This window comes from Rana temporaria, chromosome 2 (genome assembly GCF_905171775.1).
Source record: "Rana temporaria chromosome 2, aRanTem1.1, whole genome shotgun sequence".
Taxonomy (NCBI): Eukaryota; Metazoa; Chordata; class Amphibia; order Anura; family Ranidae; genus Rana; species Rana temporaria.
Window position 1 is genome coordinate 475,009,525 of NC_053490.1, and position 121,896 is coordinate 475,131,420.

The 121,896-nt window shown below is 43.4% G+C and overlaps 2 protein-coding genes across 3 annotated transcripts; both read right to left on the reverse strand.

Moving 5' to 3' along the window:
• Positions 1–39,412: 39,412 nt before the first annotated feature.
• LOC120927821 lies at positions 39,413–76,653 on the reverse strand. Of its 2 annotated transcripts, XM_040338742.1 has the most exons (6): positions 76,453–76,652; positions 60,227–60,399; positions 51,856–52,008; positions 47,743–47,877; positions 43,842–43,967; positions 39,413–39,702 (listed from the first exon to the last, which is right to left on the reverse strand). In XM_040338742.1, the coding sequence occupies exons 1-6, from the start codon at positions 76,574–76,576 to the stop codon at positions 39,646–39,648; spliced, it is 768 nt and encodes a 255-aa protein (XP_040194676.1). In that variant the 5' UTR covers positions 76,577–76,652; the 3' UTR covers positions 39,413–39,645. The 2 variants fall into 2 exon arrangements, with proteins under 2 accessions (XP_040194676.1, XP_040194677.1); XM_040338743.1 differs by lacking the exon at positions 47,743–47,877 and having other exon boundaries at positions 76,453–76,653.
• An 11,090-nt stretch (positions 76,654–87,743) lies between these two features.
• Positions 87,744–120,450, reverse strand: LOC120927822 (uncharacterized protein C3orf38 homolog). The gene is made up of 7 exons (XM_040338744.1): positions 120,254–120,450; positions 117,551–117,723; positions 114,141–114,332; positions 99,999–100,041; positions 94,043–94,110; positions 90,689–90,835; positions 87,744–88,305 (listed from the first exon to the last, which is right to left on the reverse strand). Exons 1-7 carry the CDS (start codon positions 120,375–120,377, stop codon positions 87,880–87,882), a joined length of 1,173 nt encoding a protein of 390 aa, XP_040194678.1. The 5' UTR covers positions 120,378–120,450; the 3' UTR covers positions 87,744–87,879.
• Positions 120,451–121,896: the final 1,446 nt, after the last annotated feature.

Below are 121,896 nucleotides of genomic sequence, written 5' to 3' on the forward strand. Positions count from 1 at the left end.
GCCTATGGCTAAATCTTTTTCTGCCACAAAGGCAAGCATTTCCCAGACCTGTCATTGGTCCACAAGTCGCAGGTAACTCAGGATACAAAAAAGGCTTGTGTTTCAATTTCAACGATAGCCAGTGCAGATGGCCAAATTCATGTAAATACAGGCATGAATGTGCTTTCTGCGGTGGTTCACACGCAGTATCCAAATGTTTCAAAAAAATGGCAGCAACAAGCCAGTCAGGGAACTTTTCAAAAAGCAGTCACGCCGGTGAAGCTTCTAAATATGTTGCCATGGCTCAAGGAGTACCCAAACCGACAGAAAGCGCGCCTTCTCATTGAAGGTTTTAGTGAGGGTTTTATGTTGCCCATATTTTCTGGACAAGGATGTGCATTAGTCAATAATCTCAAATCGGTTAGTGAATTCCCCAAGATAGTGCTTGAAAAAATTAATCTCGAGGTTATTCAAGGGCGGGTGGAAGGTCCATTTTCCACCCCTCCTTTTGAAAACTTTAGGATTTCCCCTCTAGGTATAGTCCCAAAGAAGGATATAGGTTCATTCAGGCTAATTCATCACTTGTCTTTCCCCAAAGGCAAATCCCTGAATGATGAGATTGAGGATGAATTGTCATCTGTATCTTATGCCACGTTTGATGACGCTCTTGTTAAGTTGAGACGCCTGGGTAAGGGCTCTCTCTTGGCAAAAGCCGATATTAAATCTGCTTTTCGGTTATTACCTATCAACCCGGCATGCTTTAATTCCCTGGGGTTTTTCTTTAATAATGGGTTTTATTTTGACAAATGCCTGCCCATGGGTTGTTCTCTGTCATGTTTCTACTTTGAAACATTTTCTTCCTTTCTAGAATGGGTAGTATCTTTTGAATTAAGCTCTGATTCCCTCATCCATTACCTGGATGATTTTCTGTTCTTTGGCCCCCCAAATTCTTCCAAGTGTGAAGAATTGTTGGGAACATTTTTTAAGTTTTGTCAACATTTTGGTGTCCCGCTTGCTATGGATAAGACAGTATTACCATCCACATGCCTGGAATTCCTGGGTATCGTTATTGATACGGAACTCATGGAATTCAGGCTTCCTGAATTGAAATTGGAAAAAATAAAATTTTTAATTTTATCTTTGATTAGAAGGAAGAAGCCCCTTTTAAAAGAAGTTCAGTCCTTATTAGGTCTTCTAGCTTTCGCAACTAGGATTCTCCCGATTGGTAGAGTCTTCTCAAGAAGACTCTATCTGTCCATTTCCGGATTAAAATCCCCATTCTCACATGTTCGGTTGTCACATGACGTAAAGGAAGACTTACTGGTTTGGTTACAGTTTTTATATAATTTTAATGGTAAAGCAATTTGGCAGGAGGAGTTCATTTTGGACAAGGAATTTTTTCTGTTCACAGACGCCGCAGGCTCAGTGGGTTTTGCCGCCATTTGGCGAAATCACTGGTGTGCTGGTCGTTGGGACTCCTCTTGGCAAGCTAAGAATCTTTTGAAAAATATTGTTTTGTTAGAATTATTCCCAATTTTAGTGGCCCTGGAGATCTGGGGACCTTTCTTTAAAAACAGGAGAATTTTAGTTCGAACTGACAATAAGGGCGTGATGTACGCCATAAACTGTCTATCATCGAAGTCTCCGCCAGTCATTGCTCTGTTAAGATTTATGGTCTTCAAGTGTTTAAACCTTAATGTTTGGTGTGACGGTATCGGTATGATATCCCCGTCAACGTTCCCTTCTTCCCATAACGACAATCACCCCAATATTCCACGAGGAGGGATATCCCTGGAGTCGCCCAGAAAGCCACACATGAGACCAGCTTACTGCTTGAACAAGACAGACTTTAATGTTAAGAAACCAGAGCTTATATGTGGTTACAACTGTTACAATGACAAATCTCCGCCCCCCCTCACACAGTGGGGGGTCTTCAATACAGCTCCTTTGAAATAAAGATATTTCTTTGAACTACTCAGTAGCTAGCCGAGTCGGCACCGCATATAGAGAGATAATTATCACAATGAAGCAATCAGCATAATTAACACAAGCCACTTATCTAATCACAGTAACCAGTAAACACAGGGCTAAAACAATTAACATTTGAAACAGGGCTAGCTGCAGAAGAGTAACTACAATTAACAGCCTTAAACAAGCAGGGAGGATTAACCTGAAGCATATAGGTAAAAAGTCCATCACAATGGCCCCCCTTTTTCTCCCTGCTCCGGCAAACCCGGTTGGACCTTCCCTGGTCCAGTAGGGTTGACGGGTTCAGAGCTTTTAGTCCGAGGTTAACTCCGTTTGGCATGACTGACCTCCCTTGACAACTGCTCCCGACTCAGGTAAGCCACCGGGTCGTCAGATCACACGCCGGTCAGTCCCCAAGTCTTTGTGCGATCTGCAGAGTCACCAGAAGTCAGTGTGAAGATGGCGAATGGGTCTGTGCGCCGCCATCTAGGTGTCCCGCTATGGGAGGGGCAGGTTATGGCTCTGAAGTGACAATCACAGGAGATTCATAAAAAGAAAAAGTTATATTTGTTGAAGTGCTGTAGCACTGGTGCTCAGAGTCCGGGGGGGGGGGGGGGAGAGGGGACTCAGAGCCCCATAAGGTCAGCCACCCCCTGCTCCCTCCGCAGCCGCCGGTTCTCCTCTTTGAGCTTCTCCAGCTCCATCTCCAGTTCATGGAGCCTGGGGGGGTCAGCCCGCTGTGACCTCAGGTGGTTGTTCTCCTCCTCCATGCGGCTTATGCACTCCTCCAGCTCCATGTACTCACGGATCAGATCCTGCTTGCTCATGTCCTGCAGGCTCTCCACGTGGTCCTTCATCATCAGGAACTGGGTGGGGGTGTAAGGGGCCACCGGTGGGCCCTTGGCGAACATCTCGGCCCGCATCTGGGATGCCCGCTGTGACTCCCTCTCCTCCAGTCGCTTCTTCTCCTCCCAGGTCCGCTGGTTATATGACTTCCAGGACCTCTTCTTCTTGGAGGTTAGCTGGCGGTGCCTCTTTCTGCCCAGCTCCCTCCAAGGCCCCTCCGGCTCATGGCTGTCGCCCATGACCAGCTGACAATGGTGTTCCCTGTTGTCCGTAATAACAGATTGTACCATGAGGGCTTCGTAAGGGGTGCCCAATGGTTCTTCCTGACCCAGCTCCTGGGGATCCCAAGCCGAGTCTACACAATGGGCTGCTGCTGGTGGGCGGTACCCAGGTTGAGACCAATTTGACCTGGTGTTGTCATTCATGGGGCAATTCTGCTTGAAGTGACCCAACTGTTTGCACCGGAAGCAGCGTTGTTCGTTGTCCTCCTGGCGTGGGTAGCGAGGGCTATATGTCATCGGTCTGTTAGGCGGTTGGTATCTAGCGGCTGGTGGGTGTGAGGGCGCCGTTGGTTGTGGGGGTTGTACCCGTGGTGTGACCTGGTTTGTCTTGCGAGTATCCGCATATTCATCCGCCAACTTCGCAGCCTCTGGTAGAGTCATGGGCCTGCGATCTCTCACCCAATCCTTGACGTCCGTCTGGATGTGATTGTAAAATTGCTCCAGGAGCATTAGTTGCAAAATGTCCTCTGCGGTGGTGGCCTGGCTGCTGTTAACCCAGTTAGAGGCCGACAGGGACAGCTGGCATGCCCATTCTGCGTAAGAGTCTTTCGTGGTTTTGCGTGAGTCCCTGAACTTCTGTCGGTGGGACTCTGGGGTTACTGCATAGCGAGCCAGGAGCACTTCTTTAACCCGGGCGTAGCTATGGATATCCTGATCTGGCACGGTCCGGAAAGCATCAGAAGCTTTGCCTGACAGTTTGCCTGACAATATTGCAACCCACTCTCTTCTAGCTATTCGGTGCAGGTTACATTGTCGCTCAAAATCCGCCAGGTAGTTATCAATTTCACAGTCCTTTTCATCAAAAGCTTTAAAAGCGCTAAATGGAATCTTCCTTGCGTCTGCTGTGCTGTACTCACTGTTCGTAGAAGGTGCGGCTGCTTGTTGGACTGCTGCCAGTTTTAACTGTAGCTCTGCGTCCCTTATTTGTTTATCCTTCTGTAGTTCTGCGTCCCTTATTTGTTTATCCTTCTGTAGTTCTGCGTCCCTTATTTGTTTGGCCTCCTCCGCTAACAGGTCCATCACTTTCAGAACCACATCTGGCGTTGGGTTCGGGCCGAACCACGCTAGCTTCTCTCTCATTAGCTTGTTGGTTGGTGACTCCTCCTGAATCACTGGTGTCTCCATCTCTTGTACTGCTGGCGTTGCTGCAATCCCGTTCTCCTGGTCTAGCTCCATTAATTCTGCTATGATGACCCGCTTGGTTTTGTTGCTAGCAATCCTTCCACGAACTTCCAGTAGTTCTTCCAGTGTCTGCTTGGAATCCGGGTGTGAAGGGGAATAGAAGGGAAGATCCCGCTGCTACCAACCAATTGTGACGGTATCGGTATGATATCCCCGTCAACGTTCCCTTCTTCCCATAACGACAATCACCCCAATATTCCACGAGGAGGGATATCCCTGGAGTCGCCCAGAAAGCCACACATGAGACCAGCTTACTGCTTGAACAAGACAGACTTTAATGTTAAGAAACCAGAGCTTATATGTGGTTACAACTGTTACAATGACAAATCTCCGCCCCCCCTCACACAGTGGGGGGTCTTCAATACAGCTCCTTTGAAATAAAGATATTTCTTTGAACTACTCAGTAGCTAGCCGAGTCGGCACCGCATATAGAGAGATAATTATCACAATGAAGCAATCAGCATAATTAACACAAGCCACTTATCTAATCACAGTAACCAGTAAACACAGGGCTAAAACAATTAACATTTGAAACAGGGCTAGCTGCAGAAGAGTAACTACAATTAACAGCCTTAAACAAGCAGGGAGGATTAACCTGAAGCATATAGGTAAAAAGTCCATCACATTTGGATAAAGGCAATACATGTAGCAGGTAAGGACAATGACTTGGCGGATGCTTTGTCTCGTTCACAGATGGAGCGTTTCTTCCGGCTGCTCCCAGAGGCGGACAAGGTGGGAACGTTATGTCCACCTTTCCTATGGGGCTTGGTTTAGGACCTATGTCACAGTTCATTATTAACTCAGTGGCCCCATCTACCTGGGCGGGATATCAATCCGCTTGGTGGTTATATATAAGTTTTTTGAATATGACGCAAGAATCCCTTCACATATTCAATGAAGATAGAGCGTTACGTTTTTTACAATTTCTCTTCGCTAAACAGTATTCCTGGTCTTACGTCTCAAAAACATTGTCGGGTATATCTTTCTTCCTTAAACTTAACGGACTCCCTTCCTTCATGCATTATTTTACTGTTAAACAGGCCTTAAAAGGTTACAAGAAGGAACATTTTTGGCTGGATACTCGAAAGCCTATTACCCCAAAAATTTTAAGAGAATTGTGTATAGCTACGGGTAAAGTCTGTTTTTCGCATTTCGAGTCTGTACTTTTTCAAGCGATTTTCTCCCTAATGTTTTTTGCAGCACTGAGAGTGTCCGAGCTGGTCGCTATCACAGCGACGGATGTGGTGCTTACAGATAGGTCGGTTAGAATTTTAATCGGGAAATCGAAAACTGATCAATTCGGAAAGGGATCTTGGTTACAACTTGAAGCATGGGTCGGTTCACCCACATGTCCTGTGCATCTGATTACTGAATTCTCGGCCATCAGGCCTACGGGGTCTGGTAAGTTTTTTGTCCATGGTTCAGGCAGGCCATTGACAAAATTTCAGCTGACCAGTGTTCTCAAGAAATGTCTGAAATCATTGAACTTAGATCAAGCAGGTTTTACATCACATTCATTCCGAATAGGTGCGGCCACTGAGGCATCAAGGTTGGGTTTGGATGTTAACAGAATTAAGAACATTGGTAGGTGGAAATCAGATAGCTATCGGCTTTATGTCCGCCCTAACATTTCTTTTTAATCTTTTTAGGGCGTATTAAAATTGTCTGGATCGTGGGACATTCTTTCATCCATTGGGCCCACCTCAGAGCACAGAAAAGGTGTTATACTGTCAATCTGGGTCTAGATACAAACAAGTACAAGTTATTTTGGGGCGGTAAACGTGGTATGCTATGGTCAAATCTGAACTCAGAGTTATCTCGACTTATGTGTCGCTTCCCTCCCCCGGATGTAGTAATCATTCACCTTGGGGGGAATGACGTCGGCCAGCGCAAGACGCTGGACATTATTTTTAGCATTAGGGACGATCTCCTTAGGTTTCATCTCCTTTTTCCAACAGCTAAAATCGTTTTTTCTGAAATAATTCAACGTTTAGTTTGGCTTCCCCCTTTTTCTAGGCGTCCTTTGGAAAAAATTAGGAAGAGAATAAATAGAGCAGTTTCTAAATTACTGGTTGAGTCAGGGATTTTTTCATTTCGGCACACTGAACTGGAAGGGGGCTATGCCGGGCTGTATAGGTCGGATGGTGTGCATTTATCCGATATCGGCCTTGACATTTTTAATGCAGACCTGGGTTCTTGCGTGGAGGCGGCCGCTTAGTGGGGTTGGTGCCAGGTGGTTTTATACCACCTGCCTTTTGGGTAGTTTGCAGCCTGGGCCGTAGTGGCTAGGATTGCTAAAGCTGTACTGATTTCTATATATTAAATTACCAATTACCATATTTATATTATTTATTTATATATTAAATATTTATTTATTTATTATTCAATAAAACAACAATAAACATCCGCGGCCGTTATTATCCAGCAAGTGGTCTGTGTCAATTCTTTTATCTTAAGTTTAAGGTAAACTGTCTCCATCATTACCGTCTGCTTTCCCATGAAAGAAAAAGGTTATGGCAGCCTCTGACCCCTTTTTCCCATGGGAAAGTGGCGGAAGGGGTTTTTAATTAATACTATTAAATTAGGATAGTAAAGGATAGGGCAGTATTATCCCCTCAGGCGGTTTTGGCGGGCTCATGGGTTGCTGGGGAGAAAAGGTTCACTGACCTCTGTGACTTAGGAGCCCGCTCAAAACCAGGCCACTGATAGGTCAAATCCTGCTGCCAGGCAGAAATGAAAAAGACCGCCAAAAAGTAGCCTGAACTCGCCTGAACCGGCTGGGAGTTAGGGCTATAAATACGGAGGTCCGTGGCTCACAGCTCAGTCGCTCCAGAGGACGGAAGAGCTGTGGTGTTCTCCCCACCCCCCCTCCCCTTTGTTCATTATGTCGCGGATGTTTTTGTGTGTTGGGGTCACCTTTGCTTATGCATAGGGGGACGTCTTGATGGTTATAAGTTTATGATTTCAATAAATAAAATTTAAAAAAAAAAAAAAAAAAATATATATATATAAATGATTATAGGAGGTTGGATGTGGAAAAGATTGGTTGGGTAGTTTGCAGCCTGGGCCGTAGTGGCTAGGATTGCTAAAGCTGTACTGATTTCTATATATTAAATTACCATATTTATATTATTTATTTATATATTTAATATTTATTTATTTATTATTCAATAAAACAACAATAAACATCCGCGGCCGTTATTATCCAGCAAGTGGTCTGTGTCAATTCTTTTATCTTAAGTTTAAGGTAAACTGTCTCCATCATTACCGTCTGCTTTCCCATATCAAGGATAACACAAAAACTTTTCTTTCACTCATGGTTACACCCCACACACGATCGGAAATTCCGCCAGCAAAAATCCAATGAGAGCTTTTGGTCGGAAATTCCGACCGTGTGTAAGCTCCTTCGGACTTTTGTTGTCGGAATTTAGGCCAGCAAAAGATTGAGAGCAGGTTCTCTATTTTTCCGATGGGAAAAATTCAAATTGGAATTTCCGATCGTGTGTACCAATTCCAACGCCTAAATTCCGACGCATGCTCAGAAGCATTGAACTTCTTTTTCTCGCCTTGTCGTAGTGATTTACGTCACCGCGTTCTTGACGGTCAAAAGTTCAGAGAACTTTAGTGTGACCGTGTGTATGCAAGCCAAGCTTCACCGGAATTCCATCGAAAAAACATCCGAGGTTTTTCCGACGGAAAATCCAACCGTGTGTACAAGGCATTAGTGTTTGGCTGAAGCCATTTGTTATCAAATAATCTTTAATGTATGTTTTGTGTATAAGTCCAACTCACCATCTGGATGACGCACTCAGCAACATCTATTTTTAAAGATTTTATTTTACAGAGTTATATTTGAGATTACATTTTTTCTGGTCATTTTATTATAGATCCAGCAACATATATCATTCTCGATTCAACTCATTTATGGGGTTTTTAAACTTCCAATTTATAGCAACTAGGTCATTGGCGCTTATTCTTAAGGTCTGGCCTTGTTTAACTATATATTTTAATGATTTTATCTTTAGTCCATTATACATACACTAACTCCAATTGTATTATTTCTCTGGAGTTTCAGTGGGTGTTATTCATACCGTCTGTATTGTCTGTCACGGTTTATTAAGTTGTTTTTCACTGTTGCGGATCCTTATTTTTCATTTAGCCCCTGTGGAACGCATAGCGGCGCCCATAGAGAGGTCTGGACCGCACAGCTGTTCCACTTTAGACCGCCCCCACCTCCTTTGACACTCACACTATACTATAGTCACATGCGCCTATCCGCTTGCTATATCCCGGAAGCGCGGTGATCAAGCGTTTCCTTGCTTCAGCCCATTAGCTTTTTATATGCTTTTTGGATTGTGTCTGTAAATTGGTCGTGTGGCACATATTCTTATGATATTCGGAGTACATACAAGGACGCCATTAGGCCCATGTGCGGAAGAGAGAAAGCTGATTGCCTCCTCCCAGACGGTGAGTTGCATTGTGGGGGACTAGTATAAATATTGTTGCTGGCCACAAGAGAGGGATACCCCTTTGAAAACGTGTGTTGACACGAAATGCATCAGGGATGACCTCATCGTTGCCATCGTTATTACAGATATGCGCTGTATTCTTATCGGATATGTAAGTGCAATTTTTTATTAAATTTTGATAATTTTTACGGTGTTACACTATGGCGTCCCTCCTTCTCTTTTCTACATTTATGTGGGATCTTTAATACGGATGTTTATCTCCTGCACTTCCTGAGTGAGAGGTTTTCCAGTCTGGTTTCATGTTCCAGGAATTTTGCTTCACAGCCATCTATCCAAATTCCCATCTTGCAGAGACTCCATACCCACACTCCATAAACACTGTTGATTGATAATAAATGGCTTCAGCCAAAACACTAACCATGAGTGAAAGAAATGTTTTTGTGTTATCACTCATATTCTCTGAAAAATGGCCAAGAAATTATCAATTCTGCCAGGGTATGTAAACTTATGAGCACAACACAAGTTTTTTTTGCCTCCCTCTGGATCAACTGTTGGTATTGAATTGGGTATATGGGATTGTATGATTATATTTATATATATATATATATATATATATATATATATATTTATATATATATATATATATATATATATATATATATATATATATATATATATATATATTTATTAGTACAGACCAAAAGTTTGGACACACCTTCTCAATCAAAGAGTTTTCTTTATTTTCATGACTATGAAAATGGTAGATTCACACTGAAGGCATCAAAACTATGAATTAACACATGTGTAATTATACATAACAAAAAAGTGTGAAACAACTGAAAATATATTTCATATTCTAGGTTCTTCAAAGTAGCCACCTTTTGCAGCAGACACATCTCTAGAACTGGTAAGAGGAGACTGTGTGAATCAGGCCTTCATAGTAGAATATCTGCTAGGAAACCACTGCTAAAGAAAGGCAACAAGCAGAAGAGACTTGTTTGGGCTAAAGAACACAAGGAATGGACATTAGACCAGTGAAAATCTGTGCTTTGATCTGATGAGTCCAAACTTGTGATCTTTGGTTCCAAACCCCGTGTCTTTGTGCGACGCAGAAAAGGTGAACGGATGGACTCTACATGCCTGGTTTCCACCGTGAAGCATGGAGGAGGAGGTGTGATGGTGTGGGGGTGCTTTGCTGGTGACACTGTTGGGGATTTATTCAAAATGGAAGGCATACTGAACTAGCATGGCTACCACAGCATCTTGCAGCGGCATGCTATTCTATCCATCAGGACAATGACCCCAAACACACCTCCAGGCTGTGTAAGGGCTATTTGACCAAGAAGGAGAGTGATGGGGTGCTGCGCCAGGTGACTACCTCTTGAAGCTCATCAAGAGAATGCCAAGAGTGTGCCAAGCAGTAATCAAAGCAAAAGGTGGCTACTTTGAAGAACCTAGAATATGAAATATATTTTCAGTTGTTCCACACTTTTTTGTTATGTATAATTCCACACGTGTTACTTCATAGTTTTGATGCCTTCAGTGTGAATCTACAATTTTCATAGTCCTGAAAATAAAGAAAACTCTTTGAATGAGAAGGTGTGTCCAAACTTTTGGTCTGTACTGTGTGTGTGTATATATATATATAATATATATATATATATATATATATACATACACACACACACACACACACACACACACACACACACACACACATCCACACACACATCATTTGTATACAGGGTTTTTTCACACTCGTACATGCACAACCTTATATGGATGTGCACATATGCACTCATAAAGGCCCAGGTATTCTTGAGATTAATGTTTTTCATATAGTTTTTTTTTTAATCTAGATATAATCTTTATTCATTTATATCTATACACACATTTTTCATCTATAGTAAATATCTTTTTCAAATATATACTGTATATGTTTTTTTTAAATTGTATAATTGTTTCCATAGTCTTGTTAAATCAATCACTAGTAAATAATGGCTTTCCCTTATAACACACTGAGTATAAAGTACCCATACAATCATTGCAAATCCCATAATGGATCACCTCATGTCTTGATTTTTTTCAATGTACAGTGTAATATGTATATATTGTTATTTATTTATATTGTTATTTTTAATTATATCCATATTTGCTTTTAGCAAAGTTTTTCATAATGTACATACGAATATGTCATTCACTGGGGTGGTGCTTTACCAACTACGTTACCGGAACAGCCATACCCATATATAGCACTCCTCCAACATGGCACTATTGTGGCCTGAAGGAGCGCATGCTCCACAAATGCATTGCCATCTACGTCCCCACGCCACATACATGAAGTGACTTCACCTCCGCCCTGCCAGTGCGTTCCACGGATCAGAAAGCGTCGGAATCCACCGGCGCTGGTATCCACCGCAGCCTGACAGATGACAACGTCCTAGGAGAAACCCCCGAACTACGTTGCTGAGGACTGTTCCATGCAGTGCCATGAGCTAGTTCTTTGTTTTACTTTGAATAAAACGTTCCTAACAGCTACACTTAGAAGACACCTTTGCATTTTCCTTGTGTTTTCCTTTAGACCGGCTTCTTGCTTCTACACAGAGCTGCCTCAGTGAGCCTTAAGCTTCATACACACGATCGGATTTCTATCGGACTTTTCCATGAATTTTGGTCCGAAGGGCATTGGCTGTGAACTTGGTATGCATACACAGCCAACTTTCACCAAATCACGTGTTTTTTTCTGCTCTTTACCGCCACCCTTTGGGCAACTTCTGTTATTGATGGTTGATCTTTAGCATTGGTTCTGAGCATGCGTGTTTTTACTTTGGACTTTAGTCCGATGGACTTTTTCACAGCGAACATTTGTCCGATGAAAAACACAAAACATTTGTCCGATGAAGCATACACACGGTCGGACTGTCTGCCAAAACAGGTCCGTCGGACAATTGTTGTCAAAAAGTCAGATCGTGTGTATGGGCCTATAAACAGACTTTACATGGACTTTTTTAACTTACATATGGACTCTTTTGTTTGTATAGTGTTTGTACAGTGTTTGGACCTCTTGGCTCTGGTCTGGTGACCACTTTTGCGCCGATAATTCCCTCTCGTCTAATGAATAAGTTGTTTAGTATACAAATTATTTATTTTCTTCTTAGCTATATATGTGTACAACTATTATTTTAATTGTTATGTATAAAATTCCACCCTTTTAAAGCTAAATTTTTATTGCTGCTACCATAAAATAGGAACTCACCAGACTCTCCATGGCGTTCCACGTAATTTAGAGAAACTGACATAGTTGTAGCTGTGTATGAATTTATTATATCAAGGGTAATCCCCAGGAAGTATCAAAAAAACTCAAGCTACACATTCCTTTTCCTTGGATGCCATCTGGTGGCCAAATAAGCAAACACAGGTTTGATAATTGATAAACAAATCCACCAATAAGAATAAGGTTCTACCTTGTGGGCCACCCTCTGATGTGTTTCATTAGCTGGATTCAGAGACGCTGCCGCAACTTTAAGGCGGTGTAGCGTATCGTATTTACGCTACGCCGCCTTAAGTCAGAGAGGCAAGTACTGTATTCACAAAGTACTTGCCTCCTAACTTACGGCGGCGTAGCGTAAATGGGGCCGGCGTAAGCGCACCTAATTCAAATTAGGATGAGGGGGCGTGTTTTATGTTAATGGAGGGTGACCTGACGTGATTGACGTTTTTACGAACGGCGCATGCGCCATCCGTGTACATATCCCAGTGTGCATTGCGCCAAAGTATTGGTTTTGACGTGAACGTAAATTACGTCCAGCCCTATTCACAGACGACTTACGCAAACGACGTAAAATGTTCAAATTTCGACGCGGGAACGACGGCCATACTTAACATTGACTAGTCCAGCTATTTGATGGAATAACTTTACGCCTGAAAACGCCTTACGTAAACGGCGTATCTTTACTGCGATGGGCGCACGTACGCTCGTGAATAGGCGTATCTATCTAGTCATTTACATATTCTACGCCAAAATCAACGGAAGCGCCACCTAGCGGCCAGCCTAAATATTGCACCCTAAGATACGACGGCGCAGGCTGTCGTATCTTAGCTAGGTTTAAGTGTATCTCAGTTTGAGAATACACTTAAACTTAGGACGGCGCAGATTCCGAGTTAGGTCGGCGTATCTACTGATACGCCGGCCTAACTCTCTCTGAATCCAGTTATATAACTCTATTGTCTTCACAATATACTGTAAATATACAAGTCAGGTACACAGACAGGAACTCATGAGGAACACCCATTATCTTGCACATGACCATCATATAGAAATCGCATCATCTGGGAGATTTCATCATCTAGGTCACACACCTCAGTGACGCCAAGACACACAACTTTGACCAAGCTAGACGCCATTTTGGGAAAGTCTGGCAGTGACCATTTTAAAGCAAATAGCTATTTTAAAGGGTAACTATATTGGTCAAATGTATTATTGATTTTTCTGTATTCTGTATTTTATGATAATTGATTTTCTACCCCATTAGGTCTCCTAACACCCCTAAATTTGGTAGTTTTAATTTGCCTAATTGGCATAACTTTAGATGAACTTCACCCGGTAATTTGGCTGCAGTGTGTTCACGGGTCAAGATAGTCCAATGCAGATTATTATCTGCCAGATTTTATTTAATCGGTTAGGATATCTAAAGAAGGGGGAAAAAAACATTATTGTATTCTATCTCATAGGTATATAATTGATGATAACAAAATACTTTCCAAACTTCATTGCAAAACATAGTGGGGCAGATCCACGTACATCGGCGCATTTTTGCGTCGGGTGTAGCGTATTTAAGATACACTACGCCGCCGTAACGTACTTTTTTTTTGGAATCCTCAAAGAATTTGCGCCGTAAGTTACGGCGGCGTAGTGTATCTTTGGCGGCGTAAGGGCACGCAATTCAAATGGATGTGATGGGGGCGTGTTTTATGTAAATACGTTGTGACCCGACGTAAACAACGTTTTTTTTTTAACGTGGGGGTATCCCAGTGCGCATGCTCGAAAATTAAACCGAAACAAGCCAATGTTTACGACGGTGACGTCATTCTACGCAAATCCCTATTCGCAAACGACTTGCGCAAACAACGTAAAAAAATTAAAAATTTGACGTAGGAACGACGGCCATACTTAACATTGAGTATGCCTCATAATAGCAGGGGTAACTATACGCCGGAAAAAGCCGAACGCAAACGACGTAAAAAATGCGTTCGTGGATCGCCTTAACTAGCTAATTTGCATACTTGACGCGGAATTCTACGGAAACGCCACCTAGCGGCCGGCGGAAAAATGCATCTTAGATCCGACGGCGTACTAAGACGTACGCCTGTCGGATCGATCCCAGATGCAGTCGTATCTTGTTTTGTAGATACAAAACAAAGATACGACGCGGGAACTTTAAAATTATGCGGCGTATGAATAGATACGCCGGCGTAATTCTTTTGTGGATCTGCCCCAGTATCTGTGTCAACCTATTAATCAAACTGTTGGTGTTTGTATTATTATTGATTGTAACAAATAATAATTTTATTTTTTATAACCTGCAGTCTATATGTACATTGCTTTTATTGTATTCTTTTTAACTCAAAATTAATTGAGTCAGTTCATTTATTTTTATAAAATATATTTTGTATTGGGGGCACTGTGATTTCAACTAAATTAACCATTCAGGCATTCCCTGACAAGTCCCACCCCTATTAACCTCCGCCCCTTTTTTTTCTTTTCCTTTTTTTTTATCTTAAAGGGTACTTAAAGGGTAACTGCAAAAAACATAAAATAGCATATAAAATAAAAATACTTATGTGCTACTATATATGTATAAACAGTGTAAATGGTTGCTGCTTAACACAAAAAAGTGTTCCCACAAAAATATGAAACAAAATGAATAGTGAAGCGCAACCACACCCAAAATTAACCACTTCCATACTGGGCACTTATACACCTTCCTGCCCAGACCAATTCAGCTTTCAGCACTGTTGCACTTTGAATGACAATTGCGCGGTCGTGCTACACTGTACCCAAAGTAAATTTTTATAATTTTGTTCCCACACATATAGCTTTCTTTTGGTGGTATTTTATCACCTCTGGGATTTTTATTTTCTGCAAAAAATATTAAAAAATTATCGAAATTTAGAAAAAAAATATGTTTTTTTTGTTTCAGTTACAAAACATTGTAAATAAGTATGTTTTCTACTTCACTGATGGGCACTGATGGTACTGCACTGATGGGCACCAATGAGGTGGCATTGATGGGAACTAATATGGGCACTGATAGGTGGCACCGTTATGCAGCACGGATGGGCACCGATAGGCGGCATGGATGGGCACTGATAGGCAGCATGGATGATAGACTGTAATGTGTTTTACTAATGGATGCCAATCAGTGCCAAACAATAATGCCTGCCAATCAGTGATGCCCATTATGGGCACTGATTGGCATCCATTGTGGGCACTGATTGGCATCCATTATTTAGTGCTGATTTGTATCCCTGGTGGTCTAGGGTGGCATACCTGTGGTCAGCATCCCTGGTGGTCTGGTGGCATCCCTGGGGGGGGGGGGGGGTGCGCTGATAATCGATCAGCACAAACCCCCCTGTCAGAGGAGCAGCCTATTGGCTCTCCTCCACTCACGTCTGACAGACGCGAGTGAAAAAAAGCCGATTACCAGCTTTTCCTGTTTACATCGTGATCAGCCGTGATTGGACCGTGGAGACTCTTTACCTAGATCGGTGTTGCGGGGTGTCAGCCACCGGGTGCGCGCAGCGGCTCAATATCCTGAGGACGTCATATCACGTCCAGTCAGGATATTGAAACCACTTTGCCGACATCATTTTTCTATATGGTGACAGTAATCGAAATTGTGAACAATCCAAGAGCAGATAACAATGAGCAAAGAAATTGTTCATGAAGACCAGTGTCTGTTGCTACTAGGTTCAGGAGATGAATGATCATGAAATACAAAGTGAATCACACTTATTAGTGCACATGTCTAAATCTTCTTTTTTTTTTCAAATCTTTTATTTATTTAAAGGGCAAAGGTACACGAAATACAACATCAGGTGCAGGCCAGAGGTCAGGGGCAGGAGATAAACAGCAAATCCGAGGAGACAAACCAAGGGGTCAGGTCCAGGAGAGAGAGCAGAGTCGTCAAGCCAATCCGGGTCAAAACAAGTTCAGGCACAGGTACAGGAAGTCTGGTAAAGCAGGAGCTAACAACAAACCAGCAACCAGTCATGGGACTTGGGCTGGTTTAAATAGGCTGGTCAGGATTCTGATTGGTGCGCGCCGTTCACGCACGCACATGCGCCAAAGTGCCGTTCCACCGCTCATGCGCGCCGGACTGCTGGTAATATTAATTGTCTGACACTGTAGTTCCTCTGTCCTAAAGAGACTCCCAATCACTCTTGTGTAGTTCCTCATGGTAGTGTGTCATAAGGGTAGGAAAGAACTCAACATAGTGTTTTACCACTTTAAAAAACGTTATTAAAACCACAGTATAAAACTCACATTTGCAAATGCACTATCCTGGTGCATGCAGGTGAAGCGCTTGTATGTCAAAGATGGACAATCATTGGATCACTGAAACATCCGCAACTCAGCCCCTTTGTCCACAGCTGTATGTGTGCGATGATGTCACAGGCTCCGCCTCGACGCGTTTCATCACTACACTCGTGACTGTATCAAGAGATACTCTTGATACAGTCACGAATATAGCATATACAATTGTTACAGAAGCCATATTGTCATTAAAAAATACGTTTCCTTGTAATTTTCTGTAAACTTCAATGCATAATGAAAACTAGACTTGTGCAGTAAGAAAAAACATGTTTAGTTTTGTTTTGATTCGTTATTTAAATAAATGAGTCTAGTTACATTTGTTTCATTCTTTTTTTGGAATTCGTTTCGTTAGTTTTGAATTTGATAAAATCTAACCGCATTCAAATTAGATTTTTTCCTTATAAATGCAGCTGTTAAATTAGGCTATTGATACTGACTGACAAATAGAAAATTAGAAAAAAATAGAATAAAGTAGAAAAAATATATAACCATCTTCTGAAATTTGAATTTCGAATAGAATGAATTTGAATTGAAAAGGTTACAATAGAATAAAAAATAATAGAATAGAATATAGTATACAATAAAAATAATATTATGGTTATATTCTATTTTATTCTATTCTATATTGTTTTTCAATTATTTTCTATTCTAATCTCTTTTATTTTCTATTCTAATTCAAATGCTTTCTATTCAAAATTAGAATTTCTGAAGATGGTTATATTCTATATATTTTGTTCCATTGTTTATCTATTCTCTTATTTTATATTCTATTATTTTAGATTCAATTGTTTTGAATTCTATTCTAATCTATTCTATTCAAATTCGAATGTGATCTATTCAAATTTAGAAAGACGGTCATATTCTATTTTATTTTATTCTATTCTACAAAATTCTATTCTATTATTTAATATTCTTTCATTTTTATTCTATTGCTTTATTATTTTATATTCTATTTTATTGTATTATTTAGAAAATTGATTTCTAATATTTTCAAATTTAATTTAATTTCGATTTGAATTTGTTTTCAAATTCAACTTAAATTTGTTTTAGCCCCCATTCACACCTAGGCGTTTTGTCGCCTGTAGTGTGACGCCGCAGCAGTCCCGAGACGCTGGAGGGATGAAAACACATTGCCCTCTATGGAGATGGTTCACATCTCCACGCCGAACGCCGAACGCTGTACGCCTGAAAAAAAGTCCCGGCGTTCGGCATAGGAGATGTGAACCATCTCCATAGAGGGGGTGAGGCGGCATTCACAATCGCGGTACAAAATTCCGCAATTTGTTGCCGCAATTCGCGGGACAAAACGCTGCGATTTTGTACGCCTAGGTGTGAATGCAGTCTAAGAATTCAAATCAAATTCCATATGAATTTTGGTTCGTTATTTTTGATTCCTTTATATTTGTTACTATTGTAATTCGGATACATTTCTGAATAACGAAAGATTAAATGAACCGCACATGTGTAATGAAAACTTGGAGGCATTCCATACACCATTGAATACACCAAAAATGTGATTTCCTGCTTCTGTTATTAGCTCACTGATTTTCCCAGAAGTCTGCACCAAGATACAAGTCAGATGTTTGGCATCTTCTGCAACAAAAATTTCATTTTTGGTGAGATACTCCCAAAGGGTTAATCACTTGTAAAAGGATATAGACACTGCAGCTTTCTTCATTAGAACATAGGAGATTAATATTATTTTTTGTAAAATCTTTATTTGTGAAAGACAAGGCGTTACATCTCAATAAGCACTGCCATTGGCATAAGCAGCAAATGTTGCATGAGTCATATATTTAAGTATAAAACATGTAAAACATAAACTACAGTACATAATTAGAATAGGTAGTACAACTAGAAGTGTGAAAGGCTTAGCAATCATGTAACAGGGAGGCGGCTGGGCACCCTCCCTTACAGGGAGTGAGGGGGACTCCAACCTCCCCATTTTCTACATTTACATGTCCCCTTATGAGGAGTTGTAGTGTGGAAGTAGACTAGTCAGATTTCCAAACAATAAGTAGTTTATGGTGTGTTAACCACTTGAGATCCGCGCTATAGACAAAATACGTCCGCAGCGCGGCTCTCAAGTGCCAAGTGGCCGTTTAAACACGGCCTTTTATGTGCATTACCCGCGCGCGCCACTGGGTGGCGCGCGGCGGGTAAAAACTGTCCCGGCGCATCGCCGAAGACCCGATGCGTGTACCTGGCGGCCGCGATGTCCGCTGGGTACACGCGATCGTCGGTGACACGGCAGGTGACAGCAGGGACGTGGAGCTCTGTGTGTAAACACAGAGCTCCACGTGCTGTCAGAGGAGAGGAGACCGATCTGTGTCTCTTGTACATAGAGACACAGCATCGGTCACCTCCCCCAGTCACCCCCCTCCCCCCACACAGTTAGAACACGCCCAGGCTACACAGTTAACCCCTTCCTCACCCCCTAGTGTTAACCCCTTCCCTGCCAGTCACATTTATACAGTAATTGGTGCATTTTTATAGCACTATCGCTGTATAAATGTGAATGGCATCAAATTTGTGTCAAAAGTGTCCGATACGTCCGCCGCAATATCCCAGTCCCAATAAAAATCGCAGATCGCCGCCATTACTAGTAAAAAAAAAAATAATAAAAAAATCATAATTCTGTTCCCCATTTTGTAGGCGCTATAATTTTTGCGCAAACCAGTCGCTTATTGCGATTTTTTTTTTTTTTACAAAAATACGTCGAAAAATACGTATCGGCCTTAACTGAGAAAAAAAAGAGTTTTTTTAAAAAAAAAATGGGATATTTATTATAGCAACAAGTAAAACAAATATATATTTTTTTTAAATTGTCGCTCTTTTTTTGTTTATAGCGCAAAAAATAAAAACCGCAGAGGTGATCAAATACCACCAAAAGAAAGCTCTATTTGTGGGGAAAAAAGGACGCCAATTTTGTTTGGGAGTCACGTCGCACGACCGCGCAATTGTCAGTTAAAGCGACGCAGTGCGGGAAGCTGAAATTTCGCCTGGGAACGAAGGTGGTTTATGTGCCCAGTAAGCAAGTGGTTAAGAAGACTAATGCCGCGTACACACCATCACTTTATGTGATGAAAAAAAACGACATTTTCTGTGAAGTAAAAAATGACGTTTTTGAAACTTCAATTTTCAAAGACGAAGTTGCCTACACACCATCGTTTTCTCACAATGTTCTAGCAAAGCGAGGTTACGTTCTCACCACTTTTTCCATTGAAGCTTGCTTCATAAGTAGCTTCTGGGCATGCGCGGGTGAAAAAACGTCGTTTTAAACGACGTTTTTTACTACACACGGTCAATTTCTGTGAAGTAAAAGTTGACGTTTTGAAAAACAACACATAAAATTGAAGCATGCTTCAATTTTTTTTGGTCGTTTTTTAGAAGACATAAAACGACGTTTTCCCCCACACACGGTCAATTAAAGTGACGTTTTTAAAAACGTCATTTTTTTTCATCACATAAAGTGATGGTGTGTACGCGGCATAAGGGCTGAGACTCCTGGGCAGAGCACAAGGGGAGGGGGGCAACTATAGGCCTCCAACTGACCTCTCCCACACACCACCCATATCAGGGCCACTATAAGGTGCTCCATGGTGGCAAAATAATGCCAACCCCCGGGTGAGCCGGGCTGTCTCATGGTAACAAACTCTCCAGCTTGCCGGTCCAGCTGGCACGTCCACGCACCACTAACCACCAGATATATAGACAAATGAGCAACCATTGGCCAGGGGGACCAGGCTAAGTAGAGGTGAAGGTAAAGGTAAGAAAAAGTATAGTGAGCAGAAAAAGAATAACTGGAACATACCTGGAATCTTACATCCAACACCACCTCTTGGACTCCGCCTCTGATGCCACAGCAAAATATGATGAGTAACTGAAAGAGAAAGATTATTTCCCCCCACCTCAGTCGGCTAAATTAGGTCTCTTTTCTCACTTGTGGAGTCTAAGGGCGTCGCTTAAGGACCCTTTCACACTGGGGCGGGAAGCGCGGTGGCGGTATAGCGCCGCTAAAAATAGCGGCGCTATACCGTCGGAATTGCAGAGAGATACGGCCGCTAGCGGTGCGGTATTAACCTCTGCTAGCAGCCGATAAAGGGTTAAAACCACCCGCAATGCACGGTTTCCCATTGTTTTAAATGGGAAGGAGCGTTGAGGGAGCAGTATACACACCGCTCCTCTCCCCGCTCCAAAGATGCTGCTTGCAGGAGATTTTTTTCTCTCCTGCCAGCGCATCGCCTCAGTGTGAAAGCCTCCGCCTCAGTGTGAAAGCTAGAGGACAATTGTCCTGGGTTGGAGACATATGTTATCCAAGCAGACCAAGTGCTGGAGAAGCGGTCCCCCCTGCAGGTGGTGCACAAGGGGATTATTAATGAACCTGCCTCTCCAATTCAGATTCACTCTGCTGACAACAAACTTTTTTCTTCAGAGCAGAAACAGGTAGGACTCTCCCAAATAGTTTGTGAAAATCCTTGTAATGGGAATTGCTTTTTTCTCAACAAAAGTGGAGTGACTCTGTATCATACAGGGTCTGTGATTTAGTAATTTCTAGGCCACTTCATAATAGTTGCTGCTTGCCTTTCATTGAACTAAATAAAAGTTTGAAATATGAAAAAATGCTTTGTTCTTTCAGGTCCCATTACCTTCTGCAGAGCCGACATCCTTTACCCTGCCTCTAACTTTCTCTCTGTGCGATATTTTAATTATATAAGGGTGAGGACACAAAGTTTTATACACTGTATATCTTAAGCCCTGTACACACGCTCGGTTTTCTCTGCGGTAAAAAGTCCACAGAGAAAACCGAGGGGAAAGCCGAGAAGGAAAACTGCCATGGAGCTTTGTCTGGGAATCCCGGCTGTGTGTATGCTCCATTGGCACTGCCTTGCAGCGTTTCCCATAGGTAAGTAGTAGATCTGGCGGAAACAAAAAAAGCCAGGAATCCCGATGGGAAAATAGAGAGCAGGTTCTCTGTTTTTCCGTCAGGATTCCCGGCTGTTTTCCTGATGGGAAAACTGCAAGGAAGTATACACACTTCCGGTTTTCCCAGCCAAAATCTCTCCTGGCAGTTGCCGGGAAAACCGGTCGTGTGTACGAGGCTTTAGTCCCCTTTCACACTGTGGTGGTTTGCAGTAGCTATTGTGCTAAAAATAGCGCCTGCAAACCGACCTCCAGTAAAAAAAAGCCTGAGGGCTTTCACACTGGAGGTGTGCGCTAGCAGGATGTGAAAAAAAGTCCTGGTAGCCGGATCTTTGGAGCGGTGAAGGAGCGGTGTGTTTACCACTCCTCCACCGCTCCTGCACATTGAAAGCATTGGGACACCGCGGCTATACTGCCGGCAATGCACCTCAGCAGAGGTGCACTGCCGACAGTATTAACCCTTTTTCAGCTGCTAGAGGGGGGTAAAACCGCACTGTTAGCGGCTGAATACCACCGCAGATCTGACGGTAAATCGCCTCTAAAAATAGTGGCGCTTTACCGCCACCGCACCTCCCGCACCAGTGTGAAAGGGGCCTTAAAATGATGCCACAATAAAAATAAAGGAACCCTGGAAGGAGACTCTTGTTTATATGAAAGGGCATAGAACATTTTTCAGCATCGCTGATTGGTCCTATGGGGGTCAAAACACGCAAAATCCTTTTTTTCGAATCTGCAAAGCCCACTGAAATTTGGATTTTGCCATCCTAATCTGTGAAATTTGGTTTGCGTTTAATGCCACCTGAAATTCAGGATCAAATCTCCGCTCCCCTCTTTCTTATAAAATATGAGGCTGAACCCCTGTCAAATTTGTATTTTATTTCTCTCTGTGTTACAATTTGAAGGATTAATTCTCACTGCCGGTCTGTTTAATGGACGTCAGGCATAACAAGAAGTCAGGGACAACATCCTCATGGGGACACAGGCAGCATGGAGAAAACATTCTCTAGTATAGTCAACAAGGCTTAGAACCTTTTGTCAGGATTTGTTTTGTTTTTTTTGTTTTTTTTTCTGTCTTTTCTTCCTGTCTAGAAGAGTAGAATGGAAATAAAGGTAAAATATTTTATATTATAAGTGGGGAGTTAGGTGATACAAACACTGCAGGGTTGCAAGGGAAGTTGCACTATGCATGGAAATTTGCCCCAGAGCTTAAAGGATAAGATCACCTTTGGGTACACATAAAATGTTTTGAGTTACAAAGGAGGTCTAGAGCTCGAATTTTTGCTCCCACTCTAACGATCGCGGCGATACCTCACGTGTGTGGTTTGGAGACCGTATTCATATGCGGGCGCTGCTCACATATGCCGACGCGCAAGCTCGTCTGAACTGGGCGCTTTAAAAATGTTTTTTTTTTCTTATTTACTTTACTTTTATTTATTTATTTTGACACTGTTTTAAAAATATATATATATTTGGGTCACTTTTATTCATATTACAAGGAATGTAAACATCCCTTGTAATAGAAAAGAGCATGACTCCTGCAGACTCCCTTACCTTATCCTCCCCCTCCTTCCCCCCCCCTTTTTATTTTTTGTTCTGACGTTTTGATGTTTGCTGTACATATTCCACTTAAGTTATCTTAGGTCAGTAATATAAGATTGAAGCTTCAACTGTTTATATAACAAGTAGACTTACTTAACGGATATATAAGTATGGTATATTAGGCTTTAAATTTTGTTTCAAGTTTTTCTACCTCTTGATTAATCGGTATAAGATTGTTGCAAATTATCCACCAAGGTTATAACGTGCTCATTATACGAAATTTTCAAGATGACGTACTTGCGAAAGAACTTATTCCTTAATTGTAATGTATCTGTGTTATACTGTTTGTTCAATTCTTTGACATTTACAAATAAAGATATTTGACAAGAAAAGAGTATGACAGGTCCTCTTAAATATGAGATCTGGGGTCAAAAAGACCTCAGATCTCATATTTAGACTAAAATGCAATAATAAAAAAAAATGTATGTAATTTAAAAAAAAAAATGTCATTGGGTGGAAGTGACGTTTTGACATTGCTTCCGCTCTGCAGTAGTATGGAGATGGGTAGGGGACATCTTCCCCTCACTTGTCTCCATGCCCAGGCAGGGAACAGACCCGATAGCCTCCGCTGCCGATGGCTCCACTAAGCGGTGGAGGGCACCGGAGAGTGGCGGGAGGGGGGCCCTCTCTTGCTGCCGATTAACCACTTGCTTACTGGGCACATAAACTCCCTTCGTTCCCAGACGAAATCTCAGCGTCCGGCACTGCGTCGCTTTAACTGACAATTGCGCGGTCGTGCGACGTGGCTCCCAAACAAAATTGGCGTCCTTTTTTCCCCACAAATAGAGCTTTCTTTTGGTGGTATTTGATCACCTCTGCGGTTTTTATTTTTTGCGCTATAAACAAAAAAAGAGCGACAATTTAAAAAAAATATATATATTTTTTTACTTGTTGCTATAATAAATATCCCAATTTTTTTTTTAAAAAACTCTTTTTTTTCTCAGTTAAGGCCGATACGTATTTTTCGACGTATTTTTGTAAAAAAAAAAAAAAAATCGCAATAAGCGACTGGTTTGCGCAAAAGTTATAGCGCCTACAAAATGGGGAACAGAATTATGATTTTTTTTATTATTTTTTTTTTACTAGTAATGGCGGCGATCTGCGATTTTTATTGGGACTGGGATATTGCGGCGGACGTATCGGACACTTTTGACACAAATTTGGCGCCATTCACATTTATACAGCGATCAGTGCTATAAAAATGCACAAATTACTGTATAAATGTGACTGGCAGTGAAGGGGTTAACACTAGGGGGTGAGGAAGGGGTTAACTGTGTAGCCTGGGTGTGTTATAACTGTGTGGGGGGAGGGGGGTGACTGGGGGAGGTGACCGATGCTGTGTCTCTATGTACAAGAGACACAGATCGGTCTCCTCTCTCCCTGACAGGACGTGGAGCTCTGTGTTTACACACAGAGCTCCACATCCCTGCTGTCACCTGCCGTGTCACCGATGATCGCGTGTACCCGGCGGACATCGCGGCCGCCAGGTACACGCATCGGGTCTTCGGCGATGCGCCGGGACAGTTTTTACCCGCCGCGCGCCACCCAGTGGCGCGTGCGGGTAATGCACATAAAAGGCCGTGTTTAAACGGCCACTTGGCACTTGAGAGCCGCGCTGCGGACGTATTTTGTCTATAGCGCGGATCTCAAGTGGTTAAAGTGATCTTGCGGCGAATCCGCAGCAGAGACCACTTTTATCTGAAAGTGGACCTCCCACTGCAGAAGAGGATACCAGGGTTATGGTAGCTAGCTGCTACCATAACAACAGTATTCCTCTTCAAAGTACTGTTGTATTCCTGCCGCGGGGCGGTCCGTTAGTGGTTAAAGACTCGCCCAAAGTTTGTGCAGGGTGCAGCACTAAATTGGTGGATGGCACCACCATAGAAAAATAAGACTTTGCTTTGAAAAAAGGCATCCTGTGAGATCTGAATCTTTGGCCTCTGATGTCTGTTGCTTTATGTGAATAAAGGACTAGATGACTATTATACCAAGGTGTTCTGGTGAAGGGGCTAGCACTTCTGCCTAGTAGCACTAGGGTCATTGGTTTGAATCCCAACCACAACACTATCTGCTTGGAGTTTGCATCTTCTCTCTGTGCCTGCATTGGTTTCCTCCGACACTCCAAAGACATGCTGTTAGGTGAACTGGCTCTTTTCAAAATTGGCCCTGGTATATGTACTGTATGTATGAATATGAGTTAGGGACCTTAGATTGTAAGCTCTTTGAGGGCAGGGACTCATGTGAATGTACAGTATATATGTGTAAATTTACAGCGCTATATAATTACCTGTATAAATAATCCTGTAGCATTACCGAGCTGCTGGATTTTTGGGTGGCGTGTTACCTCGCGGCTCCTCTGAATTCTCTAGAGGCGAGTGATGCGTATGTGCATAAACAGAAGTAAAGGAATGTCCATGACAGGTGCTCTTTTGCTGTGCTCTTTATTACCCAGCCGGGTAAAAACAATAAAACTTGTGGTGAGGAAAGTAAAGTTGAAAGGAGGAAGGAGAACTGCAGATTCAGGCATTATGATAGGAAACAGTCCTGCTCCCAAACGTAACACTTCTCTACGCCACTCCCGCCGGAGTGGGTTCAGTGTACCCGGACAGGCCTCTCTCACTGACCTGGCAGCCGGAGTATCACTCGGACATTTATAGGAATAAGTCTCTGCCACAGACCCTCCTTGGTGAACTTGAACTTGGGAGAAAGTCTCTGCTACAGACCCCAGACTCAAAGAGCCTCAGAAGTTACCTCTGCCACAGGTCCCCTCTGGGGAGAATTCTTAGAGATATGCCTCCTTGGTTGAGTTATGTCTGGATCTCCTTTAACTTGTTGCCCTGGTACCAACTGACAGGTGACCGGCCACCTGTGATCCCCAGTGGTTTCGTCCAAGCCCTATTGGACCGCCAGTCTCTCAATGGCTCTCCTCAGACCGACTCCCCACCGAACAGCACACAGCTTGGGATCTTCGCTTACTGGGTCCCCATCGCTGGTTCAGATGCTCCAGGCCAACATGGTCCCAGTACCAGGAACACTGCGTGGCACGCACGCCCCGGTCAGGTAGGCCATAGCGCCGGGGCGCCGTGATGTGGCCACCCTAAAGGTGGGTGCCACACTGGACGAAGAAGAACCCAGAACCAATGGCGTTTGTCCCATAAATACCTCTCCCCAGCATGCACAGCGAGGACAAACCCTTGTGATTGGCTGCTGGAAAAAGCACCCAAACCTCGACTTCACTGCTGCCACCTGCAGCACCGGGGTTGGAAGAACACCCCGATATAGCAGAATGACCCACAGCACAGCCAAGCTGAGACAGAGGCCCTATTCTCACACCCAACAATCATGATCAGAGTCTAACTAACTATATGACTAGCTATATGACTAGCAACAGTACTATAAAGTACATGGGCGCTACAATGCTTTTTATGATTTTCTTATGAAGTGTGTCAGGACTACAGAACAACTCCTAATCTCTATAACATAGACGTGAGGTGTTCTGTAGTCCACAGGTGAGATCTGGGAAGGATTATAACCTTGAGATTTCAGCCCAGTGTATAGGAAGTTACATACACACTTTAGTTATGGCAGGATTAACAGGTAATTTTCTGTACTTGCAGAAAATATACTGAAATGTATAAAACTAGGCACTACATCTAAAGAATGTTTATAAAAAAACACGGTGCGTCTGACAGTTTTCACTCCACCATTACAGAGACCCTACATCTGCCTGTAGCCAAACTGTTACCCAATAACATAGACCCGCGATGGCTTTCATAAGACTAAATCCTCTTTCCCGAGATAAACAATGCACAGGGGCGGACCGTAAAGAGAAATGAAACTACAACAGTTTATAACTTCTACGAAACAGAAACTGGCAGATATCCAGTTCTTGAGAAAAACTCTGCTTCTGTAACATCCTCTTCAGATTTCATTTTCAGATCTTTTTCCTATTATGGATTTTATTTTATTTTAGTCTTCTTATATACCAGTAACTTTTTTGGGTAGAGGGGTCATGTGAGATTACCCTCACTTTGCAGCATTTGCATCCAATGCTACACCGAAGCAAGAATGTTTTGCACAGTTTTGTGCAAGTTCACACATCATGTTTAGGGCATTTGTTTCAATGTGCAGCCCTACGTGCAAAAAATGCATAAAAGAATTGCTTGACCCTTAACTTTAAAAAAAATCACAGGACCAAAATGCATGGCACTATGCTGAGGTTAAAGTGACACTAAAGATTTGATTTAAAAAAAAATAACAAACATGTCATAACTCCACTGTGCAGCTAGTTTTGCACAGAGTGGCCCCGAACACCGTTTTCTGGGGTCCCCCGGCGGCTCTCTCGGCTCCTCCCCACATCACATAATCCCCCCTGGGAAGCTCTCTCCCAAGGGGGTTACCTTGCAGGCACGCTCCCAAGTCCAGTATTCAGCATCCATAGACGCCAAATGCAGGACTCCGCCCCACCACCCTTCACCCGCGTCATTGATTTTGATTGACAGCAGCGGGAGCCAATGGTTGTGGTGCTATCAATCTATCCAATAAAGAGCCGAGAATCCCGGGCAAAGATGCAGCGCGTCCTCATCGTGGGACATTCCAGGGCTCAGGTAAGTAAAACTGGGGGGCCGGTAATTGTCAGATGTTTTTTCACCTTAATCCATAGCATGCATTAAGGTGAAAAAACGGGAGGGTTTATAACCCCGTTAAATATAACATGTCCTTAAAGGATGTTGTCAATCCTTTTGATGTTGTGATTTGTTGGAGAACGCCCGAGAAAATCCGGGGTGCTTTTTTGATACAGAATTTTGATTGTTGAATACTATAAATAAAAGCAAAGGTCCGGCCATAATTTTTTTTACACTTGCAAAGTTATTACTATATATATATGCAGTAAAAGAGATCAATAAATCCCGATCTGTTCAGTAATAATTTTAAAAACGTGCAGTTTATGCTGTAATCGATGTTCTGTCCGTTTCCATTTTAGCTATGGGCATGTGAAGCCCAGTTGATTTATCTTCCTGGTTTTCCTAACAGAGGTGCCTGCTGGATAACCAGCATGCACCTCTCGATCTCGCGCAGGCGCAGTTAAACGGCGCTCGTATTGCTGTTAGTTTGTATAGTTGCTATAACAACGGGTGGCAACGTAGGAAGGTCCCGCCCCGTTGTTATGACAACTAAGATAACAGAACTATTCAGAGAATAAAACAACGACCCCTAAACTTACAAGCAGTGCCCATTGACACTCATTTACCAAGAGGCCAGGTGAAAAGTAGGACCACTGCGGAGGAGCAAGTAGCCAGATTAGGAAATCTGCCAAGTAACAGGGTCTTTGAGGCAAGTAAAAAAAAAATGTTAACAATTTTTTTTTATTTAATTAAAAGGAAGCTAATAATGTGAAGTTTATTTTTAGGGTAGACCTCCACTTTAATAAATAATTTTTGTACACACCGTCTGGACCCTATTGGCACTCTCTATTGTTGGAACTTTAATTCCTAGGTATTACTTTGTGGGGGTGCAATTCATATTTAATGACACCACTATGAACCTCCAAAAAGAATGCACGTTTTTATGCTTTGCAGAAATACGCACAATTTTGCACGAGTTCCTGTAATGCACAAATGTGAACCTCGTCTTTGGAAGATAAGAGAGACTCCTTTCTAAGGTCACCTTGTACATCACACTAATGCCCGGTTCACACTGATGCGACAAGTGCTCCAACTTTGGGGCACTTGTCACATCAGAATTTGGACCCCATTCAGTGCAATGGAACCGTTCATTCTGTGCAACTTGAGTTGCTCCGACTTTAGAAAACGGTTCTTGCACTACTTTTGGTCCGACTTGCATTGACTTCTGTTAAATAAGTTGCATGCAGGTCGTGCCAAAGCCATGGCAGCGTGGATCCGGGCTTACATTTTGTGTATTTTATTTTTTTACATTTTTGTTATTGGGCTTTGATATAATTTATTAGTTCTAAAGATAGTTCTGCAGATATAAGAAGAGGTGCTTGACATTCAAAATATGCCGAGAAGGGTGGATAGCTCCACTAGTGAAGTGTAAAAGTATGAGTCACAAGAAACTTTTATATATCAACCTTGGTGAAAGGATTTTAAAGTAACCATGCTAGTGTACAGACAGCTTTACCCTGGAGAAACACTTTACTACACTTCTGTTTGAACACTGTACATAGACACCTGTTGCATCAACCATTCCAAGAAATATCAATTTAACATTGCATGGTTCGGGGACACTGTGCAAAACGAGATGCACAGTGGAGGTAAGTATAACATGTTTGTTATTTAAAAAAAAAAAAAAAACGTTTTACTTTACAACACCTTTAAGTAAAGCCTACAGCTGGAGCAAAGAGGGGAATGGAAGTGACATTGTTGAAGGCTTAAATCAGGTGATCCTGGCAATATGTAGTATAGGAAATGTGGAATTATTGGCAAAAGTCTGTTTCCAAAATTGGTCCTTCCAGTTTCCTAAGTATGGGCTCAGTGGGTAGATGTGTGGTGTTGTCTCCTGTGGTATCCGAACGGCCCATATAATGGATGCAATTTATTTTAAAGGCTTTCCGGGTAAATTAATGTAGGGGTTTTAACTGGGATGTATTTGCATGTGAGGGGGCCTTCCAAATCTAATTGATGAAGTAGATTTAATGTTCAAGTCCCAGTAGGTTTCACTTAACGCTGCACAACGTCTATCACAATTGTATATCTTGATGAGGGTACATTACACGCCTGCAAGATTGTTTAGAATGGGCCTGGGGGAAGATGATATCTGTTCCAGATGTGCACGAGACCGTGGGGACCTCATTCATTTAATGTGGAGGTGTCCCAAGTTACATCTATACTGGAGTGGGGTTCTTAGTACCCTGTCCGCGGTGTTTTCGGCCACGGTCCCCCGGGACCCGAAGGTCTGTATCCTGGGGATCCTGGACGACATACCGGTGGAGGACAATCCTAAGCAGGCTATTGGTAGGGCCCTATTCCAGGCCCGTAAACTCATTCTTCATCATTGGAAGGCGGTTGAGCCTCCCAAGATTAATGAATGGATAGCACAGATGGGCGTCACGTTACGCCTGGAAAAGTATATTTATCAGCACAGGGGCCGACGGGGGAAGTTTGATCTCCTGTGGGCGCCATGGCTAGATACCCCTGGGCTGGCACCTCTTGAATTGGTCCTGGAGAGACTATTGGTTTAGATGCTGAGGCGGGTGGCGGAAGCATGGTGCCGGAGTGGTGGATGGGGCTCAGTTAGGGCCTGGTGGGTGACGTGTGTAATAATGCCGAGTTGTATGGAGTGCGGAGGGAATCTCTACGTTTTGTTCTGTAATGCTGTTCTCCCCTTCTCTTTTTTTTTTTTTGGGGGGGGATTGTTCTATGCAATGCCAAAAAAAATTTCTGGAATGACTGACCTAGTTTAGTACAAATACCCTGTACCTGTGATTGTTGTCATATGTGTCAATAAACATTCTTTTTGAGAAAAAAAAAAAAAAAAAAAAGTCCCAGTAGGTTTATTTAGATCCTTATCCAGCGAGTGACTCTCTAGCAGTTTAGAGACTGAAAGTCCTAGGGTCCTGTTTTAAAGGGGTTGTAAAGGTTAATTATTTTTTTTCTAAATAGGTTCCTTTAAGCTAGTGCTTAATATAAAAAACAAACCTTTACAACCTCTTTTAGTTTCTTGCTGCATAAATTCTAGCAGACAGTGGTTAGCTATTTCTAAAGAGGGGGTTCCCTCTAGTGCAGTGGTTCTCAACCTGGGAGTCGGGACCCCCTCAGGGGTCAAATGATCATTTGCCAGGGGTCACCAAATCCTGGGCTGTTACTGAAGCCTACTCTCCCAGCCTTTTTGTGGCCGCCCAGCTGGGCTGTTCCTGGAGGTCGCAGCCGCCAATTCAGTTCACGGCATGGCTGGGGGGCAGAGACTAGAGGTCAGCTGACTGGTGAGGAGTGTGAAGTGGGAGGTGCTTAGGTGTCACTGCTATGAGACACCACAAAGTCGGAGACACAGTGAAGGTATGTTTATTTTAACAGTGAGAGACAGAATAACAACACAAATATCCAGAAAAACGCATTTCAAAAAAGTTATAAATTGATTTGCATTTTAATGGGTGAAATAAGTATTTGATCCCCTATCAATCGGCAAGATTTCTGCCTCTCAGGTATCTTCTATGCAGGTAACAAGCTGAGATTAGGAGCACTCTCTTAAAGGGAGTGCAACTAATCTCATCTTGTTACCTGTATAAAAGACACCTGTCCGCAGAAGCAATCAATCAGATTCCAATCTCTCCACCATGGCCAAGAGCTGTCCAAGGATGTCAGGGACAAGACTACACAAGGCTGGAATGGGCTACACGACCTTTTCCAAGCAGCTTGGTGAGACGGTGACAACAGTTGGTGTGATTATTTGCAAATGGACGAAACACAAAATGACTGTCAATCTCCCTCGGTCTGGGGCTCCATGGAAGATCTCACCTTGTGGAGTTTCAATAATCATAAGAACGGTGAGGAATCGGCCCAGAACTACACAGGAGAATTCTTGTCAATGATCTCAATGCAGCTGGGGCCATAGTCACCAAAAAAAAAATTAATAACAAGTCTGTGAAGGACTAAAATCCTTCAGCACCCGTAATGTCCCCCTGTTCAAAAAAGCACATGTACAGGCCCGTCTGAAGTTGCTAATGCATCTGAATGATTCAAAGGAGAACTGGGTGAAAGTGTTGTGGTCAGATGAGACCAAAATTGAGCTCTTTGGCATCCACTTGCTGTTTGGAGGAGGAGGAGGAATGCTGCCTATGACACCAAGAACACCATCCCCACCGTCAAACATGGAGATAGAAACATTATGCTTTGGGGGTGTTTTTCTGCTAAGGGGACAGGACAACTTCACTGCATTAAAGGGACGATGTGTGATAGACGTGAAACTAAAATGAAAATTTTATGTTATGATTAGAAATATTAAAGTTCTATCAGAGATTGTTTTAAAGGGATTTGATGTTTTGTGAAACGCAGAACTGTTTTCCAAATTAAGAAGCTTCCCCACCCCCACATCCTGTCTTCAGCTCACCAAAAAGGAGTTCATGCTCTGGACTTGCTTATGCCCACATAAGGCGATACTCTTATTTCCTGTGTATGAATATCAGAAGAGGACGATTTGCTGGAACTATTTCCCAACGAAGGACTGACATATCCTTGCACCTTTTTCTGGACAAGCCCCTTTCCCAGCCCACCTCATTATATTCCTTGTGGACTTCAGTAGGAGACCCCTATCATTTAGGGTTGAACAAAGACCTTGCCATGTGGTTGGCAGGATGGGAGGGTTATTGAGAGGGATTGATGGGTGTGTATTTTGTGACATCATGAAGTCAATAAATCTAAGAGGAGAGGGCCGCCTCTCTCTCTTCTTTCATTCTTCTACTACATTCTCTGTGTGTGCATCTGTCTGTTCTCTCTGCTCTCATCTTACCTACTGCATCTGCTGTGTGTGTGTCTGCTCTTTGCTGCAGCTCCAGCCCCCAGAAGCTGTGTGAGTGTGTGTTCGTTTGTTTCTGCTTATTTTAACAGATCATACCAGTGAATCACTGCAAGTCTATCCTGTTTTGAGGCAGGAAAAGATCTAAATCAGATGGACCGTCTACTGTCAAATCTTGGGTGAGAACCTCCTTCCTTCAGCCAGGGCATTGAAAATGGGTCATGGATGGAATACTAGCATGACAATGACTCAAAACACACAGCCAAGGCAACAAAGGAGTGGCTCAAGAAGAATCACATTAAGGCCCTGGAGTGGCCTAATCAGTCTCCAGACCTTAATCCCATAGAAAATATGTGTAGGGAGCTGAAGGTTCCAGTTACCAAACGTCAGCCTCAAGTGGTTTTGCAAAGGGGTCTAATAATTATTTCACTCATTAAAATGCAAATTTTTGAAATTAGTTGTTCTGAATTTTTTTTTTTGCTATTCTGTCTCTCACTGTTAAAATAAACCTACCATTAAAATTATAGACTGATCATTTCTTTGTCAGTGGTCAAACGTACAAAATCAGCAGGGGATCAAATACTTTTTTCCCCCACTGTAACAATGAAGTAACAATCCATCAATTAACAAGTTTTTTGAGACCAAATGCATAAAATACACAAAGACTGTATGATTTAGTCATAGCAGTTTATTAAACAGTACATATTCATACACAAATATATGTTACCCTAGGACAGATCCAACATAAAACCTTTTCAAAGAATTTAAGTCACAATAGGGGTACTACATTAACCACTTAAGACCCGGACCAATATGCAGGTTAAGGACCTTGCCCCAGACGAAGCTATGCATTGACCATGCGAAACTAGTCGGCGAGGATCTTTTTTATTTTGACCATCCGGCTATCTTACAGACTTGCATGTCTGTGTGATTCTCACACGATGAGGCTTAAAGCGGATCTCCACCCTCAATTTAACTGTAGCTCCATATTCCTACCGCTCCAAACTAATGATGAATCGGCTATTTTCATTTCAATTAGCAATCGTGTACCTTATTTATCAGCCATGCTTCCGGTCTGCCCCCCCCCTCGGGTTTCCGACGGGTTTTCTGCAGTTTCCTGTGCCGCGCTGTGTCTGCTGGGAGCCAGTATCAGAGCTCCCTAATTATAATATTCCGCTCTGTTGTCTAACATCGCGCGACTTCGTCTGCCGTTGCGATGACAACAGAGACGCTCAAGCCGCCGGGCACCTTTGCCAGTGCGAATGCACGCGATCGAGCGGTGGATGCTGGGACAGCATCCACCGCAAATAGGAAGTAGCTGCTAGTTGGAATCGTACGCCCAAAGCCAAGATGGCAACGGGAGGCAAACAGAATATAAGTATTTATTATGGACGGATTAACAGCGGAGCGGCGGTCGGACATCGGAAACGTGAGTTTAGCACAGCAGTGCTATTACAGATTTGAATAGCCCATAAAAAAAAAAACGATTAGGCGTGGGAGATCCGCTTTAAGTAGCTATCTGAGACTGTATGACAAATACAACTGAGAGCAGAGCTAAAACTTCAGGCAACTATTGATGGATATAGAACATGATTTGATTCCTGTTTCAAACCTACGGATGTGAGTCTTTGGGGACAACAGTAAAACCGGCTACAAAGCTAATCACTGCAAATGTTGAATGACCCACACGAAGAAATACCTTCAGAGTATGAGGACACTAGTTGGTCTGTCTGTTATCTACACTTGAACAGATCCCCCTACATGATTGCAAACGGCTGGAGAATTCTTCTCAACCAGCTTGGCTGGATACACAGACGCTGCGATCTTTCCATCTGTGGACTACAATCACGAACGGCAGAAGCAAACACCTGAATGTTCCAGGACTGGTAAAGTACCCATTGTGAATTAATGCTTTTCTCTTCTATATTTTATGAGAACGCATTTATTGGAAAATACTGAAATCATAAGCTGGACTTTCAGGGACCCCTCTGAAATATATGTGGGTCTTCTTGCCTCAGGAATCCAATCTTTTCTAGACATTGCTCCAATTACTGCACTTTCACTTTGTAAGGACGTATACAGGTAATTCCTGTCCCCTTATTTTTTCTCTAGATATGTGAATATCCATCAGCCACAGTTGCCTTATATCAAATAGCAGAGATACAATATTCCTGGTCTGAACCTATATGTAGCGGAGTACATTCAACATCAACCATATGAGGATATACACAGGATTTCCTGGTCCCTCTTTGATTATTATAAGATTGCTACATTGATTCCTCTTTCCTTTATCTCTGCCACCTCTGGTTTCTTATTTTTCTCAGTAGCTCGAGCTTCAGATGAGACTGGAGGGATAATATATTTTCTTTACTTTTTCAATAAGTTGGTTTATTGGTAATTTCACTCAGGGATTTCCCTGTAATATATATCCCTCCATACTATCTGATATCCGGATGGCCTTTATGTTTATATGTTTTGTATATATTTTTTCTTTATTTTTAGTATGTGGAGGCTGCCTTGCTGGTCTCAATATACCCTATAGTCGGTGAACCGCACTGCAGCCAATCTTTTAATAATATTGTTCCTTATCCAACCAAGTTCTTCCACTATATGTACTATTAATATTTAATAATACATTTTCTACTTTTGAATAATTATTTAGTCAGGTGTATTTCCTTATAGTCCTCCTTTTCAGTTTGACTCTCTTGTTCAAACAATTTTTTCCATATATGCAATTATAGGACTGGAAACCTGACCTATTTACATATTTAAACTACAAGCCTCATATCTTTATATCTACTATTTGCGATTCGGCACTGCATCGCTTTAACTGACAATTGCGTGGTCGTGCGACCCACAAATAGAGATTTATTTTTGGTGGTATTTGATCACCTTTGCGTTTTTTGTTTTTTGCGCTATAAACAAAAATAGAGCGAAAATTTGAAAAAAATGCAAAAAATTTTACTTTTTGATATAATACATTTTCCCAACACAGATATAAAAAAACATTTTTTTCCTCCGTTTAGGCCGATGCGCATTCTTCTACCTATTTTTGGTAAAAAAAATCGCAATAAGCGTTTAACGATTGGTTTGCGCAAAATTTATAGAGTTTACAAAATAGGGGATAGTTTTATGCCATTTTTTATTAATAATTATTTTTTTACTACTAATGGCGGCGGTCAGCGATTTTTTTGTAAATTTTGACACATTTTTAGGACCATTGTCATTTTCACAGCAAAAAGTGCTATAAAAATGCATTGATTACTGTGAAAATGCCAATTGCAGTTTAGGATTTAACCACTAGGGGACGCTGTAGGGGTTAGGTGTGACCTCATATGTGTTTCTAACTGTAGGGGGGCGGGGCTGGACGTGTGATGTCATTGATCGTCTTTCCCTATATCAGGGAACAGACGATCAATGACACTGCCACTGTGAAGAACGGGGAAGGTGTGTTTACACACACCGCTCCCCGTTCTTCAGCTCCTGTGACCGATCGTGGGACACCGGCGGCGATCGGGTCTGCCGACGTATATGTGCAAGAGGCGGTCCTTAAGTGGTTAAACCACATGTTCGTGGGGGAGGGGAAAAGAAAGCCCACGTCTTCTATTCTCCCCTGCCACAGCCAATTTTTTCACTTCTCACTCCCTCAGCTGCTTGACAGTGTTCGCCGTACGGGGGACGGGGTTTGGGAGCGCAGGCAGCGGTAGCCACTGGTACCCACTTCCTAATCACACAGCAGCATGTACATTTTTTTTTTTAATATATCTTAGGTTCTAGATGTTTCTCAGGAGAAGGTGTCATGGCAGAATTTTTTGAACAATATCAAAGTGAGTCTGTCCCAAGTCTGTCCTTATTAACATACAATGCAAGAAGCCCAACCTCTAAATCTTTAACCCTTTGTTAGGGCAGACAGTGTTCAAATCGAATTACAATTGATGAATGAAGATCTGCCTGCACAGTACAGACTGGGTTAATTATAGCAATCACAAAAAAAACAACAAAAAAAAACAAAGAAAAAAAAACAAAGAAAAGTTAGTAGGATTTTTTTTGTTTAAGGGTCTAAAATGATAGATTCTAAAACAAGTAGGGGCAGATTCACAAACAATTGGATGGGCGCAGCGTATGTGAGATACGCTACGCCGCCGTAACTTTCCCGGCTTTGGTTCGAATCCATAAAGATTTTGCGCTGTAAGTTACGGCGGCGTAGTCTATCTCTGGCGGCGTAACGGCGCGTAATTCAAATCGGCAAGTAGGGGGCGTTTAATTTAAATGAAGCGCGTCCCCGCGCCGATCGAACTGCGCATGCTCCGTTCCTAAATTACCCGCCGTGCATTGCGCTAAATGACAACGCAAGGACGTAATTTTTTTTACTTGGACGTGAATTACGTCTATCCCGATTCACGGACGACTTCCGCAAACAAAATAATTTTTTTAAAATTATACGCGGGAACGACGGCCATACTTAACATTGCGTACGTCACCAAATAGCAGGTTTAACTATACGCCGAAAAAAGCCGACTAGAGACGACGTAAAAAAATGCGACGGGCGCTCGTACGTTCGTGGATCGTCGGAAATAGCTAATTTGCATACTCGGCGTGGAAAACGAGGGGAACCCCGCCCAGCGGACGCCGAAGTATTGCATCTGAGATCCAAAGGCGTACGAAGCCGTACGCCTGTCGGATCTAACCCAGATGCCGTCGTATCTTGTTTTGAGGATTCAAAACAAAGATACGACGCGGGAAATTTGAAAGTACGCCGGCGTATCACTAGATACGCCGGCGTACTCTCTCTGTGGATCTGCCCCGTAATCTTTATTTTTTTAAATGATGTAATGTCAATCGGGACATTTAACAAATATAATATTGGTCTTATCGCAATATGGATGCAAACGTGGAAATACACTTTGAGGCTAGGTTCACATATGTGTGGCCGTGGTTCTTTTTGCTCCTGATTGGTCGGTAACTTTTAACTAAGTAACTTTTTCATGAGAGAACGGGAGTTGCCATTTTTGGCTTCCCGAAGAAAATGACAGTTCCTGGTTGTGTCTTATTTAATTTCTTTTAAATCATAGCCTCAGAACAAGCGAGCTCTAAAAGACAATTATGGGGTATATAAAAAATAAAAAATAACTTCTACTCACCTAGGTGGATGTAGCATCAATCCAATGCTGCATTTGTATCCCACCACCTCTGCACTGAGAACTGAGCGATCAAACACAGACGATCACTCAGTTCTCCTCCTCTGCTCTGAGCAGAGAGCTGGGAATGTCTGGTGAGCAGATACCAATTAACACCGCACTGTTATATACTGCTTGGAAAGCAAAGCAAAGTCAAAGGGGGGGTGTGTTTGGCTCTGAAATGTGGTGTTTCTATTCTGCAATGAGTCAGTTTTATCACTAATTATGATGTACACTTGGATGTTTTTCTGGCACTCCCATTAAATTATATGTGTCTGGATTCTCAACTCTGGGTCCTCTCCCTTTTTCCCCTGAGAGGGTCCCCTGTCTTGTGGGGTGCTGCTGAACAGGAGCCAGTGTTACTTGTGACCTTTAGAAAATCCAGAACCCCATTTGTTCTTGTGTTAAGAAGAGTGAATATAAATGAAATTAAGTCTGTAAAGAAGAAAACTAATGCAGCCACCCCGTCTAAGGACTGGTGAGCTGCATAAATTAAATTTTCATTATTGGGTTTGGATACACTTTAAAGGCCCGTACAAACGGATAATCCGACCGTTTGGACAATTGTTGTCGGATTGTCCACCAACAAATGTGGGATAGCATGCTTTAAAATTGACCGCCAACAAATGTGTCTTGTCGGAATGATATGATTGTCTGTACACAAGTCCATCATACAAAAATCCAAAGTACAAACACGCATGCTCAGAAGCAATGCTAACCATAACACAACATTAGCAGAAGTTGCCCAACGGGTGGCGCTAAAGAGCTGAAAAAACAGTGTTTGTTGGCTGTCAATTCTTTGCTGGTTGTATGCAATACAGTCTACTGGAGAATTACAAGCCTATGCCAAAACTGCCCAATGCTTGCTACAATGGACTATAGCAGAGCAGGTGCAAGTACCACTTTCACCTTTTCTTTACAATGGAAAAAAAAAAAGGAAAAAGGTGACATGTAGATTTTACAACAACCTGGATAATTGCTTTAACCACTAGGGGCCTGTGCTATAGCCGAATGACGTCCTCCCCTCTGCACACATGAGCGAGCGCTGTGATCACCGAGACTTGGGTAAAAACAGATCCGAGTAAGAGGCCGGTCCCGGCCCCTTACCATGTGATCAGCTGTCAGCCAATGACAGCTGATCACGTGATGTAAACAAAGCTCGGTAATCTTTTTTTTTTTTCTCCTCGCACTGACAGCCGTTCACCGGCTCCTATGTAAGGGACATCGGTCCCCAGTGGAAGAGGCACATCTGCTTTATTAGTAACCACCAGTACCGCCTGCCAGTGCCACAGTGAACACCCGTGCAATAAAGTGCCACCTATCAGTGCCCATCACTGCCACCTATCAATGCCCACCAGCGGTGCCAGTCAGTGCCTCATCAGTGCCACCTAGCAGTGCTGCCTATCAGTCTCACCTACCAGTGCTGATCAGTGCCCATCATTGCCACCCATCAGTGCCCATCACTGCCAGCTATCAGTGCCCATCACTTCCAGCTATCAGTGCCACCTATCAATGCCACCTATTAGTGCCAATTTTCAGTGCCCACCAGTGCCACCTATCAATGCCCTTCAGTGCCACCCATCAATGCCACCTCTCAGTGTCACCTCTCAGTGCCGCCTATCAGTGCACCCAAGTGCCCCCTTATCAGTGCAGCCCATCAGTGAAGCCCATCAGGGCGGCCTATCAGTGCCCATCAGTGCAGCCTCATCAGCGTACATGAATGAAGGAGAAAAATTACTGTTTGCAAAATTTTATAACAAAATATAAAACGGTTTATATATATTTTTTTTATATCAAAAAATAAAAATCGCAGAGATGATCAAATACCACCAAAAGAAAGCTCTATTGTGGGAAAAAAACAATACAAATGTCATTTGGGTACAGTGTTGTATGACCGCGTAATTGTCATTCAAAGAGTGAGAGCGCTGAAAGCTGAAAATTGGTCTGGGCAGGAGGGGGGTTTAAGTGCCCAGTAAGCAAGTGGTTAAAGGATATCAGGCGCCCTTCCAAGGGTAAACCAATAAACATAAGTAAAAAGAATGGCAAGAAATTACATGAACATTGTTCTTAGGGTTACAGACTAGGTGCCCATGTTTAGGAATGTTATATTATATTCTTCACAACCTCAATGACTGCAGACATATTGGCCTCCTTCATTGTTTTTGTTTCCTGGGCCCTTTTGTAGCATAGGAAAGTCCATTGCTGTTTTGCTGGAAAATAGAAAAAAACATATAAAATTAGTTTCATTCTAAGGCCCCATGCACACGAGAAGCAAATGCAAACACATGCAAACTCAAGTTTTCATTGCGGCGTTTTGCAGCATTTTACCGCGTTTGCGGCTATCAGTGTTCATAACAAAGACATTGTAGACCCTCCCAAAGCTTTGAAAAGCAAAAACTTTTGCGTCTGAACCCAAAATTTCACGTCTGAAAAAACGAGCCTAAACCCAACTGCTTTAAAACGCAAAAAAACGTGAATGTGTGCACATGGACACATAGGATAACATTAAATGTGTTCAGGGGCAGTTGAAAAAAATGCCCAAATGCCTCTGAACTCGAGTTTACCAGCGTCTCGTGTGAATGGGGCCTTAGGTTTCATTTTGTTCACATCTGTGCAGGTAGCCACACACAAAATGTGGTGCTGTGAAGAGAGCACACAGTTATGGCAGTAGTGAAAAAGCACCAATGCGATTTCAGTGCAGACATATTTTAAAAAGGAAACTTTCAAATAAATATACTGACACAACTGCAGCACATAGATGTGAACAGGCATTGACCAGGCAAAATAAGAATTCTGCAAGAACTAGGGGGATGAGTTAATAAGAACAAATTATGGGTAACTAAGGGTTAACAATGGCTTAAAGAGGAAGTAAACCCTATTTTTTTTTTTAAATACCCTGCAAGGCAAAGGCATAATGAGCTAGGATGCATAGCATACTAGCTCATTATGCAGCGGCAGCGGCGAACAAGGAGGACTACAGGGGCTTTGATTTCAGGTAAGTGGCACATAATGAGCTAGTATGATTAGGTATTTCCCCGTTTTTCGGGGGGTGGGGGGGGTGTTTACTTCCTCTTTAAAGTGGAGTCACGCCCCCCCCTCCCCCCACAGCAAAAAAATTTGAAGTCAGCAGTCACACATACTGTAGCTGCTGACTTTTAATATCAGCACACTGACCTGTTCTGGAATCCAGCAATGTCCACACCCCAGCCGATGTTTCAATCGGCTCTCAGGTGTTGCCTACTGTGCATGTGCGGAGCGCACTGCGCTTTCTTATTGGCCCTGCGGCAGGGGAAGGAGGAGGGGGGCCGAACATCCGAGTGAGATCACCTGGAAGTGGGAGCAGGTACCTGTCAAAAACAGGTACCCATTCCCCTCTCCCATAAGGTGGCAAATGTGGCACTGGAGGGGGAGGAGGCTTATAAGTGGAGCTTTCAATTTTTAGTGTGGAACTCTGCTTGAAGAAGTTTCTCCCAGCTAACAAGCTGTTCATAGAAGCCTGGAGGTAGTTGGTGATACAGGAAGCAGAACAATCAGGGCCGTCTTTACCGCAGGGCAAATGGGGCAGGTGCCCTGGGCCCTGTCACTGTTGGGGGCCCAAAGCAACCCCCTTTGAAAAAAAAAAAATTTTTTTTTTTTTTTTTTTTTTTTTTAGGGGTCCGGAGGGGCAATTTTTTTTATGGGTCCTCAGGGGCCCCCAGGGCCCCAGATGGCAACCCCCCTTTTTTTATTTATTTTTAAAAAAATTTACATTTTTTAATATATTTTATTTTTTATTAAACGGCCAATTTTTTTTTAGAGGTCTGGGGGTCCCCAGGGGCCCGTAGTTCCCCAGGGCCCCGGATGACAACCCCCCTTTTTTTATAAAAAAAATCTTTTTTTATATATTTCTTTATTTCTTTTTTATATATATATATATATATATATATATAAATAAATGTTATTATTATTATTATTATTATGAAAGGACCCAGAGGTCCCCAGGGCCCCGGATGGCAACCCCCCTTTTTTTTTATAAAAAACATTTTTTTTATATATTATTTTATTTCTTTTTTTCTTTTTATTTCATATATATATATATATATATATATATATATATATATATATATATATATATATATATATGTATATATATATATATTTGTTTTTAATTAAAGGGCTCAGAGGGCCCCATGTGGCAAACACCCTTTATTTTTTTTATAAATGTTTATTTTTTATTTTTGTTTATAAATTTGTTTTTATTAAAGGGCCCAGAGGTCCCCAGGGCCCTGCATGGCAACCCCCCTTTTTTTTATAAATGTTTCTTTTTTATATATATATTTTTTATTAAAGGGCCCAGAGGTCCCGGATGGCAACCCCCTTTTTTTTGTAATTTATTTTTATTTAAAAAAATATATATTAAAGGGCCCAGAGGTCCCCAGGGCCCCAGATGGCAACCCCCTTTTTAAAATATATTTTTTATATATATTTTTTATTTCTTTTTTTCTTTTTATTAAAGGGCCCAGAGGTCCCCAGGGCCCCAGATGGCTACACCCCTTTTTATATATATTTTTCTTTATTTCTTTCTTTATTTCTTTTTTTGTAAAGGGCCCCCCGCTTCTAAATTCGCGGCAGCCCCCCCCTGCTTCTCAATTTTAGGCGGCAGCACCCCCCATCCCGGTTCTCTGTTCCAGGGGGCCCATGCCTGAAGCTGTGTAAGTGGCCCCATAATTCCTGATGGCGGCCCTGCCTCCCGTTAAGCCCCTGTGCTGCCCACAAATCAGGCTGAAAATCATCAGCGGCACGCAGCCAGTGACAGTCCTGCTTTCCTTCCCAGTGTTTTAAAATGTACAGCACCCCTGGCTTCCCTTTAGACGTGCACTTCTCCCTTCCTGCCACTGGGTGCTGCTTGTATATAAAAGTGAATTAGAATGTGATTTTATAACATCCCCAGTTTGCTCTTCCCGGGGCTGACTTCTTCATGTCCTGCTCCTCAAGGTATGTCACTGTTTGCTAATCTATATTGTAAATAGAAGTTTTCTGTAGAGTGTGCCCAAAGTCTTTATAATATTTGATGATTCACTGCAGGTCTGGTCAGTGTTTTAAAAAGTTCCTCTATTTTACACATGGCATGGCATGGGGTCACAGCACCGTCTGTCCATTCTGCTTTAGCACCATGGGACCCCATGCCATGCCATGTGTAAAATAGAGGAATTCTTTAAATCACAGACCAGACCTGCAGTCCAGGCTGAGTAAAGCCTCAGAGCACATGGCATTACTGTCTGTATTTAACTGCTTGATGGGCTTATTTTGGGCCTGGCTGGTCCACATTTATTTTTTTTGGCGGCCCACATTTGCGCAGGCACAGCATCCCATTCATTTGAATGGGCCGCCATGCCTGCGTTTCCTGCAAAGAAAAGCGCATGCCTCATGTAATAGGCTGCGCACACGGCACGCCTATGCCCATCAAGCACTGAAATACAGCACTGTCGGTCCATTCTGCTGTCTGCTGTGACTTATCTGCAGTTCCCGCACTGTCAAACTTGCTGCATTTTTAGATGTTTAGGTCACGCTTTTAAAAACACAGTGCGTTTGTGTGTGCAAGAACTGCAGGTAAGTAGCATGGTGCAAAAGCAGAATGGATTTCAAGGCAACTGTATTTTTAAAATGCTGAATGTACCTTCTGCAGGAAACAAAAGCATGGCAGCCCATTCAAATCAATGGGCTGCTGTACCTTCACAAATGAGGACCGCCAAAACATACATGTGAACCAGCCAGGCCCAAAATAAGCTGGAGGGGGGCCCAAAATTTTTTTTTGCCCAGGGCCCAAACCATATTAAAGACGGCCCTGAGAACAATATGTCGTTTCATAGCACAGGCTTCAGGAACAACACTCCCAGTGAACCTGGAAAGTGTTCTGTAGACTTTGTAAGGCACTAAAATTAACTCAAATGAAGGTACATTAGAGTTAAATCCTGATTTATCCCAGGTTCACACTGGGCTGCGTGAATTAAGCTGTGCGAGTTCAGCTGAACTCATCCGATTTCACCCGATTTTACAGAGACATCTTCTGCACAGATGTCAATGTAAATCGCGGGCCGAAATCACAAAAAGTAGTACAGAAACTACTTTTTAAAATCGGTGCAGCTACGCAGATGCGGCGCCGTACTGATTAGGAGGTTGTCATTGCTGGCAAATGCCACCGATTTCACATGCGATTTTACATGTCAAAACTCAGCAGTGTGAACCAGGGCTTAAGCACAGTTGCATGATAGAATTAGCAGCTTGCTAATTGCTTATTTTGTTGCTCTGAATAGCTCTTGGTTGTAGTAAGTAAAAGTGAAAAGTTCATAAGTTTTGGCCACAAACTTACTTGTGAGGTGACTGACACAGTGACTGAAACTGTAGTAGACTGAGATTTTCTTGGTGCGGGTTTCACTTTCGGCTTGGTTCCAGAGGTAGAAGCGTAAAGCAGAGCAAATGCATTGCTGTCGGTAGTCTATGACATCAACAGAGATACACAAATGAGAAGAGAGGCACACTGACAATGTCGTTTAAATATAGTGTGCGCATGTATATATATTTAATATTGTCAAAAGAATTGGGACGTCTGCCTTTACACACACATGAACTTTAATGTCAGCCCAGTCTTAAGCCCTGTACACACGGGCCAGAATCTCGTCAGGAAAAATTCTCGTCAAGAATCTCTTTCCGCCTTTATTTATTGTCATACATGTGATGAAGAATCATTACTTAATTGATATCCTGATAAACTCAGGGGTACACATTTCTGCCGGCTGATTTCAAATGGCTATAAGTGAGAAAATGTAATCTATGAACAGAACACATCTCACCTCTCTCGTCTCCAATCCCAACAGGAAGAGCAAACCCTGCTGGTTCTTTATTTAAAACACAGAGAGAATATCACACAAATATGCATACACGCCCCCTTGTAAGGCTGTCATTGGACAGTTCATATCCAAATACATCGAAAAGTTAGAACAGTTCAATCAGAGCAGTTTCTTAAAGTCACAGAAATTAATGGTTTTCTTTCAAACGTCACACAAGTTCCTTCTTGGGTCTGTAAAAGACAGGATGTGGGGGATGGGCAAAGTCAGTTTCCTATAGAGAATCCACAATTGCTTATCCAAAGTGAAGTGTCCAGGAATGCAGGGGGGGGGGGGGGGAATGGGTTAGCTTCCTTTGAAAAGTCCACACGAGCCTCTGCTTCTTAATTTGGAAAACAGTTCTGCTTTTCACAAAACATCAAATCCCTTTAAAACAATCTCTGATAGAACTTATCAAGGAAAATAAGCAGTATACTAAAGAAATATTAACCGAAATACACTTTAATATTTCTAATCATAACATAAAATTTTCATTTTAGTTTCACGTCTATCACACATGTCCCATTGGAAATATTTTCTCACTTCCTGTTCTAAAGAAACAACTACAACAAAAAGGAAATATCTTCTAAATGAAGGATATTGTCTGGGTTTGATGGAGGTGGTTTTATTATTTTATGGGTAAATGTTATTTGTTTAATAAAGAGGATTGATTTAATGCTTTGGCTATATATACACTATTAGCCAGATTCGCGTATGGTGGTGTATCTTTATGCCGGCGTAGCGCATCCCATTTGCACTACGCCGACGTAACATAGTGAGGCAAGTACTGTATTCACAAAGCACTTGCTCCCTAAGTTACGTCGGCGTAGCGCAAATGGCCCGGCGTAACCCCGCCTAATTCAAAGTAGGCATGTAGTGGGCGGGCTTCATTTAAATTAACCGTGACCCCATGTAAATGAGGGCCGATGTTACGGCACATGCGTGCGCATGCTCAGAATCACGTCGCAAATACTCATTGCTTTCGACATGAACTTAACCTGCGCCCAGCCCCATTTACGTACGCTTACGCAAACGACGTAAAATACGACGGCTGTTCCTTTGTCCATACCTTGCATGGGCTGCGCCATCTTTTTGGTGGTTTATCTTTACGTCGAAAAAACGCCTTACGTAAACAGCGTATCGGGCGCAAGTACGTTCGTGAATCAGCGTATCTAGGTCATTTGCATATTCGACGCGTAAATCCACGTACACGCCCCTAGTGGCCAGCGTAAATATGCAGCCAGGATACGACGGCGTAGGAGACTTACGCCAGTCGTATCTTGGCCAAATTTAAGCGTATCTGGTTTCCAGAATACGCTTAAATATACAACAGCGCGCATTCGGACTTACGACGGCGAATCTACTGATACGCCGTCGTAAGTTTTGAATACTGACTTTTTTCTTTAAAAATCTGGCACCTTTTAAGAATCCAGCTATCGGAAGTGATGTCATGACATTGCTTCCGGATTACTGGATATGATGCCGCGTACACACGACCATTTTTAATGTTCTAGAAAAAACGACTTGATTCTTGTCAAGCCTGCCTTGCCTACAAACGATTGTGAAAAAAAAATGCTCGAGCAAAGCGCAGTGACTTACAACACATACGACGGCACTATAAAGCGGAAGTTCCATTCGGATGGCGACACCCTTTGGGGCTGCTTTTGCTGATTTGGTGTTAGTATTAGTTTGGTGAGAGACGATTTGCGCTTTTCAGTCTTCGTGTTTTTCAGTCTGTTACAGCGTGATGAATGTGCTATCTCCATTACGAACACTAGTTTTACCAGAACGTGCGCTCCTGTCTCATAACTTGCTTCTGAGCATGCATCTTTTTTTTCACGTCGTTAAAGTCTACACACGACCGTTTTTCCCCCAAAGTGAAAAACAACAACGTGAAAAACGATGCAAAAAATTAGAGCATGTTCTAAATCTTTAATGCCCATTTTTCACGTCATGAAAAATGCTCTGGAGCCTACACACGATCGTTTTTAATGACCATTTAAAAAAATGTCATTTTTCACGTCATGAAAAACGGTCATGTGTACGCGGCATCAGACCCGATCAAAGCTGATTCCAGCACTGTCCCTGTCTCCGGCCAGCGGGCTGGTCGATTGGGCCTCTTGGTGGGACAGGAGAGCCTGGGTGAGCCAAGGAAGGTGGTGGGAGGGGGGGGGGACCCACCGCCCTTCTGCTTGTAATAACAGCCAAGCGACTGATTAGCCACATTAGTTGTTATTACAAGAAAGTCGACCGTTGGCTCTAAACAATGGTATCGGGTGATTCCTGTAACTGAAGGCATCACCCAGGTACAACCCCTTAAAGCCGAAGGCTGCATATTTGCATTACGTTGGCATAAAGGGGTTAAGCCAAGCTACCATTTTCTTAAAATACTAAACATAATCCAGACAGGCAGTACTATATACTCAATGTGAACTGAATCCAAAAAAATAGAAGAAAAGCCTTTAAAGCCTCGCACACACGCACGGTTTTCTCGGCAAGAACCAGCAAGAAAACTGCTGGCAGTGCGTGTGTACGAGGCTTTGAGGTTTCTCGTCAAGAAAACTGCCCAGAATCTCGACAAGAAAAATAGAGAACCTGCTCTCTATTTTCCTCGTCGGGATTCTCGGCAGTGTTTTCCTGCCGAGAAACCCAAGAGTGTGTATACTTACCTGCCTCCATGGAAACCCACGCATGCTCGAAATGACTTTGACGTATGCGCGGTAGCTTCCAAGGGCAGTGTAGGGTGTAGCAAGATGGCGGCGATGAATGTGACGAGTGCATGCTCGTCGTAGTCGATGACGTCACCGCATTCTTGCCATTCAAAAGAACAGCGGTTCTTTTGAATTGAGTGTGTGTACACTCGGCCGGCAAGAGATTCTTGCCAAGAATCTTGTCAGGAAAAACTATGTTTTTTTCCTGACGAGATTCTGGCCCGTGTGTACAGGGCTTAACATGTGAATACCACAATGTATAAAATAAAAAATGTGAAACGGCAGCGTTGATAAACAAAATTATTCAAACATATTAAACATGATGGGCATATCTTTGGGATATAAAGGTATATGGCCGGAAATGTGGTGAGGAGGCCTATGGCAAGAAGCAGGGCACAAGATGGTGGAGGGGTCTGCCTCAGCAAGTGAGATTGTGTTCTAGCAGGGCTGGAGTAGGGATAAGGCCTTGTAATTGGGCACCAAAACTAGCCAACCACAAAGTCCCTTTTACAACCAGACATTAGTGTAGGCCTCCTGGGAAAATCTAATTCTGCCCCATGCTATCCATATGGATTTGTCCATTTTGGGTGGAACTAGTGAAATTTTTTTATACAATATATAGGCACCCTAACAAAAGATTAATGGCCTTTTATGTTGAACAAAACCTTTATCTCACCTGAGTAGTAAAGGTTGTCATAGAAGGTACATATGCTGCAGCACGGGGGACAGCTTTACTTTTTTGAGGAGTCCTTCTTGGAGCAGCTTTGTACACGTTTGAAAGTGATATACCAGCTGCATCATTCTGGTAAACCTTAAATGATACAACAAAAAATTATGATAAAGATTTACTTTGAATCAAATTGCTCCTTGAAAAATATTAAGGCCGGGTTCACATCTATGCGAATTGAGTGCGGATTAAACCGCATCCAATACGCAGAACATTTATAAATACATTTAGGTAGATTCACAAAGAGTTAGGCCGGCTTATCAGTAGATAAGCCGACCTAACTCTGAATCTACGCCGGCGTTTGTTTAAGCGTATGGTCAAACAGAGATACGCTTAAACAAAGCTAAGATAGGCCGGCTTGCGCCGTTCTATCTTAGCTTGCAATTTTTTGGATGGCCGCTAGGTGGCGCTTCCATTGCGACCGGCGTAGATTATGTAAATTAGCTTTTACGCCGATTCCCGAACGTACGCGAGCCCGCCGCAGTCGATTAACGTTATTTCCGTAAGGCCTTAGGCGGCCTAAAGTTATTCCACCTATGAGGTGGAATAACAATGTTAAAGTATGGCCGCCGTTCCCGCCGCGAGGTTCAAATTTTTTACGTCGTTTGCGTAAGTCGTCCGCGAATCGGGAGTTACGTCGTTTACGTCCGCGTCTAAATCAATAGGCCCGTACGGCCTACTTAGCCGCAATGCGCACTGGGAAATGTAGTCGCCCGGGGCATGCGCAGTGATAAAAAATGTCAAAAAACGTGAGGTCAAGCCTCATTTCCATACAACACGCCCCCCTCCAAGTCATTTGAATTAGGCGCCCTTAGGCCCGCTCGTTTGAGGCTAGGCCGCCGTAGATTCGCAGGTAAGTGGTTTGAAAATCACTACTAGCCTAGTTAATTTACGGCGGTGTAGCCTAAACAGGCTAGGCTAGGCCGTCCTAAATATAAGCCTTTCTACGCGAATCTACCTAATTGTTTTCAATGAGGCTGGTTCACATATGTGCGATGCATTTGCACTGCGCATTGCCGAAAAAACGTGTGTGTATTTTAGGCATTGTGGTGCGGCTCAGGTGCAAATTCAGGCCCATTATCTTCTATGGGTACGCAGCTGATTCGCAGATGTGTTCATTTCTCTTCAGGATTTCTCTCATTCAGCTCAATACACTTCCCCCCTCCCCCTCCCCTCTCCCAGGTCTCTAAATTCGCAGCTAATCTGCAGCTAAAATGCAGTGGATCTGCTGAACAGTTCTCTTATCTCTCTGCAGAGATAAGAGAGCTGAAATATGCACCGCACAAGTGTGAATCCGGCCTTACACTTTGGTCCTTTCGGTTAAAAGAATATTATAGTTATAGTTGCACTTATTTAGGTCCTTGAAAGCTGGCAAAAAAATCTTGTTAGGGAGATTTCCATTCACTTCCTGTCCTAAAGACATCACAGCAAGTGAAAAGTAATCTCTCAAAAGTCAGGAGAAATCCCCTCTTATGCACTGTACACATGGCCGGGAATCCTGTCAGGAAAAAACGTTGGTTTTCCTGACGGGATTCCTGGCAAGCTTGCCTTGCAAAGCCGCGCATACAGACGGCCACTCAAAAGAACCGCCGTTCTTTTGAATGGCAAGAACGTGGTGACGTCATCCACTACGACAAGCCGACACTCGTCACATTTAAAGCCGTCACCGCCATCTTGCTACACCCCACACTAACCTTGTATGCTATCGCGCATGCGTCAAAGTCTTATCGAGCATGCACGGGTTTACCTCGGACAGGTAAGCATACAGATGACCGGTTTTCTTGGCAGGAAACACTCTGCCAGGAATCCTGACGGGAAAATAGAGAGCAGGTTCTATATTTTCCCGGCCAGTTTTCCTGTTGGGAAAACTGCTAGGGAGCATACACACGGCCAGGATTCCCAGCCAAATGCTCTCCTAGCAGTCGTGAGTACGAAGCTTAATGCCGCTTACACACGACCATTTTTAATGGTCTAGAAAAAACAACGTTTTTTTTAACCCGATTATTGTTAAACCGGCCTTGCCTACACACGATCGTGAAAAAAAAAATGCTCTAGCAAAGCGTGGTGACGTACAACACGTACGACGGCACTATAAAGGGGAAGTTCCATTCGGATGGCGTCACCCTTGGGGCTGCTTTTGCGGATATTGTGTTAGTAAAAGACGATTTGCGCTTTTCAGTCTGTTACAGCGTGATGAATGTGCTATCTCCATTATGAACGCTAGTTTTACCAGAACGAGTACTCCAGTCTCATATTTCATATTTCACGTTGTTAAAGCCCACACACAACCATTTTTTACGACGTTAAAAGCGACAACGTTAAAAACGACGTGAAAATTTAGAGCATGTTCTAAAATTGTAATGCCCATTTTTTACGTCGTGAAAAATGCTCTGGAGCCCACACACAATCGTTTTTAATGACATAATAAAAAAACTTATGTACGCGACAATGGTCTAATTAAATGGTCCTTATAGGGGGACAAAAAAGGGGAAGCCCAAATAATATAGGTCCACAGACTCAACCACACATATAGGAGGGGGCCACACACCCAGAAAACAGAATATACAAAAATAAGGAATGGATTTCATACAGTTATTACCGCTTGCCGCCCGCCGCACGCAGATATACGTCTGCAGCATGGCACGGTCAGGTAAAAGGACGTACCTGTACGTCCACTTTAAGAAGCCGTTGTTGCGGGCATGCGCACCCACCGCGATGCCTGCAGGTCCCACGGACTCAATCACCACAGGCATACCTGCGATCGTCTCACGGAGAGATAGAACGGGGAGATGTTAGTGTAAACACAACATCTCACATTCTGCCCAGTGACACTGTCACTGATTGTGTTCCCTCTCATCAGGAACACGATCAGTGACGTGTCACAGCGAGCCACGCCTCCCTACAGTAAGAATCACTCCCTAGGGAACACTTAACCCCTACAGCGCCACCTAGTGGTTAACCCCTTCACTGCCAGTGTCATTTTCACAGTAACCAGTGCATTTTGGTCCCAAAAATTTGCCAAAAGTGTCCGATGTGTCCGCCATAATGTCGCAGTCACGTAGTAAAAAAAAAAATATTAATAAAAATGCTATAAAACTATACCCTATTTTGTAGACGCTATAACTTTTGCGCAAACCAATCAATAAATACTTATTGCAATTTTTACCAAAAATATGTAGAAGAATACGTATCGGCCTAAACTGAGGAAAAAAAAATATTTTATATCTTTTTTGGGGATATTTATTATCGCAAAAAGTAATATATTTTTGTTTATAGCACGAAAAATAAAAACCGCAGAGGTGATCAAATACCACCAAAAGAAAGCTCTATTTGTGGGGAAAAAAGGACATCAATTTTGTTTGGGAGCCACGTCGCACGACCACGCAATTGTCAGTTAAAGCAACGCAGTGCCGAATCGCAAAAAGTGGCCTGGTCCTTTGGCTACAAAATGGTCCGGGGCTTAAGGGGTTAATATATCACTATATAGAAAAGAGGAAACAAAAAATTACCTCCAACGCAATACATTAAAAGAATTTGACAAAGTTGTCAATTGCTAAAAACAAGCCCTAACAGCACATGAAATTAGGTACTTGATAAAGTGGCACATTGCCCAGATCGGTCATAGCTAGTCGGGTACTGTAATGTCTACACTGGGTGAGGCCACAATATACAACCAAATACAATCCTTAAGGCCACTTTCACAAGGATGCCTCCATGGAGCGATCCCTGCTGAGTAGGCGCATGACAGGACCGTGTCCACTTCGCTGTGCAGAGCGGAAACAGGCACAGTCCCGCTCTCCTCCATGGGGAAATCAGATGGAAACAGACTGCCTGTCCATTTCCATCTGATCCAATCCGCCAGACAGATGAAAAATAGGACCACCATCCAACTGTTTTTTGTGGGCAGGATCGGATGGCGGCGGGTGTCAGCTGGCCTGTGTCCACTGAAATCCGCCGCTCCATAGGGGAGACTGGAGGGTCAGATCAGGTCCACCTGAAAAACTGACAGCCCAATTAATCGCAAAATGTCGCCCATAAATCACATAAATATTGTAAACCTACCTGAGCATCCCCTGCTGCAAGCAACCATGCTTTGTCTACTGGGTTGCTATCTTCCTGACTGTTTTGTATGGATAAACCATTGATTTGAATGGACAGCTGGGCTACAGCACTACCAGAGGCTGCGGTATTACATTCCACGTTCACGGAAGTGTCCTGTAAAGGAAAATAACAGTATTTTTATTTGCCTTTGCTTATATTTGTCTATTTGTTATAAAGATGGAATGTGATAGAAGAGTGTTTCAGTAGGATGGGGCAGTCTCTTGCTAGTCATTATGTACTAACCTCTTAAAGTAAAGGTAAACTTCTGTCTGTAGAATTGTAAGAGCGGAGAACTGCTGCTATATTTTTTTCTGTCATCATCTGCATGCTGATCACAGCGAATTTAAATGTGAGTGATATATTATTTTTTATTAAACGCCAATTGTTTGAACACTATTCTTTTCTCAGCACAATATAGTGCACATATTGACATTTTTTCTATTACTTTTTAAGGTGTTTTTTATTCATTATTTATTTTTTGGATGTTACCTTTTTCACTAATTCATTAATTATTTATTGTTTGCACTGGATTTTATCACGTATTATTGCAAATATTTTTTCACATAATTTATTTGGATTTTTGTATTGACTAAAATACATTTTTTAGTCATTTATTTTGGATCCCATTATCTTCACATTATCCATCCCTCACATCATGGTTGTTGATGTATGGTGGGATATAAGGAAATAGGCGTGGAACACGTTTAATTGGATACACTGGTCAAGCTTTACACATTGCTGTGCGTTTATATGTGTATTTTTTATTATTTATTAATTCGTTAATTCATATTGGTAAGCGCCACTACACCCCCCATTTTTTATATGTTGGGTACTTTTTGTGTGGCCTTGCAAAGGCCAGAGCCTCCAGTGCCATCGGAATGGGACCTCTACCTATGATGTGAAGCATTATTGCGAGGAACCAACCGGTTATGCACGGATTCCCCTTCAGTCCGGAAGATACCAATAAGGTGTTGCATCTGTGCTTCCCTACATTCAGTTTTACATGTATATCTGCAGTCTTCAGCTTTATATACTGTTTAGAAAGTTAAGATCGTGTTAGGAGATTTTCTCTTACTGATTAGCACTGCAGTGAAGCCTGGGCATACAGCCAAGACAGTTGATTGGAGGAAAGGTACACACCCCCTCTCCTCATAGGTAGAGACTTTCAGAGCTGATTATTGAATAGTTCAGGGCTCTGCTAATCTATTTATATTATAGCATTCTCCCCAACACAAAACTCAGGCTGCTTTTATAATATGTGACAAAGGACTTGCCAGGAGTTATCAGGCTGATAACAGAAGAACGGGGGCAAGAGACAGTTAAGGGATATAGGGGCAAATCCACAAAAGAGATACTCCGGCGTAAGCCGTCGTATCTCTGGTTCTAACTTTGGAACTGATCCTCAGAAGCAGTTTTCCTAAGTTAGGCAGAAGATCCGACATCTGTAAGGGACTTACACTGCCGGATCTTAGGATGCAGTACCGCATCCGCCACTGGGGGCATTTCGAGTCGAAATGCCTCTGTTAGTATGCAAATTAGCACTTAGGGCGATCCTCAAAGCTTTTGTACCTAGTTTTTTCGCCGTAAGTGTTAGTTTGCCTGGTGTAAAATTAGGGCTGGTTCTACAAAGTGTAAAGTTAGTCACACCTTGTAAAGGCCCATTCAAGCGACGGCATTTGGTATGCATTCCCGAGGGAGAACTCCATGCCAATTTTTAATGAAAAAAACGGCATGGGTTCCCCCTCAGGAGCATACCAGGCCCTTAGGTCTGTTATGGGTTGTAAGGAGACCCCCCTCCGCCGCAAAATTGACGTAGGGGGTCCCCCTACAATCCATACCAGACCCGTATCCAAAGCACGCTACCCGGCCAGCCAGGAAGGGAGTGGGGACGAGCGAGCGCCCCCCCCCCTCCTGAGCCGTGCCAGGCCGCATGCCCTCAACATGGGGGGGTTGGGTGCTCTGGGGCAGGGGGGCGCACTGCGGGCCCCCCCACCCCAGAGCACCCTGTCCCCATGTTGATGAGGACAGGACCTCTTCCCGACAACCCTTGCCATTGGTTGTCGGGGTCTGCGGGCGGAGGCTTATCGGAATCTGGGAGTCCCCTTTAATAAGGGGGCCCCCAGATACCGGCCCCCCACCCTAAGTGAATGGATATGGGGTACATCGTACCCCTATCCATTCACCTGTAGGCAAAAAGTAAAAGTTAATAAACACACAACACAAGGCTTTTTAAAATATTTTATTATTCTGCTCCGGACGCCCCCCCTGTCTTCGTTATTAGCTCAATTACCAGGGGGGGCTTCTTCTTCCGCTCTCCGGGGGTCTTCTCCGCTCTCCGGGGGTGTTCCGCTCTCCGGGGGGGGCTTCTCCGGACTCCGGGGGGCTTCTTCCATCTTCTCCCCTCTTCCGCTCTTGACTCGGCGAACCCCGGTTCTTCTGCAGCTCTCCGGTGCCTTCTTCTTCAGCGCTGGCTGCCTGCTATGTTTGTGTGTTAGCTCGATTTCAAACAGGCAGCCGGCGCGGTCTTCTGTGACGTCAGGGTCTTCTGGTCTTCTGTTCTTCCTATGTTGCCTCGTCGCCTGTTGTCGCTGTAATGATGGAAGCGCGCCTTGCATCACATTTATATAGGCATCACCGTCCCATCATGCTCCGGTAGGTACCCACGTGGTGGGTGCACGTGGGTAGGCACCCACCACGTGGGTACCTGCCGGAGCATGATGGGACGGTGATGCCTATATAAATGTGATGCAAGGCGCGCTTCCATCATTACAGCGACAACAGGCGACGAGGCAACATAGGAAGAACAGAAGACCAGAAGACCCTGACGTCACAGAAGACCGCGCCGGCTGCCTGTTTGAAATCGAGCTAACACACAAACATAGCAGGCAGCCAGCGCTGAAGAAGAAGGCACCGGAGAGCTGCAGAAGAACCGGGGTTCGCCGAGTCAAGAGCGGAAGAGGGGAGAAGATGGAAGAAGCCCCCCGGAGTCCGGAGAAGCCCCCCCCGGAGAGCGGAACACCCCCGGAGAGCGGAGAAGACCCCCGGAGAGCGGAAGAAGAAGCCCCCCCTGGTAATTGAGCTAATAACGAAGACAGGGGGGGCGTCCGGAGCAGAATAATAAAATATTTTAAAAAGCCTTGTGTTGTGTGTTTATTAACTTTTACTTTTTGCCTACAGGTGAATGGATAGGGGTACGATGTACCCCATATCCATTCACTTAGGGTGGGGGGCCGGTATCTGGGGGCCCCCTTATTAAAGGGGACTCCCAGATTCCGATAAGCCTCCGCCCGCAGACCCCGACAACCAATGGCAAGGGTTGTCGGGAAGAGGTCCTGTCCTCATCAACATGGGGACAGGGTGCTCTGGGGTGGGGGGGCCCGCAGTGCGCCCCCCTGCCCCAGAGCACCCAACCCCCCCATGTTGAGGGCACGCGGCCTGGCACGGCTCAGGAGGGGGGGGGGGCGCTCGCTCGTCCCCACTCCCTTCCTGGCTGGCCGGGTAGCGTGCTTTGGATACGGGTCTGGTATGGATTGTAGGGGGACCCCCTACGTCAATTTTGCGGCGGAGGGGGGTCTCCTTACAACCCATAACAGACCTAAGGGCCTGGTATGCTCCTGAGGGGGAACCCATGCCGTTTTTTTCATTGAAAATTGGCATGGAGTTCTCCCTCAGGAATGCATGCCGAGCGACGCTGTCATTTTTTTTTATAATTATTTGTTTTCCCGGCGCGTCTTTTTTTCACCCGTCGTAACTTTAGTGTCCCGTCGCAATCCACAAAGCCGCCCGGCGTCAATTACGTTCGCGCGATGCACGTCGGGAAAATGACGTCACACGCATGCGCAGTACGGCCGGCGCGGGAGCGCGCCTCATTTAAATTGTAAACGCCCCCCGGAGAGGAGAAACGCCTTACGACGGCGGCACTTAACTTACACTGCTTGAAATTTTTACGTAAGTGCTTTGAGGATCAGGCACTTAGGTAAAAACTTTAAGTCAGTGTAACTTAACTGCTGAAAGTTAAGTTACGCCGCCTGGCTGAGGATTTGGCCCATAATGCTTTGAAGAGAGGTAACAAAACACTGCAGATATACAGTGCCTTGAAAAAGTATTCATACCCCTTGACATTTTCCACAATTTGTCAAGTTACAACCAAAAAACGTAAATGTACTTTATTGAAATTTGATGTGATGGAGCAACATTAAGTAGCACATAATTGTGAAGTGGAATGAAAATGATAAATGGGTTTAATTTTTTTTTACAAATAAATATCTTTTATGCATTTGTATTCAGCCCCCCCTGAGTCAATACTTTGTAGAACCATCTTTCGCTGCAATTACAGCTGCAAGTACTTTTGGGAATGTCTACCAGCTTTGTACATCTAGAGAGTGACATTTTTGCCCATTCTTCTTTGCAAAATAGCTCAAGCTCTGACAGATTGGATGGAGAGCATCTGTGAACAGCAATTTTCAAGTCTTGCCACAGATTCTCAAATGGATTTAGGTCTGGACTTCTAACACATGAATATACTTTGATCTAAACCATTCCATTGTAGCTCTGGCTGTATGTTTTGGGTCGTTGTCCTGCTGGAAGGTGAACCTCCGCCCCAGTCGGAAGTCTTTTACAGACTCTAACAGGTTTTCTTTTAAGATTGCCCAGTATTTGACTCCATCCATGTTCTCATCAACTCTGACCAGCTTCCCTGTCCCTGCTGAAGAAAAGCATCCCCACAACAAGATGCTGCCACCACCATGTTTCACAGTGAGGATGGTGTCTTCAGGGTGGTGTGCAGTGTTAGTTTTCTGCCACACATATAGCCGGATTCAGGTAGGGCTGCTTAACTTTATGCGGGCGTAGCGTATGTTGTTTACGTTACGCCGCCGCAAGTTAGAGAGGCAAGTGCAGTATTCACAAAGCACTTGCTCCTTAAGGTGCGGCGGCGTAGCGTAAATTGGTCGGCGTAAGCCCACCTAATTTAAATGTGGAAGAGGTGGGCGTGTTTTATGTAAATTAATTGTGACCCCACGTAAATGACGCGCTTTCCGAACGGCGCATGGACGCATGGCGCATCCCAGTGCGCATGCTCAAAATTACGCCGCAAATACTCCATGCTATCGACGTGAACGTAAATTACGTCCAGCCCCATTCATGGACGACTTACGCAAACGACGTAAAACGTGAAAAATTTTACGCGGTTCCGACGTCCATACTTAACATTGGCTGCGCCATCTTTTTGGTGGTTCATCTTTACGCCTGAAAACGTCTTACGTAAACGGCGTATCTTTACTACGACGGGCGTGCGTACGTTCGTGAATAGGCATATCTCGCTGATTTACATATTCTAGGCGTAAATCAGCATACATGCCCCTAGCGGCCAGCGTAAATAAGCAGCTAACATACGACAGCATAGGAGACTTACGCCGGTCGTATCTTCGCAAACATTTAAGCGTATCTCAGTTTGAGCATACACTTCATGTTACAACGGCGCGGATTTGGAGTTACGACGGCGTATCTACTGATACGCCGTTGTAACTGTACCTGAATCCGGCTAATAGTGTTGTGCTTTTAGGCCAAAAAGTTCAATTTTGGTCTGACCAGAACACCTTCTTCCACATGTTTGCTGTGTCCCCCACATGGCTTCTCGCAAAACGGGACTTCTTATGGCTTTCTTTCAACAATGGCTTTCTTCTTGCCACGCTTCCTTAAAAGGCCAGATTTGTGGAGTGCACGACTAATAGTTGTCTTGTGGACAGATTCTCCCTCCTGAGCTGTGGATCTCTGCAGCTCCTCCAGAGTTTCCATGGGCCTCTTGGCTGCTTTTCTGATAAATGCTCTCCTTGCCCAGCCTGTCAGTTTAGGTGGACGCCCATGTTTTGGTAGGTTTGCAGTTGTGTCATCCATACTCTCAATTTTTTGGATTATGGATTGAACAGTGCTCTGTGAGATGTTCAAAGCTTGGGATATTTTCTTATAACTTAACCCTGCTTTAAACATCTCCACAACTTTATCCCAGACCTGGGATAACTGCTTACTGAATTTGTTTTGGTGTCTGACCAGGGCAAATTTATCTTCGATTTTTCAAAGCATAAATATAAAAGTTCAATGGTGGCATACCTTCTGAATGCGGCTAAGGCCTGCATTCCGGCCCTATGGAAGCCGGAATCCCCTCCCTCGATCTCGCTTTGGCTTACTAAGATAGCTGATATACATGGAAAATATTATTGCAACTATGCAAGGTAAAGAGGAGAAGTTTAACAAAAATATTACCAATTGCACCCTCTTTACTTGTTCCAAGGACTATGGCCATGCACTAGTGGAGGGGGAATAGGGTTTTTTCTATATCCCTATTTCCTCATGTTGCCCTCCTTTTTTTTCCCTCTCCTTTTCCCTTTAACCCTTTGTTTACATTTTTTTAATATATAGATTTATGTTATAGCAGTGTTTCGTTTTTTTTACCACCGTATAGTCAGGATGGCAGAGACTGTTAATTTTGTTATTACAAAGCAGAGAATATGACTTTTTGATTTTCTAATTTTGTGTGACACTTTAGGAAACTATTCTTGTTTTAGTAGTATTGTATGATATACACGTAATTATTTTTTCTATGTTTGTTTGCATAAAAAGTATTTTTTTTTTTAAAGAAAATAAATAAAGAGTATTAAAAAAAAATGGGAAGGTCCAGTTACAAAGTCTGTGTTTTATAACAAGACCTTCCAATGTCAGAAGTGCTCACAATAGCATCTGAGGTTTTCCCCTAAGGGCCCATTAGTACGGACGTATCCAATATACGTCTAAATAATACACAATACTTTGCTGACAGAAAGATCCTGCATAGTTACTGCATGCATGAACACCTGTGCAATATTTATATGCGCACAAGAAACTCCCACACTGCTTATTACACCCTGTCAGTCTTAATAAGTCAATGATATGCTAGTGGCAAATGCGCAGAATATCCTCTGGAAATCATTCATGAATGACTACCTAAGGTCATTAAGGACTCGGTCATCAGATTAACCAGTTCCCGACTGGCTCACGCAAATATACTGCGGCACAATGGCTCTCCTGGGCAAAAATCCCGTATGGGTATGTCCTTCCGCTTAGTGGCTGCCAGAGGGCGTGCGCGCAGTGGGGGGGCCCGTGCATGTGGCCGGTGGGCAAAATAGCCGCCGGCCACACATGATCACGTGCACAAGCGGCAGCACGGGCATTTGTGTGTGTAAACAGGGCAGAAGAGACATAAGTAGGAACAATGATATGTCTCCTCACCTAGTAAGTCACATCCCCATACAGTTAGAACACACATTTAACCCCCTGATCGCCCCCTAGTGTTAACCCCTTCCCTGCCAGTGACATTTACACAGTAATCAGTGCATATTTATAGCACTGATTGTTGTATAAATATAATTGGTCCCAAAAAAGTGTCAAAAGTGTCCGATCTGTCACCAAATCCTGGGCTGTTCCTGAAGCCCCCACAGCCTCTTTGCAGCCAGCCATTCAGTTCACGGCATGGCTGGGGAGCAGAGACTAGAGGTCAGCTGACTGGTGAGGAATGTGAAGTGGGAGAGCCTGGAGGAGACCCCATCTCCTGATTTTGATATAGGTGTCACTGCTGTGAGCCACCACAGAGCTGGAGACACAATGAGTAAAAGTCCCCACTACAGTTCTCAGATCAGCAGATGACCTTGATCAAGAGCACCTAAGTTGGCTGATCAGCAGAATTCCCCCCAGCACTGCCACTCATCCCAATTTCCCGCCAGCACTGCCACTCATCCCATTACCCCCCCCCCCCCCACCAAGAAGTAAGAGAAGGAATACATGGGAGAGGAAAAGAGGGGGAGGAACAAAGAAAAAGGAGAGAAAGAATAAGAAAAAGAATACGAAAAAGAATAAGAAAAAGAACAAGAAAGACGGCTAGAGAGAGGGATAGGGGAAAAACAGGCAAGAAAATAGGATATAGAGAGAATAAAAGGTAAAGAAAGGAGAACAAAGAAAGAGTGGTACATCCTATAATATACCATAAGGGGTTTTATTCAAGTGCGAGTGGAAGGGACTCGGAGCGCTAAATATCCCTGGGTTAGGAGTGAAAATTACTTTCTTGCCTTGGGTGCTGACAGCCCACGCTATGAACATTTTACTGTTAGGGGTCCCCACAACTTGGGAAATTTAATCAAGGGGCCACTAGTGAGGTTGAGAACCACTGCCCTAAATGAATCAGTGTAGTATAGGACCTTTGCATTGGCAGATTATTCACTTCTTACCAGAACAACTGAAAACATTTTCAGACGAAACTTTCAGGAGAATATTGTGAGGAAGTTATCAAGTCTGTAATACTTACTGATTTTCTCCAGAGATGAAGCACTGTTTCTATGGCCTTTTCCTTTGTGCTATTAGCATAAATAAAAATATGCTGGTTATTCAGGTACTGAACAATAATGTGTCGGTAAACCCTTTTCCGGTGCAAGAGCTCTTCAGCATTATTACTCTCTTGTATGATCTTCTCTATTATTTCTGAAAATAAAATAAAAATAAAGCTTGAGGGCAGTTCACGTACAACTGATATTTCCAGTTTTGGTAGATGGCAGTTAGTTGAATCACCTCTTTACGTCATTCTCTAAGCCAGAGCTTCCAGCTAAACCCAGATTGTGTGACATTTACAGACAGGTCTCCCTTGAGTTTTAGTTTCTGGACATTTATACTTTTATTTAGGCCAATTAACACAAAGCATGCATTGTGGTGGCAATGTTAAATGGCTCTCCAGCGCACTAGAGGAAAGCACCTTCCACACACCTATGTTGAAGCGTCGGGCCTAAAAAAAAGTACTATTTTAGTTAACCCCTTCCCGCCCCACGGCTCTTAAAGGGGTTCTAAATGGCAGGAGAAGGAGGAGGGTATTCCGATCATGTGACCACTGTGATTGGCAGTCACATCGGCCATATGATTGGAAAGCTCCCGATCGCAAGTATGCATTGGGAGCTTTCCGGTATCTGCCGGATACTGTGCTGGGAACGTGCTCTCAGCATAGTAAATTGTTTACATAGGGATGCATATAGCAGCTGCCCCGCGTTATAGCCCACCCAAAGCCCATCCACGTTATAGCCCGCCCAAAAGACAGCATATACTGTATGCGTACAGCTGGCAGGAAGAGGTTAAAGTGGAATTCCAGTCAAAGATAAGCCTAAACCTGATCCCACCCACATTCTAAGCCTATTCTAACTACCCTGTGAAAGACAAGATGCTTATACTTACCCATTCTGAAGCCGCTCTGGTCTGGTCAGATGATTGGGTTCCAGTGCTGACTTCAGTGTAGAAGAGAGGCAGCAACAATGGAAGGTGTGTGATCTGATCATGTGACTGGACCTGAGCCACCTCAAAATAGGTAGAGTATAGAGTAAGTATAAGTAGAGACATCTTTCTAGCTAAGAATGGGGGTGGGAGTAAATTTAGCCTTAGCTAAAATGTGACTGGACTTCCAATTTAAAGTAAAACTACAGGCTTATGTTTAAAAAAAAAATAAGAAACATGTCATACTTACCAGGATGTGCAGTCAGGGAAGGCAGGTAAGGCAGAGCCATAAACATAAAAAAAACAAAAAACAATAGACTTCGAGGGTCGTAGCTCGCTGACCTAGGGTTACAGAGACCCAATATATTTGGGGGGTAGGTAGCTGAAGTCCTACCCCACAACTGGGCTCCTATCATCTATGGTTTAAATCTAAGAAGCTTAATACAGAGTGGCCAGTTTAACCGCTTAAGGACCAAGCCACTTTCTGAGATTTGGTATTTACAAGTTCACTTATGCGTTCGCTTCTGCGTGCAAGCTTGTCGGGACGATGTGCTTTAAAAAAATATATATTTTTTTTTCTTATTTTTTTTTTTTGGGGGGTTAACAAACACTTTAAGAGGGAGAATGAGAACCTGCTGCTAAAAAGGTACAAGCTAAATCACATATTATTATGATATATGTTATAAGATTTATAATTTATCTATTTACTGTGGAATTACTGGTTGGAAGTTATAACTTCAAATTTCAGCAATTTGTCCATTAAGCCACCTGCTTGAGTACAGTTTTTGAAAATATAGTAAAGTACCTTAAAAAATAATATATAATAATTATTTGTATATTACTTACAACTGTCTAACTGTGTACATTAAAAACAGAGAATTGGTTGCAACCAATCCTCTGTTTTTAATGTACACAGTTAGACAGTTAAATTTGGCTAGCTGTTTGGGTGGTAAGTGCGAGCCTGGTTATTACGTATACAACTTTATTTATACTTACTGTTTGCTTGAAAACGCATCTCATTCAAAGTCCCAAAAACTCCCCTCTCTTTTAACCAACAGGGATAGAGGCATATGTTTTTCATATGCCTCATTTTAAGTCCCAATCCTAGTTTTCTTTATTCTCTCCTACATGTAAAAATCATAATCTTTTTGCTCGAAAATTACTCAGAACCCCCAAACATTATATATGTAGGGCTAGATTCAGATAGGCCGCCGTAAGTTTGTGCGGGCGTAGCGTATCTCAGATAAGCTACGCCGCCGTAACTTAGTGAGGCTGGTGCTGGATTCACAGAGAACCTGCGCCCTAAGTTACGGCGGCGTAGCGTAAATCTGCTGGCATAAGCGCGCCGAATTCAAATTTTGAAGAGGCAGGCGTGTTTTATGCAAATAAAACATGACCCCACGTAAATGACGTCTCTAACGAATGGCGCATGTGCCGTCCATGAACGTATCCCAGTGCGCATGCTCCTAATCACGTCGCAAATAGTCAATAATTTCGACGTGAACGTAATTTACGCAAAGCCCTATTCGTGAACGACTTACGCAAATGACGCAAAATTCAACGCTGTCCCGACGTCCATACTTAACATTGGATACTCCTCATATAGCAGGAGTAACCTTACACCGGAAAAGCCTTGCGTAAACGACGTAAAAAAAAAATCCGCCGGGCGCACGTACGTTTCTGAATCGGCGTATCTAGCTCATTTGCATATTCTACGCCGAAATCAACGGAAGCGCCACCTAGCCGCCAGCGTAAATATGCACCCTAAGATACGACGGCGTAAGAGACTTACGTCAGTCGTAGCTTAGCAAAATTCCGGCGTATCTTGCTTTCTGAATACAGAAAAAAGATACGCCGGCGCATCCTAGAAGTTACGCGGTGTATCAACAGATACGCCGACGTAACTTCTTACTGAATCTAGCCCATATTATTTTAGAAGACACCCTAGGAAATAAAATGGTGGTTGTTGCAACTTTTTATGTTACACTGTATTTGCGCAGCAATTTTTCAAACACATTTTTTTTTGGAAAGAAACATTCATGAATAAAAAAAAAACCCACTAAAGTTAGCCCTATTTTTTTGTATGCTATGAAAGATGATGTTACGCCAAGTGAATAGATACCTAACATGTCATTCTTTAAAATTGTGCATACTTGGAATGATGCCAAACTTTAGTACTTAAAAATCTCCATAGGCAACACTTTAAAATGTTTACAGGTTACATGTTTAGAGTTACAGAGGAGGTCAAGTGTTAGAATTATTGTTTTCGCTCTAACGTTCGGAGAGTGTGTAACCTGTGTGTTTCTGGCTCTGATACTAGCCAGTGCCTCACCAGCCACTGACCTCACCGCACATCCCTGATACTTACATGCTCTGTGCAGTGGTTTTGCACAGCGCAGCCCCAATCCTCCTCCTCTATTTAGATTTTCGGTTTAACCACTTGAAGATCATGCTATAGCAAAATGATGACTACAGCGCGGTAGGCCAGTTGTGGGAGGGCGTCCTATGACGTGTCCTCCTGTGGTCATCGGTGTCCTAATGATCAGTGCAGCCCCAACGGTGCTGCTCATCAGTACTGCCTATCAGTGCCCTTCAGTGTCGCATATCAGTGCCCATCAATGCCGCATATCAGTGCCTCCTCATCAGTACCGCCTATCAGTGCCCTTCAGTGCTGCCTATTAGTGTCCATCAGTGGCGCCTATCAGTGCTGCCTATTAGTATTATTATTATTAGTGCCTATCAGTGCAGCCTCAGCCTTGTTTGCAAAATTTTATAACACAATAAGAAAAAATGTTTATCTTTAAATTGTTTGTTTAGCAAAAAAAAAAAAGTGGTTAAATACAACCAAAAAAAAATCTATTTGTGTGAAAAAAAATATAAAAATGTTATATGGGTACAGTGTTGCATGACCGCGCAATTGTCATTCAAAGTGTGATAGTGTTGAAATCTGAAAATTGGCCTGGGCAGGAAGGGAGTAAAAGTGCCCAGAAGACAAGTGGTTAACACAGCTTTAACATCGTTGGCAACCCTGCCAAGTTCTCCTTTGTGGATTTTGTGGCCATAAATAAATTACAGTAAGTATGGCCGTACATTATACAATTTTCTTGCACAATCTTCCTTTAGATTTACCAAAACCACATAATATGAGGTCAACCCTAAACACTTAAAATTTTTATGCAATCAGGCAGGCCCTTGTACTACATAGTTGAAGGTAAATCTAAAGGAAAATGAACAATACAATTGTATAATATACAGTATTGCCAGCTTAAGCAACCATTGTCACTCTAGGACAGGAAGTGTGTTATTGGCAGGATGCCTAAGTGACAACTACTATTTGTAGTCTCCATTGGATGTAACAGAACATTGTCACCCTATGAGAGGAAGTGCCCGAGAAATGACCTTAACAGCAGAATCTTCAGGTAATACTTTATTTAAAGATGCAGATAAACACTGCCAAACTCTCTGGGAACTTAAAGCTGAATTCCAGATATGGGTATTTTTGCATACCTGGCCCATCACCCTCAAAGCTGAAAATCACTGTAGTAGGTACCATTACCACTGTGCTCTATATTAACTTATGGGTCCTGTGTTGAAAATCATTCTCTGAATAGATAAGGTGGAGAGGAGAGACAGTGATGTCACAACCTCCACGTCATCCAATCAGATAACTCTTTGTATTAATTAAAGGGGTTGTAAAGGAAAACATTTTTTTTCATAATGAGCATCCTTTACCTGCAGACATTCCTCTTTTCACTTCCTCATTGTTCGTTTTTGCTGTGAAGTTGCTCCATTTCTTCTCTGTTCTGTTCACTTCCTGCTTGTTACTCACTACCGTGAAGGGAGGCTTTACTGCGGTGGTCAGTGACGTGCTCGCCCCCTCCTGGGAACTACATCTGTGCGGCAGGACGCTCTCAGAAAGGACACATGAAAGACAATGGGGTGTGTGGTTTCGCCCGTGCTTCCGTTGGGGGCCGGCCGAACTACCATGACGCTCTCCTTGGTTACCTGGCTGGTATTTATAGACGCTGGGTGACGTACCAGCTCCACCCACCGCTGACGAAGTCCAATCCGGACATAACGTGCGTACGGGGAGGAGTTTTCCTGTGACGTCACCCGCATCCTTTCTGCTGCCGCTCGCGACTGTTGCTCTGAGTTTTTATTCATTTTAATTTACATTGCTAATCGCCTACTGGCTGGGTGTTTTCTGGCTGATTGTCTGTGGACATAACCAGATTGACTGTAGTATGGTGAAGCACTGTTTTTTACCTTTCCCTGGAATAAATACAGTCTACACTTAGAACGTGTTTTTATTTTTTATTCCGCATTGGACCTACCATTCACTGTTGCATTGGACTCCACTGCACCATCTTCCCTATGGTGAGAACAAGCTGTCTTTGACCACTTGTGAAAACATTAGGTCCAACTCATCTGGTAAGGAGGCACTTCTTATACTGGTGGAGGTTATCATCACATTTGCCGAAGATTTTGCTATCTCACTGGGTGTCATCTCTATTCCTGATTTCTTCAGTCAAGGACTTTATTTGCGCTGCACTATTATTATTATTTTTAATTTATACCTGGAAATCAGATTTCAATTCAGAAATATACCTTAACACGCAAATAATGAGACATTTACTGGTACAGGATATTTCCTGCAACAAATATTTCAATGGGCAAATCTTGAACCCACACAAAACTTGTAACTTACCAAAGCAAGTGGCACCATCATTGTTTTTTTCCATATTCAGTAATGCCCCGTACACACGGTTGGGATTCCTGACGGACTTTAATAGAGAGAAGGGTTCTCTATTTTTCCAACGGAAATTCCAACGGAGGTTTTCCCGTTGGAAAGTCCGACCGTGTGTACACGGCATAACTTTTCTTTTGATTTTAGTTGTATATTCAGCAGAATATTCTAAATAATACAACACATATAATGGACAAACATAATGCCCCGTACTCACGAGCGGAAATTCCGACAAGAAATCCGTGGATTTTTTTCCGACGGAAAGTTGGCTCAAACTTGTGTTGCATACACACAGTCACACAAATCTTGTTGTAAATTCCAACCATCAAGAACACGGTAATGTACGACAAGCTGAAAAAACTGAAGTTTAATAGCCAGTGTGGCTCTTCTGCTTGACTTAGAGCGTGCGTGGTTTTTTGTCCATCGGAATTGCATACAGACGATCAGAATTTCCGACAAGAACTTTTTCCGTCTGAAAATTTGAGAACTAGCTCTCAAATTTTTGTTGGAGGAAATTCCGACAGAAAAAAGTTCGATGGAGCCTACACGCGGTCAGAATTTCTGACCAAAAGCTCACATCAAGCTATTCTTTTCGGAATTTCCGACCGTGTGTACGCGGCATTAGGGTTCTCTTAACCCAATATTTCATTACACAACCCCTAATGCCCCATACACACGGTTGGAATTTCCAACAAGAAAAGTTTGATGTAAGATTTTGGTCGTAAATTCCGACTGTGTGTAGGCTCCATCAGACTTTTTCTGTTGGAATTTCTGTCAACAAAAATTTGAGGTTCTCAAATTTTCAGACGGAAAAAGTTCTTGTCGGAAATTCCAATCATCTGTATGCAATTCTGATGGACAAAAAAACATGCATGCTCTGAATCAAGCAGAAGAGCCACACTTGCTATTGTATTCCTTTTTTTCTCGGCTCGTCGTACGTGTTGTACGTCATCGCGTTCTTGACGGTCGGAATTTCCGGCAACATCTGTGTGACTGTGTATATGCAACACAAATTTAGCCAGCGTTCCGTCAGAAAAAAATCCACGTTTTTTGTGTCAGAATTTTCGCTCGTGTGCACGTGGCATTAGAGGAAATTGATTTCTATAGCTTTCAGTGAGACCCCTGCACCTGCTAGCAGGGAGTTGACATAGTTATCCCACTCTTGACTAAACTACTCGAGCTGCCTCAGTTTGAAGAATGCCTTTTCTAGATGGCATGTTTCAGCCCTTTCCATAAAGTTCCATGGTTCAATAGAATACAGGTCAGGGCTCATAGATGACCACTTCATAATAGTCCAATGTTTGGTTCTTAGTTGTCCTTGGGTGCTTTTCGCTGTGCGTTTTAGATCATTGTCCTGTTTGAAGACCCATGATATATGACTGGGTCAGAGTTTCTGACACTGGGCAGTAGGTATCATTACAGATTTGCTTGATAGTCTTGAAATTTGAGATGAGATGTGTCTAGCACAGATTAAGGCTGGGTTCACACTACTACACTACTTTTATCCTACTTTGCTCTGTGTTCAATGTTTCCCTATGAGAGCGTCTTGTAGCGTCCTACACAAGTTGGTCCGACTTTGAAAATGCTCCCTGTACTACTTTTGGTCCTACATTGATCCTACTTCAGGCCCATTGAATATCATTGAAGTCGAACCAAAGTAGTATCCTGTTCATGAAAGTAGGATGGATGTAGGACCAATGTAGGATAAATGTAGGACCAATGTAGCAGAGCAAAGTAGGATGAAAGTAGTGTAGTAGTGTGAACCCAGCCTTAGGCCACCCCCTGCCAAACGCAGCAAAGCAGCCCTAAAACATAACTGGGCCTATGTTTCACAGTAGTTACGATGTTCTTTGCTTTGAAAGCCTCCCTTTTTGTCTGTGAACACATAGCTGATAGGACTTGTCCAAAAGCTCAACTTTTGACATACCAGCCCGAAGGACATTCTCCCAGAATCAGTGTAGCTTGTCAATATCCACTTTAGCAAATTTCAGTCTGGCTTTTTTATGTTTTTCCTTCAACAGTGGAGTCCTCCTGAGTCTTCTTTCTTTGAGCCCACTTTCACTTAAAAAGACGCTAGACTCAATCTTTCTAAAATATCAAGTATACTATGGCTCAGTTTTTTTTTCTGTTTACAAGGTCTCTTATAATTTTTTTTCTTTCAAAATATTTTATTTCCAGAAAATAAATGTAGCGGGATATCACCCTTTATGTGATATGAGAAACTACCATCTGCTGATCAAAAAGGATCTCAGCTCCCTCCGGTGGCCGAGTTGTGATATAGTAACCTGCTGTTTACTTCTTGTCCTTGCCGCAGAGAATGTTGGGAAATTGAGTACAGGGAGAAAAGAGACTCCATTGCCCTGGGTTATTTATAAACTACAACACCCAGAGTGCAACTGTACAACCCCGGAATGCTTTGCTTCCCACGCAGACTGATGGGGGAGGAAATTTAAAGAGGAGGGCGTTCTTGGCGCGCTCTCTCCGGCCCGCTTCTTCAACCCAGGAGGACACCTGTGCGTGGTGTCTCCACAGAAGTCTAGGCCGGGGTTGAGGCCTACATATGCCCGGGCAGAGCGCCATTGAGGAAAAGAGACAGAACCTCTGACGGAGTGATCGGACGGTGTTCCAGTGCAGTAGTGACCTGTTCGAGACCTGTTCATCCTGAAAGATTGTGACCGGAGATCGTGGAGGGAGTGTTTCGGAAGGACAAGGCCTGAACTGGTTGAGTGAGATGGGCACCTGCCCAAGACCTATTGACTGTGTTGTTGGAAGGTGGATCGCCCACATTAGCCATTGCAATTTGACCATTCGGGTCTCTTCCACCCATTTCACTTGTTTCCCTATTGGATTAAAAATTACCCCTTGCGCAACACCGCATGCCGACGCATCAGTGCACCGACTTTTGGGATAATTTGAACTAAGGTTTGGTCTGATCAACCAAACCACATTAGGTGTGTTACCTAAAGACTGCCTATTTAGTTATTGCAGACTGTTAATGTCTATCTTCATACTTTTTAATTGAGTAATTGGTTCCATTACACTGTGTAGTATTGTTAATATTGAGAGCTGGGTGAGGCTTGGAAAGGAGGTGCTTCAGTGTGGACGCCTTATTGAGGGAATCCCCTTGCTGCGTGCTTACACAGGTCTGCGTAGTCGTTATAATTCAACGTGTATTTATTTGTTATCACTGTTTCTGACTTTTGCAGGGCTCTGCAAGAAGTATTTTAATGTTTTACCTGTGTTCCTTTTTCTTTATCTTATCAAGTAAAGAGTTACATTGGTTAAGCTGAAATTTGTGTCCAGTCTATCTATCATACTGTGGACCGATACAACTCAAGGTAATCATTAATTTACCTAGTTTACTGTGGTGTGACAAGATATTGTGTACTCCAAGAAGTCATTGGGGTTCACAATTCCCATTATACCAGTGGTGCCAAGGGAGGGTTTGAGCCAATTTCAGGGGTTGGTAGCCACAGCGTAGACCCAAAACAAACCAGCAGCTCCTTCGGGGGTAGTGCTACATAAATATTACAATTTAGTACATTACGGTACATCTCGTTATGAATAAAATCTGGTAGATGACCTCTTAGAATAAATACTACTATTTTGTAGATAAATAAAGACATATCATTAAAATGATAAATGTGGTTTTAGAATGTTAAATAATTACTATGAAGAATTTCAGGCCAACTGATAAACAAAGACATTTCTGTCCTCCTGGTGCCCCTTATTGGGAACTAACTACAGCAGGGGAGGAAACATCTCACCATACTTTTACCTAAAGATCCCAGGAATAGCCAGGCTAAAAGAGATCGGCCTTATTATCTATGAAAGAGGATATTTTATCTATCATTTCTATGTATAATCAAAAAAGTAAAAAAAAAGGGGGGGGGATAGGTCTCCCTCAGAACATCACCAGAAATCCCTATAGGAGGAAAAAAATAAAAAGAAGAGGGGAAAAGTATGAGAGAAAAAGGAAAGAAGGGATAGGAAGGGGGTGGGGGTATGGGGGTTTGATGGGAAACATGCCTAACTTAGAGTTATGTAGGAACCGAAGGAACACCCTGGTTAAGAGAGATTCCTACATATCTAGCCCAAGGTTCCAAAAGGTTTTTGAATTTCGGAACAGTATCAGTTAGAATACTAGCTAGCTTTTCTTGAGTCATTATCCAAGATATATTTTTTTGGGGCTTCCAAGAAAGAAGGTTTAGGTTTTTAGGTTTCTTCCATGCTTTGGCAATTGTAAGCCTGGCTCCTGTAAAAATAAAATGGATTAGTTTGTGTGTAATTTTTGGTATTTGAAGTATGTGAGCATTTAGGAGAGCTATTGAAAGAGACCTAGAAACCTGGCAACCATTGACCTTGGAAATCATAGAGAAGATTTCTAGGACATTCCCACCAGATATGAGTCATTGACCCTAAAAGTTGTCATCCCCTGAAACAGGTCGGATCAGCTATAGGGTATATAGATGCAAGTTTAGAGGGGGTTAAATACCACCTGGTTATAACCTTGATATTAGCCTCCATCAGTGAGACATTTAGAATACACTTGAAGTCTTATTATTTCTTTTAGGCTTCTTTTTTGTCCTTGCTCTCTATCCTCCACTGATGTTTCTTACCTCAAGTAGTATAGCGTGAGAAGTGCCATTATTTCTACCCACATGATACGTTCTATGCGTACTGCAAAAAAACTTGAATGTGTCTGAATGCAGTAGTCCATCTCAGAGGTGAACAGGAAAAGGTGGCATGGAGAACAAATGTAGCCACCTGAGAAGAAGAAGTCTGAGAAAAACAGAAAAAAGCATGCATTTGAGTAATGAAACAAAGGAAGAAAGAAATAGGTATGTTCTTCTTATATTTAAACATACTGAATTTATTTTATTTTATAGTTTGGTGTCATGGAAACTGATCTAAATTGACCTTGAAGTTCAGCTCGTTATTTGGAGGTTTTCCCTGGCTTTTTGTCTACCTACACTAATCTTCTGTGCAATCTAGGACTGGTTTCATTTTGCAAGACATCCAAGGAGATTGAAATTATAGTCACATGAACATCCTGCTGCTTGGAGATGGTGTCATTGCTTTTAGTCTAGGTTCATGCAGTTGATGCATTTTGCGTTTTTAAACCCACATTTTTCACAAGTTTTAACATGCACTTTCCATGCATTTTGCGTATTTTTCTTTAAAAACACTGTATATAGCTGGTCACTGAGGAGCAGGCCTGGAAGCCAGCTGTCGCATCCTTAACAACCAATGAGTCATCAGCAGTTCCCCACTGACAGCTGAATGTAAAAAAAAAAAATTCTGCCAAAAAAACGGAAGAGTTAGCTGATTAGCTTTTGACAAGTGTAGAGCCTGGTATGGTTCAGGAGCTTGGATAAGGGTCTGACATGGATTAACCACTTGCTGACTGGCTCACGCCGATATACGTCGGCAAAAAGTCACGGCTGGGCAGATCAACGTATATATATGTTGCCCTTTAAGATGCGGCATTGTGGGTGCGCGCATGCCGCGAACTCCATGAGTGTGAGCGTGGGGAGTCCCACGATCGTCTCACGGAGAGAAATAACGGGGAAATGCTAATGTAAACAAGCATTTCCCCGTTCTGCCTAGTGACAAGGATACTGATCAACGCTCCCATCCCCCCTACAGTTAGAACACATCCCTAGGACACACTTAACCCCTTCAGCGCCCCTACTGGTTAACCCCTTCACTGCCAGTGTCATTTTTACAGTAATCAGTGAATTTTTATAGCACTGATCGTTGTATAAATGACAATGGTCCCAAAATGGCATCAAAAGTGTCCGATGTGTCTGCCATAATGTGGCAGTCACAATAAAAATCTCTGATCGCCACCATTACTAGTAAAAAAAAAATATTAATAAAAATGCCATAAAACTATCCCCTATTTTGTAGACGCTATAACTTTTGTGCAGACCAAACAATAAAGGCATATTGCGATTTATTTTACAAAAAATATGTAGAATACGTATCAGCCTAAACTGAGAGAATTTTTATATATATATATATATATATATATATATATATATATATATATATATATATATATTTTTTGGGGGGGGATATTTATTATAGCAAAAAGTAAAAAATATTGCTTTTTTTTCAAAATTGTCACTCGTTTTTTTGTTTATAGTGCAAAAAATAAAAACTGCAGAGGTGATCAAATACCACCAAAAGAAAGTTCTATTTGTGGGAAAAAAAGAACGTCAATTTTGATTGGGTGCAACGTCGCACGACCACGCAATTGTCAGTTAAAATGATGCAGTGCCGAATTGCAAAAAGTGCTCTGGTCAGCAGGGGGGTAAATTCTTCCGGGGCTGAAGTGGTTAAAAACACTGTATAAAGCTGGTCACTAAGGAGCAGGCCGGGAAGCTGCGTCCTTAACAACCGATGAGTCATGAGCTGTTCCCACTGACAGCTGAATGTAAAAAACAAAAACAAAATTGCTGACAAAAAAAATTGTAAAATAAAACGTTGTGGGGTCCCCCCCAGATCCATACCAGGCCCTTCAGGTCTGGTATGGATTTGGAGGGGAAACCCATGCAAAATCAAAAATAAAAGAGCTTGGGGTCCCCCCAAATCCATACCAGACCCCTATCCGAGCATGCAGCCCAGCAGGTCAAGAAAGGAGGGGACAAGCGAGCACCCCCCCTTCTGAACCATACCAGGCCACATGCCCTGCTGGGGGCTTTGGGTCAGAAGGGGCTTTGCTTTGCCCACGCTTGTGATGTCACCCGGGTGGCCCCGCCCTTAACCAATTTAAGAACTGTCAGACGAAGGAGCGGGCAGTCGCTGATTAGCTTTTGATGAGTGTGGAGCCTGGTATGGTTCAGGAGCTCGTATAAAGGTCTGGTATGAATTAAGGGGTACCCCATGCCATTTTTTTTATTGTGGTGTGGGGTTCCCCTTCAAATCCATACCAGACCTGAAAGGCCTGGTATGGATCTGGGGGGGGGGGGACCCAAGCTGTTTTTTCACAATTTTATTCCCTGACTATTCTTTTTTTTACATTCAGCTGTCAGATGGCTGATCGGTTGTTAAGGACATGATGGACGGCTTCCCGGCCCGCTCCTTAGCAACCAGCTATATACAGTGTTTTTAAAGGGGAAAAACCCACGAAAAGCATCACAAATGCAACTCTTGCATTTCTGGTGTGGCTCCTTTGAAGTCTATTATAAAACGCAATTTGCTGTTTGACAAAAAGTCCCTGACCCTTCAGAACAGCTGAAAAACACATAGGTGAGAACGTGTACCACAGGAAACCATGTTGAATGGTTCTGCAAATTGCAAAACGCACCAAAAAGCATATACCGTAGGTATTAATGTAGGGTTATCTTTGACATGCTGGTCTATAAATTTATTTCTGATCTTCTTAGACAACTCTTTGCTTTCTCTGTACGATGCACATGATAATACCAAACACAGTGGCTACCTTTCTCCAATTAAAAAGTCTTACTGACTGATTACAAGATTGAATATGTGTGATACTAATTACAGAAAACAGTAATATTACTATGATCCAATTTAAAATCATTTCTAGGATTGTCAACAACTGTCCATTTTTAAAATATATTTGCATGATAAGCCATCATTTCTCTCTTTTTCACACTCCCTTTGCTTTACAAAAAGACATGCAGGTATAAATACAACAATTACTTTTGATTTCACCATTTTTCAGTAGCAATTAAACATTGAATCAGTCACCTCTAAGGCTGCATTCACACCTAGGCGTAGGCGATTTGCGGCGTTTTTTACCTTGATTTGCACGACAAATTGCTGCGTTTTTTACCGTGATTTGCCACGACAAAACGCAGTGTTTTTAACCGCGGTTTTGTATAGGTCATTGTCGGGTATGGAGAACGCCGAAGCCGCCCGATATGCCACGACAAAAAAGGGTTTGGGACTTGTTTGAGCTTCAGGCGTTTCGGCGTTCGGCGTGGAGATGTGAACCATCTCTATAGAGAATCATGTTATTTCTCCCCTCCAGCGTATTGTAGCGTCGCGCTTCAGGCGTTTTGTCGCCTAGGTGTGAATGCAGCCTAAGGGTACCAACCAGGCCCGGACTGGGACAAAAATTAGGCCCGGGCATTTTAGACTGAGCAGCCCATGGCTAATTTACCGGGAGGCACGGAGAGCATGGGAAGGGGGGCGAAGAATGTGGGGGGATGGAGAACACGGGGGAGTGTGGAGAGCACTAAGGGGGCCAGAGAGCACAGGGGGTGAAGAGCATGGGGGGTGGAGAGCACTAGGGGGAGCCGGAGAGCACAAGGGTGCTGGAGAGTACAAGCAGGGGCAGAGAACACAGGAGGCGAAGAGCACAGAGGGGGCGGGGACCATGGGGGGGATGGAGAGCACAAGCAGGGGCCGAGAACATGGAAGGTGAACAGCACAGGGGGGCTGGAGAGCATTGGGGGCTTAAGAGCACTGGGGGGCGGAGAGCACAGGAGCGGCCGGAGAGCACTGGGAGGGGCTGGAGAGTACTGGGGGGCCGGAGAGTAAAAGGGAGCTGATGAGCACAGGGGGGCCTGAGAGCACTGGGAGGGGCTGAAGAGCACGGAGAGCTGGAGAGCACTGGGGGGGCTGGAGAGTATGGAGAGCACTGGGGGGGGGGCTGAAGAGCACTGGGGGTCAGAGAGTACAGGGGTGCTGATGAGCACTGGGGGGCCTGAGAGCACTGGGAGAGGCTCCAGAGCATTAGGGGGGCCAGAGAGTACAGGGGTTGATGAGCACAGGGGGGGCTGAGAGCACTGGGAGGGGCTGGAGAGCATAGAGGGCTGGAAAACACAGGGGGAGGGCTGAAGAGCACTGGGGGGGCCTGAGAGCACTGGGGGGAGGCTGGAGAGCACTGGGGGGAGCAGAGAGTACAGGGGGCTCATGAGCACTGGGGGCTGGAGAGTACAGGGGGGCCTGATGAGCACTGGGGGGCGGAGAGTACAGGGGTTGATGAACACAGGGGGGCTGGAGAGCACAGGGGAGGGCTGGAGAGCACTGGGGGGGCTGGAGAGTACGGAGGGCTGGAGAGCACTGGGGGGGCCTGAAAGCACTTGGGGGGGGGCTGGAGAGCACTGGGGGGCCAGAGAATACAGGGGGGCTGATGAGCACTGGAGGACAGAGTACAGGGGGGCTGATGAGCACTGGGGGGGCTGGAGAGCACTGGGGGGAGAGTACAGGGGGGCTGATGAGCACTGGGGGGGCCTGAGAGCACAGGGAGGAGGCTGGAGAGCACTGGGCACTGGAAAGTACAGGGGGGCTGATGAGCACACTGGGAGGGGCTGGAGAGCTCTGGGGACTGGGGGGGCGGAGTGTACAGGAGCTGGAGATCACTTGGGGGGCTGGAGTGCAGTGGGAGAGCCTGAGAGCAGGGGGCAGTAGAAAGAGGCTGGATATAAGAAGCAGCTGCACACACAGAAGAATTCATCTCTTTATTTTTCTCCTACAACCTCTGAATGCCCACGGAAGGGAGAGAGTGAGAAGCTGGCATTCAGAGGCTGTGGGAGAAAAATAAAGGCATGGATTCTTCTACTGTGTCTGCAGCGGCTTTTCCTATCCAGGCGCACGCATACAGACACTCACTTGAACACCGGCGGCTGCGTCTCATGTAGATCCCCTCCCTCTTCATGGTCACAGGTAACGTGACCTGTAGTCTCCGCCCTCCAGTCTGACGGCCGAACTGTAATGGCGGCCGGCCAGCAAGCCTCGGAGAGGCCGGGCGAGCGGCAGGGGCTCAAGGAGCCTTGGCCACACAAGACCATGGGGCCCGGTGGCCCGCGGCAGGCCGCGGCCCACCGGGCAAACGCCCGGTATGCCCTATGGCCAGTCCGGGTCTGGTACCAACAACTTTGTCTAATGCCACGTACACACGTTTTTCGGCATAAAAAAAAATGACGTTTTTAAAAACGTCATTTAAAATGATCATGTGTGGGCTTCACATCGTTTTTCGGCTTGCGAAAAACGACAAAAAAAAATTCGAACATGCTGCATTTTTTCACGTCGTTTTTTAAAATGTCGTTTTTCGTGTTGTTAAAAATGATCGTGTGTGGGCAAAAACTACATTTTAAACTCGCACATGCCCAGAAGCAAGTTAGGAGACAAGAGCGCTTGTTCAGGTAAAACTACCATTCATAATGAAGTAAGCACATTCATCACGCTGCAACAGACAAAAAAGCGTGAATTGTCTTTTACTAACAAGGAATCAGCTAAAAGCAGCCCAAAGGCGAATAGAACTTCCCCTTTAGAGTGCCGTCGTACGTGGTGTACGTCACCGCGCTTCGTTCATCATTTTTCAAAAACTATGGTGTGTGGGCAACATCGTTTTTAATGATGAAGTTGGAAAAACAATTTTTTGGACATGCTGAAAAACAACGTTTTTTTTCATGCCTAAAAACGATCGTGTGTACGCAGCATTAGACTCTAATCTAGATACTTTCCCTGAATATTAAGGATGGTCTTTCATATATTATTAACCGAAGAAACCCAGATTTGTTCCGAGCCAAGTGACTAAAAGAATGTCTTACCTGCTTTGACACGGACCGGTGTTTCGGTTTTGCTAACAGTCTTGTACAGGGCCAATAAATCAGACACTTCCATCAGGAACAGCATTTGCCGGCAGCCCTCCTTCTCAGCACTACTGAGACCCATGATAAACGAAGAGACGTGTGAGAGAATCAGACCGATGTTCTACACTTACTTCATGTAAATGACAAAGCAAATGATAAATGAAAGTGAAACTAGTCACTGCTGTTAAATACCAGATCAGGGCGGATTATTATTTCCTTCCAGATGTGCTTATAGTATATCATATTTCTGCTACTTATTTACTAATTCACTTGCTGTGATCAAGGTCTGACAATTTTGCTGGTGTGCACTTACCCATTGACCCACTTACATTATTATAGTAGTATTAAATCCTCAATGTTTTAACCTAACATATTGAGCATAAAAATAAGTATTTCCCAGTGAACTATTTGTTAAAATTCTTACTCGGACACTTGCAGTTTACATCTTAGACCACCTCAATACAGGGCATTTTCACCCCCTTCCTGCCCAGGCCAATTTTCAGCTTTCAGCGAAGTAACATTTTCAATGACAATTGTGCGGTCATGCAACACTTTACCCATATGACATTTTTTTCCCCACAAATAGAGCTTTCTTTTGGTGGTATTTGATCACCTCTGCGGTTTTTATTTTTTGGGCTATAAACAAAAAAAGAGCAATGAGTTTGAAAAAAAAACAATATTTTTTTACTTTTTGCTATAATAAATATCCCATTTAAAAAATAATAATAATAATAATAATAACAATTTCTTCCTCAGTTTAGGCGGATATGTATTTTTCTACATATTTTTGGTAATAAAAATCACAATAAGCGTATATTGATTGGTTTGCGCAAATGTTATAGCGCCTACAACATAGGGAATAGATTTATGTCATTTTATTTATTTTTTTTATTACTAGTAATGGCGGCGATCTGCCATTTTTATCAAGACGGTGACATTGCGGCAGACATATCGGACACTTTTGACACTATTTTGGGACCATTCACATTTATGCAGCTATAAAAATGCACTGATTACTTGGTAAATGTCACTGGCAGGGAAGAGGTTAACACTAGGGGGGCGATCAAGGAGTTAAATGTGTAGTCTAGGGAGTGATTCTAACTGTAGGGGGATGGGACTCACAATAGGTGGAGACTGATCGGTGTTCCTCTGTACTGGGAACACAGCATCGGTCTCCTCTCACCTGACAGGACGTGGATCTGTGGTGTGACAGGCAATGCGCATTGGCTCCCGACTGAGCCGGCAGGCACACAAGCTCGGGAAGAGGCTCGGGAAGCCAAAGACGTCATATGACGGCGGCCGGGAGGGACAGAGGGTTCTTGCAGCCGTCATATGACTATATTTCGGTAGAGAAGTGGTTAAACATGGCTGATTTCTGCTCTCTTAGTGCTGCTTCTCGGAACTTAATTTCTTCACAGGAAAGAGATTACAGTGGACAGTGCAGCCTAAAGCCAGTCTGTTAGCTTGGCAAAGGGAGGGGCGGGTAAGAGAAAAGAACAGTGGAGTTTCTTGGCATCTTGGGCTATGAAAATGTGTGTTTCTATTGAAGCAGACAGGGAGATTTTTAATAAAACTGGTGCGCTCAGAATGAAAGCAAAGGGGAAGAGGTTTCTAGGAATCCCCCTTTCCTCATGGGATTTTGACAGGAGGTAGTTTCAACGCTCCCGCCCTGTGTGATTAAGACACACAGGTCCCTTGTTAGGTCAAGTGTACTGAGGTGAGGTCACATGGCCTATAGGGGTTAGGCCATGTGAGTCATGTCAGGGTTTATACAGGCAGGGAGAAAGCTGGGCTAGTATTGACTAATCTGTGGTAAGGTCACATGGCAGACTAGGGTTAGGCCATGAGAATTTTATCTCAGAACATTCCAGAACCCCCCCCGAGCCTGCCTATAAAAGGGAGTTCCATGAAGGGGAGCTCATTCGCCTCAGAAGGCACAGCCGTAGTGCTCTAGGAGTTATCTTCATTGGGCAAACGGCGCTTTCTAAGGCCAGAAGAATGAGTCTTCTGAGGCGGCTTATCGAGTGGGTGGGCGAAGAAGGCGGTGAAGATTGTGTCCGCTGCTGTCTGGACCTACCGAGATCTCCAGGTCAAGAAGCTCCAGAGGAAGGGGGATATTGTCGCCACCGCCGTAGGAAGATCGCGGACCAGAGAGTTCGAATAGATCAGCTCGGCACTGCAAGAGGAAGAGGAGGAAGACCCTCGGCAAGCAGATCCGGAGTGCAGGGAGCAACACAACGTCATCTCCGGCATAGCTGAAGGGCCGACGAAGAGGAGGCACATCCCGTGCAGAAGACACTCCCCGTCACCGCCTCGTAGGTCAGCGGAAGGAAGAGCTGGGTGGTCGCAGACGCCATGCCACGGGAGGAGGAGCCAGAGGCAGAGCCGCGTCACGGCGGCCATCTTGCCGAAGACCAGAAGAGGAGTTTCCTAGGCAACCAGGGATGCCTGAAGATGCCGGCATTAGCAGCAGAGCGGTTTCTGGTCCATCCAGGCCCCTATTTACTGCGGCACCCACAGCACAAGAGGACCAACAAGGGGGTCACAGCATTCCTGTGGTCTGTGCCCATCCACAGCAACAGGCTGAAAACTTACTTGTGAATCCAGGAGCTGGTGAGTTAACCTTTGACAAATTAATTTAGATTGGTCTTTCATATCCAGCAGGTGATTCTGTAAACCAAGGGCGTCAAACTCAATTTCATGGTGGGCCACATCAGCATTATGATTGCCCTCAAAAGGGCCGGTTGTATCTGTAAGATTAGATGTCCAGTGCATCTCCTCCCTTACATTAGATGTCAAGAGCCACCCCACCATCAGAAGTTGAGTCCCCCACTCTCCCTTACATCACAGTGCACCCCCTTTTCATTATGCTGCTGCTGGGAAGAAGTTGGATGCATTGCTTGAAAGCAAAAAGTAGGGATCTGGAGGAGGACCAGAGGAGGGCTGGAGCTCTCCGAAAGCTGCAGGAGAGGTGCGAGGACCACATGAAATGGCCTGGAGATTCAGCCCGCGGGCCTTGTGTTTGACACCTGTGCTTTAAACAATCAAATTTCGGAAGCAATGTCTACAGTTAATTATGTGTCTTTTGAAGATGCTCTTGGTAAACTTAGGCTTTTGAGTTCAGGAGCTATGTTAGCGAAAAGCAAATATTAAATATGCATTTCGGCTCCTCCCAATCCATCCAGACTGTTTTTCTTCTCTGGGGTTTTTTTTTTTTTTTTTTTGATACGTTTTATTTTGACAAATGTTTGCCAATGGGCTGTTCTCTATCGTGTTTTTATTTTGAATGTTTTTCCACCTTTTTAGAATGGGTAGTTTCTTCGATAACTGGTTCTTCCTTAATGATTCATTACTTGGATGATTTTTTTATTTTTATTTCTGATTGCCTTTTCCTGTTACAATAATTTTTTAAAATTTGTAACCAATTTGGAGTTAGCATTAGCAGTGGAAAAGACTTCTTAGCCTTCTACTTGCCTGGATTTTTTAGGTATAACAATAGATACAGCAAGAATGGAGTTCAGGTTGCCAGAGTCAAAAATAGAAAGAATTAAAATATTGTTATATTTAATTATTAAAAAAAAGAAGGTTTGTTTGAAAGACATGCAATTCCTTTTAAGATTGTTAGCTTTTGCTACTCGGGTTATGCCAGTGGGTAGGATTTTCTCCAGGAGATTATATATGTCAATCTCAAGTTTAAAATCACTGTTTTCACATGTTAGAGTCACATATGACATGAGGGAAGATCTTTTAGTTTGGGTACAATTTCTTGAAAACCTTAATGGTAAAGCAATGTGGCAACCCAATTTTGTGCTCGACTCTGATTTCAACCTTTTTACAGATGGTTTTCCATTGATTTTGCAGCCATCTGGTGCACAGGAAGTTGTAAATCTCGATGGCAGGTAGGAGGTTACTTGAAAAACATATACCTTGATTCAAAGACGCCGCCGCAACTTTAAGGCGGCGTAGCGTATCGTATTTACGCTACGCCGCCTTAAGTCAGAGAGGCAAGTACTGTATTCACAAAGTACTTGCCTCCTAACTTACGGCAGCGTAGCGTAAATGCGGCCGGCGTAAGCGCGCCTAATTCAAATGAGGATGGGGGGGCATGTTTTATGTTAATTACTCGTGACCTGACGTGATTGACGTTTTTTACGAACGGCTCATGCGCCGTCCGTGTACATATCCCAGTGTGCATTGCTCCAAAGTACGCCGCAAGGACATATTGGTTTCGACGTGAACGTAAATTACGTCCAGCCCCATTCACGGACGACTTACGCAAACGACGTAAAATTTTCTAATTTCTACGCGGGAACGACGGCCATACTTAACATTGACTACGCCTCCTAGGGGCAGCTTTATCTTTACGCGGCGTATCTCTTACTGAAACTGCGGATCTTTACTGCGACGGGCGCACGTACGTTCGTGAATAGGCGTATCTAGTCATTTACATATTCTACGCCGAACTCAACGGAAGCGCCACCTAGCGGCCAGCCTAAATATTGCACCCTAAGATACGACGGCGCAGGCTGTCGTATCTTACCTAGGTTTAAGTGTATCTCAGTTTGAGAATACACTTAAACTTAGGACGGCGCAGATTCCGAGTTAGGTCGGCGTATCTACTGATATGCCGGCTTAACTCTCTCTGAATCTAGCTAATAGTCTTATTAGAGCTCTTTCCTATAGTTGTTGCCCTTGAGGTCTGGGGCTCTGCGTTTAGGAATATAAGAATTATGGTCAGTACAGATAATAGTGGGGAAGTATACGCTATTAATTGCTTGGCATCCAAGTCTCCGCTTATCATTATTTTTCTTCGCTACTTAATATTTAAGTGTTTAATCTTAAACATATGGATCAATGCTAAACATGTGGCGGGGAAAAACAATGATTTGGCGGATTCATTATCTCAATTACAGATGGACCATTTTTTTCTGCCTATTACATGCAGCTGGAGTGGAGGTCCCATCCCATCTTTGGGATTTGATTTAAGTCTAATTGCGGATAATATCACAAATTTGGTGGCACCGGCTACCATGGCGGGATATCGGTCAGCCCGGTTTCTATGGTAAGCTTTTCTGGACTCCTTAAGTGAGAAACATAGTGCTTTTTCTGGGGAATTGATACTCTTATTTTTAAATCGTCTATTTCTACAAAATTATTCATGGTCTCCTGTGAATAAAATTATGTCCGGAATCTCTTTCTTTTTTAAACTACAGAACTTACCTTCTTGTTTAAGTTTTTCTCGGTTAAGCAAGCCCTGAAGGGTTATAAGATAGGTAATTTTAGTGTTGATAGGCGGAGGCCTATTACTCCAGATATATAAAAAATACTGTGTGAATCAACAGCTCGAGTGGGATGACATTGTTGTAATGGGTGGGTTTAGTCCCACCTGTCGTCTGGGAAGTGAAAAGTTTTAATTATTTAAGTTACAGCTTGAGCCGTGGTGGCTCAAGCTGCATCCCCTTAGACAAATACTTGGGCGTCAGTACTGGGCCGCATTGTAAGTTATAGACCTTTTTTGGAGAGATGGTTTTCCGTTTAAAGGGTATCCTATATTTATAGATATCACTGATTTAATTTCAGAATATTTTACTCCTGATGATTGGCATCAGCCATGAAACGTGCGTCGAGTATACATCGATCTGATACGCAGACAAGTTTGGCTCATCATGAGCAATTTCTTTTGTTTATTATGGATGGATGGATGAGTGTTTTTATGTAACTGTATTGCTAGCCGTGTTGTATTTTATTTTGTATAATAACTGTATACTCAAACAAGTGTATCATAGTAAATTGTGTCCTGTATCACAGATTGACACTTTTTATGATGTCATTTGTAATTAATAAACTTTTCAATTAATAATATGAATAAGGTATCCATTCAGTGACATGCCTCATATAAAGTATAATTTCTCTCGCTTTTTGGATGTTCAACACAAATGTATACAGTATATGGGCTGTATACTGGCCTGGTAGTAGTCCATGTCATCATGGGCCAAGGCCTGCTATAGTCATCAAACAAAAAATAAAAAAAATAAAATAAAAAAAATAGGTAAAAATGACGACTGAAGTTATGGAATGAAAAAGAAGACTTGAACATTTCTGAGACAGTAAGGTCAATTTACTAAAATATTTGAAAATGTTTGCACAATAAATTGTGTGAATATTCAGTTAATTGTCCAATCATATGCAGATGAAATAGATAAACTTGGATTTTTCTTTTTACATGATCGGATAACTGAACTGAAGTGAATTTTTTTATACAATTTATTGGATGAGCATTCTCAACTAAAGAAAACCGCCTCAGTATGACAGATTTCTGAGATAATAACAAGATTTCTGATATATGAAGGGTAATTTAATTTAAATGTTCACATATTAAAATGTGTTAAGATTCAAGAACACATATATAAAATAAGACTTTGAATATAGCATTAAGAAAATACAGACACCGATATTAACTATATAACATTTTTAATAATGGGCCAGATAATATTTACAGAGACATTATAAAAACAGGTTTTCAAGTATGTACAAAGAATTATGGTTCATACTAGACCATGGTAACATCTGGAGTATGGCATTAACAAAAAGTCTTAAGAGTCACTACCGTCCACAGCATGGATCTTCAAACTACGGCCCTCCAGTTGTTCAGGAACTACAATTCCCATCATGTCTAATCATGTCTGTGAATGTCAGTGTGTTACAATGACTCATGGGATGTGCAGTTCTACAACAGCTGGAGGGCCGTAGTTTGAGGATCCCTGGTCCACAGCATCCTTCTGCTATCCCTTACAGGTCTCACAACCCACAGCTGCGCTGGAACTCTCGGCACTTAAATGCGTCTGTCCTCACTCTCTCTCCATCCCCCTCCCGAGCTGAACCACTGATCCAATTTATATCACACAGGACAAGTGGGCCAAGAAACCAGACATGGCATTAACTCTCACCCTCCCAACCAGAACAGCACCCAACTATCTGTTATCAGCCTGCCCACATATATGGCTAGCTTAATTGAAATGACATCCAGTTTTTGAAAACAGTAATGCCGCGAACACACGATCGGTTCGTCTGATGAAAATGGTCTGATGGACCGTTTTCATCAGACAAACCGATCGTGTGTGGTGGGCCCCATCGGTTATTTATCCATCGGTGAAAAAACTAGGAACTTGTTTTAAAATTATCTGATGGTTAAAAAACCAATAGAAAAAAACGATCGTCTGTGGGCACGTCCATCGGTTAAAAATCCACACATGCTCAGAATCAAGTCGACGCATGCTTGGAAGCATTGAACTTAATTTTTCTCAGCATGTCGTTGTGTTTTACGTCACAGCGTTATGACACGATCGTTTTTTTAACTGATGGTGTGTAGGCACGACTGATGAAAGTCAGCTTCATCGGATATCTGATGAAAAAAATCCATCAGACCGTTTTCATCGGATGAACCGATCGCGTGTACAGGGCATTAGAAAATGAAACATGTTAATTCTTGATGAGTAATTTTCTTATATTGTTAGAAAACATTTTTTTCTACTCTTTCTCTTCAATATTACAGATTTAATTCTCTTGACTCACCTTCTTATTTGTTAAAATGAACAGTTACATAGGCTCACTCTATACTTTCACTTGGATATATTATTACTTTAATACAAGTGGTATGTGGTGGCTAATCAGAAAGCATTCTTGTCTTGCAGTGTTGTGGTCATTTGTTCGATTACTACCTGGTAATCCATCTGCATTGAGTTATATGCTCTTAAACGATGGCCCTAGCGCATGTGTTTGTGTGTCTACTGGAATGTTATAGATACATGGTGTGAACATATTTAGAGAAGAGGAGGAACCAGAAGCACTGGTGGAGGACCCCAGAAGAAAAGAATCGTGGCTGCAGGACCCCAGAAGAAAAGAATCGTGGCTGCTCTGTGCAAAAACCATTGCACAGAGGAGGTAAGTATGACATGTTTATTATTTTATAAAAAATAAAAAGAGAAACCTTTAGTATCACTTTAATGGTGGAATGTAAGCTTTATTTACATTTTTTAGAATTCAGAGCTCAGATGTTCTTTAGATGTTCATGGCGTGTCTATAAGATTCAACCCGAGCAAAACAAATTCTGGATTTTTGCATGAATGATCTATAAAATGTGCTTCAACTTTCAATAATGAAAAACAGTCAACATGTTGCAGTACATACCTATTCCAGAGGACTTTATATATTAGGCCTCGTACACACGACTGGACATGTCCGCTGAAACTGGTCTGGTTAGTACGTCTAACCAGCGGACCAAAAACCTGCGCATGCGTCGAATTGATTTGACGCATGCGTGGAAGCATTGAACTTGCGCGATAGAGAACGTCGGTGTCGTCTACGTCACCGCGTTCTCTGTCCGCGGGGATTTCGGTTTGATGGTGTCCGAGCGGACATGTCCGATGAAAACGGTCCGCGGACCGTTTTCATCGGACATGTCCTGTGGTGTGTACGAGGCCTAAGCCTCCATGGTGTTTGGTAAAACACTGTATTGCCCTACTCTCTGCTATTAATACTGCTGATAGGACTTGATAGAGACCCTGTTGATAGAGAGCAGACGTCCCAGCCAAACTATCAGAAGCCAATCAAGAGGGCCCCTGAATATTTAATGTTAGACAATTTGTGGTCTGTATACGTAACAAACAAAAGAGAAAAAGCTTTAATTGAATGAATATGATTTTGTATTAACTTTGAATAGTTACAACATAACAAAAGGGAAACAGAAATGGCGTTCATTGTAGGTTTCCACACTGGAAGCCAATATAAATAGAATTGCCTGTCTCTACCCAGGTTAAGGCGACCACCTGAATGTTCAAAACCCATGCTAGAACAATGTTCTTGAGACAGGTAAGACAAAAGTTGTACTTTTTGGTCAACATATAGAATTATGGCTAGTGATAATGCATGCATACTTGCATGCAAACATCAAAACTTCATCTCATCTCACCAAATGAAAAATCCTTGGGAGTCTAAAGTCTTTATTGTTAAAGCAAGGCAAAAGCTCCCCGAACAGGTCTTCTTCAGGGCTGAGTAAAATGGCAGAATGTTAAAAGGATCAAATGTAGATCCCTGTACACACAGGCAGAATATTGGGCGGCATCAGCCGATTCAATAGAAACTGGACAACCTTCGGCCCCATGTGTACGGCTCCCTGGTTTTACAACAGCCGGCCAAATGTCTGTCAAAGAGGCATGACCGAAAAAGGTCTGCTGATCGGCATTCGTTATACCAGGGGGTGGGGGCTCCCCTGTCAAAACACAATAGCAGCTCAGCAGGGAGACCACTGTACTAACATCAAATTGAATTGAATTAGGGAGAAAAACCTTTTGTGATGCAGCTGCACCCCAGAGCCCCCATTTTACTTACCTGAACCCAATATTTTCAGTGACGGGGACAAGCACAGCAGCTCCAGCCGCTGTCTCGGATCCTCATTGGATATATTGATAGCAGCAGGAGCCATTTGCTCCTGCTGCTGTCAATCAAATCCAGTGACACGGGAGCCCAGGGGCGGGGCCGAGTGCTGCTGTCTGTGTCAATGGATGCAGCAGCAGGACTCGGGAGCGCACCCGCACGAGAAGAGGAGGAACCAGGAGCACCACAGAGGAACCCCAGACGAGGTGGATCAGGGTCAGTAAGTAAGTATAGACATGTTTGTTTGTTTTTTTAAAACCATTACAATCACTTTAGGACCACCCTTCATGACCAGGCCATTTTTTGTGATACAGCACTGCGTTAATTTAATTGACAATTGCGCGGCAGTGCGACGCTGTACACAAATAAAATTGATGTCCCTTTTTTCCCACAAATAGCGCTTTCTTTTGGTGGTATTTGATGATCTCTGCAGGTTTTGTTTTCGTAATTTAAACAAAAAAAAGACAGACCATTTCGAAAACAAAACAATTTTTTTTTACTTTATGCTATAAAACATATCCAATAAAAAAATGGAAAAATAAATCACATTTTTTAATCAATTTAGGCTAATATGTATTCTTCCATATATTTTTGTTAAAAAAAAAAAAAATCCTAATAGCGTATATTCATTGGTTTGCACAAAAGTTATAGCATCTACAAACCTGGACTGAAGGAAGACTGAAAGATCTCTATCTTCCTCCCTCACAGAATGGCAATCTGCCTTTTTTACATAGGCAGACCGCCATTCTACCTCTTCTGTGAACGATCCGTGGGTCCCGGCGGCCATCGGACCCGCTGATTGGCTCTCGCTGTGTCCAATCACAGTGGGAGTGGGTCGCCGGCGAGGCGCGCACCTCAGACCCACTGTACGAAATCACCTGCCTGTACGTGATTTCACACAGGAGGGCTGCCCTGCCGCAGTATATCTGCGTGGGGCGGTCCTTAAGTGGTTAAATCATTTTAAATATATACGACAATGTTCAATTTTGTTTATGCTGCTATGGCCTAGATCAGTGTTTCTCAAACTTTGTTCAGTCAAGGCACCCTTTAAAATTATGGATAGTCTTGAGACGCCCCATTCTAAAATGTAAAAACTATTCTAATAGTTTTATATAACACAGCAATACATGTAGGACACCCAACATTAAAGGTGATCTATTCTTCCAAAGCAAATACACTTTTACAAACTGGTACTGACTAGTATTCCAGTGTTTCTCTTCTCCCTCAGTTTTTCTCCATCACTCAGCTAATGAGACCCCAAAGTAGATGGAGAGAGGTAAGGGAGTGTCAAACAATGCTATGCAGGCAACTGACATCCTCCTTATCAACTGATGATGTCATTGGTCGTTAGGAGGTTGGCATGGTGTACAATGAAAACCTGTGGCTTTGTGTAACCAGAAGACAAGTTTCATCCACCCACTGGCTTGTATACAATTTTAGGGCAATATGTAGGCATTCTGCCAAGGCACCTCTGAAGAAACCTCAAGGCACCCTGGTTGAAAAAGGCTGCCATGGATGAATAAGGCTCCATTCACATCTAGGTGGACAAAATCGCGGCGTTTTGTCCCACGAATTGGGGCGGCAAATAGCGGTGTTTTGTACCGCGATTTGCGGCGACAAAACGCCGCGATTGTCCGCCTAGATGTGCCCCTAGGATGTGCCCCTAGGATGTGCCCCTCTATGGAGATGGTCCCCGAACGCTGAAAGCCGCCTGAAAAAAAGGTCCGGGACCTTTTTTCAGGCGGCAGGCATCCGGCGTTCGGCGTGGAGATGTGAACCATCTCCATAGAGGGCAATGTGTTTCCAGCCCTCTGGCGGCAGCGGCGTCACACTACAGGCGACAAAACGCCTAGGTGTGAATGGGGAGTAACAGTTGACATTTTATGAGCCATTACTGCAGAAATCCAGAATATTCCTCAGGGTTAGCAAACTTGTTTATATTGCAGCGCAATGTTATTTGCCGATTCTGAGATCAGCATTAGTAATTTTGAATTCGCCATTGTCTGGGCGTTTAGTTAATTTATATTTGTGTTTAAACAGCCCTAGAAATGATTTCTCCTTGTGAACAGTTCCAGATACTTCCACAGTTAGTATGCCATGGTCGTTAAGATAGCTCCTTATTCCCCCATGAGTATTATAGTTAAATGTTAGTCTTGCATGTCTTATGAAATCTGAAAAGATCCAGCTAGCCATATCAGCTCCTTCACCTTGTATGTTTTTACGTTCACCTATAGTACAGATACAGTGGATAGTTACATTCTCATAGAAAACTGTAGCTGCCCAATCGGTTATAATTGTCATATGTTTAAGTTGAGGAAGCTTATCATCATAAAACCAGCGACAGAACTCCTCTCCAATATCTTCCTGCTCCTGCTTGACCTGCAAACAATGATAGCATTTAGTCCAATAAAACCTATGATCTCTGGGCACATCATACATTTGTGGTCTCTCTTTGTGTCTTGCAGCAGATTAAATCCACTTCAGCATTTTATACTCTCATAAGTATAGAGCCACCATGGTTTACACTTTACACCATTTAAATATTTAGCATTATTTTTACCTAATGATTCAGAAAGAAGATTTAAGCCCAACTGAACCTTCAGTTTAAATCAGCTACTGTAAATACATTCTAGGTAATGTTGTATAGTGTGTTCCTCTTAAAGTTATACTAAAGGCAATGGGGTTGATTTACTAAAGGCAAATTCACTGTGCACTACAAGTGGACTTTGAAGTGCAGTCACTGAAGATATGAAACAAGGGGAAGCTCTGCTGATTTCTATCATCCAATCATGTGCAAGTAAAAATGCTTTGTTTTAATGTCCTTGCATGTCCCCCTCAGATCTTTAGCGACTGCACTTATAGCGCACAGTGGATTTGTCTTTATTAAATAACCCTTAATGTCTCTTTTGCAATAAAGTACACTTACCTGCCTGTTCGCAACCCTCTGTGAAATGTACACTGAGCTGCACATGAGTGATGTCATCCTGCACTAGCTAATCAAAACAGTAGAGGATTGGCATCCAGAAGAACTGGATTAAGATCATTTAAGATCATCTGCTTTAAGATCATTTAGAGTTCACTGACAGGTGCATTTGATCTACAATCTACTGTGCAGTTGCAAACCAAAGAAAAGATCCCACATGTGGTGGAGGCTAGAAGGCAAAATAGGGAGACAAAAGTGTAGGGACCCTGTCTGAAGGTAGTGTCCCTAATTTTTTTGTGTTGTCCTTAACCACCTGCCAGTCACTCACAGTAATCAGTTAAAAAATATTCACCAGCACACCACGGATCGCAGACAGCGTCAAAAAATTTAATACAAATAAGGCATTACAAAAAAGTGCAACGTTTCGAGGCCACGCAGGACCTCTTCGTGGCCTTCGTCAGGCAAGTAATTATACTGCGAGTGGGCGGCAGGTACAGGCACAGTCTTGTATAAGTATGTCGGCTCTGCATGGGTGCTCCTGTGACTGATGTGTCCACTGGACACAGCAAAATAATGTTACCAGTACCCAACCGCTATGAGAGGCCGGGGTATCATGTGATCGCTAGGACCAATAACATGCTTACTAAGTAAACACAACAGTTATGAATGGTTCCCATTACTTAGTGTTGTGAAGCTGTAATTGGCTCACAGCTATCACATGGTACCCGGCTACCCGCACCATGTGATTACCTGTAGCAAATCACAGCATGTTAACAGTAACTAAGCTGTCATGAATGTTAACCCATTCATGACAGCTAAAATGTTTTGCTTATAACTGTGAACTTTAACCCCCCAAAGCACCCCCCCATGTGGAGGGCCTGTTATGGTTCAAAGAGGGGGGCGCTCGCTTATCCCCCCCCCTTTCCTGACCTGCAAGGCTGCATGCTCGGATAAGGGTCTGGTATGGATTTTGGGGGACTCAATGCCATTTTGTTTTTCAAATTTTGGTGTGGGGTTCCCCTTGAAATCCATACCAGACCTAAGGGTCTGGTAAGGATTTTGGGGTGACCCCATTCTGTTTTTTTTTTTTTTACATTTTAGCATAGGGATTGCCTTCAAATCCATACCAGATCCGAAGGGCATGGTATGGATTGGGGGGGGGGGGGGGCTTTTAAACATTTTTTTACTAGCCCATTATGTGACACTTACCTGCAAATAGAGCCCGCGCTGTCCCCTGTGCAGGCTGCGTCCATCTTCGCATCTCTTTGTTCCAGGGCTGTGACTGACCAGAGCCGCGTGACATCACTCCCGTGCATGCGCGCGAGAGCCATCAGTCACTGCACACGTTGGGGAAGAAACGGCACAGACAGACAAAAGGGTTTACAACCACTTTAAATTCTGCTGAAAGCAAGGAATCTGGCAGCATGGCTGTTAAGGATGCGGCGGCCGAATGTCCACCCACTTCTTATTAACGTATGCTAATCCAAATTAAGTGACACGAATGCCAAATATACAAAATTAATTTGGAAAACATTATTGAATGCATGCAAAAAATTATTCTTCACTTAACAAATGGATCCAAAAATTAAACAAAACTTTACGATGTGTAACAAGGCACAGACACTGTTTAAAACATGAACATGTGCAAATGCCCGAATTATACAATATTAGAGCATTCCCCAAAAAAAAAAAAACACAATTCTGCACCCATCAATCTGCTTAATATATGTGTATATGTTAATCAAGCCAGTTTACAGAAAACCTCTGTTTATGTTAATAAAATATTGTAGTCTGCAATATTAAGGTGAAACAAAAAAAAGAAAGTGTGTTATGTCTTACCGCTGAATGTCCTGAAAGTTTGTATTCAGTCTTAACCATACCAACCCGAAAAGTTTGGTCTGAATCTGGGTTCTTTCCAAACCCTGGGCTCATCCCTAGTCCAGAGCCAGCTGCAAGAAGAAGAGGATTCGTCCCTTTGATAACTTCCTAGGGTGAAAGCCCAGAGACAAACACTAAGTGAACCATGCCATTCAAATTTGTACACTACCCTTTTGTGAAGTGCAATACACCACAACACACTAACACATAAATGATGTAGTAACAAACTTTACCATGACGTGGAAGTGTGTGTAGCGCCCTGCTCCTGTTGACCAGGCGCTCTCATGTAAATTTAGTGGGTTATCTGATCTGTATATAGTTCAGATTTAATATTTTGGCTAAATTAGCTTCTGCTCCAGCATTGGCTGTGTTGTGTGCAGTTCCACACTGTCGTCTGTAGGTGTCATTGTCACCACAGGCCAGTGGTGGAAGTACAGCAGGCCAAAATGTATTGGGTGTCCTTTGCCCAGAAACAGCCCAGTGTGAGTGTTTTACCGCTGTGCATTCTGGGAGAGGATAATTAAGGGACGGACACCATCTTTCAGTAAGCTCTGACCTCATGGCCCGCCTGGCCTGAGGTATGTGACAACTCCTCTTCCGCCTCAGGGCCTGCTGGCCCGAGGCTACATTACTGCAGGTAGGCCCAGAGGTCTGTCAGAGGTGGTCCTGTGCTGTCTTGCCTGCGGGAGGAAGCCAAGCAATTGAAAGATCCAGGGGAGGACTCATCTTGGAGAGGACCGAGTGGAAGGCTGGTACCTCAAGAAGGGCCTGGTGACTCAGTTGGAGGATGCACCCTAACTAATCTACCTCACAGTACTGCCGGATGGCTTAAAGGACTTTTGGGTACTGTGTAGCTATGTTCGCTTGACAATTACTGATTACCAAATCCTGTGGCAGAGGATTGTTTAAACCAGGGATCCTTAAACTACGGCCCTCCAGCTGTTGTAGAACTACACATCCCATGAGGCATTGTAACACACTCACATTCACAGACATGACTAGGCATGATAGGAATTGTAGTTCCTGAACAACTGGAGGGCTGTAGTTTGAAGACCCATAGTTTAAACCGTCTATCGCTATTATCAAGTCTGTGGCAGAGACTTTTTGTCCGTGCATCATTCCGGCTGCTAGGCCGGTGAGAGAGGCCTATCTGGGTGAGCCAAATCCGCTAGCAAAAAGTGGTATTTGTCTTCTGGATCTAAAGTTCCTCAGTGATCTGCACAAGGTATCTGAACTTTCCCTAACCCTCCATCCCTCCTATCGCTGAAAGTTTGTTAAATAAAAGAGCATTGGAAAAAGACTAAGATATAGACTCTGAGGCCCGGATCCTCAAAGGACTTACGACGGCGTATCGCTACGTCCGAATGAGAGCCGTCGTATCTATGCGCCTGATTCTTAGAATCAGTTACGCATAAATTCGGCTTAGATACGAGCGGTGTAAGTCTGTTACGCCGTTGTATTTTAGTTGCATATTTACGCTGGCCGCTAGGTGGCGCTTCCGTAGATTTCCGCGTTGAATATGCAAATTAGCTAGATACGCCGATTCCCGAACGTACGTGCGCCCGGCAAGATACGTCATTTACGTAAGACATACGCCGGCGTAAAGTTACCCCTCATAAAGCAGGGGTAAGTCATGTTAGGTATGGACGTCGGAAACGTACGAACAGCGTCGTATTTTACGTCGTTTGCGTAAGTCATCCGTGAATGGGGCTGGACGTAAGTTACGTTCACGTAGAAAGCATTGACTATTTGTGGCGTAATTTTGAGAATGCGCACTGGGATACGTTCACGGACGGCGCATGCGCCGTTCGTTAAAAGCATCAATCACGTCGGGTCACTATTCATTACCATACCATAAAACACGCCCACACCAGCCTACTTTGAATTACGCAGGCTTACGCCGGCACAGTTACACTACGATGCCGTAACTTTGGGCGCAAGTTCTTTGTGAATACGGGACCTGCCTCACTAAGTTACGGCGGCATAGCATATCTCAGATACGCTACGCCCGCCTATAGATAGGCGCGTCTACGAGAATATGGGCCTGAATTTCTTGTTACGGTGAACTATGGGAGTGAAGTCAAGACCCAAAACTAATCAGCAGCTCCTACGGGGGTAAGTGCTACATGTAAATAGGCTCTTATATAGCCACTAGGGAGAGTGTTGGCGCGAGAGGGAAAAACAGGTGGTGGACTTACTGGTAATGCAGGGGTCAACAGCAGTGAGATGAGAGGCTTATCTACAAGGGTGGAGGATACACATTTTGCAATCCATGTCACATTGGTGATTGGAGTGGATTTAAATTGGATATCGTTTTCTTTTACCTTTGATATTTTTGGATATACATTGTACTATTTTTTTGTATACACATATATTTTTTGCACAATTGTTTGAACTTTTATCATTTCTTTCTTTCATATTTTCCGATATACATTGGACTATTTTTTTTGTATACACGTATATTTTTTGCACAATTGTTCGCACTTTTATTGTTTCTTTCTTTCATATTTTTGGATATACATTGGATTATATATTTTTTTAACACATTTTTGCACAATTGTTTGCACTTTTATTATATTGTGGAAATAGAATGCATTAAGATAAAAAACCTTCTAACTTTACAAAGCCTTTAAGCAAAATCTCTCCGCTGGGGCAAGGGTGATGGTAAAAATACAAAGCAGAAATTCAGCTGGCAACTCAATAACTCCTTAGTTTTATTCTTTATTTGGCTACATCATATACACAGGATCAGTGCTGACCTGTTTTAGTCAGCACTGAGGTCAGGTGGAGGCAGCCAGGTGGGCTAGCATTGTCTGCAAGTAGTAGAGCTGGGACCAGAAGGCGTTGCAGGATGCAGTTCACTTCAGATGTGCTACTTTTCTAATGCCCCTTTCACACTGGGGTGAGGGTGGCATCGGCGCTATTTTTAGTGGCGCTTTACCATCAATTTCGCTGCGCTATTCGGCCACTAGCAGGGCAGTTTTACCCCTCGCTAGCGGCCAAGAAAGAGGCGCTTTGCTGGCGGTATAGCGGTGGTGCCCCATTCATTTCAATGGGCAGGAGCGGTGGAGAAGTGGTATACACACCTCTACTTCACCGCTCCAAAGATGCGGCTAGCAGGACTTTTTGTACCGTCCTGCCAGCGCACTGCTCCAGTGTGAAAGCTCAAATACTGTTTTCTGTGTCTGGATGCAATTTGAAGACGCTATGTGCCTGGCTGTGCAGCAGTGGGGAACCCTGGCATTTGCAACTCCATAGGGGGTAGTGCTACATAATCTAAATATCAACAAAAATCTTTGGGTAGCTTCAACTTACCTCGATTTGCCTGGCTACATTGTCCATTTTCAGTAAGTTTATTTTGGAACTACTTCCCAAAGCACCACCTAGAAATCAAATATAGAAATTATATAAGGCTAGTCTATTTAACAATGGTTTGCAAAGGAGGGTCAGCACAAAACCAAAAAATCTGATTCACAACCTGTGTCAAGCTTATTTAGCTGAGTATTCAAAAACCATTATTAAATCACATAAACAACAGAAAAAACGCTAAAGGCCCATTCACACCTTTTTGATCTGTTGCTATGCTGACAAGCCACAACAGACTATAAAATGGGACATGCTAACTTTTTTGCAATGCAACACACTACAATGTATGGCAGAGCATTACTGTGTGTTGCAAGGACCATTTGGTACCATTGAAAATTACCAGAACCACAACACACTGCTGAATAGGCATGAATTGGCACCTGTAGTATGAATACATATGTGGGCATCCTGTAGGCTGCTCTTTTGATACTCAATGAGCAGGTTGTTCTGCAAGTTTATTTTCCAGCTACTGTTCTCTATGAGAAAGGTGATATAACACTGTGTGGGAAGCATAAACAAACTGAATGTTTTTCATAAGTTTGTACGATACTTTTGGATAATTAAAATGAATAACCACTGCGCTTGGGCTCTACAAACGCGGCTAGCATATATTGCTGGTGACAATAAACAAGATATAAAAAGGAAGAATGCAGCGCTTACAAATCATAAGTGTTCACAAACACCATAACACAAAATAGCAAAATCATATACCGGTAAGTGAAAGTCCATAAATCCTAGGATACACCCAGGGTGCATAGCCAAATGATCTGCAAGTGAACTAAAGTTCTCCACCAATGCACAAGCACACCTGGCCTCCTACCCCAAGATATAGACCACTAAATTATAGGTGGTCATACAAGCATTCCAATAATCCTCTGGTTTGTCTCCATTCATCAATAATAACATCTGGATGAATCCTGATGGCCCCTCCGGGATATTGGAATGCTTGTATGATCACCTATAATATAGTGGTCCATACCTTGGGGTAGGAGGCCCGGAGTGCTTGTGTATCGATAGAGCGCTTTAGTTCACCTGCAGATCATTTGGCTATGCACCCTGGGCCATATTCTGAGTAACGTTACGATGGAGTATCTCAGGATACTCCATCGTATCTCTCTTTTTTGGCCAGTGTATCTATGCGAGTGATTCTTAGAATCATTTTCGCATAGAAACGCTGAAGATCCGACATGTGTAAGTCACTTACACTGTCGGATCTTAAATGTAATTACTCCGCCGGCCACTAGGTGGCGTTTACGTTCAGGTCTCATTTGTTTATGCAAATGAGCCTGATACGCCGATTCCCGAACGAATTTGCGTTGCGTAACCATCGCTTACGTCGTTTGCGTAGGCGTAAGGTTACCCCTGCTATATGAGGGGTAACCTTACGCCAGTCCCACGTAGGCCATGTTAAGTATGGTGTCGGGTCCGCGTCGTGTTTTCCCGTCGGGTACGTCGTTTTACTAAGTCGTTCTTGAATACGACTTTACGTCAATGACGCACACGTCGGCGTCATTGACGTTTTACTCCGAGAACTGGAGCATGCGCACTGGGCTATTTTAAGCCCGGCGCATGCGCAGTTCGTTAGAATCGGGGGCGCGCTTAATTTAAATAGAAGCCGCCCCCTTGGATATACGCGGGGATACGCCGGGCCAATTACACTCCGCCGCCCCAAACTACGGAGCAAGTGTTTGGGGAATACAGCACTTGCTCCTGTAGGTTGGGGCGGCTTACGCGCCGCCCGCCTACTTTATTTAAGAATATGGCCCCCTGGGTGTATCCTAGGATTTATGGACTTTCACTTATATGATTTTGTGAACACTTTTTAAACGCTGCATTCTTCCTATTTACACTTTTGGATAATTGTTAATAGTTGCTACTTTCCTGATGACAAAAACATTTTCTTTTGTGAAATGCATTACTGTAGTTTAATAAGAGCAACCAATATATCACATATCTGTATACATATACCGTACATATCTGAAGCAGTCAACATAAACAAATTATAAGAAAAATTACTCTTCACCACATCCAATTTTTTTTCTTAGAACATGTCTTATACTGTACTGCAAAAGCCAGCAAGCATGCATCACGTTTCCCATATTAACAGCTATGGGCAAACCAGTGGCAATGAAGCCAACCCATGAAAATGCCTTTTTGTGGAGTTCACTTTTGCTTTAACACGCCATGATGGGGAATCAGGGACTTTAGAGCCATTTCCAGGATCACTGCTTGGTCTTATCGAAGAAATATAAAACTCATTGCCACCCTAATTTGTAAAATTTGATTTAAGTTTACCACCATCCAAAATTCAGGATCAACTCAACGTTACCCCTTTCTTATATTGAGTATTCAATGCTTCATCTCTGTCAAATTTTTCTGTGTTTAATTTTGGGAGATTACTTCTAGTTGTCTGTGTGTTTGACAGGTTTTAGACAGAATAGATAGTGACGGAAAATCGACCTGTTAATTGTGCGTTCGATGGACATCAGACAGAACAGAAAGTAAGGGAAAATCTCTGTGTGGGGACACAAAAACACATTTCCTAGTATAGTGAGCAAGCAAGGTTTGGCCATGATTTTATTACAATCCGTTTCCCTATGAGGAATATTTTTTTTTCACTTCCTGTCTTGGCAATGAGTATCAGGCAGAAGAGGAAGTAAGGTAAAATTGTATTAATAGGGAATTTAAAAATCAGGTAGTGCTTAGATATTCCAACTAAAGAAATATTTTGGGGAAAGTTGGGTGATAAAAGCACTTTGTAGTTAACCAAACTGCACGGACCTGGCACTTTATTAAATCTTCTGCATCTTCCTTCCACTTTGTACAGTGGCCCTTTAAAATAATTACATATTGTTGCTTTGCAGTCTGAAATGAAGATAAACACAGTTTTTGTTTTATCCAGCTGTATTTAAGTGCAACTTATAAGTTGTAAAAAAGATTACTTGTAAACTCAATCAGGTGTAGCTAATCACCTGCTCAATGACACGCAAAACCATTTAACTTTCAACTATGATCATTTTGATTAGCTCAGCATGAAAAGAGCTTTCCTGGAGTAAACAATCAACTATGTGTGGCAAGGCACTGTCAAAAGATCTCCAGAAAAAAAGTTGTGGACAGGCACAAGTTAGGAGATAGATAAAAAAATATTTCAAAGGCTTTATCAATGCCTAGAAGCAGAGTGAAGTCTATTATTGAGAAGTGGAAGGCATTTGGTACAACACAGACCCTCCCTGGATCAGGTCGTCGCTCAAAACTGGATGAAAAAGCCAGAAGGAAACTGGTCAGAGAGGCTACCAAGAGGCCTACAGCAACTCTGAAGCTGTTGCAGAAACGTATAACAAAGAGTGGTCATTGTGTGCATGTGACAACAATATCACAAATTCTTCAAAAAAGTGGCTTGTATGGGAGGGTTACAAGAAAAAAGCCACTCCTCAAGAAAGGCCACATGCTGGTGAGCAGTGGGAGGAGGCCCTACAGGCGGTACTAGTCTGCTCTCTGAATATGTCCCATAAAGTGTCGCAATTGTACTTATTGTTGAGGGTGAATTACACCCCCCATAGGCTGTTTGCTATGGGGCTGCGGCCCACCCCACTATGCACCAGGTGTAAAAGGGATCACGGTGACTTGATCCACCTGCTGTGGAGATGCCCAAAGCTTCACCCATATTGGAAGGGGGTAGTGGACACCATTAACAGGGTGTTCCAGGTCTCATTGCCTACAGATCCAAAACAATGTTTACTCCTTATACTGGAAGAGTTGGAATGGGAAGAGGGCACTAGAGTGGCAGCAATTAGGTCTCTATTTTTGTCTCGCAAGCTTATAATGTCTCATTGGATATCGGAGGAGCCTCCTAGTCTGAAGGAATGGATTAATACAATGGGGGATATGCTCCGGAAGGAGAAAGTGATATACCAACATAGGGGGTGCGCCCAGAAGTTTGAGAAGCTTTCGGGATCGTGGCTGGATGTACCGGGCTTCGCCCCAGTGGACCTGGTCACGGGTAGATTGCTAGGCCTGGATACTTGAATTTGATGTTTGTAATGCAATTGGGCCCCATCTGCGGGATCTGGTAACCCTTCACGGTGGGGGGTGGAGGCTGGGCAGGGCAGGGCCGGGACTGGCTAATGACATGTGTGTAGGTGGTGCAGTATTTTGGTTTATTTTGTTTGAATTTGTATCAGACTGTTTATGTAGCCTCGATGTATGCTTTCTACTTGTGCTTCAATAAACTTTTTTTATGGATAAAAAAGAAAAAAAAAAAAAAAGAAAGCAGTCATGAGCTTTACCAAAATGCATCTTGAAGATTTCACATGGCCACATGGAAAAGGTGTTATGGTCAAATGAGACTAAAATGTAATTATTTGGCCTCAACACCAAACAATATGCTTGGCGGAAATCCAATACAGCTCACCATCAAAATGACACCATTCCTACAGTAAAGCATGGAGGTGGTAAAATCCTGTTATGGGGATGTTTCTCTGCACCAGGGACTGGAGCACTTGTGAGGATAGAAGGAAAAAAATGGATGGGGCAAAATACCATCAAATTCTTAAAGGAAAATAATCTGCTGCTCTTTGACAGAAAATTGTGAATGAGAAGAAGGTTTACCTCTCAACATTACAATGACCCAAATGACCACACAGTGGTTGAAGGAGAAAAGGGTAAATGTCTTTGCATGGCCTAGTCAGAGCCCAGACTTAAACCCCATTAAAATCTGTAGAATTACTTGAAGACTGCAGTCCACAAATGGTTACCATCAAACTTAACTGAACTAAAGCAAATCTGCAAGGAAGAGTGGGCAAATATTGTAAAGTCTAGGGGGCAGATCCTCGTAGAATTGCATGGGCGCAGCGTATGGGAGATACGCTACGCCGCTGTAACTTACTTTTTGAAGCTTCGAATCCACAAAGAATTTGTGCCGTAAGTTACGGCAGCGTAGTCTATCTCTCGCGGCGTAATGGCGCGCAATTCAAATGCGGCGAGTAGGGGGCGTGTTTCATTTATATGAAGCGCGCCCCCGCGCCGAACGAACTACGCATGCGCCGTCCCTAAATTTCCCACCGTGCATTGCGCTAAATGACGTTGCAAGGACATCATTGTTTTGACGTGGACGTAAATTACGTCCAGCCCGATTCACGGACGACTTACGCAAACTAAATAATTTTTTTTAAATTATACGCGGGAACGACGGCCATACTTAACATTGCGTACGCCACCAGATAGCAGCTTTAACTATACACCGAAAAAAGCCGACTAGAGACGACGTAAAAGAATGCGACGGCCGCTCGTACGTTCGTGGATCGTCGGAAATAGCTAATTTGCATACTCGACGTGGAAAATTACGGGAACGCCACCCAGCGGACGCCGAAGAATTGCATCTAAGATCCGAAGGCGTACGAAGACGTATGCCTGTCGGATCTAACCCAGATGCCGTCGTATCTTGTTTTGAGGATTCAAAACAAAGATACGACGCAGGAAATTTGAAAGTACGCCGGCGTATCAGTAGATACGCCGGCGTACTCTCTTTGTGGATCTGCCCCTAGATGTGCAAAGTTAGTAGAGACATATCCCAACAGACTAAAGGCTATAACTAAAGCAAAAGGTGATTCAACAAAATACCAACACAAGGGGTAATCCTTTTTCCTTTTTCTAAATGATTCTGTTTTTGAATTTCTGGATGTTTTAAGCTGCACTGAGTAAATACAGCTGGATAAAACAAAATGGAGTCGGTCTTCATTTCAGGCTGCAAAGAAACAAAATGTGATTATTTTAAAGGGAGCATAATACAGTAGTCATTCTATACAAAGGACACAGAATCCCCAATATAAGTAAATCAGAGCTAGAAAACCTGTGTTAGAAAACCCAATAGCTATTATCCCTTCAAGAAGAAAATTGTAATACTCACTCATCTTGTCACCTTCAATTCTTGTCTTCAAGGCAGCTGCAGACTAGAAAAATAAATCTAATCAAAAGTGCGCTAAACAAAGATATTGATATCCATCATAGAATAGGGCAAAGCTACCCAATCAAAACACGAACATGTGCAAATGCCAAGAATCACAGAGCATTCCCTATTAAAAACATAATTCTGCGCTGTCACACGGCGCAACTGGGACTGGCCACAGCCTAGCAGTGAAAGTGTCAGGGAAGTAGTGGCCAGTGAGTAGCTGAGGTCCCTGTTTGGTTAAAATTTCTGCTTGGTTTTCTGGGGCCTCATTTTGTGTCTGAAAAGATTTCAAGTCACAACTGGTTCTGAGAGAAAGTGAAGGTGAATCCATTTTAATAAGGACAGCAATTAAAACTTCAAAGCAAAACTGCAGCAAAAATGTCAAGAATAAAATAAATAGCACCTTAAAGCGGGGGTTCACCCTATAAAATAAAAAAAAAAAAAATTTTCTTCTAGCCTAAAATTCGGCATTGTAGCGCGAGCTACAGTATGCCGGTCTTAATTTTTTTATCGCCGTACTCACAGTGTAATCGTACATAGTAGATTCCGACTGCCCACGGGGAATGGGCGTTCCAATCCAGACGGAAGGTGATTGACGGCCGGCTCTGGCTCGTCACGCTTCTCCGGAAATAGCCGAAATCGGCTTGGCTCTTAACGACGCCTGCGCATAGTCTGTGCGCAGGCGCCGTGAAGAGCCGAAACCTACTCCGGCTGTCTTCGGGGAGCGTGACGTGCCAGAGCCGGCCGTCAATCACCCTCCCTCTTGAAAGGAACGCCCATTCCCCGCGGGCAGTCAGAATCTACTATGTACGATTACACTGTGAGTACGGGGATAAACTATCCCCTAAACTACTATGCCGAATTGTATGCTAAAATGTTGTTCTGCAGGGTGAACCACCGCTTTAACAGTTAAAATAATGCAATTTACCGCAACATTCTGCTTCCCACCTGAGATTTCCCTTGTGGTCCTCGATCTGATGGTCCGTGTCATTCAAACCACTTTCTCTAAGCTCAGGTTGTCCTGGGCCTGTCCCCAGCCTGTGACTGGACAGTGAAAAGAGAAGCAGCACAGTAATGAACTCATGTTTCTGTCGCTCTAATTTCTCTTCCTATCAGCATTCCTCTTTTCAGCCGATAAAATGATTGTCTATACTGAATTGTTGTTCTTCCTGTGCCGCACCAATTCTGTCAAATTCAGGATTACACTGCTTGCAGTTAAAGCGTTTGGTACCCCAACACTTCATATTCCTGATATGTGCCTGTTGTACCATGTACTTGTATGAGAAAGTATCCTGTTCTCTTTGTATTGCTTCCTTTATGTGAAACCCCTTGTGTTCCTGCTAGTCCTCTTGATTTTCTACTAAAAACAGACCACACTAATGCCGCGTACACACGATCGGTCAAACCGATGAGAACGGTCTGATGAACCGTTTTCATCGGACCAAACCGATCGTGTGTGGGCCCCATCGGTTATTTATCCATAGGTTAAAAAAAAGCAATCTTGTTTTAAATTTAACCGATGGATACCTAACCGATAGAACAAAAACGATCGTCTGTAGGCACGTCCATCGGTTAAAAATCGACGCATGCTCAGAATCAAGTCGACGCATGCTTGAAAGCATTGAACTTCATTTTTTTCAGCACGTCGTCGTGTTTTACATCACCGCATTTCTGACACAATCGTTTTTTTAACCGATGGTGTGTAGGCACGACTGACCATCAGTCAGCTTCATCGGTTAACCGATGAAAACGGTCCATCCGATCGTTTTCATCGGATGGACCGATCGTGTGTACAGGGCATAAGCTTTTGAACCATGTGATCGGCTGTGTCAAATCACAAGTCACATGTAAATACGGAACTGCTGTGAATCGGCTCTCTTCGCTTCACACTGTGTGGCGAGGAGTGCCGATTAGTAGGATCTCCTCGCAGGGGAGACCTGGGCAGGTAATCAGGGCCCTTATCATCAGTGCCCTGATTACAGGAAAGCCCCAGCAGTGCCCATTAGTGATGCCAGTCAGTGCAATCTGGCAGTCATGTTCCCCCAGCTGCAGCATACTGCCAGGTTTTCGACAGTGAGGAAGAGGAAGAGGAGGAGGAGGAGGCACATCTCCAAAGAGGAAGGATGCACTCCAGGGGCCAGCTTAAGGGCAGCACACCAACTGCATTACATCGCAGAGCTACGCCTGTGCAGGGCGCTGCTGTGTCTCAACGGTACTGCAAAAGTTCTTTGGTGTGGGCCTTTTTTGAGACATGTGCATCAGATTGCACCATTGCTATTTGCAACATATGTCTCAAGCGTATCTCGCGTGGCCAAAACATCACCCGCTTGGGCACCACATGCTTGACCAGACATATGTTGACCTGCCATGCAGTTCGTTGGCAAGCATACCTGAAAGACCCACACCAAAGAACAAAGCGGACCTCCCCTTGCCCCTCATCAGCAGGGAGCTCCAACCCCACTAGACCCTCAGTCCTCTCTGAAGCCTGCACTGATAGGACTGAAGGTGTAGAAATAGGTGTGTCACAACCTAGTAGTACATGCGGAAAATCTACTGATGGTAGCAGACAAATTTCCCTGCCCCAGCTGCTGCAGCGTCGAAAGAAGTACTCTCCCAGCCATCCACATGCCCAGCGGTTGAATGCTAGCTTAGCGAAATTGCTAGCACTTCAACTGCTACCTTTTCAGTTGGTAGATTCTGCCCCCTTCCGTGAGTTTGTGCATGGTGCGGTACCTCAGTGGCAAGTACCCAAACGCCACTTTTTCTCACGGAAGGCGATTCCCGCTCTCTACCGGCATGTGGAAGGCAATGTCCATGCCTCGCTGGACAGTGCGGTCAGTGGTAAGGTGCATCTTACCGCTGACTCATGGTCCAGCAGGCATGGACAGGGACGTTACCTCTCTTTCACGGCACATTGGGTGACTCTTCTGGCAGCTGGGAAGGACGCAGGGCAATGTACAGTAGTGTTGGAGTTTGTTCCGCCACCACGCCTCCAAAACACTACTACTGGTTGTGACAAACCTCTCTCCCCCCTCCTCTTCTTCTTCCTCTGTGGCCTCTTCCTGTACTGATGTTTCCTCTGAACCAGCCGTGCTCCGTAGGCGTACGAGGGGCTACGCAGGAATGCAGGCAAAGAGATGCCTTGCGGTCCTAGAGCTGGTGTGCTTGGGAGACAGGAGCCACACTGGGGCAGAGGTTCTGTCAGCTCTACAGGGGCAGGCTCAGAGGTGGTTGACGCCACGCCAGCTTAAGCCAGGAATGGTGGTTAGCGACAATGGCACCAACCTCCTCTCTGCCCTGCGACAGGGAAAACTGACCCATGTGCCCTGTTTTGCTCATGTTCTGAATTTGGTGGTGCAGCGGTTCTTGGGCAGGTACCCGGGCTTACAGGATGTCCTGAAGCAGGCCAGGAAAGTCTGTGTGCATTTCCGAAGGTCATACAATGCCACTGCTCGGCTAACAGACCTCCAAAGGGAATACAACCTGCCCAAGAACCGCCTAATCTGTGACATGCCCACCAGATGGAACTCTACATTGGCCATGCTACAGCGGCTGCACACGCAGCAGAGGGCCATCAATGAGTATCTGTGCCAATATGGCAGCAGAACTGGGTTAGGGGAGCTTGGGGTTTTTTCCCCATGCCAGTGGGCCTTGATCAGAGATGCATGCACTGTTCTGTCACCATTTGAGGAGGCCACGAGGATGGTGAGCAGTGACAGTGCATGCATCAGTGAGACTGTCCCTCTTATTCACCTGTTGGAACACACACTACGTGGAATAATGGATAGGGCCCTTGAGGCAGAACAGAGGGAGGAAGAGGAGGACTTCCTTACCTCTCAAGGCCCCCTTTATCCAGACAGTGGTCCTGCATGCCCGCCTAGCACACAGGAAGAGGACGAGGGGGACGAGGTGGAGGAGGAGGATGATTGTATCAGCAGCATGGAGGTGGAGCCTAGCACTCAGCATCAGCAGCAGCAGTCTTCAAGGGATCACTTACAGTCCCAAGGAACCCGTGGACTTTTACGTGGCTGGAATGAGGTGGCTGCGGATCCTGTCGTCCTCAGTGACCCAGAGGACTGTGCCCCGAATGCCTCAGCAAACCTACGCTGCATGGCCTCCCTGATCCTGCAAAGCCTGCGTAAGGATCCCCCCTAAGCTATGGAAGGCTGCCCCCTACTTTCAATACCACCCTACTATCTTACCCATATATTACAATTAGGTGAGAGTGATTGGGACCTTAGTTGTTCCCCCTCTTTTCTATGTTTTCTATAACCTTTACTACCTTATTACTATGGCATTTCTTTCTATTATAGATACCTTCACACTGTGTATCTGCTCCTGATGAGTGTTAAAGTGAACATGAAACGCGTAGAGCCGTTATATGATGATTTGTCACAGTGTATATGTTCAATATCTGCATTTCAATATTCTACTTAATGAACCAATATATTATTACCTTCTTGTTTATATTTTACCACTACAAAGTCGGTTCACATATCTAAGATTTATTACTATGGTTGTTAACCTGAGATAAATATGTACTATCATGTACTCTCTCGCTTTTATGTACTGAGACTCACAATCACTATACATTACCATGTGTGTTATGTTGGACTAATCATGTGCTATTATGTAATATCTAGATTGTTATCATTGAAACCCATGAGTATTACCACACTATCTTATTATGTATATGTAATGCCCTCTTTGTTTTAATAAAACAATTTTTACTATATTTTGAATGAATGAATGAATGAAAAACTTATATAGCGCGGCACATGCGAACTGAATCGCCTCTGGGCGCTTGTTGTTCGTGTCTCATGACATCAAAAGAGCAGAGTTTTGATCTGTCTTCTGAAAGTCAGGTGGTTTTCCTCCAACCGAATGCTGGTTGGTAAATCGTTCCATAGTCTAGGACGTGTATCTTGATCGGTGGACTGCAATCAAGGCTGCTTGAGGCCTGACTGATAGACCATAGATCAAGAGAAAAAGGAGAGAGAGGTTTGTTTGGGACTTTTGAAGGCACTAGTATACAGCAGTATAAAATATATATATAAAAATTTATTTAATAATTATAATAATAATGCACAATGTACAAAACAGCAAAACAATTGGGACAAACCCCACATATCAGATTGATCACAAGACCGTTTTTTCTAATCAGTGGAGTCGTGGTCTCGACCGGTTTCGCAGTATGAACTGCTTCTTCAGGAGAGATGTCTATAGGGTACATATGTAAAATATAAACAACATAGATATAATAATAATAGTAACAAGCAATTATGTACAATAATTTAATGGGAAGATTGCATAAACTCAGTGTTGCGTCTTATAGGAGAGTCAAAGACTACTCACCTTGATTGGCCAAGGTGATCGTGGATTGGCTTAGGCAGTGGCCCCCTAGGGCGCACGTGGGGGATAATAGGAGCGGGCTCTGATGGAGAAGGTTTATAGGTTATTCCTGATGATAAAAGTAATGGAGGATAATTGTGCAGGAAGAAAGAAGGCAGGGGATGGAAGTAGGGAAAAGAAGGGAAAAACAAAACGAAATTGATAGAGTGGAAAAAAGAGGAGAAAGAAAAGGGAAGAAGGAAAAAAGAAAAAAGAAAAAAGAAGAAAAAGAGGGGGTGAGGAAAGAGGAAGGAACAGGGGGGAGGGGGGGAGGGGGGAAGGGGGGGGGGAGGGAAGGGGAAAGGGAAGGTAGGGAAGGAGGGGTGGGGAGAGGGGGGGGGGGGGGAAGAAAGGGGATTAGGTAAAGGGTGGGGAAGGGATAGGAAGGAAGGGGGGGGGAAAGGTGGGGAAAGAAGGGGGAGGGGGGGGGGAAAAGGGGGGGGGGGGAAAGAAAAAGAGATGGGTTGAGAAAATAGGAAGGGGAGAAGGGAAGGGAAAGGGGGAGGTATGGTAGTGAGGTGGTGAAAAGTGAAAAAAAATAAAAAAATAAATAAATAAATAAATAAAAAATACCCGGGTAAAAAAAAAATATATATAATAAATAAATTATATATGTAAATTGAAAACAGCAACCAAGACAAAGACAAGTAGTGCTTCAGCAGCGGGACACCAGGGAGTGATAATCAGTGCTGGAGTGGAAAGGGTAAATAAAACTGCAGCTTACCCTCCAAGAAAATGTAATCAGTATAATGAATACTGGGGTGGTGGACACATGATGGTGGCAATTAGATAACAGCAAACAATAAGAGAGCCAGTGTAGGTAAACACAAGCAAGCCAATCTAAGAAAGATATGATATCAGACGATTGCTTGGGGATAATGATCTCCAATGGTAGAATGGCACAGCAGTAATTGATGCAGGATCAGAGTTATTAAAGTATGCTTACCACAGAATGTGTAGTGTCAGTCAATCCCCAGGGAGAGCACCGTGCACCTCACTCAAGCCGCTCAGAGAGCGGCTTAAATAAGGAATCCCAAGACACGTCATACGTCACGTGGGCGTGACGCAGACGTGACTCACCGTTCAGAACGGCCGCGCATTGGTCAATGCGCGGCCTTGCAGACAGGACACCCAATGGCCGGGGTGTAGATATATACAGGGGGATAAACCTGCAATATATTTGCCTAATTGAATTTTCTCATTATGATTGTCTTTTCCCTGATTTTTGAATCATTACTGCGTAATGACTCCACAATTTAATATATTGCAGGTTTATCCCCCTGTATATATCTACAATGACAATGTCTGTGATACTCACACATCAATGTTTACATTTCAATTTTTCTTTGTACGCTTCAGTGCTGTGCCTTGTCAGCTTAGGACCTTGCCATGTGATCGGGCCGGCCGCGGCCGCGCCCCCTCTTTCTGATTGGCGCACGCTGGACCCTTCAGACCACGGGCTCCAATTGGAGCCCGTTGTTTGCAGCATCTCACCCGGCCCCCGGCCATTGGGTGTCCTGTCTGCAAGGCCGCGCATTGACCAATGCGCGGCCGTTCTGAACGGTGAGTCACGTCTGCGTCACGCCCACGTGACGTATGACGTGTCTTGGGATTCCTTATTTAAGCCGCTCTCTGAGCGGCTTGAGTGAGGTGCACGGTGCTCTCCCTGGGGATTGACTGACACTACACATTCTGTGGTAAGCATACTTTAATAACTCTGATCCTGCATCAATTACTGCTGTGCCATTCTACCATTGGAGATCATTATCCCCAAGCAATCGTCTGATATCATATCTTTCTTAGATTGGCTTGCTTGTGTTTACCTACACTGGCTCTCTTATTGTTTGCTGTTATCTAATTGCCACCATCATGTGTCCACCACCCCAGTATTCATTATACTGATTACATTTTCTTGGAGGGTAAGCTGCAGTTTTATTTACCCTTTCCACTCCAGCACTGATTATCACTCCCTGGTGTCCCGCTGCTGAAGCACTACTTGTCTTTGTCTTGGTTGCTGTTTTCAATTTCCATATATAATTTATTTATTATATATATTTTTTTTTTTTACCCGGGTATTTTTTATTTATTTATTTATTTATTTTTTTCACTTTTCACCACCTCACTACCATACCTCCCCCTTTCCCTTCCCTTCTCCCCTTCCTATTTTCTCAACCCATCTCTTTTTCTTTCCCCCCCCCTTTTCCCCCCCCTTCTTTCCCCACCTTTCCCCCCCCCTTCCTTCCTATCCCTTCCCCACCCTTTACCTAATCCCCTTTCTTTCCCCCCCCCCCTCTCCCCACCCCTCCTTCCCTACCTTCCCTTTCCCCTTCCCTCCCCCCCCCCCCCTTTCCCCCCCCCCCTCCCCCCTGTTCCTTCCTCTTTCCTCACCCCCTCTTTTTCTTCTTTTTTCTTTTTTCTTTTTTCCTTCTTCCCTTTTCTTTCTCCTCTTTTTTCCACTCTATCAATTTCGTTTTGTTTTTCCCTTCTTTTCCCTACTTCCATCCCCTGCCTTCTTTCTTCCTGCACAATTATCCTCCATTACTTTTATCATCAGGAATAACCTATAAACCTTCTCCATCAGAGCCCGCTCCTATTATCCCCCACGTGCGCCCTAGGGGGCCACTGCCTAAGCCAATCCACGATCACCTTGGCCAATCAAGGTGAGTAGTCTTTGACTCTCCTATAAGACGCAACACTGAGTTTATGCAATCTTCCCATTAAATTATTGTACATAATTGCTTGTTACTATTATTATTATATCTATGTTGTTTATATTTTACATATGTACCCTATAGACATCTCTCCTGAAGAAGCAGTTCATACTGCGAAACCGGTCGAGACCACGACTCCACTGATTAGAAAAAACGGTCTTGTGATCAATCTGATATGTGGGGTTTGTCCCAATTGTTTTGCTGTTTTGTACATTGTGCATTATTATTATAATTATTAAATAAATTTTTATATATATATTTTATACTGCTGTATACTAGTGCCTTCAAAAGTCCCAAACAAACCTCTCTCTCCTTTTTCTCTTGATCTATGGTCTATCAGTCAGGCCTCAAGCAGCCTTGATTGCAGTCCACCGATCAAGATACACTTACTACAAATAACAGGGATGTTGGCACAGTTTATATACTTTGCTATTTATTTCTAATGAGGCAATACTCGCAATTTTCACCATAGTCTAGGACCTTGAAAAGCAAACCTTCTTTCTCCTTTGGACTTGTATTTGGTTTTTGGAACCTTGACCAGATTTTGGTCGGTGGATCGCAGAACGCGATTAGAATTTTGGTTCATATAATTCAGTAATGTGCTTCAATCAGTCCCACCTTTTAGTTTTTCCATCCAAGTTATCGGGGACGGAGGCATATATAGTTATTGCCTCAATTCAAAGTCCCAACCTTAGCCTTAGGCCGGGTACACACGAACAAACATGTATGGTGAAAGCGGTCCGTCGGACCGTTTTCACCATACATGTCTGCCAGAGGGCTTCTGTACGATGGTTGTACACACCATCGTACAGAAGTCCGCGCGTAAACAATACGCGGGGCGTGTCCGCGGTGTCGCCGCGTCGATGACGCGGTGTCGCCGCGACAATGACGCAGCGACGTGGGCGGCCCGCCTTTAAAATGCTTCCACGCATGCGCCGAAGTCATTCGACGCATGCGAGGGACGGCGGGCGCCTGGACATGTACGGTAGGTCTGTACTGACGACCGTACATGTCCGAGCGGGCAGAATTCCAGCGGACTGTTTTAAAACAAGTCCAGGAATATTTGTCTGCTGGGAAAAGGCCCGGCGGGCAAATGTTTGCTGGAATTCGGCCCGCTCGCGCCCACACACGACCGAACATGTCTGCTGAAACTGGCCCGCGGACCAGTTTCAGCAGACATGTTTGGTCGTGAGTATGGGGCCTTAGGCTCCTTTTCTCAGATGGCTATACAAGTCAAGCCGAACACCACTTCTGTATAGGTAGGACTGCTGTCTCCTATTGCAACAATTTTGTAGCTGTTAATAACGGCAATTGAATTAAACTATTTACAACATGAACAGTCCTCAGTTTACCCCACACTCACTCACCGTGGGCCTTCACTTAACAAGCTCCCAGTTTCTCACTAGACTTCAGATCCACTAGCCACTGGATTATGCTGAGCTCTTCTACTTTAACACTCAGTATCCCCTGCTGTCCGGTTGGGTCCCTGGCTTGGCACTCACAGATACTCCCCAAGCTTCACCCCCGCTGACATGTTAGGTCCCTGGCTTGGCACTTACTGATGCTCCACAAGCGTCAGCTCTGCTATCACGCTGGGTCTCTGGCTTGGCACTTGCTGAAGTTTTCCTACTTCTTCACCGTCCTCAGCTGGTGAGAAGTTTGCTCTAGTACTGGCCTCGGCTTACTCACTGTAGTCTCCAATAACAAGGTGGATGGTCCCTTAGTGGCGACAGCTTCCCTCTCTACCTCCCACCACAACTGGTTCCCCTGCCAGTGGAACTGTTACGTCTGGTTGGAATACAAGCCTGCAGTCCCAACTCTACTCTGTTTTTCCTGCTTCTGGATAGGCCCTCAGACATCCTATCTGCCAGATGTCCCAGGGATAGGCCTTAGGTTTCTGGCCTAGCAGCCCAGGGCACTACAACACACGTCCACCCAGACAGCCATCCAGGTGGCACAGAACAACGATCACCTTACTCCATCCAAATAAATAGGTTCTCCCTGCAGGCCAAGGGACAAAATAAAATCCCTGCCCATTGGCTGAGGCACCCCATTCATTCCTAATCTGTCCTTGCAATGCCCTTGTTTAATCTAATTTCACCAGCTACAATGCCACCTAGTAAAAGAAGAGAGAAGGGCTGCAATTCCAGAATTAGGGGGAAATCAATTGACCGCCTAACAATTGGCCAAAGCAACTATCGCCTGGCAACTAAATTTGATAGCAACCCTGCCTAAACATCAGGGTGCTACATAGATTTCCTTTGAATTTTGTACAAGACAGCACTATAACTGTATGATGACAACCAGAGCATCGTGTATATTATTTCCCTTTTTTTTTTTTTTTTTGTACTTCTTACACCTCAAAAAATAATAAAAAATACCAAGAAAAAAAAAAAGAATTAGCTTTGGCTAGAGTAGGGCAAGGTCTGTATCCTGTTGAAGAAACCAAACAGGAAGTGCATAGCTACTAACTGTTCCTCATTTAGAAGGATTCTTCCTCTTTTGCGACTAAATCTTTTTTGTCCGATGTTGTGTATATAAAATCATACTAACGTAAAGATACTATGTTCCTACCACATGTTATACTACAGTAAATACAGTAAAGGCCCCTTTCTCCCTAAATCTACTTGAGACTCACAGCAAATATTGTTTTGCACATTGTACCTTTTAGTGTTTGTACTCTACCCCAATGTACTATACATCATTTTGTTTCTGGACAGATATTGCTTTATTTGGTAGCAAATTTAAATACAAATTTAAAAAAAATAGGTAAATATTTGAAAAAAAAAAAAAAAAATCTAGTTTTCCAATGCAGTATTAGTGCATTCTCACCTACTGACCCTCCAAAAAACAAAAGCAAAGTCTGCTGATTAAAATAGTGCAATTTTTATGTAACATATCAGAATAGTGAAGCTCAAACTGAAAATATGCCTTAAACTTTAGGAGACCTTTATTCATCTTTAGATACTAAATTGCGGGTGCTTAAAAAAATGGTTTGCATAAATGGTAGTTTATCATTAAGATAAGATCAATGTGTGTTGGGGAGGGCACAAATTAGCATGGCAATGACAATGAATATTCTTACATAAGCATTTGAGGCTTGCGCAGTAAATGCATATGTCATCTAGATCACTGATTGGTTGCTAGAGGTTACAGCACATCATCTCCTCACTGAAGAGGGGCATGATATACATATCAATGGTGCCTTTATTTACATATCAATGGCGCTGGCCGCTGCTATTCAAATATGAATGCACCCGTTATTTGCATATGAATGACGGTTATTTACATGTAAACACAGGGTCTGCAGGTGAGTTATCAGTACACAACAATAGGGCAGAGCTGGGCAGCATTATCAGCAGCATTTTACACTGAGATATCAGGACACAGCACAGGACTAAAAACTTCAAGGGACAAGGGAAATTAAACTTTGATAGTTGGCAAGTATGAGGCAGCTGCTTTGGGCCCCACAAAAATGACAGGGCCCTTTTGTCCCGCCTTAAAGACGCCCCTGATTGCGATTACAGTGATCTACTACAAATGCTGGGTAGAACTATAAGAAAGGTTTAGAAAATTACCTCTCAGCTCCTGGGTTTAATGCTGGATACTGGCTGTCACTGACAGCTGGCAGTTCCAGCCTAATCCCCCACCTGCAGGAGCCACTGATGCCTGGTGTCTTTTAAAATGGTGATGGAAAAAATAGCCACTGCCCTATTAGGCCCCATACACACGGTCGGACCAAACCGATGAGACTGGTCCATCGGACCGCTTTCATCGGTTCACCTCTGAAGTGGCCGTACGGCCTGATATGTGTACACACCATCAGTCCAAAATCCGATCGGGTCAGAACGCGGTGACGTCAAACACACGGCGTGCTGAATAAAACAAAGTTCAATGCTTCCAAGTATGCGTCGACTTGATTCTGAGCATGCGCGGGTTTTGAACCGATGCTTTTCTGTACTAACCATTGGTTTGGTCCGATGGGGCAGCGGTCCATCGGTTCGGTTTTGAAGCATGTTTAGAAATTTTGGACCGAAGGAAACCAGACCGATGGCCTATACACACGGAATGAACTTCGGTTCATTCTCATCGGACCAAACCGACCGTGTGTACGGGGCCTTACTGTTATAAAATGGCAATGGGGTCTCCGATGATTAATTATTAAAGTGTATTCGTACAGTTTGTACTCCTGCGCTGACCTTAAAATATAAATTAATATGTATATATTCGTGACATTCATACACCAGCTCTTGTGAATCGTTATCTCTAAATCTGTGATACATTCACATATATAGAAACAAAATGTAAAAATTATATAAAACACAAAATATATGAACCCCCTTCTCCCCTGCAAACTCTTAAGCGCGTCTGCGCTATTAATCAAAATACGGAACTATAAATACACTAAATAGTCCAGTGCATTAATACAATGTCCTCAAAAAGCGTGCCTCCAGTAAGTGCAGGAATTTGTGCCTTGCTGCAAAAAAAAAATTTGTGACTTTGCCACCTTATAGTGTCACCACCACCTCCTATTGCGCTATGCTCTCACCAGATTCAAAAAGGTAAACTGCATATAATCATATGGTGTACGGTTTCCTCTTCTGGTTCCCGAATCTCTGCGCTCCAACTCTCTATGGGTTCTCTTATACTCCCAAGAAGAAAAAAGGCCCATATGGTGTAGTACGTTTTAACAAGTTTTATTCATGAAACATTAAAAACAAATTTTACACTCACATGTTCCTGTGCCCAAGCCGGCACTAGCCTGTCCAGCGTCACTGCTACCTTCCCGGCGTGCATTCCAAGCCTTAACCGTGGTGCGTTCCAGCGGACAAAAATGCCTGTGCGGTATCGTTCCAGGGGTCAAGAATCGTGTGGCGGGGGTACCACACATCTTTTTCACGCCACACGATTCTTGACCCCTGGTTAAGGCTTGGAACGCACGCCGGGAAGGTAGCAGTGACGCTGGACAGGCTAGTGCCGGCTTGGGCACAGGAACATGTGAGTGTAAAATTCGTTTTTAATGTTTCATGAATAAAACTTGTTAAAACGTACTACACCATATGGGCCTTTTTTCTTCTTGGGAGTATAAGAGAACCCATAGAGAGTTGGAGCGCAGAGATTCGGGAACCAGAAGAGGAAACCGTACACCATATGATTATATGCAGTTTACCTTTTTGAATCTGGTGAGAGCATAGCATAAGAGTTTGCAGGGGAGAAGGGGGTTCATATATTTTGTGTTTTATATAATTTTTACATTTTGTTTCTATATATGTGAATGTATCACAGATTTAGAGATAACGATTCACAAGAGCTGGTGTATGAATGTCACGGATATATACATATTCATTTATATTTTAAGGTCAGCGCAGGAGTACAAACTGTACGAATACACTTTAATATTTTGCACAACTGCACCACCTGGTGGAGTACACCACAACTGCAGCAGACCAAATAATTTAATTTATATTAACACGTAATATTTAATATTTATTTGCGCCGGTACAACCACTCACACCCAAGATGATTAATTATTGTGTTTGGAAATTCCAAAAGAAAATCGGTAATGAAAAAAATGGGGGGTCAATTTTATGGTTTTGCGTAACTGCCCTGGTTTGGCATGGGTATTTTGTTTGCCTGGATATTTTTTGATAAAAAATGTCCGCCTTTCTCATCACAGAAAGTTGAGTGTTTGCAAGTGAGAGGAAATCTCTTCGAAGTCAGCTGAAATCCCCATCTAGGCAGTTTTCAACAGGACAGCTGCCCCCATTGGAAGATTTCCCCTCATCTCTTGTTCCAGTGACAACTGTAAAATTATACATTTCTCATAATTTTCTGTTTCAATGATGATAGTCACCATGATGAGTGAAGAGGCGTTTTTGGGATTTTGGATTTAAACACACAGGGTGACTTAAGAAAGATTTGTGAAATACAACCAAACACAAGTGGAATAAAACAATTAAATAATTTGAGATATAGTGTTGCAGTACTGTAGACCTACCTGAGCATCCAACATTGTAAGCAATTTTGCTTTCTCTACTTTGTTGCTATCTTCCTGGTTGTTGTGTATGGATAAACTGTGGATTTGGAAGGACAGCTGGCCAAGATCAATATCAGAGGTTACGTTTTGTAGTTGTCTGGAATTAGTTGGGCGCTTTTCTGCAGCTTTCGGTTTCACAGTTATTGAAATTTCCTGTAAAGGGAAGAACAATATATTTTTTCCTGCTTTTCTAATTTTTGTCTATTTGTTATAAAGAAAGAATATAATAGGACAGTGTTTCAGTAGGATGGGACAGTCTCTTGCTAGTCATTCTGTACTCACAATATAAAGTGAAGGTAGATCACATATATTCTTTCTGAATGATCAAGGGTTTATATGAGTATAAGGCTACTTTCACACTCAGTCGCTTTACAGGCACCATAGTGCTAAAAATACCGCCTGCAAAGTACCTGTATAGCGCCTCTCCTGTCACTCCAGTGTGAAAGTCTGAGGGCTTTCACACTGGGGCGCTGGCACTGGCAGGACGCTAAAAAAATTCCTTCAAGCCGCATCTTTGAGGTGCTTTAGGGGCGGTGTATACACCGCCCCTAAAGCGCCTCTGCTTATTGATATGCAAGTGCTTTGGATTACAAGCATTCTCCTGAAACGGATTATGCTCGTAATCCAAGGTTCCACTGTATTTATATAAGGATGTTTTCTGATGGTGTCACCATTGCATCCTGCTTGCAAAATGTGTGTTGAAACAGCCAACTGTAGTCTTCCTCGGAAGCCTGGCTGAAAACACAGAAGTGCAACTGGGAGACATGGACAAGAAGTGTAGTCACCCTATAACAGGAAGTGCCTATACAAAGACCTTCATGGCAAGGTTAGGTAGGATAACATGGAAGGCATGGCATTAAAGGATAAACTGATATTATTTTAATTAAAGCTGCAATAATAAAAATGTGTTTAAATTAAATGTACCTGTGGGTTGTAAAGGATTTTTTATCCCCCCTAAATAGCTTCCTTTACCTCATCCTTCAATTTTGCTTTTAAATGTCCTTATTTCTTCTGAGAAATCCTCACTTCCTGTTCTTTTGTCTGTAACTCAACACCGTAATGCGAGGCTTTCTCCCTGGTGGGGGGAGGGGGCGAGCAGGCAAGTCAGGACACTCTCTACTTTGCAGATAGAGAAAGGAGCTGTGTGTTAGTGGGCATTCTGACACTCCTGCTCGCCCCCTCAAGAGGCTTTCTCTACACCAGTAAGAAAGCCTTGCATTGCTGTGTGGAGTTACAGACAGAAGAACAGGAAGTGAGTATTTCTCAGAAGAAATAAGGACATTTAAAAGCAAAATTGAAGGATGAGGTAAAGTGAAGGAGGACTGCACTAAGGTAAAGGAAGCTATTTAGGGGGAAAAAAAATGTTTTCCTTTACAACCCCTTTACGTTTCAATGAGATTTGAGTTATTTGGTTTACATAATCTTTAATGCTGAGTGTGCAGTGTTGACACCTTTCACTACAGATTCCTAGACAAGCCATAAATTGACACAGATAATTATACTTATAATCAATTATTCAGCAACAGCACCACTGTTTCTTGTGTGACCTGTCTGATAGAATGAAGTGGAGCATGCACAAATAAAACATATCTCAAGGCAAAATAAAAAATAAAAACATGCAGTACATATCTGCAACAGTCCCTACCTGCGTGTTTCGTCCAATGGGACATCAATTGATGTTTAAGATTGAATTTAGACTTTCTGATCTCGGATGTATATGGACTAATTAACCACTTAAGGACCGCCTCCTGCACATATACGTCGACAGAATGGCACGGCTGAGCACATCAACGTATATGTACACGCTATTTTGTAAACGCTATAAATTTTGCGCAAACCAACCGATAAACGCTTATTGCGATTTTTTTACCAAAAATAGGTAGAACAATACGTATCGGCCTGAACTGAGGAAAACAAATGTTTATTTATATATTTTTGGGGGATATTTATTATAGCAAAAAGTAAAAAATATTGAATTTTTTTCAAAATTGTCGCTATATTTTTGTTTACAGCGCAAAAAATAAGAACCGTAGAGGTGATCAAATACCACAAAAAGAAAGCTCTATTTGCGGGAAAAAAAAGACGCCAATTTTGTTTGGGAGCCACGTCGCACGACCGCGCAATTGTCAGTTAAAGCGACGCAGTCCCGATTTGCAAAAAGGGGCCTGGTCCTTTAGCTGCATTTTGGTCCGGGTCTTAAAGCGGGAGTTCACCCATTTAAAAAAAAAAAAAAAATCTCCCCTTAGCTTCCTGCTCGTTCGGTCTAGGGGAATCGGCTATTTATATTAAAATAGGTGCAGTACTTACCCGTTTTCGAGCTGTATCTTCTTCCGTCGCTTCCGGGTATGGGTCTTCGGGAGCGGGCGTTCCTTCTTGATTGACATTCTTCCGAGAGGCTTCCGACGGTCGCATCCATCGCGTCACTCGTAGCCGAAAGAAGCCGAACGTCGGTGCGGCTCTATACTGCGCCTGCGCACCGACGTTCGGCTTCTTTCGGAAAATCGTGACGCGATGGATGCGACCGTCGGAAGCCTCTCGGAAACCTGTCAATCAAGAAGGACCGCCCATTCCCGAAGCCCATACCCGGAAGCGACGGAGAGGATGCGTCTCGTAAACGGGTAAGTACTGCACATATTTTAAAATAAATTGCCGATTCCCCTAGTAATAACGAGCAGGAAGCGAAGGGGGAAAAGTGCCCTCTAAGGGTGAACCCCCGCTTTAAGTGGTTAATGTTCACGTGATTCATTTATGTTTATTTTTATATTCGATTCTTCACTTATGCCAATTTTTTTATTTAGATGCACTATAGAAGTCTGCAATTATGTTTACAATTTAAGTAGGATTGTTTGTATCATTCTAAATTGCTATCAGTGTACATGTACATTTCCTGAAATAACAAGGACATTTTCTTTAAGATGTAACAAGTAAAATGACATAAGAGCAGAGCAGAGAACACTTGTTGTTTCCACCTCTGTTCCCCGCTACTGGCGTCTGCGCACAGCACCTCACCCTCTTCCATGTGTCACACAATGCTTACAAACAATCCAGAGATTCATGATGATGCACCTACTTCCTTCTCTCCAAGCAGCTCTGGGTGAAACCACTGAGAATTTTCCTGGACCAAGGTAGATTACTAAGCAGCTCCCAGGCAGGGGACCCTATTTAATGAATAGGGACACATTGGGGGACACTTTTTTTCTGGGGGCAGCCTCCTGATAACAGGGACTGTCCCCAGAAATCAAGGATGTCTGGTCAGACTAGCTTACTGTATAGTCAGGTTTAGCTGCAAATTGTTTTAATTAACAGAACAACTGAAAACCCATTCATATTCAGAAAGTTTTTTAAATGATCTTCAGATCGGTATTACTTACTGATTTCCTCCAGTGTTCTATCGATTTTTGTATGGCCTCTTCTTTTGTGATTTTAGTTGGTATAGAAATACACTCACTGTTCAGATACTGCACTATTTGATCTTTGTAAACCTTTTTCCGGTTCAAGAGCTCTGTGGCCGTTTTACTCGCTTCTATGATTTTCTCAATAAGGTCTGAAAAGTAGAAAAAAAGATATTGCAAAAGGGTAAGTCTACTCAGAACTGATATTTATTGTTTGGGTAGATTTCAGAATCGCCTTATGTCTTTATTCTAAGTTAGTCTCTAGACCCAAGCTTTCAACTCCACTGGACTCTACATTCACACCTTTATTTATGATGGCTTCACACCTGTGCATTAGTGTGTTGCAGTTTCATTTATGTTAAATGGCACCCCAGTGCATTCAAGGAACGCACCTCCAATATATTAGGTTTACATAAACCCAGCTAGCATCTCTGGGGACCTAAAGGGTAACTCCAAAAAAATATAGCAAATAAAAATAATATGGCATGTACAATCCATATTGTAATATAACATTAATAATAATTACTAGGGTTGTCCCGATACCGAGCATTTGCGTGAGTACTTGTACTCGCGCAAATGCTCCCGATGCTTTACCGATACTTTTTTTTTCACCCTCTGAGAGCGGGCGGAGAGCGGTCGCAGAGGAGACAGGGGGGGCGGAGAGGAGGCAGAGAGGGGTCACAGAGGGGGCGGAGAAGGGGGGCGGAGAGTGGTCGAAGAGGAGATAGAGGGGGCGGAGAGGAGGCAGAGAGGGGTCACAGAGGGGGCGGAGAAGGGGGGCGAAGAGTGGTCGAAGAGGAGACAGAGGGGGCGGAGAGCAGAGCAGTCCTCGGGTATGTAAAACATGCCACCGGAGGAGAGGAGAGCTGCTGTCGTCGCCGCCGCCGTCTAGTTGATCAGCGCTCGGGGGAACATACGTCATATATAGCCCCTCCCCCTTGCCCGGGCACTTTGATAGACAGATCACCCATCCCAGGATTGGACGGGCGATCTGTCTACCAAAGTGCCCAGACAAGGGGGAGGGGCTATATATATATATGACGTGGCGGGGAACACACAGCTATTTAAATGAAAGCTGTTATGTTCCCCGAGCGCTGGTCAACTAGACTACGGGGGGGGGGGGGACCTGGCTGGGGACAAACGGCTGCATTGGGGGACACACGGCTGCATTGGGGGACACATGGACACATTTTAAAAAAAAGTATCGTAATCGGTATCGACGAGTACATGAAAAAAAGTATCGGTACTTGTACTCAGTCCTAAAAAAGTGGTATCGGGACAACCCTAATAATTACCTTTCCTTTTCAATCTCCAGTGCTATAATTTTTTTGTAAAATGCAATGTGGCAACCTGGAGGCGTTCTGTACACAGATGGTGTACAGAACGCCCTTGAGGAATGTTATTTCCTGCTTGTGTGATTGGCTTACTGATTTTCCCAGAAGCCTGCACCAAAGTACAAATCAGATTTTGGGAAAATTTTCATCCTCTGCAACAAATTTTTTGTCTAAAGGGATGCAGTCCCTACCACTTTCCTCACTAGAGCCCTGCAGGTGAAGAAGCTGGTCAATAATTAAAAAGTCACATTCACAAACAAACAGATTTTTCTTCATAATAACAAAAGGTAGGAATGTGCAACAAAGTGTGGTAAAATCCTTGTAATGTACATAGATCACCCCGAGGGGATTGTTTTTTCTAAACAAAAGTGAAGTTAAATTTAGCAATATAGCTCAACATACAGTTAAAGAGACATTTAGTGGTATAGGATATTTCCTGGAACAAAAATTTCCATTGACAAATCCCAGAGAATTGCTGAACATTAGGGATGGTCTGTAATATATTTTTTAACTGAAGAAACACAGTTTTGTTACGAGCCAAGTCACTAAGGGCCAGATTCACGTAGGTGAGCGGCGCCGTAACGTATCGTAGATACGTTACCCCGCCGCAATTTTTCATCGCAAGTGCCTGATTCACCAAGCACTTGCGATGAAAACCTACGCCGTCGGCCTCCGGCGCAAGGCGGGCCAATTCAAATGGGCGTGTGCCATTAAAATTAGGCGCGCTCCCGCGCCGGACCTACTGCGCATGCTCAGTTGCGCAATTCCCGTCGTGCTTTGCGCGCCGTGACGTCAGTTTTTCGAACGGCGACGTGCGTAGCGTAATTCCGTGTTCCCGGACGGCTTACGCAAACGACGTTCATTTTTAAATTTCGACGCGGGAACGACGGCCATACTTAAGACAGCAATACGCTTGCTGACTAAAGTTAGGGCACCAAAAAAAAAGACTAACTTTGTGACGGGAAACTAGACTAGCGGCGACGTAGCGAACGCGAAAAACCGTCGTGGATCGCCGTAACTCCTAATTTGCATACCCGACGCTGGTTTACGACGCAAACTCCCCCCAGCGGCGGCCGCGGTACTGCATCCTAAGATTCGACAGTGTAAAACAATTACACCTGTCGGATCTAAGGGCTATCTATGCGTAACTGATTCTATGAATCAGTCGTATCTCTTTTGTGAATCTGGCCCTAAGTCACCCCACTGTTCATTGTTTAAATTCTAACACTTCTATACCTACCTACTGTATATATAGGAATGAACGGTGTGTTACAATACAAAATACATGTGTCCTGATTATTACTCTGTGTATTGTTTAATGTCTTACTTGGCTTTAGGAACATCTCACCTGCTTTTAGATAGTATGCTGTTTTGGTTTTGCTGACAGTCTTGTACAGAGAATCTAAATCAGACGTATCCAGCTGCTGCAGTATCCTCCGGCAACCCATTCTCTCAGAAGTACTGAGACCCATGATGAACGAAGAAACTCAGGAGAGAACCAGACCGATGTCTTATACTTCCTTCAATTAAATGACGAAGTAAAGGATAAATGAAAGTGAAACTAGTCACTGCAGTCAAATACCAGATCAGGGCGGATTATTATTTCCTTCCAGACATGCTTGTTGTGACACAAAGATTCTAATTCTGTGGGCGTGCACTTACTTACTGATCAACCTACTGTAATACATTTTTGGCGATTCTGCTGGTGTACCTACTGATCCCACTTACAGTTGTAGTGCCTAACTCCGGAGGAGCTGCTAATGTATGGGTTCCCTGATTTTATCTGATTCTGGCAATGCCCGGAAATGTATTTAGGCAGCACACCTAACAAGCCAACAAAAATGGGAAAAGTATTAAACAGTCGGAAAGTAAAGCAAATTTGTACAGCACAATAAAAACAATGCATGCACCAAATATGTGTGGGTAGGCGCAGTGGGATGCGGTGGGTAGAAAGCACACAGAGGCCAAATGCAGTAAAAGGAATATATAGTGACAAAAGTCCAGCAATACACAACAGGCCCAGTGGAAAGGCAACCCGTCCAGGAACACTCACAAGATGTAACAGCGAAGGAACAGTTGACTGCAGATTCAGAGATTCCGACAGCGGAGCAGAATGCGGTCTGTCCTGTTCATATTAAAAGGGGAAGCTCCTCCAGAACCTTTCCCTGACTCTATATATTTTTCCTGTCAGACAGGTGACCTGTCCCTACAATAGTCACACGAAAAATGTGTGCCAAACCCATGAACCAGGGTCTTAAATAGACTCTGCCTGATCCAAGATGCTGGCAAAATCACATGTGGTGCCAGCATCTATTCAGATAGCTGCCTCCCTGTGACTGAGGAAACCATAGAGAAACTATGCGCCCCGTGACTTCCTTCCCCATCTGCATTACTGCTGTGGACGAGTGCCACCTGCAGTGGGAAAAATAGACTGTACCTGCCTGCATACGTCTAGACCCGAACCCCACGAGTACCTGAATCCTGACTCGAGGGGGGGGCGAAAGGTAATACTAATTTAGAGGCTAAAAGTCTTAGAACCTCTCTACAACTTCTCCCACAGACCTCTGGTACTAGATGTTGGCTAGTGTTGGGGCCCAGAGTCCTGCATTGGAGCGCTCCAATCACATTTTGTTATCCAATGGTAAAGGGGTGAAAATTTCCAAACTAAACCCCAAATCAGGGTAACAAGATTGAGACCAATGGTCTCTCACTACAGTAGAGTCTTGCCAAACTCCAGGTGATCCCTGGTAGACTGGTGAAAGAATTCTCCCTCTGAACCCAGTGTCCAGCAGAACTCTCTCAACAGCTCTCACCAGCAGGCGGTGTGGCAATCGTCTGTATCACAGAATTCAACACAGCAGACTAGATAGAGCAGGTATGCTGGGTTCTGTAGTTCACAACACAGCATGCAATTCATTAACAGATGCAGTCTCTTGGTGCCATTGACTCCCACTGCTGTCAATCAAAGACTGTGAGCCAATGAGGAGAGAA

Excerpts from the sequence above, each read along its gene's own strand:
- LOC120927821 (XM_040338742.1), bottom strand. The coding sequence starts at position 76,576 with ATGGGTCTCAGTAGTGCTGAGAAGGAGGGCTGCCGGCAAATGCTGTTC. Across the intron at positions 47,878-51,855 it reads TTGCAGCAGGGGATGCTCAG|GTTTACCAGAATGATGCAGC; the intron begins GTAGGTTTACAA and ends GTATCATTTAAG. Across the intron at positions 39,703-43,841 it reads CTGTGTCAGTCACCTCACAA|CAAAACAGCAATGGACTTTC; the intron begins GTAAGTTTGTGG and ends TCTATTTTCCAG.
- LOC120927822 (XM_040338744.1), bottom strand. The coding sequence starts at position 120,377 with ATGGGTCTCAGTACTTCTGAGAGAATGGGTTGCCGGAGGATACTGCAG. Across the intron at positions 117,724-120,253 it reads AGCATACTATCTAAAAGCAG|ACCTTATTGAGAAAATCATA; the intron begins GTGAGATGTTCC and ends TCTACTTTTCAG. Across the intron at positions 100,042-114,140 it reads TTACAATGTTGGATGCTCAG|TCTGCAGCTGCCTTGAAGAC; the intron begins GTAGGTCTACAG and ends TTATTTTTCTAG.